General features: G+C 39.8%; 6 protein-coding genes across 9 annotated transcripts in view; 5 read left to right on the forward strand and 1 right to left on the reverse strand.

Moving 5' to 3' along the window:
• The first annotated feature begins 6,549 nt into the window (after positions 1 to 6,549).
• Positions 6,550 to 7,724, forward strand: ier3 (immediate early response 3). Its single transcript, XM_080894753.1, has one exon. The coding sequence runs from the start codon at positions 6,658 to 6,660 to the stop codon at positions 7,243 to 7,245; it is 588 nt and encodes a 195-aa protein (XP_080750879.1). The 5' UTR covers positions 6,550 to 6,657; the 3' UTR covers positions 7,246 to 7,724.
• Positions 7,725 to 33,125: 25,401 nt separating this feature from the next.
• On the forward strand, positions 33,126 to 68,958 carry ddr2l (discoidin domain receptor family, member 2, like). Of its 2 annotated transcripts, none has more exons than XM_080893323.1 (19): positions 33,126 to 33,432; positions 55,296 to 55,394; positions 55,573 to 55,675; positions 55,918 to 55,987; positions 57,072 to 57,224; positions 59,426 to 59,573; positions 59,940 to 60,045; positions 60,125 to 60,305; positions 61,322 to 61,562; positions 61,645 to 61,722; positions 61,960 to 62,102; positions 62,592 to 62,703; positions 62,853 to 62,969; positions 64,025 to 64,269; positions 64,354 to 64,481; positions 64,976 to 65,173; positions 65,300 to 65,534; positions 66,931 to 67,080; positions 67,355 to 68,958. In XM_080893323.1, exons 2-19 carry the CDS (start codon positions 55,334 to 55,336, stop codon positions 67,487 to 67,489), a joined length of 2,604 nt encoding a protein of 867 aa, XP_080749449.1. In that variant the 5' UTR covers positions 33,126 to 33,432; positions 55,296 to 55,333; the 3' UTR covers positions 67,490 to 68,958. The 2 variants fall into 2 exon arrangements, with proteins under 2 accessions (XP_080749449.1, XP_080749450.1); XM_080893324.1 differs by lacking the exon at positions 33,126 to 33,432 and adding an exon at positions 46,154 to 46,285.
• A 12,102-nt stretch (positions 68,959 to 81,060) lies between these two features.
• On the forward strand, positions 81,061 to 88,495 carry lox (lysyl oxidase). Of its 2 annotated transcripts, XM_080894787.1 has the most exons (7): positions 81,061 to 81,603; positions 82,218 to 82,326; positions 83,376 to 83,507; positions 83,652 to 83,808; positions 85,773 to 85,868; positions 86,045 to 86,160; positions 87,434 to 88,495. In XM_080894787.1, exons 1-7 carry the CDS (start codon positions 81,102 to 81,104, stop codon positions 87,438 to 87,440), a joined length of 1,119 nt encoding a protein of 372 aa, XP_080750913.1. In that variant the 5' UTR covers positions 81,061 to 81,101; the 3' UTR covers positions 87,441 to 88,495. The 2 variants fall into 2 exon arrangements, 1 of the variants encoding a protein (XP_080750913.1); XR_013973163.1 differs by lacking the exons at positions 81,061 to 81,603; positions 82,218 to 82,326; positions 83,376 to 83,507; positions 83,652 to 83,808 and adding exons at positions 84,236 to 84,643; positions 84,722 to 84,890 and having other exon boundaries at positions 85,773 to 86,160.
• A 4,271-nt stretch (positions 88,496 to 92,766) lies between these two features.
• sncaip (synuclein, alpha interacting protein) lies at positions 92,767 to 111,694 on the forward strand. The gene is made up of 12 exons (XM_080893997.1): positions 92,767 to 92,880; positions 99,800 to 99,887; positions 101,274 to 101,346; positions 101,425 to 101,978; positions 103,666 to 103,831; positions 103,926 to 104,197; positions 104,299 to 104,478; positions 105,679 to 105,792; positions 106,363 to 106,488; positions 107,176 to 107,345; positions 107,967 to 108,056; positions 108,504 to 111,694. Exons 2-12 carry the CDS (start codon positions 99,831 to 99,833, stop codon positions 109,492 to 109,494), a joined length of 2,793 nt encoding a protein of 930 aa, XP_080750123.1. The 5' UTR covers positions 92,767 to 92,880; positions 99,800 to 99,830; the 3' UTR covers positions 109,495 to 111,694.
• Positions 111,695 to 123,931: 12,237 nt separating this feature from the next.
• rnf214 (ring finger protein 214) lies at positions 123,932 to 129,810 on the reverse strand. 2 transcript variants are annotated; one of them, XM_080895044.1, is made up of 7 exons: positions 129,684 to 129,810; positions 129,458 to 129,588; positions 128,759 to 128,988; positions 128,056 to 128,189; positions 125,753 to 125,981; positions 125,451 to 125,660; positions 123,932 to 125,118 (listed from the first exon to the last, which is right to left on the reverse strand). In XM_080895044.1, exons 2-7 carry the CDS (start codon positions 129,585 to 129,587, stop codon positions 124,294 to 124,296), a joined length of 1,758 nt encoding a protein of 585 aa, XP_080751170.1. In that variant the 5' UTR covers position 129,588; positions 129,684 to 129,810; the 3' UTR covers positions 123,932 to 124,293. The 2 variants fall into 2 exon arrangements, with proteins under 2 accessions (XP_080751170.1, XP_080751171.1); XM_080895045.1 differs by having other exon boundaries at positions 129,458 to 129,786.
• Positions 129,811 to 130,708: 898 nt separating this feature from the next.
• Positions 130,709 to 144,179, forward strand: part of snx2 (sorting nexin 2) — a 26,200-nt gene continuing 12,729 nt past the window's right edge. The window contains exons 1-8 of the mRNA XM_080893542.1: positions 130,709 to 130,914; positions 135,155 to 135,254; positions 135,544 to 135,704; positions 137,497 to 137,563; positions 138,258 to 138,301; positions 138,650 to 138,791; positions 139,854 to 139,932; positions 142,809 to 142,884. Coding sequence (XP_080749668.1) covers positions 130,816 to 130,914; positions 135,155 to 135,254; positions 135,544 to 135,704; positions 137,497 to 137,563; positions 138,258 to 138,301; positions 138,650 to 138,791; positions 139,854 to 139,932; positions 142,809 to 142,884 — 768 coding nt within the window. The 5' untranslated portion in view covers positions 130,709 to 130,815. The remainder of the gene's footprint in view (positions 130,915 to 135,154; positions 135,255 to 135,543; positions 135,705 to 137,496; positions 137,564 to 138,257; positions 138,302 to 138,649; positions 138,792 to 139,853; positions 139,933 to 142,808; positions 142,885 to 144,179) is intronic.

Raw genomic sequence — 144,179 nt, forward strand, 5'->3', positions numbered from 1 at the left:
TAAATTAAAGACAAAATAAGTCAAAATAGATCTATAAACTTCTCTTTGTTTATTCTTGGTGGTATCGATGCCCTGGCCTTGAAAATTTTGATTTGGCATTTAAAATTAGTATTCTGGCTTATTTAAAAGCAGAGACAGAAAATAAATCAAATTCTTCTTTCTATCTTTTACAAAAAAATGTAGTTTTGTTCAGTGTTATTTAATTAAAATGGGTGATTCTGAAAAACCAGAGTTACAGTTACATTCAAGAAGGGTTAGGTTAGAAACGCAAAGCTTTTTTGTGTTCCTTGTTAGGGACAATTGTGCAGGACTCATTTGAGTAATACTTTAGCAACCTTTTTGTAAGTTTTTGCATTTTTAGTGGTCGTCTTAAAACAGGAAAAGGTTGAAAATCTTTCTACATCTACCCAAAGAGTGAATAAAAATAAAAAAGTATAAAAGCAAAACGCCAACATGGTGCACAAACTGTGTCACAGCCTTAACCTACTACTTCCTTGTGCAGTAGAAGAAATAATATACCTATTGTGACTCTGTGGACTGGAGAAATTGATGGAAATGAGGAAGATAAAAATTAAATCTGCAAAGAAATCTGCACCATTTAAAGTATTTTTGCACATCCTCCATGGATGTTTGCTAATGTCATACTAAAACTATATCCAAAACTGCTCAAACAATACACACAGATGGGAATAAAGTTGCACAATACTTCTTGTTATTCATTTCATTATGTTGTCAGTTTGTTTCTTCCTCATTTTTGAGGCAATGTCAAATCCTGTGCAAAATGCACGTAAACCTCATCTAGTTTCTTTCGAAAAAGATAATCTCTGCATTATATCACAAACCAGCCGTGTGAAACAAAGGCCGAAGTCATCTCTCTCAGTCCTTTGCCAACTGTACTTGGGAGTAGGTGGAGGAAGAGATTTCTTTTTTTCCCCTGTAAATGGTTGGCGGTTTAGCTGTAAACAATAAGAAACCTTCAAACAATGATTATTATCATAAGTCAAAGAGATTGTTTCCTTGAATCGTCAACCTCACCTCCCTGAGTGAAATGACCTTGAAGTACCTAAATGAATGCATGTGCTTTGAAGTACCTCAGACACACTTTTTAGGTTTTCTAAACATTGTGGTTTCAAATCCAGCTGCACGCTGTAAGAAGAAAAAAGAAGAGAAAAGTCAAAATAGCAAGGCACTATGATTCCATCGTGTTTTGACTTTCTTACCTGTTATTGTTGACTTTCAGCTCAGCTTTCACTGTCTTGTTACTGTACAACCCCTGTTGGTTCCAAGCCCAGTGGCATTGGTTGCATTTGGTGTAAAAATCTGCTACTGTTGATCTCATGACCTATTTACCACTATTTGCTTAGAAAGCTGCACTCTTCCTCAAAATCCTAACCCGGTCAGGTCTATGCACACACGATTATAGCCTCTTCCATTGTGATATGTTTTATTACGTTTCAAAGTTAAAATTGTAAGCAAGCGTTGCTAATTGCTAATTTTGCATCATTTTGCATCATTTTGATAGTGCCAGTTAGTAAGAACAATTCCCCCCTTGGTCTTTCAAGCTACTTTAGGTTTTGTGTAGAAAAGCTGGCCTGCACAGAGCCGTGAACAAAGCCTCATTAAACACTTTCGGCAAGAAATGGATTGGCAACTGTAAGCTACGCTGTGAATGCCAAGTGTTTATACGGTAGTTGTTCTGAATAGCTAAAGCTCATCTAAAACTGTTCTGTGGAAGACAATGAGAAAGGTTTTGTTTTTTTTTGTTTTTTATGCTGAAGCACAACTGTTAATGGTGTTTCATTGATTGAACACATCAGGCTAATCATCCTATGACATAGTTGGCAGCATTTTAGTGGTTGAACATACCCTTTGAAGCGTCCAGTTTCCAAACATGCTGAAGCCCTTCATCAGCCAAGATCGGTGGTTAATCTGCAGGTAGGTTTAAAAGTCTGGTGAAAAGCCTGAAAACAGAAGAACAGATTTAGCCTTGAGGTCGAAATACATTTTCCAGGCTGCATTAGAGCTAAGCTGACGCCTTATAAATATAAACTCTCCCTTAATTTATTAATAAAACATGGTGATTAATGTTAAATGCCCCAGTCTGTGCACAAATCAGCATCTAACCTCTGTAACAGTGGACAGGAATTACAGGAGTTTTAAAATTAAAATACTGAGACTCAACCAGAGTGTAGGAAAGATTTTGTTGCAGGTTTCAAATACAAGAAGCCAAATCTGAAACTACAAACAGAAAAGAAACAGCTCACATTTGAATTTTATAAACCCTTACTTTTTGTCAAGCTGAATCTTTCTGGATTAGATTGTGAAAGAAAGTGGAATTCCCTACAGGGCAGATCAGCTATGCTAAAAGATAATCTGGCAGTGTACAGTGAAACTGCAGGTTGATGCAATCCACTTCCAGAGAATTGTTGGCTTTACAAAGGGCGTAAATATACACCGTTTTCACTTGAAAAGGCATGAGTTATGCATGGAAAAAGAAAAAAGAAAGAAAATTATTTTATTAGATTTTTTTTTACAGTTTCTATTGACCATTTAAGACAGTTTTATACATTACACTTTGACTCAAAAACCAAGCATTTTTCTTTTATTTTTTTGACTTTCTTGAAAAACCCTGAATGAAATGAGCAAATGAAGCTGATTTGGATGACTTATTAGTACCGGGTTGGTTGCCTTTTGCCTTTAGAACTACCTTAACTCTTTGTGACATAGATCATAAGCTGCTGGAAACATTCCTCAAAGATTTTGGTCCATATTGATAAGACTGCTTCACATAGTTGCTGCAGATTTATCTCCATCATGCAAATATCCCGTTGCTCTATATTCCAAAGTTGTTCTAATGGATTGAGATCTGATTACTGTGTACAATGTATTTGAGTAGAGTGAACTCTTTGTCATGTTCAAGGAACTAGTTATACATGATATGAGCTTCCTGTCATAGCATGTTATCCTGCTGAAATCAGCCAGCTGAATATGGGTTCACTGTGATATTAAAGAGGTGGACATGGTCAACAATAGGCTGCGGTATTTAAACAATGCTTAACTGATACTAAGGACCAAGCAGCCTGAACTGTTGGTACAAGGTAGGCTGAATCCTGACTTTTGGAAACTGAGGCTTCATTCAAACTGCAGCCTCAGTTTCCTGTTCTTAGCTAACAGGAGTGTGGTCTTCTGCTGCTGTACCCAACTGCTTCAAGGTTCAACATGTTGTGCATTCAGAGATTGTCTTCTGCATACCTTAGCTGTATAAGAGATTTTAATCAGTTCCATTTCAATTCAATTCTATTTATCTAATGCCAATTCACAACTATAGTCACATCATAACACTTCGCAATGTCAGTTAAAGACCTTACAATGTTAGAAGGAACCCCCAGCGATGAGATGACCCCTTATAAGCAAGCACTCGGCAACAGGGGAAACGAAAAACTCAGCAGAACCAGGCTCAGGAAGGGGCGAAAAGAAATCATTCCAGAAGAAACACAAAGCCTCCAGCAGGGGATCCAACCCTAACCCTATGCTTTCATTAAAAAGGAAAGTTTTAAGCTTAATCGTAAAGGGTGTCTGCCTCCCATTCAACACAAATCAACCTGCAGTCTGAGAGGAAAGTGCTCTGTTGGGATGAAAAGGTCCTATGATATGATGATCTCTGTACTGTATGTGAGGAGAATGATTTTTAAGTGTAATTCTGAATTTAACAGGGAACCAATGAAGAGAAACTAACATGGTAGAAATAAGCTTTCTACATCCAGTTAGTACTCTCACTGCAGTGTCTTGGAACAAAAGAGGATTTTTCAGGGTGTTGCTAATTTTAGCAATATTGTGCAAATTGTTATGTCAGTGGCACTGGTGGTTTGCACTGTTGCCTCACAGGAAGTGGCAATAGTGGAGTTTGCATGTTCTCCCCATGTTTGCGTGGGTTTTCTGATACTCTGGCTTCCTCTCACAGTTGAAAGACATGCCGTCAGCGGGGTTAGGTTAACTGGTTATCCTAAACTACCTATAGGTGTGAATGTGAATATGAATGGTTGCCTGTCACTCTGTGTCAGCTCTGGGACAGACTGGTGACCTGATGTACCCTCGCTCTCACGTTATGACAGCTGGGATAAGCTCCAGCCTCCCTTTGATCCTGAATTGGATACAATTTCAATTAATGCTGCCTCTTATGAGGTGGAAGCAGTCTGGCCATTCTCCTCTGACCATTTCCTCAAACAAAAACTGTATATTTTCTCTTTTATGAGCCTTTTTCTGTAAACCAAAGATATGGTTGTATGTGAAAATTCCAGTAGACAAGCAGTTCAGCAGGTTGTCTTCACCATGTCTATGTGGTAAATGTGACTGGCTGATTTGATATTTGCATTAACAAACAATTGAGCATGAGTACCTACTGAACTGGCCATAAGAAAAAACAGAATATATCTGCTAATAGTATTAATATCCAGATTTCTAACAGTCTCAAAATATAGTCACAAATCAGCAATCAGAACAACTCAGCCTCAACAACAACAATACAGTTTTTACAAAATTACACGCTAGATCTATCTCTCAGAGTGTGGACTACTCTAACAGCATAACATAATTTCACCACTCACAATGACCCACAGCTCAGGGTGACAAAAATCACATGTTGGAAAACACATCAAAACTCCCCTCCGTCAATATCTGTTATAGGGAAGCACAGGGTAGAATAAAAATTCCGAGTCACGTTTTCACATGTCTTACGATCCTAGTTTTGATTTGACTTTTTTTTCTGTTCTCTCAAACACATGAAGAAAACACAAGATCAAAGGATGATTTGATCATGTGGCAGCAGGGCTTGTTCAGAACTCAGCTGTTGTAGTGTGATTACTTCAGAGAAGGATGCCAGTGAGATGAGCCTAACACAGCAGATTTGTGTTTGCTAATCACTCTCCCTGATTTGCCTGCAGTAGTCTGCTGGAAACCAAGGCCTATGTTAAGACACCGACATAAGCTTGGAGTGTCTGCACAAGCACAAGGCTATCGTGGACGTTTGACTTGGCCTAAAAAAGCCCGTGTGCACTCCCACCAGCCGGCCAGTTTGGGGAGTGCACAACGCTGTGTAACTAGTGTGCAGAGAGAGAAAAAAAGCATGCTGGCCTTTGTATTTCACGTTTGTGTACTCCGTCCTGTGCTGGCAGACTCTTTGGCTACATATTTGTATTTGTTTGTATTGATTTTTGTTCATGTGAACTGCATGCTGGGCATAGCATTACGCAAAGCAACAGACAAGGATTTTTGCTCATACTGGTGATTGTTATGTGTGAATACAGTGATCACAAACTGGAGTTCGTGGCCTGTCTCTGGTTTTCCTTTCTGTCACATTCAACTTTCACTTGAATTTAAATTTAAGCTGGAACTAAACAGAACAAAAGGCCAAAATCTTTGTTATTTGTTGTTATTTGTTCACTTTGAGTTTGTATGAATCCTTGTTCTTCTGCATGCAAATAAGCTGCCACAGCAAAGTTACTGTAGTCAGCCTCACTGTTTCCAGGTCAGCATTTGGAGAAGTCATTTAGCTGTAACACTGTAATTTGGGAATTGGAGGATTTCCTAAGGGAAAAAAAAGAACTGTCTGACTGAACGTGAATCATTTTTATTTTTATTTCAAAGTATAGGTTAGAGAAGTGGCATTTACGTTTACGTAAATTACAGTTTACTTTTAATCACAGCAGGATATGTTTTCACTCTTTGGCATGAAATGTGTGTGTGTCACTCAAGGTGTGGGAAGGAAGTTGCATTTGTTTTTCCCCCTTAATCTGCCCCCCCCCCCTCCCCCTTTTTTTTCATAATCTACATGGCACACATTTAAATAGTATTTTTCACATTTTCACATTCAGCCATTCATTCCCCTTTCTCAGGTTCGAGTTTGAGTGCTCAATAACAATAACATCCTCATGTTTATTTGAAGGAAGTTTCCACTAACATAACTGTTGCATGTTGCTGACAACATACTGTAGAGCGTAAAGTGTTTAGAGTAAACTGAAACCTTGGGGCTCTCCCCAAAGATTTCAGGATGTCATGTGAGTACCATGTGAAGGTTAATTTTTATAAAGTGTCCAACAACCAAAAATGTGTGACCTTGTTGATGAAAATATGGGATTTTTTTTTTTAATTCTGGGAGAAAAAAAACCTTTTTATTTTATATCTAACAACAATATATGACAGTTTAGTGGTCTATCATTAAACCAATATTTTAAAAATCCGCAAATTAAATGATCATTTATATTTAGCATTATATTCATATTATAATTTTAAGTGATTTTAAATATAATTAAGATTAAATTCGCTCATTTGATTGGTTCAAATACTGAATAGTCTTTTAATGTGGGGAATGTAGAATGTAGTCATTCTACCAAGCCCTGATGATTCAGCTTCCATCCGCAGCCTGCCCGGTCAGAGCCTTGGCACATACGACATATAAAAAATTTTTAAAAGGTTTTTTTTCCTCACTTGTGCAATACAGGGAGTGGCTAACGATGTAGAAAGGCGTGGTTAAAGTGAACAACCTGCGTTTCGAATGTATAAATTCGAGGTCTTGGCGCCTGGAGTATATCTAACTTGCAGCAAACTACGAACAAGCGAAACAAACAAATCCTAGAGAAAGCGACCCAAGACTACGAGAAAATGTACGCACGGTCAAACAGCACGACTCTGACTGTTGAGCAGGAGAGATTCGCCTCATGCAGGATGACGAGCCGAAGCACGGAGCCGGAGGTTTTTACCTTTGAGCGGGTACCGGCTCAGGCAACCGCCGTGCGCTCCTACGTGCCCATCCGGCCGAAGAAGCGCTGCACCCGGGTCATGTACCCCGCTAAAGTCCGCATGCACCTTCCTCCTCCAGAGAAAAGCCAGGCCAAGCGCTGGCTGGTCATCCTGTGCCTTGTGGTGCTGTGGCAGATCTACACCGAAGATCCTTGCACAGAGACGGCGCTGGGAAACACGGAGAGCCCGATCGGCGACTACCAGGGTTTCTCCTTCCAGTCAGCGGAGGAGCAGGCTTGCCAGCTCTCAGACCTGTGCGCCAAACCCGAACTGATGTCAGCCACACCGAGCAGCTGTGAGGACGGCGGATCATCCAACGAGCAGATAATCCCGAAGCCCACCTGCTCCCAGCCCGGCCAAGAGACAGACACCAGCCGGTCCTTCGAGCAGAGCGCCGGGAAAAGCATGGTGGCACTGCTGGTCTACCACAGGCTGGGCAGCGACAACTAAAACTATCAGGACTGGTTTCACTGTAAACCGCCCCAGACAGGGCTACTGGGTCCTAACCCGAACCGAACAGGAGCTGATCCTGAGTAGTTTTTGGAGAAGAGCGGTGCGCCCTGCGCGGTGTAGCCGGGAAAGGAGCTCCATGCGCCGGCTAACAAGTCTCGCTCAAAGCCGAAGCAGGACTATTAGCAAGAAATGAGACAACACTCGAAAGAATCAAGGAACTGTGAATACTGACAAGAAACTGAAACTTGATTTTAAGAAAAACTTGAACTTTTCTCTAACGGCATTATAGGCCTGCTGGCAAAGTGAATGTTTTACATGTTTAATTTTGTCAAGGAAAACTGTCACTACTATAGGCCAATTATATGATACTGACACTGCTGTTGTTGTTATTGTTGTATATATGTTTTATTTAGTTATTTATTATATTATTTGCTATTTATTTAATAATAATTTTAATAAAAAAATGTCTAAAAGAAGTTCCTGTTTCCTGCCTTTTTACTGAAGCACACCAAATGCTGTTTATTGGGTATTTTTATTTCTCTAAACACATGTTGCATGTGTAGTTTACAAGATGAATATCTTACAGCCTGCACAGGATCATAGTCTGCAGATATGCATCATTTGCATAGTCCATTTCCGTCCATCGAGTTTGAAAACTACATCAAAGTCAGTCATTTTTCAAACCCTTTAAGGCTCTATCACATTGCATTTTATATATGAATAACAAACTCACGGGATGCAGTGCATTCAACCACTCAGTAGAAAATCTTCTTCTTTTTTAGTTCCAAGACAAATGCAGAAATATCGAGTCAACAGTGATCCAGATTCTGGGATAAGCGAAAGGGAAAAAGTAAAATCAGCACATATACACTTTAAAACACAAAGGCTGCTTTGGTTTTAACTTTATAGATGCTAAGACGCTAAGAGCGTCATTGCCTGAATTAGGAGACAAAGGACCATAAAGGAATTCTTTTCCCAGTATGGTGTGGAAGAACATGACTTGTAAGCACAGTGTGCTTACATTTGTAAGGCTTTCAACAGTATGGGTGCCACATTCATGTTCGTGTGTCTGCAGAACCAGATACAGTTAGAGCAAGACATGTTTATCATTCAGCAGCTGCATCTAAAATTCTGTTAATGGGCAGATACGTTAGAGACTAAAGGGTGTTTGAGATTTTAGATTCAGTCCAGAGTGATTTCTGCAGACTTTAAGGGGGAAAATAAAATCCTTTCCCCACTTTCCCTTTTTTTTCATGCTTTATCTCTCGAGCCTTCAGAAGGCTGCTGAGTCATGAGTGGTTCCAGCTTCGTGTTACATCACAGCAACAATGAGTCGTGTCTGAAAACCCTTCCCAGTACTTTGTTATTGTAATGATTAATATGCCGCTGCGCATTTCAGTTGCACACACAGTAGAGTGTTGAGATTATTCATTCTTATTGATGATATGCTTCAATAATGTTATACTTTATATGACTTCATGCTACTTCCGCCGGCTTAGGGCAACCATCGCCTGGAGGCACCCGGGGAAGATCTGTTGATGTTTGATATTGGAGGTTGCCATGTTGACACTGTAAGGCACAGGTAAAAATCGTAATATGACAAGTATGACAAGCACGGGGTGGAGGACCCTGAGAATCTGTAGGACACTGTAAGAATATTCCAGTTGTGAAACAAATGGCCTTTTTAAACAGTTGTGTGAAAATAAACCAGCACATTAACTCTGGAATTGTTAGATAGTTGTTCATGCCAGTTGATATAATGTAGGTACTAGATGTAATACAGATCTGATTTCTGGTTATAAATCTCAATCTGAAGAACTGTACATTTAATCACCATTTTGACTCAACAATATGTGAAAGAGTAGTTTTTCAGTTTTTCTGTGTATTAATATAAAATATATATTTATCTTCTTGTCCCATCACTCTCTCTTGTCCTTGTCCTTTTCTCATTTTCTTTTTTTTGGGCACATCTCTGTGTTAGCCATAGAAATACAGTTCCCAAATTCTATAAAGTTGTAAAGTGTGGAGATAATTATCTAACATATCTTTTGTTGCGTTGGTGGCATGTTTTGGGTCATTGCCATTCTGGAAGACCCAACTATCTTCAGTGTTCTGGCTGAGGAAAGGAGTTTCTCGTCCAAGGTTTTACAATACATAGCTTCGCCCATCACCCGAGGTAAAGTCCTCCTATACGCTTAGCAGATAAAAAGCCCCAATCATAATGTCTCCAACTCTGTGCTTGACTGTGGGGATGGTGTTCTTTGGGTCATAGTCATCATTTCTCTTCCTCCAAACACGGCAGGTAGAGCTGATGCCAAAATACTCAGTTTTGGTTTCATCTGACCACAGCACTGACTCAAAAATCTTCTCAAAATCATTTAGAGATTAAAAATTATGAAAGGCCTGTACCATGTTTAACCTATGTGGTCTAAAGAAGCAGAGAGCGTAGCATGTAAACTATGAAGTTGCTTCTTCTATCTCCAACAGATCAGTATTTTGCACAGCACCTGCTGCACCATCTGTGTTTTTACACGAGTTGAGAAAAGTCTGTTGCAAGACCGGATAAAAAACATCTACTGAAGAATTGTTATGGATGTACAGTAAAAACACTGCTTTCTCGAGCCAAGTCAACCAAACACATCACATATACAGTAGAGTTGCGAGGATGTTCAGTCACAGACGCAAAACAATGACTCACTTCGTGTTTAGTGTACGGCCTGATCTGGTTCAGGGTTGTTGGTCAAACGGAAAGCAAGCCGTGAAAGTCAAAGTGGATATTTCTGGAAAAGTGAGTTTTTATGTTCCAAGGGGTTTTGATCAGTAAGTTAGGTTTGCATAGTAGAATGGCATAACTTTGGTATAATAGTCCATGAACCTAGTGAATCTAATGAAGGTGAGCCTCAAACAGTAAATATTTTATTCTAACCCTTGAGCTCAGGTGGATGTTCATGCCTTTGCCTACCTTCAAGTGTAACATTTCATATGTCTTATTACAGACAGGAAACTGTAGGTGATTGAAAACTATAGACATTCTGCCACTGTCATGGTATATAGAGAGAGTTGATTTTCTGGTCAGTTTATGTTCCTACTTTCATCTCAAGCCATGGGTGTTAACCAAAAGAAAAAGAGGAGTGTAACTGAGTTTTCTCTGAAGGCTTTCTAGGCTCTCCTTTAGGGATGGGTGGGGAACTTAGCCATTCAGAGTCACTGCTCCTCTACATCAGAAGGAGAAAGCTGAGGTGATCTGACTACGATGTTTCCTGGATGTTTCACTATTACATCATGTGAGAAGACCTCTGGGACATGTTAGAGAAATTCCGTCTCTTGGCTGGGCCAAGAATCCGTCTGTGTCAACACAGAGAGGAGATCTACCTAGACTACTGTTGCTACTCCTGGAACCTGTAAAAGTGGATGAAATGAATGGAGAGATAATTAGTCTTTTTTAGTTTGTTTGCATTTAGAAACAGTAATGAGTGGACAGATCAACAAGCCACAATTCAGATTCAGATCCAGTATCCATAATCCTGATTGACCAGAATCCATGTGCTAGCAGACCAGCCAATGGTTTTCCAGACTGTAGCCGACCTGGTTTAGAAATGATGCAGTTAATTCACTTTTTTGACAAATATCTTTAGGATTATGATTTCAGTTTTAAAGTTTAGCCTCCCATTAAGCCTTTCTATGTGTATTTGCCATGCTGAGTTTCTCTTTTATTAACTTAATTAAACATCATTATTCTACAGTTCATGTAAGTTACAACTTTAATGCACAAAGGCACTTGTGCTCAGACAAATGTTGGCTATTTGGAACAAAGCTTGCCCTGGGATGAACTGTGATCTCTCCGGGGTGTACCCTCCCTCACCGTATGACAGCTGGGATGGACTCAAGTAATCTTTGACTAGATAAGCTGTTAAGAAAAACTATGGCTGGATGGATGAAATAAAGCCATTTTTTACAATAACTCAGACTCTTTAGTTTTGCACATGAAAAAAACTTGGATTTGCTCACTGATCCTCTAACGGGATGGTCAGATTATTTGGAAAAAGAAAAAAAAAAAAACCTCTGATGTAATGTTTCAGAGTAGTAAAAGCTGAGGTCAGTCAGCTTTCCTGGAAGTTGCTCAGTGGAACCAAACCAGAGTGAAATATAATCTCCCAGTGTCTCGACCAGTGAGGTTCCCCAGCTAAGATTTTCCAAAAAAAAGCTCCTCCCACAAATGGAAACATACAGGCCAACATTCAGTCTGTCAAAATTATTATAAAGCTCTTCTTCTGCACTGACTGTACCAAATATTCACAATAATTTTATCAAACGCTTTGATCCTAAATTGAACCAAAAATCTCTCTAATGTAACTGAAATAATTGCTGATGTTTGCATTTTTTTTATCAACTTGTTATATATGATTTCCTAAGTAACCTATGAGAAGCAACAAAGGCTCCTCTCCTCCAGATTTGTTCATGTGCAGCTCTGTGTTCAAATGTTGCATAATGCATAATAAAAAGATGCTTGGAGACCAGACCAGTGTGAACATGCCCACACCTCACTGCCTCATCGGTTTTACCCAGTCAGAGCTGCTGTGGAAAGTTCCCACAAATTTCTTAGTTCTCTTTTTCAGTGGTCAGTCTTTTGCTTCATAATTCACCTTTACAAAGCAAACGTTACATCGCAGGAAAGATTTTACAGATGAGCAGGATATTGATCCAGAATTTGTTTGGTTTCTTCCAGTATGTAGGTTTCTTTTTTTTGTTTTTTAATGTCTTAGTCTAACTTTGGTCTCAGTTACTTTCCCGGTCGGGTTTGTTCCAGTTCAGTTTAGTTTTTCTTGTTGAAAAAAAATGTTTTGTTTAGCTTTTTTAGGTTCAGGGGTTATTTCTTGTTGTTAAAAATGTATATGGTGTTTGTCAGGGGGTAACTTACAATACTAACCATACAGTACTGTCTTGAGTCACCCCATCCCATTTCTCCCTCACAGTGGAACACTCCCCAAAACCTGAAAATCAGCATTATTGTAGCAGTGTGGGATCTTCTTGACAGAGAACAAAACAAAAGGCAGCTAACAGTTAAAGAAGAACTTTGGAATATCATTAGGAAGCCTGGAGAACTATTCCTGAAGACTAAATCAAGTAATTACAAGCAAGCAAAGAAAGATTAAGGACTTGAGGTGTGGCTCGTGACGTTTACACAGTGCTGTAGATGAAAAGACAAACGCTTATTATTATGTCATGTGTCAGTAATCATCTAAATCAAAGCTTCCTCTGGCTTGTTGTCTACACTCTGTTGACCTGTGTTTGTTCAAAAGACAAAGTTTTTCCAGTTATTTGCTTCCAAAACAGGCTCGACGTCTGAGGTCAGCATTTATTGAACATTTCTAAATTAGTTCTAACTGAAATTCCAGCAGATCAGCTTATCTCAGCACCAGCTGATATATTTCTATACACCCTACTTGTATATAAGGTACGACATAAACTGCTTTAGCCTGCCTACAGTTGCTGTGTATCTATAAGCCACCGCTCCTTGGTGTTGTGTCTCAGTATATCTATTGCCATTAATGCCTGCTCTGATCTTTGGCTTCAATGTCTTTCCATTAAAGGTCCTTCAAGGAAAACAAGATTCCCATAACAGAATCGTGCCAACATCTATAACTCTGTGATTTTTTTGTGTGAAGAATTTTGACCTGAGCTCTAAAAATAGTTGTGGAAAAGTGGAGCCAAGGTCAGAAGAGTTCTGTTTACCCACCAAAGTATGACTTTATGTCTGAACTTGCAGCCTGATAAGACACTGACTTATGACATAGTTTCATATCAAGTTTTGCCATTTACTGGTTGCAGCTCTTTCCCCTGTTTAACTGTTGGTAAACCGTTAAAGTCACTGATGATGAAGGACGATGGATGGTCCAACTTTAAGTGTTATCTATTAAACATTAAATAAATAAAACTAAATTCTTTGTTCTCTATATTTGTTTAAACCTGACAAATCTAAATAATAGCCTAGAACGAGGTGCACTCTGGAGTCAGTGCCCGAGGTTCATTTATAAATGAGTCTGAGTGCGTGACTTATTTCCCTGAAGTGGTAGGTAGTTGAGCTACATCTCTGACAACGTGACGCAAGCTGCTCAGGATCATTGGGATTAAACAATTGTAGATTTGTGACAGTTGACAGTTAGGCAGTCCTGTAGCTGCAGTAACACTCTGCTCTTGGCCAGATGACAACCTTCAGTTCGATATAGAGCAAGCTACAATAACGGTCACTAAAAATGTAATATGAGGAAAAAGAAACACTAACAGCTGGCGCTTCAGACAGTAAATGGTAAAAAAGAAAGTTTCCTTAACCAGGAGCTGGTTGCACTTCATTTCAGTGAGAAGCACCGTAATATCAACATTATATAAACCATTGTTCATTACTTAAATGTTGTTTTGTAATTGGCATACATTCAGCACAGAGACAGTTTTGTCTTGTCATCCATTGTCTGTTCCTTACATGAATGACCAAACTCCTCACCATGTTTCTAAGAGCTGCTTGTGTCATAGATGTAGACAGAAGTGTAGTTGACAGATAAATCATCAGCTGGCATTCACACCTTCTCACCTGTCAACCACAACAGCCCAGTACAGCATTCAATACATTTTAAAAGCCTAAAAGTTTTTAAATATCCTATGAAATGTTCGATTGCATTAACATTAGTACTGCAATATCTATAAAACGAACAAAGTCTCAAAACTAAAAAAAAAGTTTGTTTTAGGCATTGATGCAAGAAAGAAATGACAAAAATGAAAAGATTCCTGAAAGTAAATATCAAAAAGTAGATTAAAACTTTCCATGAGATGCTTGCAAATGACGTGTGACATCTCTATGACCAGCTGAATGAGCACATATGGAAGAACTGCATGTAAACGGATCTACTGAGAGCTGTTTTGTTATTTTCAGCTGAGTCATCGTGATGTATTGTTACTCCTGCTGTGGTTCTTATTGCAGTTCTTCTGACTGGGGACTGTCTGACTAATGGGTCGTATCTGCTGAGGTTCACCCACATAAGATAACAACTCAATCGCATTGCATGTCTCCACAAAATCTACTGTTTACATCTCAGCAGACGCTCACACGCACACATTTGCCAACAGCCCACGTGCAATAAATGTGCAATAAACAGCAGCACAGACACACACATACAAATACATACAATGACACACGTGGATGAAGCATTGGCCTCAGTGGAAACTCTGCACTCTGCTTAACTGCGTGATCACTCCATAAACAACCAAACACACTTTATCCATCTTATTTCAGCGGCAGTCAGCGAGACCGTTTCATCTCGTGCTTGAAAACTTTTGTCTTTTCTTTCTTTTTCTTTTTTTACAGAAATCTTTACAGGAAATCTTTATTTGCAGGATAAAGCATGTTTAAAGTTTTGAGAGTTTTCAGCTGTTTAGCATAGTCTCGTGGCACTTCGTGAAATACTCCTGAGATGTAATCTGTTGAAAAAAATAGACCTATACCCCCTTAAAAACAACAGCTTTCACACAGTCTGAGGATGCTTCATGATATACTGCTGAAACGATCCATTCACTTAAGACTTTACATTATTTAGAGCATTTCCCGCCAAATTTATGTAATATCCTGTAATGTCCAATGGGTTTCACCAAGAAGAATGTCTTCCTGATGGAAACCACTTAGCAATTACAGAAATTATACCCAAAGAAATCTGCCCTAATATACATAAATGTAAACTTGTGCATCAGTTGCTGCAACTCTAATATATTATTTTTGTATTGATTTTGTTCATTTTGCCATTTTTTCTTGACTTGTGTCATAATTTCACCCTCTAAATGAGTTACTGTTTACTTCAAGGAAGGAGCTGAGCGTGATTACAAGGGTTAAAGAAAAGAAGGCTGTCCTCCTACACTTCCCTTTTTTTCCCTCCATACCAACACAATGAGTCACAGTGGTAGGAAGTATCGAGAAACCTACCGGTTTGTACTGGAGTGGAGCAGAAAGGAGGGGCAGGGTGAGCACTGAGATCTTACAGAGAGAGAAGAGTGGAGGAAAGGACAGGGTAGGGTAAAGAAGAAAAAGGGAAGACAAGCATTCAGTGGGAGATTCCCCGGCTGTATCAGAGCGGAAGCAGAAGACCAAGTCAGGATTTCTCAACAAATTTTGGTCAATAGTGACGTTTCAACCGGAAAGAAAAATCTTACTAAGTAGATTTCAATATCACCCGATGGGTCAGCCTTAGGGTGAAGAAGCATCATGTAAGGGAAAGTCCTTAATACTTCTTTTATTGCAAAAGGTGTCTCCAACACCAGCAGTATAAAACAAAAGTAGTTCTCTATGTGGAGAGCTTGGGAGAGTTATATCATCAAGTAAACTTAAAAGGGACCAGACACCAAAGAGGTTAATAATTCTTTCAAAAAATACTACTTGTAAAATGATACAAATACATCAGGACCAGTGATGGGAATAAAGGCGTTACAAGTAACGGCGGCGTTACAAGTAACGGCGGCGTTACTTTTTTCAGTAACGAGTAATCTAACTAATTACTATTTCTATTGTTACAACGCCGTTACTGTTACTAACAAGAAAATGCGATGTGGTCGCGTTGCTATTTTTCAACAAACAGACGGTTGCAGCTGTGTTCAGCTTACCGCATTTTATATCAGTTGCCGGAAGTATCTGTAAGTAATCTGGGCGCTACAGCTTTAAGCAGCTGCGCGCGCTCCCGCGGACGGCAATCTCTTTCTACCCGACAATCACTTTTTGGCACAACACCTGGAGCTAAGGGGGCAAAACAATCGCATGAGTGCTGCTGTTTGACTGAGGAAAAATATAGCAGTCGTGGTAAGCCAATCACATGACCACTTCAAGATGACAAAGCAACAAGGTGATATATACCAGTTTTTGAATTGTGTCAATAGGCCACATAAAAACAGAGTCATGATAAACAATATATATTTATATATATTTTTCCTCAATAGTTTCGTCACGTTTACTGTCTAAGGACAGCACTAGCAAGCACTCTGCTTATGACCAAAAAATTAAAAAACAAAACAAAAACCAGCCCGTTCGTGTTGATGGAAAAATGCACCATGTCGACCAATCAAAAACTGATATGGCAACATGACATTCGGTTGTTTAGGAAGAGGGGGAAGTTTTAGGAGTGACGACGAGAGGGAGAGCAGAAAAAGAGAGAGAGCGAGTTTTGAGATTTGTGACGTTTAGCATGTTTGTAGTGTGTAGTTAATGTGTTGTCTTGTGTAGTTAGTGTGTAGTGTTGTGGCTAGTTTTGTGTTGTGTGTCAGAACAATAAGGTGACTGCTGTCTCCAGGTAGAAACAGGAGTGATACACCTGCTGCTGTCAGACCTGCAGGTATCAGGCTTGTGATGTTCTCCTTTATAATGGACAGAAATCTTTAGAGTGCGGCATCTTATTGAATGCAGAACACCTGATTGGGGTAAAAGGTAAATGGCTGCAAATAACTTTGTTGTTTGCAAAACTTGTGCCTATGATTTTAAAATTGACAATTTATATTTGAATAAAATTTATGAAATATGATGATGATTAAACATGTTTGTGGTTGTTACAGTAAAAAATATTACTTTTTCTACTCGGATTTTATGTTTTTTGACTGATTTTAGATCAATTGTGTTAATACAGTATGTCAAAATGAAAACATAACTGTAAATTAGGACACGTGAGGTTGTGCTGAAAAGAATGATACCAAACAAGGCAAATAAACAGTTTTTAAAGGTGAAACGTAGAGGAAACATCAAAAGTAGTTAAAAATGGCAAATTATAACCTGGACCCCAGAGGGTTAAACTTTTTTTTTTAAGTAACACAATAGTTACTTTTCAAGTAGTTAATTACTTTTAGAATCTTGTAACTCAGTTACTAACTCAGTTACTTTTTTGAAGTAACTAGTAACTATAAATAATTACTTTTTCAAAGTAACTTGCCCAACACTGATCAGGACACATTTTTGTCTTATAATTTACCTTTTTCCCTTTCTAAGAACATGCTAAAGTACACATACTTTCATTACAGTGTTTTGTTCAATGATGTTATGATGGGAATTGGCTGTAGGGGTGTAGGAGGTGGGGTGGCAGCGGCCCTGGCATGCCCAGGCCCTATTTGTATTAAAAATGGATTGATGGGTGCCTGGAGCCTTCAGTGGTGTATACGTGCTCTCTGCATGATTGCTTGCATGACATCTAGGGGGTTAGGTGTGGCAAGGTCTGTAATTCCATTCACTTGCGTGTCACAGATAATTTGCTATTGGAGGGAGTTAACGTACTATGAAGGGGGGACAATAGAGGAGAGTGGGTTGCAAATTACTTCCACAGCAGAGAAGGTGTGGAGCAACACAAAGTGCTTTGCTTTTTCACAGTGAGTCTTTGTTCGCAGGTTTTTTGTCAGGGTTTATGTCACTGCACAACCTTTGTCGTGATCAAGGCTCAGTTTATTGTCCAGAGTGACTCACAGGCATTCAAAGCACTCACCTGTAAATGTCACAGGTACAAGAAACACTCAGCTATAAATAGTTACTGATGCAAGTAAGGCCTCCATAATTATTCCGAGTTATATTTAGCTGCAGGTAAAAGAAACAGAAAACGCCTCTAAAAAAATAAACTGTATTCTTAATTATATTTTGATGATGTTTTACTAGGTGATATTTATTATGCTTAACAAGTACATTTGACCCTGCTGCATTAAGAATAATACAGCAGGTCCCACACGTGGGAAATTTGTTGTGTTGCAGCAGAAAGTGGACAATACAAAGTTACAGCAGCAAAAATAAGGAAAACTAGAATAAGATCAAAAGAATAACATACTATATAAAATAGAATAAAATACTATATACAGTAGAATGTGTGTGGTCAATTTTGTTGAGGAGTCTGACAGCAGATGGAAGGAATCACCTGCGGAGTCTCTCTGTCCCACATCGTGGGTGCTGCAGCCTGCAGCTGAAGGAGCTGCTCAGTTCTCTCAGAGTCTTCTGCATTGGGTGGGAGATGCTGTCCAGCAGGGATGACAGCTTGTTTATGTACAGAGTGTATTTATGTACAAAGACCAAATATCTTCACCGAGGCTGAAAACTATCCTGACACTATCCCCAAAAGTTGATTCTATTCATCTGGACGCGGCGTTTTCAGTGGGAGAAACATTTCGTCCCTCATCCAAGTGACTTCTTCAGTCTCAGCTTACTGCAGATATCCTGACACTATGCTCTGAACTGAATCCTGATTCGTTTGTGATATTTTCTGGAGAACATCAAGATAATTTCTCACAATTTTCCTTCTTTCAATTTTACTTTTGTAAAGATATGATCCAAAATAACTAATACCAGGCTAACTCACAATGATAGAGCTTACTCTAAAATTTCAGGAAGAAAAATTAAATCCAAAAAGTATTTTTCTTTTCTTCTTTCTAGTAGAAATTTCTGTCATTGTTAGTTAAAACTTTTACTGTTTTATGCATGATGATATTGTATTCTTAAGCAGCAATCCTTCATGTTGAGTAACCGCTCCTTTAAATCCTTCGTTTATTTTTAAAGCTCATAACTAATTTTGCCTCAGAGCTGCATAAATCCAAGATTAGAAAACAATTTGAGGTATTTCCGAGGTGGGGAACACCCACAGTCCATCTGAAAGGCCTCTGGAAGTATGACTCTGCACTTAAATGCAGCTCCACCTGGTTTAGGTGGGGCTGCAGGGTGCAGAATCATACATCGGACACCTGTACTGTGGACTTTGGGATGTTGCTAATTTGATATTTCCCACACCTCCCACTTTCTCACCAATATCATTTGACAGTGTAACTGACCAGTCAGGCAAGAGATTTAATCTGCACCCCATTCAATCTGAAATGTCACCATCATACCTCAGTCATGAGGTAGCAATGCTGCACATTCTGTGCCACCATGATGGTGCGGCGGCATTTATGAAACAACAAAAGAGGGTGTAGCCTGATGTCATTCAGTGAAACATACCTGAACGCAACAGCGACTGGTTTCACAGGATTACAGCAGCTTTCTTTGGTTTGTTTTTTGTTCTGTAGGACCAGTTCATGTGTGTGTTGTGCTTTAGTATTTAAAATGCTTCAGTTAATGTGCCTCCAATTTACGTGGTTGAAAAAAACGTGTGATGCCATCCTTTAACAACACGAGGGACGGAATTGTCTCAGTATTGCGTCACTGCACCGACATCAAAGGACAGCTTGGGTGTGTCTGCGAGATTCTAGCAGCTATGACATTCGATGCAGCAGGAATTAGAATGAGCTAGGAATACCTATTCCACCTCTCCCACTTCTTTATGCAGGCTTTATCACCCTCTCAAACAGGCTTGGTCTTGATATCTGCCAAAGCATCATGGTTTTGACTGGGATGCACAATTATACATTGTTAGGTACTGAAAACTGAGTAACCACAACAGTAGGATATACCTAGCAACGTGGTTATGAATCCTGAAACTTGAGCTTCGTGCATCTGAATATCCCATGTGTGTTGCACAAGGGAGTCACGCCTCTTGGAATTTAAAAAAAGAAAAGAAAAAAAGGACATTACATCTCCTTAAAGAAATATCGCTCTAACGGTGTTTCCCACATTTTAAATGTCATTTTTGAGTCTTATATGATCAATAATAATAATAATAATGTAATATTGAAGCAAAGCCCCATGGCCTTTAATTCACATAAAAGCGTAGAAATGTGCTGTATAAAAATATCAGTCATGTGATTCAGGGCACATGACTCTTTTTTTGTCTTCCTCACACAGTTCAGCTCTGTGATCTTCCTCCAGGAAAACTTGTCAGAAATGTATCCACATTTAGAAAAGAGGGATGTTTCATTGTTAATTGTATTTAATTTAAAGTTGTTACAAAATATACTGCATGTTACCTTGAAGTAACATTGTATTTTTATTAATTTCCTCTGTATAATTTTGTTATTGTATATTTTTACTGAGGTCAGAAACATAAGAGGGGATGGGAACTGACAACTGTGCCAGTTTAGAGCTTTTCTCAGTTGCTCAGGTGAATCATGCATTTCCAGGTGGTTCGATTCCTTTATCCTGCCATATCTTTCTTGTGGAGTTGCAGTTCCAAAAGCATGACGTCAGACTGATGCATCTTTTCACACACCTGAGTCACATCCAAGCCTTTTATCTGCTCCATTTCTTTCCGGTTTTCAGCCATAAAATTTTTCATGTACAGACTTTCTTTTCTTCCACAGAGAAGTGACCAGAATTTGATAACAAAGGTACAAAGAAGATAACGTGCATTAAATACAAAATTTAAAAAACACACTGTTATCAATAGAATAATTACAAAACCCTAACATCATAATATTCATACTATCCCTACAAATCATATGATAATGTTAGCTGTAAAATGTCCATGCTAATGTACAGTCTACTGCAGTAGGGTATAGTACCAAAAATGGTCATGTCTTCTAAAACCTCATGTTAAAATGCACGTGTTTAACATGTAGAACAAAAAATGACTTTAGTCCATCCATCCGACCAGTTCAGTTCAATTTCATTCATTCATTCATTCATTTATTTATTCATTTTCAGGCACAACAAATACCTATATTGAACATAAAATACACAAAACAAAAAACAAAACTTGCCTGAAAAAGGAGTGGGACGAAGAAAACTTATTAAATCCCACCCCTATACTCACTCATCAACAAAAAAAAACAATAAACTTCCCGCAGCTACGCCCATCATTGCATACAGACCCATCAACAGCCCCGGGCAGATACAAGCATCTAAGCGGCAGCTCGCAACCAACAATTAGAGCCTTCATAACTGAATACAGAATATATAAATTATAAATTGCATTACCACAGGTAACAGGCAGTAATAACTACAAGTAACAGACACACATACATATACATACATATATATCTACACACACAAGTACATATATGTACATACATACGCACACTTTATTTTTTATTTATAAAAGATTAAGAACAAACTTTATTATCCCACATGGGAAATTTGTTTTGGACAAGCTGTGCTAAGCAATATTTGCATAATAAAGCAATGCCAAAAAGCAATCAATAAATAAGTTAATTAATTAATAAAAAAAATTTCCCATAATAAAACTCAATTTTTAAAAATTGTGATAAATCCTTTTTTTTAAAGTGCCATAGGGGAGGAAGACAGGACAAAAGATAGACTAGAGAGTGTATAAATACATAGTGATTGAAAAAAGGTGAAGAAATATTCAGTGCATCATGGGAAGCGATTAGCAGCCCAGGCCTATTGAAGCATAACTAACGTAGGATTCAGTGTCTCTTGATCCAGCCCTAACTATATTCTTTATCAAAAAGGAAACTTTAAGCCTAATCTTAAATGAAGAGAGGGTGTCAGTCTCCCAAATCCAAACTGGGAGCTGGGTCCACAGAAGAAGGGCCTAAAATCTGAAGGCTCTGCCTCCCATTCTACTCTTAAACACACTAGGAACCACAAGGAAGCGAACAGTCTTAGAGCGAAGAGCTCTAAGGTCTTTAATATAACAAAAGTCATAGGATGAGTTTATTTAAGACCTTGTATGTGAGGAGAATGATTTTAAATGTGATTCTGGGTTTAACAGGGAGCCAGTGAAGAGAAGGCAATATGATGAATCCAGCCATCTTTTTTATTGTCACTTATCCAATCCAAAGAGTTAAAGCCTCTCACAAATGTCATAGGTCAAAGGACACGATACACCCTGAACAGGTCGCCAGTCTATCCATGCCTCACATCATCATTTAACCTCTTTGAACTGTGGCAGGAAGCTGGAGTGCTCGGAGACTAGCCCTCTCTGCACAGGAGGAACAAACTGTGCACACTTAGTTTGTTTCTTAGCACTAATTAGCAGATATGTGTCTTGCCAACCAAGTTTGCTAGTATTAGCAGCTAGCTTAGCCGTCAAGCTTTTTATCTAAATATGGTCATTGGCAACTCCAAAAAAGCAGTGGTGAAAATGCCAACAATGACGTTAACATTTTCTCAGAGCAGTGGGGAGCACTACAGTGTTTCTGTCATATGGCAGCACCTATTGTAAGGAGAAAAATGCTGAAATGTGACTCGCTGATCTTGCTATGGCTATGATAACATTATTCAGTTCATTGTTATGTAAAATATGTTTAGACTATTTAAGGTATTCATTGCAATGGGTGGTTCCATACTGCAATCGCTAATCTTGCAAGGTAAGAGATGAGCTTCCCTCTGTAATGGAAGGACATTTTGAAATAAAGATGGCTGAAACTCTTCCTTCTCTTTTTTTGACCTCCAGCGCACCTTTAGCGAACAAAGAAAAGCACAAATGAAAACAGGAATAAAATAAAATCTTTTGAACAAGTGTCTATTTGTGAATCACTGTATTATTTCATTTATTTGTTTCTGTTTATCTATGTTTTGAACTATCATAATATTTTCTCCAAACTTCTGATGATAGTAGAATTTGGATGTGAATCCAAAATATGACTATCCAATAAAACTAGTAAATGTGTATTTGTATCAGACATCATTTGGGTTCATTGCAATTTCAGAACAAATTCTTATTCTTATTATTATTAGTAGTAGTAGTAGTAATAGTAGCAGTATAAACCTCTATTACAAATGTATTCTTTACCTGTCATTATAAATTTGCCATTGTATTGATTTGATTTATAAAATAAGCCAAATAAATTATTAATTTTACAACTGAGAGTCCTATGTGTATGTTTTGCCACCATCATGGCTCTCATCAATGAACTATTTTTAGACATGCTGTAACTGTCATGTGCTCAAACGACTTTCTGTAAACACAATGAAGATTTCTATCCTTCCTGGTAGACTATTTGTGAAGTTTCAAGAACTTTGCTCCTCTGAAAAAGCATCACTCAGAGGAATGTTGGCAGTGAGACGATCAGACATGTAGAGCACCATATTTCATTCACCAGCAACAGCAGACAGCTGAATGGAAAAGTTCAAAGGTTTAAAACCACAACATTTGGAAATCCGGAGGATGCCATTTAATGTTGTTTCAGAGATAATTCCCCCCAAGTTATTAGTGAATATTTCATAATAGAAATGACCAGGTTTCCCTATTGACAAGGGTGTCATATTTGATACATGGGTTTTTGAGATCCTAACCTACTTATATGTTTTGTTTTGTTTTTTGCAGTTATTTAATTTTTTTATATGACTGTCCTTGATTATTTTACTATCTTGTGTATTTTAAAATTTAAAAAAACTGACAGTGTAAGAGTCAAGGCAGGGATTACTGTCATAGAGCTTTGAAATTATTTAAACTAAGAAGGAAGGATCATAGTAAAATACACGTTTAGAAGTTGAAATGTTGAAATGTAAATCTGTAAATAACAATTTGTAATACCTTTATTATATTATCTTCTACATTTCCAGTTAAGATTTAAAGCTCGGCTTGAATTTTGTCAAATTTATTTTTAACGTAAGTGACCTCTTGGGGGATTTTAAGGGTTCCAAGGAAGACAAGTAACTCGCTTAAACTGACATAATTATTGCATGTTTGCTGGAGTCAGCAAGCTGAAGACAAATTTGGATCTTACTGGAATCAGATCAGAGACATAACATCAGAAGTGGTGGGGAGGTTGGGAAATTCAGGAGACAGGAGGATAAAAACAAGCTCAGACATATCTGACGTTCAGTTCAAAGAACTCAATAAAACAGAAAAACTCTTTGGTGCAGTTCTTAGAAGCAAACGTGGGATGGGTTTCATCAGCAGGCAGGTTTCTTTCAAAATGAAACTACAGTTCAGATCAGACTCAGATCCATCTGTTCATTCACTTTCTACCGCTTTATTCAATTCAGGGTTGTGGTGGAGCTGGAGCCTGTCCCAGTTTCACAGGATGCAGGGGACACACCCTGAACAGGGTTGCCAGTCTGCCACAGGGCCAACAAAGAGAGACAGAGTCCTGCAGGAATGTGGGTTACTCGGTTTTGCCAAGAGAAAAGTATAGAATAGCCTGCCAGTCAGCAATTAACATATAACCACTCCAAGGTTCACCCAGTGCTATTTGAATATTAAATTTGCGCCAGAGGCTTTACAAAGCATTTCAAACAAACACTTAAAGTACCATATGCACAAAAATGGTAAAAGTTGAGTAAAAGTTAGGATATTGTATGTTAGAGAAGGATATTGTATGTTAGCATCGACTGCTATTTTAAGGTTAGCTAGCTATTTAGCTTAACTGTGCTCAAACTCAGAACTTCTCAAATAAAAATAATCTTTCTAAAAACTCCAAGTTTCCACAAAGCTGACATATTTTCATTACATTAAGCTAAGCTAGTAACGAATACTTACTGTAGGGTCTGAGAGTATTCCAGGCGAAGAAAGACCGCCACCTTCCCGCCACTAGTATTTCATGTTGCTGAACAGAATTTGATTCATTTTCCACCACGTGTATAATTTAGTTGACTAAAAACAGGCCAATACATAAATACTGAACTGCTTTTTAGGTTTTTAAAAATAACACACAAAATATGTCGAACTGTGTAACATATCAAGTGTGTTGACTTTTTTACACGTTTTAAATATTTACGCTGGTTTTTTTTTTACACATGATACATTAAATTAACTCATTAATTATTAATTAACACATGTTTTGTGTCATTTTTTAAACATCCTTTCTAAGAGTGCATGCGTCTGCATGTATCTCCTTAGCTAACCCGAACCACACTTTGTACAAACATTGATAATTTATTCTTATGATTTCTGTATTTTAATTTTATCATCCCCCTGCAAAGGTAATATTTTATTTTCCATTTGTTTTAGCACTGTAGGGTCACATAATGACACACATTTTCTAATTGTGTTCTTTACCATTTTATCTCTCTTCACACGTGTGGATCTTATTATAGTGTAAGAATAACAAAGCTATTTGGCCTTTCGTGTCTGATGAATGTTTTGGATGTTTTTTATTTACCCTTTTTTTGACATTTTGACAGTCCTCTGTTACATTTGTCTCTGATCTACTCAACACAGCCTAGAAAATGTTTAAACCAAGCAGTCTGCCATGGCCTGTGTCTAGGGACCGAGGGCTCATGTATTTCTGTATTTATGTTTATGTTCCATGTGCAGTGCTTTGGATGCTCTCTCTCCTTTTTCCTCTTGTCTCCCTGTGTGTATTCATTTACGTTCGTACTCCCAGATGTTTTGGGTCGCAGAGGGATTGCAACCCGGAAGTGTTCCTGCGCTGGAAGCTGCCACACCTGCCGCTCATCAGCCATCGTCAGCTGCAGCTGATGGCCTCGTTTAGAGCGCCCTATTTAAGAGTGTGGTTGAGTCAAGCTCATCAGGACTGCCGTGATAGCTGTCATAAAAGTGACATCACATGATATGAGGCAAAGTGTATTCTCATTGTTAATGATATACGTAGGTTTAGGGTTTAATTCATACAGGTAGCGTCATTTAAGAGTTTCTTTCTCATGCCTTAGCATAGGCAGACAATGGGATTAGGCTGTGGACAATAGTTTATCTAATCTTTATAATACCTTTTGTACCTAAATGAGAATAGGGTGTGTTTTTTTTAACCATGTGAACGTAACTGTTATTAGGAGGAGAAGTTCTAAAGGTATAAAAAGTGAATTACATCAGTTTTACAAAACAGATAAAACCCACTCAAAATTATGATTATGCAAAAGTTTTGAACTCTTGTTTGAACTTATTGTTTGTTTGTTTGTTTGTTTTTCGGTTTCTAATCCATCACATTGTTTTATGGATCATCTTATGCTTTTGATATTAACTGATGTTATTAAGCCACATGCTTCATGTGTGACAGCAGCCAACTGGAATGTGTCCAGATAGCTTTTGTCTGACCTCCTACTCCTCCTCCACTCTGCTTCTGTTTTTCTGAATGAATCACAATAAGTTTGTTTTCACGAGGATAAGAGTGTGTCGTAATTCAGTCAATGAAACCACAGGAAGCTTTCATGCATCCATTAGTGACGACTACTGCTCGGAGTCTCCTGGCTGATAACCCAAAAATAAGCACTCTGTCCTCCTCCTTGTTTTTATCAGGAGATATGGGGGTGACTAAACTGATTTTTTTTTAAATAGACACTTTGTGGGTGGCTGCATCTTGGAAAATCCAAAGGTGAATGTAATCACGCTTTTTGTGTCTCACTTTTAAAGTTGGAATTTTGTTTTATTGAAAGATACTCAACAATGTTAAAAAAAAAAATCAGTAATCTTCAGTTATTTGGAGTAAGCTGAATTTAATTGAAAGTAAGCAGTAGAGTAAATTAATCAGGTCACCATGAATGAATCAGTATTTAATTTCCACTTACATCTCCATTAAGGCAAATAAAACACTGCTTTCAGTGTGACACTTTCATGTGTTTCCTCTTCTAACATATAGGCAGCATCCTCTTGTCTTTGGCTGATCTGATTGCTGAGGTTTCTTTTAATATTATAGTCTTACCTCACAATATAAAGCGCCTTGAGGGATAACATAAAAAACTGACTTATATCTTGCTGAAATTGAAGACTTCTTTTGAATCAGCTGTTGGGTGATCTGTGACAATTGGGTTTTTCCTGCATGCTTAGTTAGACTGGCATATTGGGAACTTAAAGACTGGGTTAATGCATTGGCCTCTTAAAGCATTAGACGATGCTGCCATCAGGATGTTTCTGGGAAAGTTTATGTGGTTGGTGCATGTCAAAGTTCAGTTCAAATGTATTTATGTAGCACAGCAATCACTTTAAGGCGCTTTATATTTTAAGGTAGCGACCCTACAATAGTAAAAAGTACACGTAAGTACCATCAACATTTCTCTCATTTAGTGTTTTAATGATATAGATGACCAATTTAAATCGCTGTGTTTGCGCTGATGTGACTGAATTAAAGGAGCAGGGTCCACTTGAGTCCAAATAATTTGAATTTTATCATTAGCGTGAACATATCCACATACACAAATTTGTTCCAGGACTTACAGACAGACAACATTTAGCATAGATTTGTATTTCAAGCTGCTATGATTGGTGGTCTTTTTTATGTAGAAAAAGTACAAAGAGTGAAAACAAAACAAATCGGTGCATTTAAGAAAAAGCAGATTTAGACAAAACATCTTGTATTCCTCCTCTGACGGTGTCTATTTATTCAAACACTTTTAGGTTCATACACCGTTTTACTGAGAAACTGGATTTTTTTACTGTACATTTAACGAGAACATTTGTTCCTCTCCAGCATGAATTCTGCCTTTGTGCGAGGACCAGAAACAAGGACAAGAACTGTGTCAGTCGACAGCGAGCTGGACTGTGACCATCTGTTAGATAACCTGACGAGCATGACACCAGCATGTGGTCATACTTAACAAGTTTCTAATGTTGTTGTTAAACAGAGCTCAACTAACTTTGTTTCCTTTTCTTTCTTGTAATGTATTTTTATTCATTGTAGTTCATGTATAAGCAAAAGAACGTTTAAAAAGCGCAAAACTAATTTTGTTCTGTGAAAAATTACCTTCTAATTAAAACTTTTTGTTTTAATTAATTTCATTAATAATTGTTTTATTTCTGATTCTGACCTTTAATGAAGTGATTTGCCTATATAAACGTAACTTTCCCAAGCTGTCGCAATTATAAAGGGACTCATACATTAAAAATAGCTGCTGGAATTTTTTTTGGGCTAACAAGATGGTGATAAGAATAAGATACACAACAAGCCAAAGAGCCAAAATGCAGCAAATATGAATTTGCTTTAGAAAGTACAGGAAACATGCCCATCAGTCTTATCTGTGGAAACTGTGAGTGTTTCCTGTCTGCAGCTGTGTGACCGAGCTGAGGCCATTAGCATGACTTGCACTGGATGGACTCTTAAATTTGAGGGGGAGGAGTAAACTCATGATGAAACAAACAAGTAATGACGATAATGTTTTACTGCATGGAGGACCGAGTTGCTCCTACAGCCAGATTTGGGAAAGTTTACATGCATGAGTCAGAGCAAGTAAATGTTTAGACAGTAAGATGAAGGCGGCTCTGCTAAGTTGTGGTTATTAACAGCTGTTTGGCATTTCCTGCTCACTGTGGATGACTTACAGGAGTTTTTGTCATCACCTGGACTCCGGTTTCAGTCTGTCTCTTGCCTATGGGTCCAAGAAAATATGCGGAAGCTGTTATTTCGTAACTGTAGAGCAGGGGTAGAGCAGACCAGCTACTGATTGGAAGGTTGGTGATTCGATCCTTGACTTCCCCAGTCTGCATGTAAGCTACTAAGTAGTACAAGTGGCTCTCCGATGCGTTAATCAGAGTGTGAAGGGTGGTTAGATTGCACTTGAGTTTATAAGTGCATGTATGAGTGGGTGTAAATGGTGAATAAGGCATGTTGTATACAGCGCTTTGAGTACTCCAGGAGAGTAGAAAAGCTCTATACAAGAATCAGTCCATTTACCACTCTTACAAGTAGATATATGGTAGTGCAAGACAAAACACAATATCAAAATTGCAATATTTTATACGCATATAACATTGCAACAGCAACAAATGTTGGAATTGTAGTTAAACATAAATTCCCATAAAAGAAGCTGCAGAAGCATTGAAATACTGGAAGCTGTTGCCTCACACATCAAATCATGAGAGCATGTCCAAAACAAAATAACAACTTTCTATCAAAAACACAACTGAATGTTTTCCTAATCAAATGTACATTTTTGGACTAGCCCCTGAGAGACCCATTCATTATATATCGGCTTGCATTGAGACAAGAAGTCATAGAAAGACCCTCCATAAATCACACCCTGCTTTAATCTCCTGCACATCATCAGGAAAGTGTTTGCTGGGGTTGTAGATCAAGTGAGCAGTAAAGCCCTTTTCTCATACACTTCTATCTTGTACAGCCAGAAGAGTCATCGATCAGTTGTTGCACCCAAGTCACAAAATCAGTGATTTTTAGTGATATGTTGGATTGAAAATTTTTTTTACTCATAAATAAGAACAAGCAGATTTATGTTGGAAATGAAACATAATTCACATAGACTAGGAAGCTCATGAATGTGAGACTAAGAGGTCCCTCCTTACTCTGCGTGTCATCAGGATGAGCTTCACTATGAGGAAACTGTGAATAATGTGGGGTTTTTGTCACTCATAACAGTGAATACTTCCTCTGAATAAGAATTTACATAGTTACATGGTTTGTTTTGGGTTTTAAGCATTTAAATATGTATTACCTTGTTATTATGAACTGGGTGGAAATATAATCAATTTAATGGTAAAGACCAAAAGAGGGGAGAATTTAGTTTCTAGTTTATTAAGAATTTGATCAGAAAAAAAAAATTCACAGTCATTGTCACACATTGTGACATATTACAGAGACAAAACCATGTCTACATAACAAACTTTTGTTACGTAGACATTACATTTAATATTTAATATATTATATTATAAATGCATGACTGTAAGGTTTAGGTATAAGGTTAAGAGAATTCACCTTAATGTAAGCGAACGTCCCCTGAAGTGACAGAAACAGGATAATGAGTAGGGATGGGTACTGGTGTCGGTTCTGACATAAACGGTAGTAACCAGACCGAAAAGCAGCGCACATTTCGGTGCTTTATTTCGGTGCTTTTTTTTCCTGAGCTGTGATACACTTCTAGCCAATCATTTTACGTTTCCGAGGATAGTAGGCGGGGCCTGGTACGTGCGTTCTTTTAGAGCAGAGCTACAGATTAAAAATGCCCAAGGCGAAGCGGTCGAAAGTCTGGCTGTACTTCACAGCAAAATATGCAAACTCAGCAGCCTGCAACAAGTGCTTTAAGCTGATACTGTGATACTGTCAAAGGAGGTAACACCTCGAATCTGATGAAACACCTGGCGACGCAGAGCGTTTTTTTTAAAAGCCGAGAAATGCGCCGTATTTGATAGCTTGCTGCGAGACCTCACACCGTGCACGTCGGGTGGGTTGCCAGTTATCGGACCCGGAGCAACATCCCCCAAAAACCCGAAGAATAGAGTGCTGGCCCCTAGCCCTGCCAGTGTAGCAGAAATGATGACGGATGATGATGCAGCAGCAGCCGTTCTTCTCTGCATGAGTAGCTTCATGTTGTTCGTGTGTAATTTACGTTGAGTAGGCTAACCACGTTATTACATTAATGCATGTAAGGTGAACTAGCAAACATCATCATAGCTACATGCAGCTGTCTTCTTGTTTGATGGCAGATACTCCCTTCACCCTGGCCAAAAAGGCTAAAATGACCAAAGAAAAAGTGGGAAACAGTTAAACATGAGAGGTTTTTGGACAAAGTTTGTGTTTTTTCCATTGTTTAAGCACTGCTTCCAGCCAAGAATCATACCATATATGCCCCATAGCTGCAGAAAAGGCTAACATTGTTATCTTTTTACAAAAAGAAACAGCTGAACATGAGAGGTTTTTGTACAAAGTTTGTGTTCTCCATTCTTTAAGCACCGGTTCGAGCACCGTTTAAGCACCGGCACCGTTTCAAAAGTACCGATTTGGCACCGGTATCGGATAAAACCTAAACGATACCCATCCCTAATAATGAGTGTGTGGCGGATTCCCCTCTAATTGCCATCTTTGTTGTAGTGTACACAGCTCTTGCGTCACGCCACACTGAGGGAACTCTTGTCAACACCGGGTGACCCACAGGGAGGAAGTGATGTGTGAAGTAATGCAAAACACGAGTTTAAGGAAAATAATGAAAAACAAGCAGCAGCTCCCCCAGCTGGATGTGCTGCTTAAAGAAAGACAAGCAGAGAATAAAACATAACCTACAGAAGATTTTTGTATCCATAAGTTATAAAGACCTAAAAAAAATGTTGTATTCTTGAATAAATTACTCAACAAAAAAGCTCAGAATAACATTAAACTATTTGCTGACAATTAAATGTTTATATGGAAGTTTTTTTATGCAAAGATGATGAAAAAACATAATGTCCTAGCTCCCCAGTGTGCTGGATTTAGTGTAAATGATGTCATTTTTTTTATGGAAACATGCATCATATACCTGCGAGCACATGATACACAGATTTTTACCAATTATATATTTATTTTCTTTAAGAAACATTTCAACAAAAATCTTTCTAACTGTATTTTTAACTCATTTTTTCCATTGTGTGTTTCTCTTTCCTGCTTCATGATATGTGTGCACATTTGACCTTTTCTGTGTGTATTGTTCAAGATTGAATAGAATATTTGCCAGTGAGAGGCTTCCACTTGTAACAGAGAATTTTAAAAGTTCAGTACGTTTGCTGATGCTGATAAGCAGGCCTCTGCTTCCACCTGCTGGCTAAAAGACACACACACACACACACACACACACACACACACACACACACACACACACACACACACACACACACACACACACACAGTGGTTTTAGAATAACTGCATATGTTTGTTAAAATACAGTCCTTATGTAGGATAACAACTTACTATGCAAAGTATGTTTAACGTAAAAAAAGATTCAACTTTGTTTTTTAAGTGCTACAAAGTTGTGAGGCACAGGTGGGTCACAGAGTCCACTCAGATATAAAATGCTTCTGTGAACAGAGATGGGGGGCAAGAACGGTCAAGATTCTCACAGCTTCACAGCTTGAGGTATGAACCTGTTGAGGAACCGCAAGGTTTTTGGTTTTGGTTCGTCTTCTATATCTTATCCCTGATGGTAGGAAGGAAAACAGGCTTTAATAAGGGTGCGAGGGTGTCCTGGATGATGATGGAAGCCCTGCAGATGTAGTGGTGGTTAAAGATCTCCAGCATGGGAGAGAGGGTGGCAACAATGATCTTTGCTGTTCTCACGAGACTGTCTAGATATTTCTTTTCAGACATTTTAATGCTTTCAAACCACACAGCATTTGAGTTGAGAGTAACAACCTTTCTCATTAAACTGGGAACAGGATCCATGATGATCAAAGTCGATGGTCTTCTGGGCTATGTCATCATCAGCACAGCACAGAAGGTCCTCGGCTGTGCACTCCTGTCCTTACAGGAGCTCTGTAACAGCAAAGCCCACAGTATCCTGAAGGGAACATCCCACGCAGCACATCCCCTGTTTCAGCTCATGAAGGCAGTACAAGACCATAAAAGCCAAAACAGTCAGACTGAAAAAAAGCACACATTCCACGGTTGGTGCAACTATAAATAAAATTATAAAACAACTGAATACAATAAGTAAACAATGGTATGTCCCCTTTCACTAAACCGTTCAATATCGGGCTAATAGCTTATATTAACTTCAAAAATCCAGGTGCATTAGTAAAATGCTCCTGATTAAGAACGACTTCCAAGAATATTAGAGCATATTTGAGACTTTTGAAAGTTTAAAATTGGGGCGTTTATCAGCAAAAGTCTTGCAACTACCAGTCTGAATATTAAATCCAAATGAACAGAAAAGTAAACGTTTTTAAGGTAAAAATTGTTAAATTATTAATTATCCTTTATTTAGTGTAAACTAAAATGTTTTCTTCAAACAGTAAGTCCAGCAATGTTCAAGTAAATGTAACTAGGGGAGAAAACCATGAAGTACTTATAATCTAATGCATGTCATGTGGTAATTTAAGGCAGTTTTTTAACTGGTTGCTGAACTTCATTTGTTTTCAAGCGTTTAAAAATCAATAAATCGAATGAATGGATCTGTAAGGTTTTTAATGTGCGATTGAACAGTGAACTAAGCGTAATTCGGATATTTAGCGACATTTAGTAGCCATTGTGCCGCTAAATATGGCGCTATTCAACAGCAACTAGCTGAAAGTGCAGCTCCGTGTAAGTACTATGATAATAACACGTTGCACTTTACATCACGTTGATGTAAAAGCCCTATCTTCCCTCCGTAGTCCCTTTCATAGGGCTCTTGTGCGCATGTCCTCCAGGCTCAGATGTCAGACACTCAGGGGGCTCATTGCCTTCCTCCTCCTCCTCCTCCTCTTCGGAAACGGGATGTGATGTAAATACACAGAAACTTTTTTTTCTGTCCCTCTCTCCTTGGTGTATGTCTTCTTCTTTCAACAAACTGCTGCGTTAAAAGTAGAATAAGAGCAAAAGAAGTAAAGTAAAAAGTCGCGTAAGTGAAGCATCCGGGAGGTAGTTTTGTTCACCATGATCCTGTGAGCTCCTACGTCTGTCTCCGACAACAAACTCAAGAGAAGCCGGACTGCACTCTGAGAAAAACGAATCGAAGCGGAGAGAGGCTCGCTGCTGGTGTGGACCCGGAGGGAAACTGCGGACAGGTAAAACAGCTGACACTTTCTGTGGGTTTGAAAGGACTGAGAGCGGAGGATCCACGCTGCGGGAAAACTCGTGATGATGAAAGTGCATGATGGTAACAGGGCAGAAATCAGATTCTTTATATTGAGGCCTAGATGAGATGGGACATCATATCTCTTCTTTGTTGTATTGAGAAAGATGCAGGAAAAATAATCAAGACATGATGCAACCAGCTGCAAATAGATATTTACTAATTGACCTACTAATCCTACCGTCCGAACAACAGACATGTCAGAAAACAAAGGTGTGATTAGGTTTACAGAGAGGAGGAGTTTGAAAATTCTGGGAATACTGTAGAAAAATGTGCAGGAAATAAAATAGTCAGTGAATTACTATTAATCTTTTAGGACAAAGGCAAAACTAAACTGTTTAACGTAAAACTTGAAGATGAAAAGTATGATATTGAAAAAGCCCACAAGGTTAGATGTTCAGTTGGTCATGATGTGTTTCAAGTTTCAAGGTATAGAAATGTTTTTTTTCCCTAAAAGAGAAGGTGATAGAAGTATAGTTCTGTCCTGTTTCACAATCATCCCTCTTCCAGATTATGTTTAACACCATGCGCTGTAGGGGTGCTCGATTGTTGTCTTCTGATGTGGTTGGATTCATTACATCTTTTTGTGTTGTTGCGATTTCAAATATTCCCAGGGGCAGGGATAGCTCAGTAGGTAGAGTGGTAGCCCCATGATCGGAAGGTCGGGGGTTCGACTCCACTGAACGGCTACCCTGAGGTACCCCCGAGCAAGGTACCGTCCCTACACACTGCTCCCCGGGCGCTGCACTGGCGGCTGCCCACTGCTTCACTGGGTGAATGGGTTAAATGCAGAGGAACTATTTCCCTATGGGGACTAACACGCACACTTTACACACTTTTTTTTAAATTTTTTTTATTCACAATGATTTGACAATAGGTTGCTTCACACAGACTGAAGGAGTTTTAACCTGGATGATGACTGATGACTTCTTTGTGATAGCTTTTTTTAAACAAACTGACAAACTTCATGGCTCACTTGTAGATTCGTGTTTGGACCTCATCTGGTTCTAGATGTTTATAAATTGTACTAGCACACTCTATAGGGGTGAGGGGACCCCAGGGTTAAAATATGTTACTGGTCTAATGCAAAATACCAACCAGTGGTGCAAACAACTTGATGATAGTGAAAAAAATACTAAAAACCTTCTGGCACCAGCCTCCCTGCAGCACCAGTTAACGACTCCTTACCCTTCAGTGAAGTAAATGGTAAAGTTTTATAGGCTGTTGATGGGGATGCACAATTTGTGTTGACTGAAATAAAGTATTGCAGGATGCAGACAAGTGCAGAACAGCTCGCTGTGCATTAGTTTGTGTTTGTATTTCTGTTGATAATATATATGCAGATGCATTACTGAGCTAGAAAAGTCCTTTAATGGCAGAAGCTGTGAAGCCTTTTAAAGGAACAATGTGTAACAGGTTTAGCACCAAAGTGAAAAGTTAATCAAAGCCAGGTATTTACACCAAAGTGAGCATAAATCACAGAGCTTAAATACAGGAGTAAATGAGGTCTTCTGTATATTTTACTGTGAACTGCTGTGGTTATGTTGTTATCGTGTAAAGAGAGAGCTCATTATCATGTTTGTGTGCAAAGACATTGCATGTGTTTGCAGTTTACAGTAAGTTAATGTCACCAGTCAGACAGCAGACAGGTACTGTTGCCGTTTAATTTAGAACAGCTTGTTAACTGCTTCAAGTGAGCACACATAGGATTTGCCAATCAGAGAGCAGGACTTTCGGTTGCATTGTGAGAGTCCTGCATGCAGAGGTGCGTCTACAGAACTTTGGTGTAAAAGTTTGTAGTCTGCTGTGTTATTATAAGCTTTGCATGTACAGTGTATTTGCATGCAGGTCCATGTGTGCGTGCTGCTGCTGACCTCTTCACCTGCAGTGGGATCATGTTTGGTTTATTTTCATGTTCAGCACTGAGTCAGCTCACGTTACAAGGATGAACTTATGGCTCACAGCAGCAGACCTTGAAGTGCAAACCCCAGTACGTTTGTTTTCCGTATCGCTATGATCATCATCAAACCTTAATTTCATCTGTGGCTCAAAAGTAAATATATGCAAAAGCAGAATGCAAACACAAATGGCCAAATATGACCAAAAACATGCAGGTTGTGGACAAAAATGATGATGATACTACATTTACCAAGTATTTTTGCCACTTAATGTTGAAAATTAATAAATCAAGGTCATGGTGTTCTTATTTACTGCGCTGTTATCTTATTCCTTTAACCAGGAAGAGGTTTTAATATTAAGAATCATGTTTTGTGGGTGTGTTACTGGCTCACACAGGCAGCATTAACCCAACATGTTTTTCAATGGCAGTAGGGCAGGAGAAACTGGCGCTTCCAGAGAAAACCACAGGAAGAACATGCATACTGCCCACTCAAAGGCCCTGCCCAGGTTGGTTTGAACCCAGGACCCTGTTGCTGTCAGGCGACAGTCTTAAACACTGAGCCAGTGGTGCCAGGCTCAGCACAGTGGTCAAAAGTCTTCTTGAACAATATTGACACAGTTGTAATGGAAAAAACATGGTTTCCACATCAGTTATGGCTGTAACTTTTTTCCTTACAAATTTTTAAGTTGTTAACAGCTCTCTTTTAGTCATCTGACACATATTTTATATGTTCCCTGCCTGTAAATAATTCCAGGCTTTCATAATATCTAAGCTGTGTTATTGCCGGGGATGTGTTAGTATCTAAACTTAAGAAAGAGACATTTGAGGGTTTAGCAAAAGAACATCTGTTGACAGTTTAGTTTGATGTAGATTTAGAAATTCGATAAGCGTGAGCTTTAGATGCATTTCCCCAGCAGCCGATGTTTGGAATAATAAGAGAGTACAGAATACAAGAAAGAGGAGAGCGGTGCAAGGCTGAAAATCCCCTCCACACCATGCATGAACCGAGTCCAGAAGGATCTGGAGGTAGTTTATGAGATTTTCTTGAGCTCATCAAGATGATGTGTCCCAGTTTTTTGTTTTTGTTTTTTCAGTTTGATTTGTCCCGTTATTAAATTTGCTTTAACTCTCAGTAGTAAAGGAACCTTTCAAAAATGTGTAGATCTGGAACAAGTCCAAAAGTTAATCTGCCCTAAGCTGGGCCAAACCCCACCTCTGAAGAAGAAGAAAGAAATCCATCCATGACTTTTTGAGTAATCCTTCTAACAAACAGGCAAGTAAAAACCTATAGCACCAACCTACTTTGTAGTGGAAAAATATAGCTGTTCAGCTCACAGACACATTGCACAAGTTTCCAAAATTAGTGTCAAAATATTAATGAAGCAACTTTTTCTTTGCATTTTTTTAGGTACACTGATGCTAAAGTCCTAAAATACAGACTATTTATCGATGCCTTCATTTACTGATACTAACTAAACTTTCTATTGTCTGAAATATTCTGCTGAAAAGCTCTCGAAGGGGAGGAAAGTCATAGAATCGGACTCCCTTTAAAAGTCCCCAAATCAGTGTAATGATCAGCAAACCAACAAATAACCAGCAAACTGCAAAGAAGGTGACCACAAACGTTTGACACTAACGTTTAATACACAGCTTGGTTAGTTATGGTACTTAAAGCAAAACTCACTTCATCAGCCTGACTTACAACAAATGTTATAAATTATACAGGCTTAAGTTGAGCCCACTGTGAGAAAGGGATTTAAATACTGCCAGTTTGTGAATATCTATGACTAACAGTAAATAATACAAGTGGTTTATTTGGAAACTACTTATCGACCAACAATGTGACGCAGTCTCTGCTTCCAGCTTCTCTAATGAGAGAACGTGCTGTTTAGATTACAGTGAACTGATATTTTAGGACACTTAGACACAAATGGAGACACTGTTTTCTGACATTTTGTAGATAAAGCGATTTCTCTAAAAAGTAATTAACAGTGAGAAGTACCCCACCCCCAAACAAAGAACAAGGTTATTTCTATCAGCCTGGAGTTGAGTCAGTGACTATCCGACCCCTGCAGGTATTTAAGAGGCTTCATGTTTATGACGTGAGATGGTAAAAATTTCATTTGTTGTTTCTTGAAGAGACTCTGAGAGCAGCCTGGAGCTACATGGAGAGAGTGATTGCACAAGAGCAGGAGCTCAGTGTTTGGCTCACACTGTGAGAGCTGACACCTCAGCTCACTCACAAAGAAAAGCAATGAAAGACGCTTCACTCTGCTCAACTTGATGATTCTTATACCAACTGTGCAGTATATTACTCTTATTAAAGAAGTATAGGTCATGTTTGAGTGTAACAGCAGCCGAGAATATAACAAGCAGGATCCGATCTTGCGCTGCTACTGCTGTCATCATAAGCTCATGATGCCTAAACCTTCACCTTAAATCACATGATACTGAGGTGATTCTTGGGGAGGTGGAAAAAAAGTCAACTGAGACAAAGACCTGCAAAAGTTTTGTAGTCTCCACATGTAAAACTTTATTAACTCTGTTAACTGGGAAAATATTTGGCGAGAGCCAAATTTCTCAAGAAATATTGATGTTGCGGCGTTCTTCACCGATTTAGATTTCTTTTCTAGCAGAAAGGACTCTGCAAATGTTACACTGGCCACGTTCTTTGTGACAGTGAAGTAACAGATAGCAATGTAACCTGGTGCCTCTCCAGTGAGTCTCTCCAACTCCTCCGTCTTGTACTACAGCTGGCGACAGTCTCGGTTTTGCTCTGCAATCTTGGTGAGCTTGGCATAGAGGCATGTCTGTGCAGTGAGACCGTGGCTAGTTGTTTACCAGCAGCTGAACTTTCAAACTTATTTGTTCTCCCTTTGTATACAAAGAAACTGCTTAAATTAGTTGCCAAGTATACTTGGGTGGCTGTTAATATAGTGAAGTGTGGGAAAACACCGAGGGAGCATTGATGCAGAAGTCTGTACCTTAGCTCTGTGTAAAACTGTGACAAACGTCAAATCTAATTGTTTGCAGGAAGAAACTGTTTCTTGGGTGTCAAAAAAAACCACCAAAGACAAGCTCATCTTATGAGCGCAATAGTAAACTAACCTTCATTATTCTTTGCTCCATTGTGAGTCAACAAAGGGCACCAAAAAAGAGGAAAAAAGGTACGAAAATGCAGATATTTCCCATGTACAGAGCCTTGTTACAAAGTAAAGATCTTACATCGGTTTGCATTGTTTGAGTGATGAAACCTTGTGTTTTCAGTCAAACGTGAGAAGGTGTTAAGAACATTTAAATAGCAAGTCTGGGTATCTGTTTTGGTCTATCTGTTGGTAATGACCATTTCCCTCTCTTTTCAATTTTTATTTCCCTTTTTTAAAGAAGATATTGGTGCTCAGCCAAAGCGATTCACATTCATGCTAAAAGATGTAGCATGTTTGCTTTTACAGTTTTGCTACAGAGAAAGAATTGATACTGTCTGAGAGTCCCCAGATGGGAAGTGTGTAATTGGACTCTGAGTGGCAACAAGCCACTGGCGGAAAGTGCTAAAGAGAAAGCAGAGAGATGCTGCTCAGACTTTCTTTTATCTGCATATGCACTGATGTCTGTAAACCTTGGCGTGGTAACCTACACCGTCGATGTGTTGATAGAAAGCAGGGGATAGTCACTTTACAGCCAAATAGTCTTTGTTTTAATGCTTTGGCCTCTCTGCACTCTGAGTCTGGCTTTGAGCTGAACGTTAACAAGATGACATCAAACCATCTTCAAGAATCTCGATGAACGCTCTGGCTTTCCCATAAAGGATCATCAGACTTACAATATGCACGGCATTGGAGTTGCATCTCTTCTAAAATCTATCCAGCTCAATCTGGAGCCAATAAAGCCATCTATCTGTGGGAATCTAGGAAAAAGTAGACCTTTTTTTAGATTGTATCTCGCATGTTATATATTATATAATGCTATAATATATAATATGATATATCATCCTTCGCCCAACTAAATCTTTCACAAGTTTAGAAAAAGTTATCCAAAGTAATTTAACTTCAGGTCATTAAGTTACCACATAAATTCTTCGACCTTCTCGTCAGGTATTATTACGACATTCACGTAAAGCCTTTTCATAGAAATCCCACCACAGACGCACTGAAAAACACAAACACTTACAGGAAACTTCCACAATAGTTTTTGGAGAAACGTGTGCAGATAGTAGCTGCGGTTGGAGCCGAAGGAACAGATTACAGATAAGTTTAAAGGAGCCCATGTTTAAGTGTATTGAGTTTCCACCAGCCAGGCTGCAGCCAGCAGCTCATTAAACCCTTAAGAAACCACAAGGAGGATCTGTTAGAGTGGATCTGTGCAAGGCACATGAAGAGCAGAAGAAGAACGGCCAACATGGCAGCTGCTGAGAGAAGATGATATTGACTGAAATCGTCCGTGCCTATCACAACTTTATTAAAATTACATTTCTGTAAATTGCCAAAGGGATGCTCTGGTGGTTTGTGCACTGTCTGCTCTGAGATTGAGTCTTATCTGGTTTTAAAATAAGAAAAACAACTTGTCACTGCACTCTCAAATACTCTGTGTAGCTACTCTGCATTATTAGAAGTCTTATAGAAGGACTTTTCAACCGCCGACACTCCCATTCACAGCTTTTGTTCATATTTCTTGCAGTGTGGGATCCATTTCTTGCTCAATCATTTTCAAGTAACTCTCTCATAACAGCCCTCAATGGCTGGTTTAACTGTTGCTGCAAAGTACCCACATAAAAACATTGTTATTTTACAAGCTTCAATTTCCAAATGAACGACTTGCCGCTGAAAAGTTTGCTGGAGAATCATGTGAAGTCACTAGTTACTGAATGTGTTTTGCTTCAGCTGTGGTTAATGTAGCGGTCATATTCCCACCCGTTTACTTCCAGTAAGATCATTGACACCTTTGTTAGTCCTGCGGGGTGAGGAAAGGGTGAACAATCCTCAGTGATGTATCACACCCTCCTTATGGTGACTATGAGACTGATTACGATCAGGACAGACCTTTCCTGACTTCCCCTCTTCAGTGATCTTTTAAACTTTCCTGTGTAGCTTTGTTAATTAAATCCAGATAATATGAGGTAAGTGTCCCTTGCATTTTGTCGAGCACACTGATTTTAATTATTTGTAGCATCTTGATTTTTGTAGTTGCATCTATCTGACTGTTGCCACAAACTTGATGAGAATTCTTTCTAAAGTCGCTACAATGTGGCTACAATGTAGCTTGCTATCGCCAGTGTGTGAATGTGTGTGTGAATGGGTGAATGACTGAATGTAGTGTAAAGCGCTTTGGGGTCCTATGGACTAGAAAAGCGCTATACAAATGCAGGCCATTTACCATTTACCATTTAATCAATTAGACCAATTGTTGACGACCCACCCTGAGACACCTTTTTGGATTTTGGTTTGGATTCTTGCAGCCGATTTGTGACAAGTGGGTTGGTAATGGTTGATCTAATCTATTAGTCCAATTGATTACCATGCCATAGGCTCCTGTATTGCTCCTTAGTATCAGACAGGTAAATTAGTAGTTTGTTAGTACACTCCATTTTGGTGTATTACATCTTCTGGTAATCAAATTAAAGAATCAATACCTATACTTATGTATAAAAAAAATAACTTGTTTTTGTGCATTTTTTTACAATGTACTAAATCAGTGCTGCTGTACTTTTGCTAAAAGTCTATAAGATGAGTTGAACTGCACATTTATGAGTCTGCTGAGTGGATTTGACTAGTTGATTTGCAGAAGGGTTTGGTTTGAATCCAAAGATGCCCTGAATGCACTTTGGGATGTTAGCTGTTGGTTTATAGCTTTTTGGCTCATTAAGAAATTTCTCTCCTGCCCATGCATGCAAGTCAGGCTGGTAAATATGCAGATAAGTATATTCAACAGTTAAGTCACTCTTTTTCAGTTCTCCTGAGTTCTCCTGAGTTTTTATTCAAGTCTTACTAGGGTTTATCCCCATAATAACCACCACCTGCTGACCCATCACTTCTCCAGAAAACAGCATCAACCATTTCTGAAAATCCCCGTCCTGTGTAGTGAGAGATTACGTAGTTTTTAAAGAATGTCTGAAGTCTCTTACGTTCCGTGATAATCATCCATAAGGAGTATAGATTCTCATGAACAACTTGACTCATTGCAGTTTTCCCCTGTTGACTGAACAGTTAAAATGAGTAAGTAAACCTACAGACTTTTTCAAATTGTTTTTTTTTTTTTTTGTACTTGCTCACAGCTGGTTTAAAACCTCGGGAACTGGAGCTTGAAGAACACAAGGGAACATTGTCTTGCACTCCATGAGAATAGCTACCTTAATACAAGCAATGTGTCAGTTAAACTGAAGTCAGATCTTAGATAGGCTGCGTTTTTCTTTCTTGTGACACCTTACTTTCTTGGCTTTAAATGCCGTGCTGCTACACATGGATCTCTACAAGTTTGTGACTGGTTATGTGCTGACAACACGGCCTCTTTCTTTTGAAGGGTTAAGTTTGACTTGAATGGTTTATCTGTATTTATCTGAGTTCCTAACCACTTTCATGTGACTGCTAAACCTGGTTTTTAGTGTTAGGGTCAGTAAAAGCAACCGAGGAAGGGCTGTACTGGGTATGTTGAATTTGCTTGTTAGCACAGGCCCCTGGTGAGTTTTTATCACCAGTAATGGATGAAATAAAGCAAATGAATGCCAGATTTACTTCAGCCCTTGAATATGCCAGTTGATCTTTAGCTCATGCAACTCTGTGGTCTGTGTAATCATCTGGTGACAGACTGGGTTTACTCTGCATCTCACCAAGTGCATCCTGGGATGTCTGTAGTCCACGTGTGCTAAACGAGACCTAGTTCTGCCATCTGCCTGGACCGTCACATTAAAGTTAATGTACTCTGTGCTGTAGAAATTTGTGCAAACAGTAAACTGTTGGGTATCAAAAACCAAACAGTGGCCGTTTTTAAAGTGACAGGAGTCGTGAATAATGCTGTTTGATGTCAGAAACAGATTTTAGTTTACAGTTCTTCAGCGTCAACTTGTGTCTGCTCAGTGATAACTTCACTGAGCCTCCTGAGAGAGAGGAGTCGTCTGCTCCCTCCACCTCCAACCACTCCTGACAGAATTATGATACCCTGCATACCTGTGTGTGTATATCTGTGTGTGTACTGCTTGCATGTAGGTGCATGCATGTGTATAAACCTGCAGTGCTTTAAGGATGTATGGTCCTGAGTGTGTTTTAAATGGCTCCAGGTGTGTGCTTGCTTGCATGTGTTTTGTCGTGTCTCCAGGGTTTGTATTCAGACTTAAGCAACAGAGTCTTGAGTGACATTTTGATATCAGAGTAGTTACAAATTCTCCATCTGATTTCCAGAAGAGCAGCACTGAATCAATTAAAAAGAAGATGTGAATGAAGCAACACTTGCAAAACAAAACATTGAAGAGTTTTATGTAATCTTTTACTCAGAACTGCTTCAAGGCCAGTTCTGAGTAATTGTTTGAAAACTGTGATGGTTTACTCACTGAAAGTTTTAGCAGTTACTCAGCCATGCTAGACGAAACAGTTAAAAAGGAAGATGTACTACAAATATTGTCAATAAAATGCGTCTTGCAGAAGGTTTGACTATTTGCCAATCATAGGGCTGCATCTATCGTCAATTTCTTGGTGGATACTACATGTGTTTAAAATACAGTTGGGCTTATTCCCAATACCAGTAAAAGTAACTGTACAGTGTTTTCTATTAGTGGTAAAATAGTTTATCTGTTATTGCAGGTTGTGAGGATTTTGTCTTGCGAGGAGATCTCGAGGCTTGCATGCATGGGCCTTTCTTTTTGGGACTCGTTACCTCTTTGGTTCTCAACCCAGAAGTTAGAAGGAAAATGCCAGATGTCACAAGATGAGTAAAGATAAGAAAAAAGACCCAATTTTGGTCTTTGCTTTCATTTCCTGGCATCAGCTGCACATTTCACACACCTTTTAGCTCTAATTAAAACTATGTGACTCTTGAATGCAAACATTTCCAGAGGTGATGTTAGCAAATCAGTTAAGATCGGGTAAAATATGTCTTTGAAATTTGGAGTTAGCAGGAATTTCCCAGTTTTAGGCTTAGCATGTCCCCCATTCATACTTTTCGGTGAATTTAATTGTGTTTAACTTGGCTTTGGTCTTTGCTGTCAGTTCAAAGCTTTACATGTTAAGTCAAGCGCTCCTCACATTCTTCAAATGCCAGCAGCTTTTTCTAAACCAGCTGCTTCTCGGCTCGAGTTCAGACCTCGCAACCATCACCTGCTCCAGGGTTACATTTGCATCTTAAACGTTTTTCTGACTCCCAAGAGCAGTTTCACTCCGTGAGAAAAGTTAATAAAAGAACATAAACATGGACCTCAAAGCGCTGAACAGAGACAGCAGTCTATAGCAGACAACAATAAATGACCACAAAGTTTTGCACAGACTGAACAGGCACTGTTTCTGCTCATAGCTGTGCTTGTGTATGAAATGAACTTAAGAAAGGACTCCACAGATTTTACAGTTGATTTGCACAGCATGGTCAGCACTGTGAAAGCTGTGTATAGCTTCTTTTGTGTGTGTGTGTGTTTTAGCCCAGTTTGAACTTGAAGTCTAGACATCTTGTGACCTGAGTATCACCAAACTTAACTCACACTGCTGTGGATAGAAAATAAAAGCGGCAGATTTTCTGTGAATGTAGCCTAAAGCGAGGGTTTTATGGATGGCCATGAGTCTATGTTTATCACAACCCACAAAGAGATGAAAAAACCCTCTTTTGGCTTTCGATATGTCTACAGCGCTATTTGAAGGAAAACACTGGGAAGAAGGATGGCGCAAAATGTTTTGACGGTGAGCACACATCTGAATTTGGCTGCTCTCGGTCGTGTGGTACGGTTTTGATAAGAGAATCTCTTCATGAGTCTAATTATGGAAGTTTTATTTCTCGTGCAATTGCTCTGTTGTTTCTGTTGATAAGCAGCTGGGAGTCTTTACCGTCTAACAACTTGATGGTGTGTTCCATTACAATCTGGACCCAACAGGCCTCTATGATTGTGTGAGCGCAGCCTCATTTATTGTGTTGCATAATCAGGCAGACATTGCTGCAGTGACAGAAAGGCTTTACAGCAGATTTTGATTCATATTGACTTGATAGCATCGCTACAGATTTGTCAGTTGCACATACATGATGCAAAGCTCCCATTCCAATACATCCCAAAGGTGCTCTGCTGGAGATCTGGTGACTGTGGAGGCCATTTGATTACCAGCTACTACAAATCACTGGTTTATTTCAAGAAACCAGTTTGAGATGATTTAAGCTTTGTGACATGGCACATTATCCTGGCTGAAGCAGCCATCAGAAGAATACTCAGACTGTGGTGTTCATACCATGCTAAAGTGGTACTAAGGGACCCAAAGGATGCTAAAAAATGGAAAGTATCACTCAAACCATTATACTGTTGATGCAGGAGAAGATGAATTCATGCTTTCATGTTGTTTACACCAAATTTTGACCATGTCAGAATGTCGCAGCAAAAATTGAGAAACATCAGACCAGGCAACATTTTTTCCAAACTTCTGTTTAGACCCTGACTGCTATATCAACATGGTATTGGCATTTTAATGGCCAATTAAAAGCTAAAGGAGAAATGCCCTTCAGACATGTCATGAGTTTTAATGTTCCACAGGTAACTTTCCTACTGGCAACTTGTGTTTTGAACGACATGTCAGATTTTTGAATCACCAAGTATCGGTATGAGTATTGGTCTTAAAATCCTATATCAGTATATACATCAGTCTCTACTTCCATTGTTTCTGTTTTTGTGAACCCGTGTGTGCCAAGTGGCACACGGTGTGGTCTTCTGCTAATGTAGCCCATCTGCTTTAAGGTTCAATGTGTTGCACATTCAGAGATACTTTCTTGCATACCTTAGAGATGGTTGTGTGGGAAAATCCCAGTAGATCAGAAGTTTTTGAAATATGCAGCACCAACCAACAACCATGCTGCGTTCAGAGTCTTGCCAAACGTTTTTTTCCTCGGTCTGATACTTGGTTTGAGCTTCAGCAGATCTTAAATGCATTGACTTGGTTCCATGTAATTGGCAAATTAGAAATGTGCATAAGCAAGCAGTTGAACATGGGTACATAATATAGTGCTAGTGAGAATACACAGAAAGATGTTTTTGTTCATTAGAATGGTGATTCGATGGAGAGTGATACAGACCAGCTAACATGGCTCTGGGATTCATAGAAGCAATCACAATTGAAAAAATCATTTTTAATTAACACATTTATGCATTTAAAGGCTTTAAACTACAGAAACTCATCATAAAGACAATTAAAACATTGTGTCCATAGTCCTTGACAAAAGAGTGGGATTGTGGTATCACCTAGAATATGTGTGTGTGTGTGTGTGTGTGTTTGATTGGTTTATAATAAAGTCTTGCTCAAAGATCCCTTTTCCCTAAAGTGAAGTCAGGCATAACGACAGATAATTTTAGGTCAGTGTTTGTTACTAATGGTTTCTATTGTGTTCTCGGCGGGTCTGTTCAGTTTTGCTCTCAGTGAACTCTGTCTCATTCACCCCATCAACCAGAGAGAGAGAGAGAGAGAGAGATGTAGATTCCTGTGTGTAGCTGTAAGCGAGAGAGAGAGCCTTGGAGAAAGGCATGTGGATTCCTGTGTGTTTGTGTGAGCGAGAGACACAGAAGGAGAGAAAGACAGAAAGAGAGCGAGAGAGAGAGGTCTGGGTTGCGTTGAATGTTTGGAATGTTGAGGCTTTTGGCTTCAGTTTGTTCTGACGGGAGGAGGGAGGAGAGAGAAATGAGGGACAGAGGGAGAGGAAAAGAAAAATAGGGAGAGAGGAGGTAAGTAAGGGGAATTAGAGAAGGACAATGACAGTTTACTCTGTATAATAAGGAAAATGTACTTGAAGTAAAAGTAAAGGTATGAATGCGTTCTAATGGCCATGCCCATTTATGAACATAATTGTAGTTTGTTAGTATTTTGTGACTATTTTTGGCGGCAGTCAACTTTTTCATACTGGTTTAAACTGATGATCGTTTCTTTTTCCTTTGGGTGGTTCCAGTTACTTTATAAAATCCCATTCCCACGTGGCTGACATTCTAACCTTTTTAAACACCTGTTGGTCACGTTTGCATTAAAAATGTTTACTACTTTTCTGAACTGTGGCTTTAGCAATCATGGTGTAGTGTGTGAACTGTAAATGCCAATGCCCAAAACCACTGGAAATGAGGATAATATTTTTACTTTAGTTACCGTATTTTTTGGACCATAAGGCGCACTGTCGATGAACGGGTCTCTTTTCATACATATGGATTATATGGATTATAAGGTGCATTAACCCTTTAAAAACGGTCAGAGCGGGCATGCTCCGTTTTGCGTAACTATTTTTAAATCCCGGTAGCACTGCAACCACGTGAGCTAGCGCAATAATTTTTTTTGCATATGAAACCAGAGAAGTTGTACTTACATCTTATGCCATCAGCTTGTCCTAGGTCACAGTTTCCTTCCACATATAGCTTTGCAAAAGCTGCATAAAAAGCACTTGCAGCAACAAAAGCATAATATTCCAGAAACACACTTTGCCGATCCGATCAGCTGTTCATAACACTTCCTACGTTGGAACAGACGTCAGCGCGAACTATCGCATGTCCGCCATGACCTGCCCGAAACCGGAAGTGATATCATTTTTGCGGAAATGTAGTTTTTTACCATCAGGGCCTCATGAGCTTATACTGGTGTTTTTAAAAGTTATGTTTGACTTTATGACTTTCTGTGTCGTTTCTGGGATGCTTAGAACTAAAATTGCACTGCTGGAAATAGTTTATTTTGATGCATATGCTGCTTTTTTGCAAATTTGCACTATAATATTTATTTTCGTTTTTCCTGCAGTGTATAAAAATTGGTGTATTTCAAAAATAAAACTATGAAGGCACTCAAAATAAATTTCCTGTGGTGGGAAACTATTTTGTGCAACTTTTTTATATTTACAGTTTTGAGGGATAAGCCTCTTAAATTTCTCTAACTAGAAATATATCTTAAAAAAACAAAAACGATTTTCAATTTTTTTGTAGTTTATTGCACTTTTTTGCAATTTATGTAATTACTATGCACTTAATGCATTCATATTATTAAAATTTAGGCTGTAATGGTTGTATTGATGTATAGCAACTTGAAATGCTCCCAAAAATGGCACTACAGCATGTAAAAATATAATATAAGTTCTGGCGGACTTGGTTCTATGGTAGATCTTAAAGGGTTAAGCGAAACAAAACAGTCAGTCAAACTCCCACCTCCACTTCTGTACCATTGATTCATTAATGTTGAATTCTCTTGCAGCTGCTCTATTCCCATGTTGTTGCAGTATATTATTGACTAACCTCGTATTGTGGATGGATTATCTCAGTTGTTCTCCTGACTGAAGTTTGGTCCGTTTACAACATCCTGCCATGCAATTGCATTTGTCCCTAAACATCGGGAACCCTCATGTAGGGCTGGGTCATATCATACCATTCACAGTAATACCGGTATAATATTAGGCAATGATAAAAAAATTTAAATATCGCAATAGAATATGGGTAAAAAGTGCATATGCAGTGCCTTTGTTTTCATACGCACATGGCAGAAGAAGCATGGCGACGACGGAGAATGAGAAGGGCGAAAGCGGATCGTTGAATGACAGATGAACCAAAATTGGTTTGTAAAAATGCTGCAACTTCAGTGGTGTGGAACTGATTTGGCTTTCGTCTGTTAACTTTTATCGAGTGGAAAAAAGTTACTATTCATCCTCTAGCTTCACTGTGTTTAACATAGCTGTTTAACATTTTAATTTTTTCAGAAATCTCTGTCAGAACATGCTATATCATGTTTAGGTAGAAACTAGCGAGCTAACTAACTTCTAACTCCGTTAAATTTAATAAATTCTGTTTTCATGGATCCATGGATGTTAAACGTAACTGTTACACCTGGTAAAGCAGCAACGCTGAACATTTTATTACAGATGAAAGTTTTTAACTCTCAGTGATGCCGCAATGTTCGTTTGACTTTGGAACCTGAAGCGCTAGCCGTAATGCTCTGACTATCCATCAAGCGGTGCGGCTTCGTAGCTTACCAAAGTTGTACTAAAACATTTTTTGACAGATTTTTGAGTGCCGTGTACCACATAAGATCGGTTCATGGTCAGTAAGCACAACCAGAATTCATACATAAGGCGCACGGGATTGTAAGGTGCACTGTCGATTTTTGGGAAAATTAAAGGATTTTAACTGCACCTTATAGTGCGAAAAATGCAGTACTTTAAATTAGGGCTGCCACGATTAGTCGACCAGTCACGATTACGTCGACTATCAAAATCGTCGACAACTAATTTAATAGTCGACGTGTCATTTGAAGCTTTGTAAGATCCCAAAAGACGCAGGAATAAGTAGTAGGATTTAAGAGTGTAATAACGGACAGAAATAGAAGATGGCAGCACAGCATGTACAAGGATACCAGCTGCCGTTAAATCCCGAAGAAGAAGAAACTGTGTCCCAGAATTCATAGCGCGGCCCAGCTCAGTTTCCAACAATGGCGGCAGCTAGTTAGTTTTAGTATTACTTGTATTATTCTTTCTCGGTCACAAAATAAACGTTTAACATATTTTCAGGCGAGAATGTAGCTGTGTAAACCTCAAATATCTGCTCAGTTTATCGAGACACCACATATTTTAAAAAGCGCTCCGACGTTTTCGGAGACGTCTGTTACCCACTAGCTCGATAGCCAGCCGGGGTTCAAGGCTAACTAGAGCCCGTGAGAACACCGGACTCCCGGCAAATCGTTTTCAAACCCACCGCCGTCTTTCGCTACTCAGGTTAAACATGATATATAAGTCACTTAGATAACTTACAAATGTTATTGTTTGGCTTTTTTTTGTATTTTATTTGTTCCTGAGTAAATCGGTTTGAGATTAAAGTTATAGTTTCTACGCAGCTGAATAAACGTCAAGCAGACGACTGATTATCAGAAGTGTGAGATGGTCGAGAATATACTCCGGTGTCCTGTTATATTTTAGATAGCAGGGAGCAGACGGCTGAGTTTATTAAACTCCACCGAAACAATCTGCAAATTTCATTAAAATTTAATAAACTATCGTCTTGTCTTTGTGTTTAGTTAGCACATACCTTAAACACTTAAAGCTGTAAGCTAATGGTAGTTATATAAGAGCAGATGCTGCTGGTGCAATAAGCTGTACGTTTTACGTCCAATGGACGCATGATCTGATTAGTCGACTAATTGCAAAAATAATCGGTGACTAGTCGATTATCAAAATAATCGTTTGTGGCAGCCCTACTTTAAATATATTTTTATGCTGAACTTTTGTACTAACAGCAAATAGTCTGAGTACATAGCTATTCTTCTATATATCTATAGTTTATCTGTTACAAAATAACATTGTCTTTTTTCATGTAATGCAAAAGTGCACATAAGCTGGACATGAGCCTGGGCATCCTGCACAATGGTTTCTACACTGGAAACACCCATGTTCATGTTTGTCAGAGTGACTGTGACTAAGCAGTGATGTAATCATTTAAAGCACACATAGCTGGGCTAGGCAAAGAATCTCAAAGTGCAAGTTCTGCATAATTGAAACAAAGACAGTTTTGTATGCTTCCATATAATGTGACTCTGATTTTAATAAGATTTAAAGTTATTGATTAAATGCCCCACAGACCAGAGTGCGCTGAACAAAACTAGTCTTTCTGTACTTTTCTTTTATGATAACATACTTGTTTGATGCAAACTATCTTCAGCTATATTGTGTGTTAATTTATTACACAATAATCTCTGTATTGATGCAGAACGGAAATGCTTTTAAAAAATATCAAACTATTTAATGAATCCAGTTTTTTAAATGCGTAAATTTCCTTTCACTAGTTTCGATCATGTTCTTTTTAGGCTTTGTGATGGTGTCAGTTTTGATCTCTGACACTGTTTTCTATTACACTCAGGTGGGTACACAGACCTGCTAAACCCATTTGTGCTTTCTGTCAGTGCTGCAGATTTACAGTTCGGAGGTTTTTGGTCAAAAGAAGGTTGTTATTTCCATCTGCAATAATTTATATTTGGCAGTAAGGCTCTGCTCTGGAAAAGCAGCAGCAAGACCCCTCTACAGAACAGGTCAGGCATCAATAACTTGTGGCTCCTAGAGTTTCCAAAAGAAGAATGGGAAGCAGAATCCAGCCCCTCTCCTGTGGAACCAGCTCCCAGTGTGCACTCAGAGACGCACACCCTCTCTAATGTTAAGAGCGGTTTAAATGTTCTTTTTGGATAATGCTTATAGTTAGGACTGGATCAGGTTACCTTGAGCCATCACTTAGTTGTGCTGCTGTCGGCTCAGACTGCTGGGGGACTTTCCCAGGTTGCACTGAACATTTCTTCTCCTCTCACCTCTTTTCACTGGCATTGCATTTATTGTACAGCTATTGCATGTTACTAACTTTTGCCTGCTCTTTCCTGCAGTGTTTTTCTTTTTTCATTTTGTTTGTTGTGTGTGATCTCTCTATGCTCCTGTTTTTTTCCCGTCTCTTTCCCCTCAAACCCCAGCGGGTCGAGACAGATGGCTGCCCCTCCCCGAGCCTCGTTCTGCCAGAGGTTTCTTCCTCTTTAAAAGGATGTTCATCCACATAGATGATTGTTGTCGGCTCTCCACTCAAATATTATTTGAAATTGAACTGAATCAAACTGAATTTATTTTTTTAAGTCTCTTATCTGTGTAAATTGCTGGACCCACATGTCTTCGTTCACTCAGGTCAGCAGACCAGATACTTTTGCTGATTCTGAAGAGAAAACTCAGACGTGACAGTTGCTTTTTCATTTGTGGCACAATTTGCCACTGCACACCAGGCAGACTTAAATCTCATTTAAAAATACACCTTTGCTCCCTAGCCTTTGTCCCATTGTGAGATACTGACTGTGATTTTAAGTCATCTTTTAATTGTGATGGTTCTTTTGTGTCTCCCTGTTGCTGCTTTAAAAGTAAAAGTGGCGAAAGTATTTTATAGATAGTGAATGTGGTTTGGTATGAATTGAACAGATCATGACATTGAAAGCAGGATGCAGATCTGCATCAACTGTGGACATGCTAGAGCGATTTAGATGAGATTTGCCAATTGGATCCATAGAGCAGTATCAGTAAAGCGATCGGGTAATGTAGGCTGATCCCAGCTGATCTGCTGCGATTTTCTGGACTTTGTAGCCTGCTTGAGCTAACCCTAAACTTGATTTATGCTGCTCTCAGCAGCAGAGAAGTTTGAAAAAAACACAAAAGGCCCTTTGCCAAGTCCACAATTGACCCATTTACTGTATCGCTCTCATGTTGCACACTCATCTAGAACAGTGGTCTAAAGCGAACACAGACCTTTAAAGTAGTTCAGATCTAAACAAAGACGTGGATGATGCATAGACACTGACAAACAATCTCCTGTGTTGTTTAGAGAGCAGGACCTAGTTACATAATGTGCACACTTTGGTAAGGCATGTAATTGCAAGGCTTGATGCCCCAAAGTTGTTTTACGGCGATTTAATTTCCAGAAATCTGGTTTATTTATAGCAAGCCTGAAAAAACTAAATGGTCTGTTTGTCATGGTGGCTCGAGAGGTCAAGAAATACTCCAGGAAGTTATTTATAATTTGCTTATAATGAAGCAGAATTTTTTTCATCACTTATTTGTTACAAAAACAGTTCAGTATCAGTCTTCATTAGATTCTTCCAAGGGTTACTTTTTTGTTTCTCTTTGACTTCTCTTTGTCTCTTTTACTGTCTTTTTCTCTCTGTTATTTTCTCTCCCCCCCTCTCTCTCACTCTCTTGTCATGTGATTTTGCTGTAGAGATGAGCAACAGAGCAGGAATCTGAGGTTCAGCCAACGCATTACATAAAGCTCCCTCCTTCTCCCCCAGTCGTTGCTAGAAAACAAACGTGAACCACTTCTTCTTCAGCTCGGCTAAAGTGAATGAACTCACTTCCTGAAGGCAGAGCAGGGAGTTTTTCATTAGGGAAAAAAAGAGAGAGAGAGAGAGAGAGAACGATTGTTTCAGGAACAGACTGGATTCTCTGGTATTTAAGAACAGTCAGTATGTGCAGAAAAACATGCAAGTCTGTCTGAAGCGGGCTGCAATCAGCTGCTGCAGCCTGTTGTGTCTACAGACCGAAACATTCACATCCATGTCAAGATGGCAAGGCTTCCCGTCTTTAACTCCTGTTAGCGCTGGGCTGGATGTTTGCCACAAGGACAGACAGCAAAGGTTTTGATTCATGGTCACTTTCAGATTTTGCCTGTTGAAGTCATCACGACATAAACTGGACGCATCAGACGTGATTCTTCTTTGTGTTTTTCATTTCATTGTAGAGCAGAGGGTCTTGAATCTGAAGCTCCCTGTGGCTTTGACAAAAAAAGGAGAAACTAAACTTAACTACAGTAACTTTTCTATATTTTATAAGTGAGGTCTGGTACCAGAACTGTGCTGCAACCCCATCAAGAGAAGTTTGTGTCTCCCCCTGGTCTCAAGTCAGACAGAGCCACTGTGATTGTTCTGCAGATGGAGTTTACTTTCTTTTTTACTTTTAACCTCCTAAGACCTGAACTCTTTCATGGCATGCATTTTCAGTTTCTCTTGGGACCTGATGAATGTAAAAACAAAGAATTACGAGATTTTTTTTTTCTTTTTACCTGATTTTTGTTTCTGAGAGAAATTAGACTGACATATGAGGACATTCGCTTTACATTTCGATAGAACAGTGGCAGTATAGTGTCCTCGGAAGTGGATATCAGGCCCTTGTAGAGCAAAATTTAGTATTTTGGTCTAGACCAGCGGTCCCCAACCCCCTGCCCATGGACCGGTACCAGTCCGTGAGTTGTTTGGTACTGGGCCCGCGAGTTCAGGCACAGGTGTAAAATTTAGGGTTTTTATTGGTTTTTAGTGTTCTTTTTTTAATTGTTTTTATAGTTAACTCTGTTTCCCTGGGTCTTTTCCTGTGTGTTATGAATTAATCTTCTTTTTTGGTACCAGTACTGGTTTTATTTTGCTGTATTTATCTGCGACACCTTAAAGGCCGGTGTGTGAAAATAGTGTCGGACATAAACTGGTCCGTGGTGCACCTTTACTGGGTTAGCATCAGGGTCAAATTCCGCTCTGATCCCAAAAGAGTTTAAAAAACCTGGAAGTTCGTGTTTGACTTTAACGCTGTCCTCTCTCTCTTTGCTTCTCCCTTCCACCCATTGTTGTCCTCCCCACCTTGCTCACCTCCCTCCCTCCTCCTCCTCTCTTTGTGTTTCTCTCCTTTTCTTCATTTTCTTATCAGCCCTCGGCCTCAAACCGCTGTCTGCGTTCTTTCTTCCTCTCTTTGTCTTTTTTCCTGTCTATTTTCTTTTTCTGTCCTCCTGTCTCTCTATCACCCCGTCTTTCTCGCCTGCCCAGCTGTTCTGACCCCGAGAACTTTACACAGAGTGAATGTAGAGAACAAGACAATACGAGTAGACAGCGGTTGTAGTTTTTCTATATGTGTCTATGTATTTATGCTTGAAATGCTTTGTGTGCAACAATAGGGGTGTGTTCGTGTGCGTGTGTATGTATGTGTGTGTTCTTTAGTGTTGCGTAACCTCTGTGAGTGGGATGCTGTTTGCGTCCAGTGTTTATAAACTACTCCGCTCCAACAGCAATAACGTTGCGAAATCAAACACACACACACACACACACACACACACACACACACACACACACACACACACACACACACACGCAGTCCTCTCGTAAATGACGGTAGGAGTCATTCAGACTCCTCCTCGTCCATCCATCCTGCTGCAGTTGTGTAAAACAGTGACCGCTGGAGACAGTCGACTTCCTACAGCGAAAACAAAGATTTTCTTTGTTTTGTTTGGAGGAAATTGCAGTTTTCAATGTTTTAATGTCAGATAATCAGTTAAATTACTCTTAATGTGCACAATGGAACACCTAAATCTCCAGAGTTCTGCTTGAATGAGGGATTCACGTCTATTCAAGCCTCAAATGAGGGATATGATAGCTGAAAGACTCTTTAGATTTTATAGTAAACCGTAGAATGATTCTTTAAACGTAGATAAATTAGAAACAGATGAAAATATGTTGCTGGATAAAATGGGATTAGAGGGAATAAATCATTTTAAGGAGGGAATAAGGATAGGAGCAGCAAAAATCAACAAAAGTAGAATTCTTCAAATATTCATCATCACACAGGAGACGTAAAAAATTCGTTCATGTACTATGATTGTCAACTGTGGGTGACGATGGCGGGCAAAATCAAAGACTTAAACATCTATTCTAGTTATGTGTTTATAGGACCTTTTTTATTTTACAATGGCAGTAATGGTCTTTGCATATGTGCAAATTGGCATGTCAACTTAAAGACAAAATAATGCTGTATTTTATGGGTCAGTTTACTGAAACTTTCCTCATAATTTTCCTAAAAACATGCAAAAATTGCAAAGATATTTCCCAAAAGAAGTCAACGTGGTGCTGCAGTGGTTAGCGCTTTTCCTGTTTTGGAATGAGTTCTTTACACGCACTCTTGGCTTCCTCCCACTGTCAAAAGACATCCTCGTTAGGTTAGCTGGGTATTCTTAATTGGCTATAGGTGTAAATGGTTGTCTGTCTCGATGTGATTGGCGGCCTGTCCGGGGAATAAGCTCCAGCCCGACTACAACCCTGAATTGGATAAAATGAAGAAAATAGAGGGATGGGTTTCCAAAAAAATGTTTACTGTAACACTTTATTCCCTTGTTGTCTGAGCCGTCATTCGCTGTCAGCTGCAGATGTTCATGTTGTTTTTTCTGTGTCTCGCAGAGATGTAGCGTGTGTGTTGGTGTGATCGGCGGACCATCATGCACCTCTTCTTGCTGCTGATCCTTCAAGCTACAGCAGCCATCGGACAGATTGATCCCGGTACACAGGCACACACACACAAACCCCACTTTACCCCATCTTGATTTTAAATCTAAATCAGTCCTCTGCAATGAGCCAATTTAAACAGTTACAACTCAATAAAATGTTTCATTTGTAAAGGTCTAAAATCCGTCCTTGCAAAACACATAAAAATAAAATTGTGAATGTGTTTTTCCAGCACACTGTCGCTACCCCTTGGGCATGGAGGATCGACGGATCAAAGATGATGCGCTCAAAGCATCCAGCCAATGGCACGAAACAACAGGACCACAGTACGCCAGGTAGGTGTGGCTTAAAGGTTAAGTCGACTGGTTTTAAAAAAATTGATTAAATATGCTTTAGAATGAAGTCAAATAAAAATTAGAAGATTTTAGAACTCCATCTTTTGGTTAAACTTGTGTGTGTGTGTGTGTGTGTGTGTGTGTGTGTGTGTGTGTGTGTGTGTGTGTGTGTGTGTGTGTGTGTGTGTGTGTGTGTGTGTGTGTGTGTGTGTGTGTGTGTGTGTGTGTGTGTGTGTGTGCAGGTTGAATCGTGAGGAGGGAGACGGCGCCTGGTGTCCTGCAGCGCTGCCATCAGTCAGTCAGTACCTCGAGGTTTGTGTCTGAAGCGTGCTCAGTCATGTCCGGGTACCTGCATTTGTTATGTGGCGAAGTTCTACTCCATAAGTAAGAAGGTGTCGTGCATGCAGGAGAAAGTGGCGCTGCACAGTCAGTGTAACATGAGAACGGGTGAAAAGATCACAGTGGATCAGAATCTGAGGTTTCAGAGTGTAACACAATATTTAAGTGCTTTGCAAAGCAGCTAAATTCAGTACATTCTGATTTAAAGGTGAAGTCTGTGTGTGGTCTACAAAGTTATTCTTTGGATAAATCTAGAAGCTCATGTGTTACCCAGAGAAGGCTGTTATTACAAACTGGCATATAAACCTAAATCTGTGTATAACAGCTGACTTGTGGGACGAGTGGAAGACAAAGAAATACTTACCTTCAGAACTGAGCGATCTTTTAATAAAGTTGGTGGTATCGATACTGCGCCACATGTGTGAATGCTGCAGTGTGAAGCTGTAGGTATTTAAATATCAAAGGAGAGAATCTGAGTCACAGTCATCTGTGGACATCAAAGACTGTATGGAAAATCCTCAGTTTCACATGATATTTATGCGATTCAGACATTCTTACACTTCACATCTGTTTAAGTCGCTTTAATATCTGTATATTGACATACGTTTAATATGTTAAAATGAGGAAAGTAATTAAAAAATCTAAAACCTGAAAATAATTTTGTGATGTTGCAGAGGTTTTTGTGTGCACACTGTTGAGTAAAGGCACACAGAGCATCTTTAGTTTTTACAGTTTTCTTTATGGGCCGATTTCTGTAGAAATGCAACAAAAATCCTGAGACGCTGCAAACACTCAGCTCACGATAAAAACCAACTTTGAAGCCTGTTATAGATCTCTGACTTAAATGCATCTCGTATTTGGAAGCTGCATGCCTCTTGACATTAAAATTGCAGGATTAACAACCAGATGTGTGGACGGCTTGCCTCTATACTTTTGGGGTGAACCATTTTCCCACGTTAATGATACAATATTATCTTTAAATGCAGCCTTTAGTATTTAGGTTACTCGCATGTTACAAGATTTGACCGAAAGCCTTTTGCTGGAATTTTCTTTTTAGGTGGATCTCGGCAGACTCACCTTTCTGACGGTTATTGGTACTCAGGGACGATATATCAGGAACTCTGGGAATGAGTTTGCCCGAGAGTATCGCGTAAACTACAGCAGGGACGGCAAGCTGTGGAAGTCCTGGAGGAATCGGCAGGGGAACGAGGTGAGTGACCCAAATATCTTACAAAAAGGACTTAATGAGAGGAGAGAGGAAACAGACTGAAAAATGGGACATGAGAAGGGTCTGAGCCGAAGGAAGAATAGGAGGAAATACGTGAGGACTGATGGAGGGAAGACTGGAGAAAGAGGAAGAAAAAAGAAACGAACAGGATTTTTTTCCTCTCGTTTTTCACTCTAAGCTGCTTCTGGTCATTCATATTCATATCAGAGGAAATTACATTTACACGCCAGCTTCCTGTTGGCATTCGAGATCCCTGCAGCTACGCAACACTGTTAGAACAATTTAAAACACCAGAATCATGTTTTTGATCTGAGGCTCCTCCCTCACATTCACATGGGGAACTTCCCAGAGTCTGTGCAGATTTCTGGTTATTTTGTGCCCAGCAGCACAAAGATTCACATTCCAAATTTCTCAGGGTGCTTTTTTTCACTTTAGGAAATGAAGCCCGGAAACATCCGCTGAGGAGTAACTGATGCATGCCGTCAGCAGAAACTCTCAAGCTTGTCTTCTTTGCTTTGAATGTTCGGCTGCTTATTTCTACACGTGCAGTTGTGCAGGGGCACTGTGTGAGAGAAGTGAATATTAAAAAATATATATATTATTTTCTTGAGAACATAAATTTGGCATCATCCTCACCGTCCTTTTGCATCTATTTGTGATTATTTTTGTGGTTTTTGTCACTTTGTTCGATAATTCTGCTCATTTAGGGTGTGTTTGCGTTTTGTATTTGTTTAGCATAGCTTTTCTTGTCTTTTTAAAGAGATTTTCCTGCATCATTATAATAATGTTGGTCCAGGATCTACGTTGCAACTCACCAATCAGCTTTCAGTTTGCACTGGCCAAGAAGTTAGTTAATTATTTTAAAAGTATCACTAGCAAACTTACATGAGCAAACTAAATTTGGCTAACAGAAGCTAACTTGATAATATTTTTATTCGATTGTATAGATTAATAAAGAAAACAGAGCGTTTCTTATAAACATAGCCTTTTTTTTCTTTTTTACCCCATAATACAAAGCTGTGACATCACAACAATGTGACTGGTCACTTTCAATGTTGATCCTGGACACACATTGTTATGATGATGCAGAAAAAACACCAACACAGGGATATCAGATGCACCAATCGTTGGTCGCTGCCCCTCCCTGATCTTGATTTTGTCGGTGGTCTCTATTGCCAAGCGCTGCTCATAGCAGGTTGTTTGCTCACTGGGGCTCTCTCTCTAATATTGCAGCATATTTAACTCCCTATTGTCAGGCACAAATTTTCCTCTAGACACCATCACAGTGGATTTTAATCAAGCAATCAAAATGTGACTGAAATGCACACCTTCTGGTCTAAATCAAGGGATTTAACAAAAGTAACACAAAACCTATAAAAGTGGCTAGATAGCAACATTTCTATCTCTTTAATTAGCCCATTCTCACTCCCAATGCCTAATATACCGACGATTTGTCAAATCCTGAGGTGTTCCATGGGAATGTGAAAGGTGACCTTCTGCGTTCCTATGCTACGCGCTGGATTGTGGATGAAATCGAATAGAATGAAGCTCCCACGGTAAGACATGTTCCAGCCGTGTATTCCAGCCCTAACCCTAACCTTATCCCTAATCGTAACCGACACCTTAATCGTGTTAAATAGTGTTTTCCAAAGCAATTTAAGTAAAATAAACGTACATGTGTGGATTCGTTCCAACGGTTCTCATTTTCCGAACTCGTAATATAGCGTTGGGTGGCTGAAATCGTAATATACCGACTATTTGTCACCTAGCATAAAATGTTACACTTTGGGAGTGGGAACGTGTTGCTTTAATAGCTTTATTGTTTGTTTGTTTTTCAGCCTAAAAAAAAATCCCTCCTTCACTTGCACCAATGTCTCTTTGGGAGGTCCAATGCACACCTTCCAAACACAAGTTCAGCACTTGGAATCAACTCCAGATCTCTTGTCTGGTTCATTTGTCACTGAATAATGAGGGCACAGGCCTCACCTGGCCAGGACACTGTTTGTCAAGCAATTCTCTGAAAATCAATGGACTGTATAAAGATGGCTATAAAGTCAAAACATGTCACATGACAACTTGTAACAACACTATTAACCTACTGATTGAACAGATGTTCCAGGGGTTTAATCTTTCTGTACTCCTGGTGTGATGGTCTTCTTTGTATCCCTGATATCTGTGTACAGATTATTGAGGGAAACAAAGACGCCTACACCTCTGTCATAAAGGACCTCCGCCCTCCGATAGTCACCCGCTACGTCCGGCTGCTCCCCGTGACCAGACTGTCCACCACCGTCTGCATGAGAGTGGAGCTGTACGGCTGTTCATGGGACGGTAGGACACATAAACACACAGTTTCCTTGTTAATGTGCGTTTTCGTCAGCTCAACTGCCATTAGAGACTGTTTACGCTTCCTCAGAGACAAGTAAACCTCTTCATGTCAACATAAAAGCTTTTAATGTCCATAAACAACTGTTTTTCATCCACAAGCAACACTTTTATTTAACAAACACTGCTGTTTATCAGATCCTTATATCGAGCAAAAACAGGAATTTGAATGATGTGAGTGCGATCCTCACACTGTTGTCATGAAGGTTGAAAGTTTGCTGTTCTGAGTGCAGCTGTGGGATCTTATTGTGGTGAGATAACAGTGAAATGGGATGAATTGCACCTTTAACTTTCCACTCCTCCTGGTTTCAGATGGGCTGATATCCTACAGCGCTCCAGAGGGTCAGCGGATGCAACCGCCGGGTTATCCCATCGCCAACCTCAATGACTCCACATATGATGGAGTACACGAAAGGGGGTGGGTCTCTCTTTGCTGCACTCGTACATACATCACATATCAGCGTTTCCTGTTTACTGACTGCTTTGTCATCCGATAGGAAGCTTTTCGGCGGCCTGGGTCAGCTGACGGACGGCGTGATCGGCCAAGATGACTTCACACGGACCCACGAGTACAGCGTGTGGCCTGGCTACGACTACCTGGGCTGGAAAAACGACTCGCTGGAATACGTGGAGATGGAGTTCGTGTTCGACAGGCAGAGAAACTTCACCTCGATGAAGGTTTTTCATTTTTGCTTCCTCTACCTCATCAGTACTATGAACTCACCACAAACTTTGTCATAGCAGTAGTGGTTGACAGCACTTTTACATGTGCTTTTGCAATTACCAGACTTACTCAGAGCCTAGAAATTGCCTCTGGTTCAGATCCAGTGTCGGGTTTCTCTAGTTTGCTCGGCACCATGTCAGCGTCAGCCTAGGCTGATGGCAGGGGACATGTTTAAACATCTTTGTGAGGACAGTAAATTGCATGCTACTATACTTGTGGGGGCCAGCAGTCACTTATGGGGACAAAATGCCCGTCCCCACGAGTTTGAAGGCATTTTGGAGATTCAAAATGTGGTTTTAGTGTCAGTGTTACAATTAGGTTATGGTTAGGTTTAGGCTCAGGGTTAGGCATTCATTTTTGATGGATAAGCTTAGGGTAAGGGTATGGTTAGGCTAGGGAAAGCATTATGTCAATGAGATGTCCTCACTAACATATGAAAACGTGTGTGTGTGTGTGTGTGTGTGTGTGTGTGTGTGTGTGTGTGTGTGTGTGTGTGTGTGTGTGTGTGTGTGTGTGTGTGTGTGTGTGTGTGTGTGTGTGTGTAAAAACGTACAAAGTAACTTAACTTTGTACGTTTTCAGGAGCATGCACAGTATTGTCGCATAATAAAAGAGATTGAAAAGTATTTTCTGCCTACCTTTATATCTGGTCAAGCTTTTTAACCAGTTGCTTACAGCTCTCCTTCATCACTGTGTAACTGATTTAACTGCAAACTTACTTTCCATCCAGCATTTGCTTTTCCTGTAATATGGAGCGCAGTCAGCAAGTGCTCCAGCAATGTTCAGTGGAGTCATGTGTTTACTTTTAAGTCACGCATCAGCAGCTGCTAGCATCTCCTCCTACTGTGCCATCATTGCCACTTTGTCTGAGTCCATTATAAATGAGCTTTAGATCCCCGTGGAACTCCCTCACGCTTTACAAACAATAGCAGATGTTCTGCTACTTACTCTTACTTTCATTCTCCATCCAGGTCCACAGCAACAACATGTTCTCCCGCAATGTGAAGATCTTCTCCTCGGTCTCCTGTTGGTTTAAGCCCCACTTTGTATGGGAGGCGGAGCCTGTGGAGTTCAGGACGGTGCTGGATGACCGGAATCCGAGTGCTCGCTACGTCACCGTGGATCTGAACCACCGCACTGCCAAATCCCTCCGCTGCCACTTTTACTTTGCTGACGTCTGGATGATGTTTAGCGAGATTTCCTTTCAGTCAGGTAACAAACACGCACGTGCAAACAAAAGTGCAGAACAGTAAAAGAAGGAAAAATAAGTGACTTCCTGTTTTTTGTTTTTCAGTGGATACCATATTCCTGACCCAAATGACATCTCCTCTACCCACTAAGGACACCATCACAACACCTGCACAGAAGACAGGTGTGACAATTAATTGTTTCACGTTTTAAAGTCGCCACTTCAAAACTGCGACCGATAGAGGGAGCTGTTTTGTCAGTTTGTGCTCAGGTCATTTTTTTTTCCTTTTTCTTAATTTTTGAGGACATATATCTTTTTTTAGCATTTCTGTCATACTTAGTGGAGCTAGCACTAACAAATGTATTTGCAGAAACAAATGATAAAATCTTTGGTATATGGTATTCTAACCTGTCTTCTCAGCCGCTGCTCCATCAGCTAGTGCCACACCAGATGATGGGAAAACACCCATCCTTATTGGCTGCCTGGTAACCATCATCCTTTTGTTGGTCATCATCATCTTCCTCATCCTATGGTGTCAGTACGTCTGCAAGGTATTAGAGAAGGTGAGGATACAAATAAATGAATTACCTTTGTTTTTCTGAGTGGAAGTGGGGGTTTCTTAATAAAGTACCTTTATTTTGTTAACTTCCTGTCATGTCCGTTGGTGTTAAACATGCTGTAATCACTTAATCGCTTTAGGTTTTAAAAAAATGTTCCTGTAAACAGCTGCATTCTCTGCTGAAATGCAAACCATTTCCTAATAGATGTCCACCAGGAGGTCCCTGGTTCCATTTTATGGTCTTTAAGTCACCTCACACATTTGTTTTGATTTTTCAAAAAGAGGTTAAAAGCTGCAGTTTAGATCCCAAACTCACGTGGGAGATGGGAGGCATTTCTTTTTCTTTTTAGGAAATAAGATTATAGCTTATGTTTGTGGCTAAATCAGGACTATTAAGCATTAAATCAGATTAAAGAACGAATAAGAATGAACTGACTGACTCTTTACAGGCATCTGTGACCCCATGTTTTTTCTTTCTTCCATCCTAATCTAGGGTCCACGTCGGATTCTTGATGAGGAGGTGACGGTCCGGCTGTCGTCCTGCAGTGACACCATCATTTTACAGACTCCACCTGTGCCCCCGCGCTCTGGACGCGCCCCGACTGGTACTCTTCTTTTACTTGTATCGTTTAAAACATGCCTTTGTTTGCCATTATTATTCATGCAGAAAGAATTGGTGAAAGTTAAGGTGTTAAATTTCGTGTTTGTAGGAGAGATATTCTTATCCTTGACTGATTCCTGCTGTTTTCCTCAGGTCCTGTGAACACTGACCCTCACTATGAGAGAATTTTCCTGTTGGACCCTCAGTACCAGAACCCAGCGGTGCTGAGAAACAAACTTCCAGAGCTGTCACAGAGCGCAGAGGCATCTGGTAAACACCTTCAACGATGAAGTCGATGCAGGCGTTCATTTAAGAATTAGTGAAAAAGACACAAGTTGAGAAATAGCAGAAAGTCCTTTGAACGCTGCGTCATGATGTTTGTCTTTGAGTGACCGCTTCATAACCGTGTGTTTAGGCTTGTAGTAGGAATTTGTGTTAAGAATCATTGATGCCTCAGAGATGTTCCAGATCTATCCAATATGACATGATTAATCACAGCTGTAGAGGAAAAAAGGTCGAAAGCCTTTCAATAAGAGAGTCTGCTGCCTCCTGGTGGCGATGTCAGTAATTTCAAACAAACTCTACAAACTTCAAGCATCCATCAAAGTTCTGATCTTCTGTCACTCATTAACAGTTCCTCAACCTGTTTCTCTCCTGTTTATTTACTTCAGAACGTGTTAAATAAGCTCTTTTTTTCCTCCTTTTTCTCTCTATTTAAGTTTCCCGGATGAAGTTGAACATGCATGCTCATTCATACTTATTCTGCAGTGCTTCTCTCCTTTTTCTCTCGGCTCTCTACGCCTCTTTTCCAAGTTTCCTCTTCTTCCAGCTCTCCTCCTTGGTAATCCTCTCTATGACCTCCTCCTGCTGACTTCCTGTCATATGACATCAGGATGGCTTCGTGGTAAGAGTTGAAAGGTGTGACTTCATGCAGTTAATCAGATCACATATACTTAAGTGAAATCAAGTGAAGTTTGGAATTTTATTTTATTTTTATTTTTCAATTCTTTTCCTTCTATGAATCATCTTATGACCTCTCATGACCTACTGGAGGGGACCTAACCCTGAGAGGTTGGGATATCCTGGATTGAAAAAACTTCTGTAAAAAACAAATTCAAACTAGTAAAACTTCAGTCAGCAATTAGAATAATGGTACTAGTAAAATGATAAAGATGTACTGCTTTTACTTTAGATAGAAAACTAGAAATTACCAGTAATTTAATGTTTTTACTATAATCTTGTGCTGTTGGTACTTTTCAGTAAGCTTCACTTCATTTTTTATTTATATTAGACATTAATTAAACAAGCGCTTGTCTTTCCAACAGCATGTGGAGGTGGCTATGCTGAGCCAGACATCACCCAGTGCACGCCGCACCAGTGTTTCCATAGCAATGCGCCACACTACGCTGAGACGGACATCGTGCGGCTGCAGGGCGTCACTGGCAGCAACATGTACGCCGTCCCCGCCCTCACCGTGGACTCTCTCACCAGGAAGGACATCTCCGCTGCCGAGTTTCCTCGGCAACAGCTGATCTTCAGGGAGAAGCTGGGGGAGGGGCAGTTTGGCGAGGTGAGCTTGTGGGAGGTTTCGTGGGCTTCAAAGTTATCCTGGAAAAATCTTATTTCATCCCTATTTCATCTTCTTCCCTGGCAGGTCCACCTGTGTGAGGCGGAGGGACTCCCAGAATTTCTTGGGGAAGGCTCGCCCCTCCCTGACCGAGACGGTCACTCTGTGCTTGTGGCTGTTAAACAGCTGAGGGCCGACGCTACCAGCCAAGCCAGGTACTCTTTATGAGTGTGTATATGAATCGCGACAATGTCAAACTATATAAATTTGGAGCTGAGGTGGTTAAAGGTTCATCCCCTGGAGAGCATATATTGGTTAAAATCAGTGTATTCATTGCTTTAATGTGTTCATATGATGAGAATGTTTCACTATTTATACACTAAAAACAAAAATATAGTCCATAACTAGTCAAATGAATAACGTGCAGGACCGAAAGCTCCAAACTGCATTTCCTGGTTGACTATTTTTTGCAGAGAAAGCCCTCCTACCTACAAATGCAGACCATGTTATTTGAAGTGAGAGCAGTACTTGACTCCGTAGATGAGAATATATTAGGATAAACTGGTGTAAGAGCTTTAAGGGATGTGCAGGATCTATCTGTGCATCAGGCTTCGCTGTAACACTGAGAAATACATACCTGTAGTTGGTTCCTTTGAGTTGAAGAACAGATCTGGAAATGCTTCCTCTCCTTTATCTGTCCGTCGATCAGGAACGACTTCCTGAAGGAAATAAAGATTATGTCTCGTCTGAATGACCCCAACATCATCCGACTGCTGTGTGTGTGTGTGTCGTCCGACCCACTGTGCATGGTTACTGAGTACATGGAGAACGGAGACCTCAACATGTTCCTGTCGCAGCGGGAGATCGAGAGCACTCTTACACATGCCAACAACATCCCTTCAGTCAGGTTAACCATGCACACAGTTCGCACAGGTCATACATGAAAACAATCGAGCGTCAGGTTTCTAAACTATCTTGTTAGTGCACTTTTGATTCTCACCACTTTGAATCGCTTTCTGCTTCTCCACTTCAGCCTGTCTGACCTCCTCCATATGGCGGTGCAGATCTCGTCGGGGATGAAGTACTTGGCATCTCTGAACTTTGTGCACCGTGACCTGGCCACAAGAAACTGCCTGCTGGACCGCCGCCTCACCATCAAGATTGCCGACTTTGGTATGAGCCGAAACCTGTACAGCAGCGACTACTACCGTATCCAGGGCCGGGCGGTGCTGCCTATACGATGGATGGCCTGGGAGAGCATCTTGCTGGTAAGGTTTGGACGAAGGGAGTTGATTTAAGATACGATCTTTATTTTGCTCCTTTTAAACTTTACACCCCTGTCATGTGTTACTTTTTGGTGGAAGTTCTGCGGTTATTCTGCTGCTGCATTCAAAATCTTCAGATACTTGAATGAATGTTACCCTGATGATACTTTCCTCTGTATTAGAGAGCTGAGAGCTGCTGTCATATGAGATAAGCTGATACGTTTTCACAGGATTCTGTCTGTAAGCACTAATCATGATTCAGTAGCTTGAAGAACCATCTTTAAAGTCATACAGCATTTTTTTGCTGTATGACTTTATTAGTCTAATATAATTGTGGAGGAATTTTAGCCCACTGTTGTAGTTCTTAGGTCTTTTTTTTCCAAACTGGGAAAACATCTGCTGGTAAATAGGTGGTCAGATATTATTGTATGTTTTTCACATGTTCGTACAGGATATTGTATTTGTTTTAAATGTTATGCACTTGTGTGGTACATGTATTTTGACTTTTGTTGCTATGATGCCAGGTCTCTCTTGGAAATGAGATTTTTAATCTCAATGAGATTTTTTACCTGGATAAATAAAGGACTAATAAATAATAATAATGATGATACTAATAGTAAAAAAATTGCTGATTATGCTACTTAGCCTATTTTAACCCCCAATACTTCACACATACTACCAGCCAAGCCAGACTCTATGCAATGCTATAAATAGTCTTTTTCAAATGACTGGTAGTCTATAAATGTCTTTAATATTCAAAAGAAGAAGAGCTAAAAGTTCCAGAAGTTTATATAGGCTTGTAATTGTATTCAAACCCTGGGGACATTTGCCTAGATCAGTTCAGCGACTTATAAAAAACATGTACGTTCCCCTCACATCTTCTTTTTTAAAAATCAACAGCTGAAAGCAGTAAAACAGTTTTCCACAAAACAAATAACAAACTCTTTACAGTTGCTTGTCTTTAAAATTGCTAGATGCATAAATGCAAATGCAAACTGTTTCACTAAAGGAAGTTTAGCTAAGAGTTCTTCAAAAGCTTCCTGCCCTCCAGAGGAAGCACCAGTAGCGGTTTGCACACTAAAACAATGGAACATTTTTTTGCTGCAGTGTTTTCTTTCAATAACTTTCCTGTTCTGCATCATGAATGTGGTTGCATAAGTTTAATGTCTTTTGCAGCTGTAAAGTTAAGCGAAAAAACAATGGATCCAAGCGGACCCAAACCAGGTCTAAAGCAGAAGCTTTTATCATACGTTTTTATCGTATCGTATTTTTTTTGTAAGTCTCACAAAGCATCGCAATCAACATTTCATCAGCAGCTGTCTTCAGAGAGTCACTGAAAATAAGACAAAGTATTTTAAAGTTGGAGTGTTAAACTTTCAGATGTGATTTTTCTCCTCAGGGTAAATTCACCACAGCCAGTGACGTGTGGGCCTTTGGAGTCACCCTGTGGGAGATCTTCACTCTGTGTAAGGAGCAGCCCTACAGCCTGCTGTCTGATGAACAGGTCATAGAGAACACTGGCGAGTTCTTCAGGAACCAGGGCAGACAGGTGAGGCGAAACACAGGACAGAGTCACAGATTATTACCTTCTGTCACTGGATTAAATCATTTTGCCCACCTGAGAGTAAAACTGCAAACATTTAATTTAATTGCAACTGGATCCAAGACAGCTCATAGCAGTCTTTACAAACCTGGAAATCAGGACCCTTGTAAGTGCCTGCAGGATAAATTTGAGGGGCTACTAAACCTAAACCAACATTTGTCTTTTTTAACAAATCACTGGACTCTGTCATCACTCTTAATTCTCCCGTGTCCCTCACTAGATCTTCCTCTATGCCCCTCCACTCTGCCCACCTTCTCTCTTTGAGCTGATGATGCGTTGCTGGAGTCGCGATATCCCTGACCGACCCACCTTCGAGGGACTTTACCAAGCCCTGAAGCCCCACGTCAACCAGTGAGTCAAGGCTGCTGGGATCTGCTGGTTGGGATTTCCGTGGCGGTGGGACTCTTATAAGAAGACAGACTGACACAAAAGCACAGAGGACTGGAATTACAGTGCAGAGGGATTGTTGGTTTGCTTCACGGCACTAGCGACTCCCTTTTCTGAAAGACCAGGTGATGATGGAGGGAGACGTGACTAGTCAGCTCAGAGGAGAAAATATGGCAAGCTTCAGACCTTTTGGTCCATAGTGAACAAACCATTGGCAGTTTCATAGCTTCTTCTGTTTTTTTACAGCCGCTTTACCCCAAGCCTTTTGACTTGTTTGTGCCAAAAGTTGCCTTAAACCATTTGTTTCCTTCTCTTTGACTTTTAGAGATTACAAAAAACTGGATAGTCCTTGTAGTTTCTCCTTTCCCTGTGGGTTTTTATTATTATTATCATTATTATTATTATTATTATTGTTATTATTATTATTGTAAAGCACTGTGTCTGTGTCTCTCAGTTATTCATGTTCATATATTAATCCACACTGGAGCTAGGGCTATAGGGTCAGATTTTAGTGTAGGATTTTATTTTTTAGATTTATTCTATTTTAAAATTTTGTTGTTTTGTGGAGTTTCACAATCGTTGGTCTTTTTTTTTGTGGATATGAATGTTGGTCAGCTGAGGTTCACGTCGCGGTGCCAAGAAGCTGAAGAAACCTGTGTGGCTCACAGACTGAAAATCAGTCGGTGGGTATCTGTGGGAAATTCTGAAAAAAAAGAACTTAAAGCCACATGAGAAAAAAACTGAATCATGCCACTTTTGTTCCCTAAGAGACAAAAAAAATGTTGAAATGCAGTTTTAAAATAAAAACAGAATTGTAAGCATCTTTGTGAAGATGGGCATGATGGTCAAAATTTATGATCCTTTTATTCAAAGTGCTTTGCATATGTAGCAAAATCGGTACCAGAGGGAAAGGTCATGGACGCCTGACCCTCAGATGCTGGTCACAGGGAGATTAACCAAGTGTCGAATATCAAGGTGTCATTTAACCTGTCGGTGTTTGTCTTTGGGGACCTGCAAAATATACATTTTGTGGATAAAAAAATCAAAAAGCATATCTGATTTAAACGTGGGCACCACGTGGTCAGAGTTTAGTGCACACCAGCATGCAAAACATTAAAAAAGCAGGATTTTCACTCAGCACTTGGTTTGTCCTCTCAAAATGAAATTCAGGTTCATTGGTCACACACGTCAGTGACACACAAATGCAAATCTGATAGTTATGAGCCCTGCTTAGGCAGCCCATCTCTGTGGGGAGATTTAAAACAGGTATCCTTTTTGATTTTTGATGGGCATTGTGGAACTTTATGAATGCACCTTGCATATCTCCTTATTTGAACTCACAAAGCTGAAGGTGTTAAGCTCTTCTCTGGCTTCATGTAGTCGGTTTTATTCACAGAAATAAACTGCAGTAATACTTACTACATTGCTGCACATGTAGATGTCTCACCATTTGATATGTCTAGTCTTCTGTAGTCTGAATTTGCTAGGATTTGAACTCCAGACAAGGCATTTTGTCTTGACTTAATGTACCATCTACATTTGGGGCTGTGAGTTCCCAAACTACTGCGTTACAACAAGGTTCACTGATGAGTGAAAGCTGATAGACTGTGGGCAAATGGAGGCCTTACACCAAGGCTGGATTTCCAACTAGGCAAAGCAGGAAACTGGGAAAAAGCCATTTGTCTGTCACCACTGGTTGTTGCTAAAAAATGTTTTAAGTGCTTCCAACACTGAGCAGGTATTTAACCGAAGAGCGCCCTGCAATAATAGTTCATTTTCTGACCCTGTGTAGTGGAATAACCCTGTGGCAGATTGTACCATTTTAGTTTAGTTTGTCCGTAGCGGAGCCTGTTCCTGAAGTTATATTTAATCAAATGTAGGTGTAAAGACTAATGTTTCAGCTCAGAGGATCTGATTACACGGTTCATATTCAAAGGCACGCTGGTCAGGAGATCAGTGTTAGCTATCAGTGTATGTTTTACATGGGGGCCACTTAACAGGTTCATGCATCAGAGAAGTCACTGCATCCAATCACTGCAGCACCTTTACTGAAAAAACCATAAAGATTTTTATGTTTAAAAAGCAATGCATTCATTCTGACTTTGTTTTGCATAGCATTCAGATGAGTCTTGTTTACAGAACTAATGCTGGATCGATGCAGACTGTAGACTGGATTTATTGTTCTTCTGTCAGGATGTCTTAGGAGTAATAAACTTTTAACAAAAAAAACCCAAAACAATAAATGTTTCATGTCCAAATGTTTCACGATGATTTCAGCTTCAGCCAAAACTGACAAACGATACGAGCGTTGGAATTTTCATGATTCTGTCTCATCTTCAAAGTGTTGGCATTAACTTTAATCCAAGTATCAGTCCTCGCCTTCCTTCTTGCAAGATTAAAAATGTATAACCGATAAGGAAGTTCATGTCGACAGTGCAACGATTTAAGCGAGCAGTTACAGATATAAGGCCATACAGATTCATATAGATAGGTGACCATAGCCAGTGAGTATTTTGCACAACCTGACAAGGGAGGGATGGATCTGACTATGAAACTGAGGGATGGGTCGTAAGGAAGGCCCGTTTGCATAAGCAAAGCATACCCTGCTTTAAGTCCAGTTAACTCTAAATGAACTGTAGTTTACAAAATAAAATTTGTGCTGAATTAGGTCAGACTAGAAACTATTGAATAAGACTATAAACTACCTGGGAAAGTCTTTACTTCACAAATGAAGTTAGCTGAAGAGAGATTCTCATAGACTTCTGTACAATCAGACTTTTTGCCACTAATGGAGTTTCCTCTGGGAAATGGGAGGTTTGAGGTACTTCTGTGTTCTGTGCCTCATTTTTCAGACACAGAGACTCTTTCTGTCTTTTCTACAGTCTGTGGATGGTAGCGGACGGTGCAGCCTTTTGACTAACTAACTCAAGTGATGCTGATAGTGGCTATCATGTTAGTAGTAGCAAGAGCCGCTTTGCCCCCATGCTTCCTGCACCATTCATTTTAACATGACTCAATAAACTTCTGATGTGTCTGTTTTCAGAGTTCTTGTCTAATGTATAAAGGTGGTAAAGCATAATTTAATGTCTTTTTTTTTTTTTTACTGTTTAGGTCACTCAGTTAATGTCAGTGTGTATTATTTGTATGCAGTACACATTTGCAGTATTTTAAATCCTCCCTGAGAACAAATCGTATAAAATTAAAAATGGCGCGAACGGAGAAAGACCAAACATGTAGATTTTTGAGTACATTTTTCTGTGTTTTGTTGTTGTTGCAGTAGTGTTTTGTTATCTGTACTGTATCTTACATTTCTTTCAGCGTGTTTGTGCGAGTGTTTAAGAGAAAGTGAGATACTGAGTGAGTCTTTTCAACATTCCCTTGAGCACTGGGAGCTAGTTGAGGTTAAAGTGGTTAACTGGATTTGCTCGGTTGTGCCAAATTATGTTAACTAAGCAAAAGAGGGAGTTGGGTTTTGTTGTTGTTGTTGTTGTTGTTGTTGTTGTTGTTGTTTTCAAGGCAAGAGGAAAGATGGACAGAAGGAAACCACTAAACTCAATCTCCCAGAGTCCTTTGCTACAGTGAGCCTGTGTATTTTGTTTTGGTTCCATTTGAGAAATCTTTTAGTTTGATAGTGTACAGTATAATTGGTCTATAATATCTCAGTGTGTGAATGCAGATTAGGTGTGGTAATTTTTATTAATAATTAATTGTCTATCTGAATTTATAGCTATTTCTGTTTGTTTTCCCTTTTTTTTTTTTTTTTTACACAGGAATTCAGCATTTATGGACATTTTTCTGAACAAGATGTTCTGTTTTGTTTCCCTGTTGTGTTCACAGTAATTTCTCATCCACACTGTTTAATCTTTGCTCCCATCTTCAGTATGTTTCAGACACATATTGTACATAGGCTAGTAGCTGTTTATATTAATATATAGGGAGGAGGAAGCTTGGTGTTCTCTGGTCCCAAGTGGTTTTCACTCTGTACTTTATCTCACTTTGGTTTGTTTTCCTATAATAAACAGTAAATGTGTCAAAGATGGGGTTTTTTCTTTTGTGTTTGTTTGTTTGTTTGTTTGTTTGTTTGTATTTTTCATGAGTAGAGAAAACACTGCAAATTGAAATCTAAGCTTTTCGTTTTCAGTCTAGACCACATCGATGTTCTGTACAGCAGGGGGCAGCAGAGAGATTTAAAACACACACGTATACAGGACAGCCTATATGTGGAAATGAGTCCTAGAGAAGCTTTGTTGTTCTGAAGGAACACTGAAGGCCTGATTTCTGCACATTTTTATGCCTTTTGTTTCAGGTTTGAATGTTCTGTGAGGATTTACGCCTTTTTGTGTTTTTTTCCAAGAAAAATAAAGGTTAGCAGGGATCCAACACAATAACAGGGTCCGTGGTGGGCAGGAACTTTTTTGTGAATTAAGGCACTGGTAATAAAACGTAACAGCCAATGATTAAAAATGACAAATTTCAGGCTCTTTAAGCTCTACTTTGGTCTCAACCTCCTCGGGAAAATATGTCTAGAGTAACCGTGGGTTTACCAAACTATGTGGGTTACATTATTAAGCCAAGATTGTTGCATCACTCGCTCCCTGTTCAATGTAGAATTGAATTAAATCCTTCTCTTTATAAACAAGGTCTTGAATAATCAGGCCTCATCTTGTCTTAAAGACCTTAAGTACTGCATTACTGGGATATTTAAAAGTAGAATGGGAGCTTTCATGCCTCTCATTTGTGGCACTAACTCTCAGTTTGGATTCGGGAGACAAACACCCTCTTTCATAATGTGTTAAAGGTTTTCAGTTGGCTGGACTGCAGGCAGGCCAGTTTAGTACCTGGACTCTTCTACTACTTCTTCTACTATAGGTGCTGTGTGCGGTTTAGTATTGTCATGTTTAAATATGCAAGGACTTCCCTGGAATAAGACATCATCTGGATGGAAACATGTGTTGCTCTAAATCTTGTATATACCTTTCATCATTGTTGATGCCTTTTAATGTGTGCAAACCACCAGTATAGGCACTAATGCAACCTCATACCATCAGAAATCAAACAGCTTTCCCATTTGGATTTCTCTGACTACAGAAGAGCTTTTCCACTTTGCCTCAGTCCATTTTAATGAGCTTTAATGAGCCACCGTTTCTGTTTTCAGATATTGCTTCTTCTTTGCATGATAGCACTTAAATCAGGATTTTAGGACTGGAACAGGGAATTGTGTTCACAGACTCACAGACGATGATTTGTGGAAGTTTTCCTGAGCATGCAGTGATTTCCATGACAGATGCATCCCTGTTTTCAATGCAGTGCCCCCTGCAGTTCTAAAGATTACAAACATCCAATACTGAGTTTTGGCCTTGTCTCTAGCAAACAGAGATTTCTCCAGATTCTCTTAATCTCTTGATGATATTATGTACTGTGGATATTAGATATTCAAAATCAATTTTTTTACAGATTGGTGAACCTCTGCTTATCTTTACTTCTGAGAAACGATGCCTCCCTAAAGATGATCTTTTTTTTTCCTTTTCTAGCCTTCTGATGCCCCATTTGACTTTTTTTTAAAATAGGGATTGCTGCCATCAAATTAAAAATGACTTGTTTTAGTTTTCCCATTTGAAACATTTGATATGTTTTCCATGTTCAATTGTGAATAAAATATGACTTTATGAGATTTGCAAGTCATCTCATTGTGTTTTTATTTCCATTTTACTCAACATTGCAACTTTTCTGGAATTGGGTTTTGGTCTCTTTTAGTTGAGATGTTTCTTTTGTATCTAGGATTTATCATGCATCATAATCAATCAGTTAGTTTCCGTAGTAACTGCACAAATTCAGTAATGAAAGAGAAGTGTTATAAAACCTTTGCAGGTTGCTCATGAACTCTGCAGGAATCCTGACAATCACAGATTTTGTAACTGTCCTAAATTTGGCAAAGAAGCCAAAGGCAGAGGTTTGCCTGCATGTGTGGGCTCAGTGCCGGCAGATTTCATAAGGGTGGTTCACGGCCAAAAAGCACGGCGCAGGTTTTACTTTGATGGAAGTTTGTTTAAAGTTGCCATGTCTCTCTGTAGGTATGAAGTGTAAATGTCTCTTGGTTGATAAATTGACAGCCTAAAAATGTGCTGTAAGTTTAAAAAGCACTAAAAACCTTCCACACGTGTGAAGGTTTACACAACACTGGGCAAGGTGACAACAGCTTTTATACAAGTGGTATGATGCTAGAGTAGATCCAGCCAAACCCAACCTGACTGTAATTGTTGGTGCTCTGCTCCCTGCTGTCCTTCCAAATGTGCGAGTAGGACTGGTCACAGTAGGGACTATTTTTGTCTCTTTAGTGTGAGAGCTGTCACGTACACCAAAAGCTTCATAGAGGACTGAGAATAGCTTGAGCCATTTCATTTTTGAACATTTACTTTCCTTTCACTTTAAAGGCCGTCAGTGACAGAATGACAATTAGCAAGTGGAGTACGCGAACATTTGGAATGGAAATGCCTTTAAGTTTCATTCTATGTCCAAGTCCTGCGTTTGGGTCCGTATCCTGCCACAGTACACACCTTGAAAGGTGCAGCACTGTGTACCTATTTTATATACCTATTTCACCTTGAGACTGCCACCAACATTTTGCAGACTGGCTGAGAAATATACATTTTTCCATAGTGATCTGTGGTTACCAGATGGTCTCCAGGCCTGTATGACTGGAACCTTATGTTACCTGTGCATTTCCATGACTCTGCTACTTTCAGCTGCTCCCTTAATCCCAAGAGCGCAAGCACCTCGGCACAGATTTACACCAGATATACTTCCTGACAAAACCCCAAATGGGATTTGGGTCTCCATCTATGATTGGACCAAACCAAACCTTACAGTTTTAAGGTGAATGTGTAAACCACTACACTATGGAGTCTCTTGCTTCTTCTTACTGATTCTTCTTCCCACCTTTCTTCACCTCATAAGGTTTTCTACTGTGGTGAAGAAAAGGTAACAAGGAAAATGTTGTAGGGAGTAAATGTTTTTTTTAGCTTTTCCACTGAACCCTCAGTCTTTGTTAGGTTGCCATTTAATCTCCGTTCTGTTTCTCAGTTTTCCATTTTTCTGGCTCCCAAATTTTGATTTGCTTCTAAATAAATAGATCCTTTCATATTTACTGCCAGCCATCAGTCCCATCCAAAAACCTTTATATTTAAATTTGCAGATAAATTAATGTAATCTACATCAGTTAAACATAAATAGTTATAAAACCAGAACTCTTCTAACTCTGGTTTTTGCATTATGTTCACTCGTGGAAGAATCTGGATGTCTGTATAAACTCTCACAGCTCCTACAGAGCAAACAGCAGGATGCTATAAGCCAGTCATGAATGAATCGAAGCAACAGCACAATCTTTAATCTTTAACTGAATAAAATATGATACACGGAGGAATGTTAAGCCTTGTGTGCACAGATAAAGGATTCGGGTCATTCATTAAATAATGCCACTGTTGTGTTTTGATGCAGGTAAATGCCCATGTGCCATTTTAAGAACTCGGTTTTAATTCTTATTTTGCCAAAAATAAATATATCTTGAAACCCTAAGAATCCGGAAAATAATAATTGTTTTCAAGTTCAAACATCTGGCTGAATAAAGCCTCATTAGTTTGTGTCGATTAAAGATTTAATGGTCCATGTCAGGAAACAGGGTCCCTGCAGGAGTTATAATAGGAAAGACCACAGAATAAAAAGGATGGAAAGAAGGAACCAGCAAATTGGTCCTAAATGGGCCAAATCACGCACAAGATTGAGGGCTTGGTGTTATTTTTCTCTAACATCACTTCAAAGAATGAAATTATATTATTTAAAATTGATTAGCTTAGGTGCTGAAATGTATGGATGACCATGAACAAAATGTTTTATTTCCTTTCCCTTTGTGAAAGTAAATTACATTTTAGAATGATTTATATTTTAAATGTTTGTTACTTTGGGAGTGTTAATTGATATTTCCGCCTCTAGAACTGCTCTCAGGGGTTTTGACACAGTTAGTGCTCTGAGGAATTTTACAAAAGCCTTTTGCTTTGCTTTGATTTGTTTTATTTAAATGGAGCTTTTCTAGAGGTCTCTGTTTGAGTGTAACAATCAGATTACTACAAGCGAGCAGGTGGCAGATACTGAACTGTACATGGAGAGCAGAGACCACCAGATGAAAGTACCAATGCCAACAACGTGCAGCCCTGCCCATACAGGGTGATTGACAGGTTCTCTCGTCAAAGTAACTGCACAGAAATGACAACCCCCACGCTCTGCTGTTTATGGGTGCTATCTGTCCCCCAGCTGTTTGACCTCAGGATAGAGGAAGGGGCCAGCTAGTTGATGTGTTTTTCATGAGTTTCTCAGCAACTTTACAAGCAGATCAGCAGCAATGAAGTGAAAGCAATGCTCTGGTTGGATGGATGGATGGATGGATGGATGGATGGATGGATGGATGGATGGGAAGACTAGTTAACTGCCTATATTTTGATTCCAAATTTTTCACCTTTTATATAACATTTTTTGGTTTTGGTAGCATGGTAGCTTTTTCAAATATCCAAAAATTTCAAAAATTCGTATGGATTAGTTTAAATTAAATAAAATTTAGAGGACAAAGATGGAAATAACTACAGACAAATACAATAAAGATCACAGTGAAACAGTGTCTGAAGGCCTGACTGATTTACAGCTTCACTTGTTGACTTGTTGCCTTTTAACCATAATCAGTAGACACACACACACACACCGGGGGAAACCTGCTGTTTGGTTTCTTGACCTATGGATGGATGGCATGTGCTGGGGCTGGAAATAAAACCCACAAAGCTGCAATTAGACAACCACATTTTTTTTAATTCGTCCAAGTTTAATTTGTCACCAATTATTTGATGACACTTTTGGAACAGCACCATAAGCCACTGACTCAACCAGCTCAACTCGCAGAAAGTCATACTAACACATTAGCAGCTGAAGCCTCCCTTTAAGGGTGAAAAAAACACTTTTTCTTTTAAAAATGATTCATTATGATATTTTTTTTTATTTTATTCTGATGATTAAGAGTGATTTTTCAGAAAACAGTCTCTTTTTTTGGTTGTTTAAATATCACATGTTAAATTGTGACACACAAGCTTGTGAATGTATCTGGTGTGATATAATCAGTGTTTTCACACTAAATTGATGGAGGGATGTAACTGCAGCTTTGTACTGACCAGGTAAATAAGAATGTTTTTAACCCATTCAGCCATGCACACTGCAGTTTACTGCCACCCAAAGTCTCATGAATATGGTTTCTATTAGAAAAAATACACAAATGAGGGATTGGTAATGATTTTGTACTTCATCTTAAATTGATTCTTTAAAGAAATCTACCATGGGGTGCAAGGCGTGACCTTACTTCTGAAGTGGGTGCCAAAAGACATTTGAGACCCCCTACTGTAGTTTAACACATGGTTAGAATGAAGTGCTGTCACGTGCCTCACGTGTCTAAGTTGTTGAATGCAGGTGTGCCACTGACTAACATCAAACCTTAAACGTGGTTTAAGACGGGGAGCTGACAACACAATCATGTTGTTGTTTTTTTCAATTTCGTGGCTTTGTTATGGATCTCTTGTTTCATCCACTGTTTTCTACACATACCAAAGGTGATGATGATGTTTGTAATGATGAAGGTACTGCTATTGTGCCTGGTTTCCATGGGTTGTTATGTGTCCCGTGTGCAGTAGGCACCCTCCAGGTAGCCAGCCCTCATTATGAGGCTGTTTAAAGTGCTCAGATCAGGCCGACACCTGCTTCTCATTGGGAACAGCCTTGTATTGCTGAAAGGGAAGTGCAGTGAGCTGTGATAAAATCCGCCCTCCTTTGATCTTCACACAAATGTTGTAAAAAGCGGCTCTTGTTCAGGCAGTTCACTTTTTCCTTTAGCAGTGAAGGAATCAGTTAAAATTTGTACACGCGGCTACCTGCAGCTACTCACCAAAACACCATGCAAAAGCATTTCTGCTCCAACACAAAACCCCAAAAGGCAACCTGGTGTGCTTCTATGAATTTAAGACAAAAGGAATCAGTATGATTTTCATGCATATCTGGTGTAGATTGATGATTTCTTAGAGAAATATTCTAAGTATTTGTTTTCCTGTGCAGATAAACTCTGCAGCAGACAAGACAAGAACACATTTCACATGTAGTCAAAAATGCATAATTACAACAATATAACAGCAGTATTTACACTGCATCATATTTCTGTTACAAACCACAGATAAATCAAACAAAGTCTACGACCGCTCCAAGTCCTGCAAGCCTCCAAGTCTACGACAAGCAAGTCAGACAAGCAGGCTGCTGCAAGGCCATGAAGCATTTTATTGAGAAGTAAAAGAACTGTAAAAATCATTATGGAAACCTACAGGCAGCTGGTAGTTATAAAGTTATGTTTTCACCTTCTAGTCTACTGTGTCTGATATTTGAAGCCAGAAAGAAAATAAGTGGCAACCACAAGAGCTGAATGGGTTGATTTTAGTTGCACAAGCTTGGAGTGCTGCATTTGTACTGCCTGCAACTTTATACATGTCCTGAGGTAATGAGCAAAAAGTACCTGCCTTGTAATATGGGCAGGGCTTGGAGCAAACCTTTGTAGAAAGTAGATGACCCCATCAACCCCATCAACAATGTGAAATTCATAGTGCTTGATAATGAGCTTGTTTAGATTTTTTTTCTCTTTACTTTACCCCACTTCTTTAATTATAATTTATAATCTTTAATTGCATATGGCAAATCCCCAAGCTTTACCATCTGAAGCCCTGAATTAACATTGCTGAACAGGGTTTTCTTCACAAACAAACAAACATGTTGATTGGACAATTTCAGTGCCAGTTTCAGGTATCAGTATTAACAGGAATTAATCAGTTAAAAGGAATAAATTAGGAACTGAGAGAGAAATATACTTAACATTTTGAGTAATGATTAGTCTTGAGACAGTTTCTGGGTACCAACATAATTAAAATCTATTTTCCTTCTCTGAGCTTCTTCCAAACAATGACTGCAGAGCTGGTGAGACTCCTGTCATTACAGTAGATGAAGCAGCTGATCATTTGCAGATGCTCCACTGTTCCTCCGGGGAACAATGAACAGGTTCATTATCAAACTGTGGATACCAAAATAAGTACTTTGCACATTAAGCGACATGAAAACAAGGACAACAAACTGTAAACAACATTTTCAAGGTCTCAGACAAGAGCAAGCAGATTTTTTACCATCTCATTAAAGGAAATATACAAGGACCAAGGTAAGGATACAGGTTAGGTTCTCCTTAAAGTGTGTAAAGACCACTCCGGATGGAAACATAACTCACTGACATGTTAAACAGAAAATGTATAGTGTAACCTAAAGCATTTGAAGTGATTTATCTGGATTGGTTTAAAGGGAAGGAGCTGTGGCTCTGTGGGTGGCAGGTTGTGTTTTACTGTGCACTCAGAGGAGGAAACTTCTCAGTTGGTAAGTGCTTCAATTTCAGCTTTTTTTCTAAAGCATCCTGAGCGCTCAGCATGAGAGGAGCTTATTATTTTCCAATAAAGCCAGACAAAACCTGTAGGTGTCGAGTCACTGGAGCACACCTTATTATGATTAAAAATATGTTAAAAAAATATGATATATGTATTTTTAATACAATAAATACCCACAAAATATAAGCCCCTAGTTTTGAGCCACAAATAACTGGAGCATACTGGACTCCTTTTTTACCCTGAGAGGTCTTTTTTCTTCTTTTTAAATGAAGGGTGGACACGCTAAAGCAATAGTGAGTCAGAAATCAGTATCTTTAGATCTCTGAGTAAAGTTGAGCAGCTCTGGCCACAGACATAATTCGACTGAGACAGGACTGCTATGAAGTCAAAGCATCACCCTAATTACGCCTCATCCTGTGAAGAGGAGACAATAGCCTGGAATTTAAAAGTGAAAAAGAAGGAGCTGTTTTTGGTGCCGTCTTTTCTAGTAAAGCTTGATAAGATTTTAGTTTCGAAATGTCTCAAACCAACTCCTTCTGACATGCAGCGGTTTGCTTTCTTTTTTTCTTGTTCATAAACATCAAACTTTCTGAATCACAGTCAAAATTACTTTACCATGCTTCATGGAGAAATCCATCCACAGCATTGAAATCTGGAATTTAAAGGTTTTCATGCATTGCTGTCATGATCCATTTTAAATCACAAATCTCCCCTGATGATATTTTCCATTTGCCACATTTGGGTAAAGCTGCAGTTTCATGATATCTGGTGCTCCTGAGCTGCATCTGCAGTTTGGGTTTGGCTGGGATATGAACTATAATTGTGAGGCCTGGGGAAAAGCCTCAATGAAAACAAATAGGACAATGTGTAAAACTGCTGGTCGAGCCTTCCACATGTTTAGTGTAAAAATCAGGAGCCTCTTTCAAACATGTAAACCAAGACAATAAACTTCACATTGTGTGTGAAAGAGACAGAGAGCATCTGTATTTTTTTGTAAAGTCTCTAAATGCAGTACTGTACTTTCAGCAGCACAAAGGCTTGTCATTGGTATCATAACTTCTAAGGTACTGCCTCTGTACCCTTGTAGTTTGTGCCTTACATAGACTGTTTGTGAACCTCTACTAACATTTTTTCATCTTGATGTAATAGCACCAAACTGGACATTTTAAAAAGTCATCAAACTTCAGAACTATTAATAATTCATTGTATGGTAGTCTTCTGACCTTAATAAACACTCAAAGCTTTATTATTTCTGCACTTATGACCAGTTTTAGAAGCAACAATTAATGTAATATGCATGTGTTTAGACTGAGAGACTAAACAGTTGCTACAACAGGGAGAACGGAGGCCTCATGCTGTCAAACCCAAAACCTTCTTGCTGTGAAATGTCAGTGCTAAATTCTTCCTCATACTGCAATTAGGAAAGAAAGATAAACATAACATAAACCTGACAGAATGCATGAAATACATTCAGTCAACTTACAAGAAAATACAGTAAAAGCTTAATATTTTAGAGAAAAATGCATATTTTACCTGATTTCTTTTCATACTTAGCTAAGTTGAAATTGCCTCCTGTTATCACACCTTAAACTCTATCAGACATGGTGTCAATATACAACTTTGGCTACTTTAAAACATAAACTTGCAAAAAGGTACATGTAGTTACAGTGAGGTCCAGTAACTGGCTCCCAGGGTACTTTTGTGAGATTGTACTTGCAGTGGAAGGGCCTGACTTTAACTCTAATTTCTACAGTGCACTTGTGAACTTCGTAAAAAATAATTCCCATTTGATAGCACACAGCTGGAGACTGCTGGGAAACTTACTGGACATCTACAAAACTCAGTTTCAACTGTATGCTTTTTTATTTTTTGAGTTGAAGCGAGAATAAAGAAGTTACAATTACACCAAATGAGAGTCTGAAGCCACATCTGATACTTAAACTTAAACCACCTCTCCCTCTCTCTCTCTCTCTCTCTCTCTCACACTCTCTTGCGCTCAAACATTTGAGAGGAAGTCCTTGAATCAGCAGCTGTGTGGCTGGAAAAAGAGCAACTCTCATTAAAAACTCAAGAGATTTGCTATTAATAATGAAGGAGCTCTCCCCCATCGTTTTGCTGATTTCTTTTGCACACATTTGTTTCCTCTGTGCTTTTCTGGATGGAGCTCGCGCCCAGGAAGGTCCTGCTGCTGATTCACTTCGTCGGGGGTTGACATGGCAACATAACGGGCAGGTTTTCAGCATCCTGAGCCGTGGCTCTCAGTACAGGCCCTCCGCAAGGAGGCAAAGCGGATCACCCAGCCAGGGGAACCCCGTGGTTGTCCTCAGCAGTGCTAACGATACAGCCCGGGGCTCCCCGAGGGTCCCTGCGGCCAGCAGCTCGGCGCAATTACGCGCCATGACGCACCAGCGGCGGCAGCGACCTGACTCCGGCGCGGTTGGACGGGAGGACGTGATGGTGGGAGATGATCCCTACAACCCGTACAAGCCTTCCAACTATGACCCTTACTATAACTACTACAACTCGTACTACAGACCTAGACCTCGGGTTCAACCCCGACCCGGTTATGGCACCAGCTACCACCAGAATGGTAAGAAAACTAGCTTGCTTATTCATTAGGACGTCACTGACAAACCATCACAAAACAAGCTGGCATGATTAAAATCAGTAAAATTACACAAACGTAGGTTTTTTTTTTCATAAGACTGTGAGCTTACCATATATTTAAACACCTCACATCGCTTGTGTTAAGTGTTGGCTCATAACCTCATGTTATTTTGTCTACATGCAGCTTTTTATAGGCTCAGCGTTCATGCTCAACCAATAACCCTTTAAATGTTGACTTGAAATAAGGTAGATTTGGAGTTTCTACAGCCTTCCTCCATATACACAATGCCTGCAGGTGTTTCAGTGTAAAGATCCTGTAACAGCCCATTTCAGCTTTGACTATTTGGCACGACCAGTTTATAAGTTTTTCCTAAGCACATTTATAATATGCCTTAAGGGGCTGATCTTAAAGCTAAATGTTGCTGGCTTTCACCTTAGACCTACATGTTAAACTACACGGTATCTCAGTAGTATACTGAGCCAAGGTGTCACTTTTAAAGTTTAGTTTAAAGGTTTTACTTTCTGATGTCATAATGTCATGTGAGTGAAAGTGGAAAGGGATGAAAACAGTATACATCTGCCGTGTCTTGTTTGCAGGACTCCCTGATCTGGTTCCTGATCCATACTACATCCAGCTCGCTACCTACGTCCAGAGAGTGCCCATGTACAACCTGCGCTGTGCTGCAGAGGAGAACTGCCTTGCCACGTAAGATAACACAGCTGACTGCAGGCCTCGGTTCTGCTGCCTGTTATCAGATATATTTTATTTTCACACTGTGCGTTTTAAAATTCACCAATCAACTGTAACTTCACTTTGAGTATGAGTGACTGATTGAACGAAAAACTAATGTGTGAATGGACAAAATAGTTTTTTTAGTTTCAGATGTGAAACAGTATAAAAGGAGAGGGACAGATGCCTTCACTAATAACTAGCTGCACAGTCAGACAAATGCTGGTGTCCTTTTTTACTCCCACTGAGATAATTTCTGTGTATGACATAAAAATGTGAAGCTAGGACTGACCAAAATTCAGGAGCTCAGTGAAGGAAGCTGACAACTTACTGCAGGTTCGTTCAGCAGCGCCCCCTGGTGTGCAGACGTCAGCATATACACACAAGTTTGTTTTTTACATAGTATCAGAATCAGAGTCAGAATTTATTGCTAAATCTTGAGCAAATTTATAACATTAGGAAATTGCTGCGGTACTTAGTGCGAAACATACTATAAGACACAGACTTAAATAAATATAAAAAGTGCTAAGCAGATATATGTGTGTGTAGATAGATAGATAGATAGATAGATAGATAGATAGATAGATAGATAGATAGATAGATAGATAGATAGATAGATAGATAGATAGATAGATAGATAGATAGATAGATAGATAGATAGATAGATAGATAGATAGATAGATAGATATCAACTGATGCTGTGCTTGAGAGTCACCATCTACCGGAACCAAATTCCTTGTATGTATCTGCACATATAAATGGCCACTAAACACGATTCTGATTCTGATGAAGTGCTGTATTTGGGTAACCATCTACCTGTGTCCCAAAAGAATATTATATGATTTATAAGATACATTTAATAACATACTTTACATGGAACATACCTCATCTACTGAAATTCCAAATCATTTCCATTTCAGTGATGGACACAAGACTCAGTGTTTGTGCAGAATTCCCTCTTTTATTCATTCAAACTGAAGACTTGACTTTGAGCTCGTCTCTCGCCATCATCTCTCCTCCTCTAGGTCTTCTCGTTATTCTCAGGATTATGACACCAGAGTTTTACTGAGGTTTCCTCAGAGGGTGAAGAACCAGGGAACGGCCGACTTCCTGCCCAGCAAACCTCGATATGCCTGGGAGTGGCACAGCTGTCATAAGTAGGTTGCCAGATGAAAGGGTTTAACGTGGTTTAGAGATTCACGTTGGTATACATTTATTATCCCAGTATTGTTCCTGGACTTACTTTCCCAGTTATTTGGTAGTTTACTGCCACACTGTGACTTTATTGTGGTGTTATTCAGTCACTTCCACAGCATGGACGAGTTCAGCCTGTACGAGCTGCTGGATTCCCGAACTTATAGTCAAGTGGCTGAGGGTCACAAGGCCAGCTTCTGTCTGGAGGACACCTCCTGTGATCCAGGATACTATCGCCGCTTCGCCTGCACCTCACACACTCAGGTACAAAAACACATTGGGGACAATATGGAAGTAAATTCATTTATATATTGGATTACTTCTATATTACTATTAAGGAGAAAAACACATTAACCTGACTTGTAGACGTCATATCTTTTATAAATATGACAGAGTACTGTATAATGAGTACTTTTGATCTTATGAAGCAGTTCTTAGTTTCAGCTAAAGCAACTTTTTTCCTGGTTCCTGAAAGCTGAAAACTCATTGATGCCATTTTTTTTTTTTACAAAAAAAAGAAGAAATCAATATTTTAAAAATCTTAATATTAAAAGGAACAAGGAAAAAGTACTCTTGCTTAACAATATGTAGCCTAGTTTAGGGCCTGAAACTAGATGATTTCTGAGCTCACAGACTGTAGACAGCACAGGTTTTTATTCTATAAGAGCCATGTCTCTTACAACTAGGGATGGGTATCGAAAACCGGTTCTTGTTGAGAACCGGTTCCCACTGTTTCAATTCCTTGGAATTGTTTGCCATTTTTGCAAACGATTCCCTTATCGATTCCAGTCGCCCCGAATGACGTCATCACGTTGCGGAGCGTCATTTACCTGGCAGGAAACACGGCGCGTAAGCGGCTCAAACGCTCAAAAGTTTGGTTATACTTTACGAGAACGGATGACAACAGGGCAACTTGCAATACTTGCAAAGTAGATGTTTAATTTAAGGGAGGAAACACTACGAATATGCAAAAGCATTTGCTCACAAAACACGCAATAACCTTAAATGAATGTCGTGTTTTTAATTCCGCTCCGGACTCGTGAATCTCAACCCAGCAGCAGCGGTAACGTTTGCACGTCCTCTCCCGTTAATACGGCAGGTAAATAATCCACTAACAGTGCATATTATGTTAGCGCGATCTGCCTTATTACAAAACCTGCCATTACTGTGCATTTAGGTGACCATGATGAGAGAGACAGAGTCTGGCTCAGATGCTGGCAGCTCTCGCTGCAGTCTACCGTTAGCGTCTCCTTTCAGGCCAGGATAGACGAATGTCACCGAGCAGTGTCTAAGTTTGTGGTAAAAGGCTTGAACCCATTTGCCACAGCAGATGCCCCCGATATTCGGTAAGTGAATGTGTGTAATTGTAGGCAGGGACATTTCTGGATATTCTTGTGTAATTGCTACAGAATAATTTATGTTATACTTTGTTATTGCTACAGAAGAATATTTATTTTATTATTTTACATTTACAATTTTTTTTCCTGGGGCCCCTTTGACACCCCATTGAAGAGCCGTAGGCTGTGGATCTCTTAAGATCTCACTGTTGGGCTTGTAAGGCCATGTTACTCCTAAATTTCTATCTTGTTCAAAGAGAAGATATAAAACAAAGTTCTAAGCTAATCGACCTTAGTGTTCTCCTTTTTTAAAGAGAATCGATAAGAGAATCGAATCGTTAAACAGAATCGAAAATGGAATCGGAATCGTGAAAATCTTATCAATACCCATCCCTACTTACAACCATTAATTATATATATTCAGCAATTCATCATTTAGCACATTAATTTTCATTCGGTCTGACTAATAAACTATTTGACAGCTTGAATGCAATTAAGCTACATTGCAAAACAGACTCCAGCAACAGTGGGACGTAGGACAGGACCCCCTGGTGGTGGCTGAAGCAAGTGGAGTTTGAAAGGCAGAATGACGGAAGAAGACTGAGATTTATAGCACATCCAGGGCTGATCGGCTCACATGGGGAGGCAGGATAATAACTGGTCATGATGAAAGAATTAAGTTTGACAGCGTTTAAAAGCAGAAGTGATGCAAAGAATAGATTAGCAATCCAAACACCCACAAATGCAGCCAGATGAATGAATACAGCTATCCCTTATTGACGTTACGCATAAGCCTCAACAAAAATGTCTTAAAATTGTGTTGTGAATGTTTATATTAAGTTCACAGGACTGTGTTAATGTGGAGTTTTTTTCCCTTTGTTTTTCTAATAGGGTTTGAGTCCAGGTTGCTATGACACCTACAATGCTGACATCGACTGTCAGTGGATTGACATCACTGACGTCTCTCCTGGAAAGTACATCCTGAAGGTCTGATTCACATGTCATGGTTTTGACCGTTCTGTGCCTTTTTAAAATACAAAACAATATATTATTGAGTTGTTAAAGATTGAAAATAGTAAAGTTTTGCCAAATGTTGTTGATTTGGTCATATAATTTTCACCTTCTGCACTGATGAGTGTTGTAATACACTCCTTTCCTGTCAGGTGACAGTAAACCCCAGACAGCAAGTTCCAGAGTCCAACTTCAACAACAACATCGTTCGATGCGATGTTCAGTACACCGGCACCTCTGCACATGTGTCCGGATGCACCGTGACAGCGTGAGAAACCTCTACGTTTCCTTTACTGTTAATTCAGGCTGATTTGGTGAAGCTGTGAAATAGAAGAACAGCCATAGAACCATGTGATTACATCACAAGAAATCAGCTGATGCATTTTAACATAAGGACGTCATTGGGTGTTAGCGAGACCTGCTGTGATATTCTGTCTGGAGATGGTGGCACTAACAAAAAGACAGGTGGCCGAGGTGGAGGTGGCAGAACTGAAGATGTTTCACTGGGAGACAGCTGGATGGACGGGATTAGGAATGAGTATATCAGAGGGATAGAGCAGGTTGAGCAATTTGGACACAACGTTAGAGAGGCAAGGCTAAGATGATGTGGACATGTGCAGAAGAGGGATAGCTGATATACTGGAGAGAGGAGCTAAATATAGAGCTGTCAGGGAGGAGGAAAAGTGGAAGACCACTAAGAAGATTCATAATTGTAGTGAAGGAGGATATGTAGAAGAGCAGTGTGGTAGAGGGGGATGCTAGGAAGAGGATGAGATGAAGATTTTTCTGTGGTGACACATTAACTTGAATATCTTTGGACTGTGGGAGGCAACCAAAAATACCTGGAGAGAACCCATGCAGGTACAGGGAGAACATGCAAGCTTCTTACAGAAAGACTCCAGCTGACCAGCATGTTGAAACCAAGAACCCTCTCCCTTTGAAGCGATAGTCCTAACCATTACATCATTGGATTATAGCCTGGTAAAGCCCAGACAGAGAGTGGGTAACTCACTAATCTGTGCTGCTTTGTGAAACAGCTCCTTCTACACCTGAGAAAAGATTCAGTTACAGACATAAATTCTGTACTGATTACTGATTTTTTTATTATAGATTTTCCAAAACTAGAAAGTGAAGACTTCCTTTCAGGTATAAAGGTGCAACTGTGTTCTGTGATTGATGATCACATGTAAAAGGTGCAACTGCAGGTTTATTAATCAGCTGATTTGTCTAAGTAGTAAAAAAAAAATCAACATTTGTTGTGATTCTTTATGTTGTTTCAACCTGTGGAGTTCCACCTTATTTCCTGACTTTGTTCTGGGGAACACATCCACTTCCTACTGTCTCTACAAGATACCCACAGCTCAGTTTAATATTTCACCGAAGCCAGAATTCTGCATTTTGCTGACAGAAAAGTAAACTTAATTTTACGTCTCTGAGTGAAAATACAGGATGTTTCTTTAGCTTTTATCTAATTTATGAATTCAGAATGACTGGAACCAACTACCTATCAATCATCAGTACCTTTGCTTTGCTTTTTGCAGCTATTGAGGTGAATCCCTGGATATGAGCCTGAAGATGAACATAGAAGACGCATACAGAGCTGCACAGGAGTTAAACTTACAGTTTGTTCGCATGTGAGTCAGATGATTCAAATATACACAATAAAAAATACTCAGGACATGGAAATACCTGAAATAGGGACGATATGCTGATTAATATTTTAGTATTTTTGAGTTACTGGGGTAGATGATCGATTTATGATGGATCCAAACCAGAGATGGAAAATAACTCAGTTTGTGGCTTTCACAGCAGTTCTGATTCATGACATGTGTACTGTATTTCTATATTGAGAGAGACGTTGTACTTTTTGCTTCCATACTACTACATGTATCTGACAGTTGGAGTTACTGGTTTCTTATTTTTTTCTTACTTTGCACATTTAGTTTTTATATCAACATAAAAGTTTGTTTAAAGAAGCTACTTTTTACCCAAAGGCCATTAGATACACTTTTTTTAGCCTAAATAATTTCAGGGCAGGATTGAATAGGAATTTATTTGCCTTTATATCATGTTTTTTCTTTTAATTTAGTTTTCTCATGACCTCGTGCGCTTTTTCTATTTTAAACTGCAAAAAACTATTTCATGTGAGTGGGGCAAAACAGACACGCATGCTCTCTCTGCGCTTCTATAGACTGCTTCAGTATTAATTTAATGTTTGAAACTTTAAACACATTTCGATGACAGTTTCTTGGCATTTTTAAATATAATGGACATTTCATTTTTTCAGTATCCTGTACGATTTAATATGCTTTTTTGGTGCTATAGACTAGATTTTTGAGTTTTGGTGCTAAAATATATAAAGTTTGCACTTTGTGTTTACGAATTTAAAAAACGAACAAAAAAAAAAATCCTGCCTGTAAATCCTTTACAAGTGAGTAAGTGTGTGTGTGTGTTTGTGTGTGTTAACTGTGTAAACACAGTACATAGTGTGTGTGCCTGATGACCTGTAACCACACATACCTGCAGAGCTGTGTATAGGCCAAGCTCATGTCTCATGCTATCATCCTACATTTCTGCTTCATATCACACTAATAAAGTTTGCTTGAATGTGAAGTCATTCGTGTTAACATTTGTCTGTTTTAATGTGAGTTTTCACCGTGTCCACCGGCAGCTGTGGCTCAGGTGGTAGAGCAGGCTGTCAACCAATCAGAAGGTCAATAGATCTTCCTTGGGCAGGTTGCCCCTGATACATCCATCACAGTGTGTATGTCAATGTTAGATAAATGTCCTTAAGTATAGATAAAAGCCCTGTGTGAATGAGACTTGCAGTGCAAAACGCAAAATTAGGTAGAAAGGTGCTACATACCAGTCATTTACCGTTCAAGCCGTAGCCTCTGGGGCTGGAAAACGAAGCAAATGTCCATTTGAGGCTGACTCCAGAAGTGAGTCACTGCTAATAAATCCCCAGGCCAGCATTACAGGATAAAAAATAATGTTATCAGTCTCTTTTGGTCATAGATAGTTTCTTCCATAAGCACTAAGGTACAATCCAGGTACATGCTCCAGCTACGAGTGTAAAATACCAGTATTCCTTAGGTTGCCAAGTATTAATATTAGGCTGCATATTAAAGATGCCATATTATCCACATTTTGAAGCTTTAGCATGACTATTTTTACCACCACAATGTTTTTCTTTGGTTTTGTGTGCTGTTGTTTTTTTTAATCAAAAGCAACCATATTTGAACAAAACGTTAGCAACTAGCAAGCTTGCTTAGGAATCTGCACCCTAAAACTGCACGGGTGATCTTCAAACACACAGATACCCACTAACTAGTGCTAAGCAAAAGAGGAATATAATACAGAAATTTCATGCACCAAAACTGAAGCACAAACTCCTTAAATAAAAAGCCATTCATGTTAGTCAGTTACTTTAAAAATCCGAACATTGCTACAGCTGCCAGTGATAGGACACGTATACACACCTTGTAAAACTGGGCATTTTAACAAAACAGTTTCTGATGATTGATTTACTTTTGTACAATCATTAGTAGCCATTACAGGGACTGCAGCTTTTAACACTTCTCTGTTGCCTTCACTTTTCAGCCACATGATTGCAGCTTGGTTCCATTAAGCACATATTTGTGTAAGTGTGATAAATCTATACAGTACATTGATGCAACTTGCTAACCATTGGGTGACATATATAGCAACCATTCACAAGAACAGTCACATTATTATTATTATTATTTATATTACAATAAAAAGACCTACAATATTGAGAATAAGTTTAACATTCAGATGGTCCTCTGTGAGGAAGCCGTTGGTGATGGTGGGAAGGAAGAACTCTCGTTTAACAGATGAAGGGACAGAAATGAGAAAAAAGAAAGCTTAAAGAGACGAGGATGAAATACAAACTATGTGGCACAGTATTACTGGCACGTACTGGAAAGAAGCAGGTATAAAGAGTAATAAAAGTGTAATCTGAGTATTATCTTCTACTTGGTATTCTTGTCACACCGAGCCTTTACCTGAGGAAAACCTTTTGTGGTTAAACTTATGTCATTGACACCCAAAACAACCTGTCCGGTATTTAGATTGTTTCAAATATTTATCTGGGTAGATTGTCTCCATTTTTAATTATTAATGTTTTTTATTGTTAAATGAAAACAAAAACAAAGAATCTATGGATTATTTCTTTATTAGACATTTTAGCAAATAATAAACAATATAATCACTCATTATTTTTATATATATTATGGTACTATTTAGTGTGAATGCTGACTTATTTATTTATTTATTTATTTATTTATTTATTTATTTATTTATTTGTCATTACTCAGCTTTTTTAGATTTTAAGGATGTTTACTTTCCAAACTTGGAAAATTGTAAGTGCACTTTACCCTTCAGGTGAATGATTCCACCTTTTTCAGCTCATTCAACATTTTTAACTTAACATTCAGCAATTATTTCATTTCAGCTCAAAACATCTATCAGCATTCAAACTGCAGTTTCTTCAGAAAGTGCATTTTCTAGTTTTTTCACTTTCTTTCCTTCTTTCTTTCCTGTGACACTAGATGTCAGTGTTGAGGTAAAAATGAGCTGCTGATGCCTCGTCTAGTAAAGCAGAGGTTTACAGGCTGTTATTATGGAAACACGGAAACACAAACTAACATTTATATCCCATCTGTGGAGTAGCTTCTGCGACTAAAAGTTATGTAACTGTGTATATGATGTCAAATGGCTCATTTTAGAAGACAGATCCAGGATGCTGACAAAGAAACCACTGAATTTGGAAGTTTGTTTTAAATCATTGCGGTCGGGAAAATAAATTATCTTTCGCTCACTATTTAGCGTAAAAAGGACATTTTTCTTTAGTATATCTAATTTTTCGTGCCAGACAGACCATTTGTGAAGTTGTATTAATATTTGTGTTCAAAATGATAACAGAAAAAGGCTCTTGTTCAGGCTGGGAGAGGGTGAAGAACACTTTAAAATGTTTATGCAAAATTGAAATACTTGGGCTATTTTTTTTAATCTTCATTGTTTCAGCCAAACGTTAAGATTCATGACGTTAAAAATAATTAAAATATAGATTTAAGAATATTAGTTTAACATGAAATGAAACATAACAATAAGAACTGCCCTTATGATTCTATATAATCATATAATTACGATTAGAATGAAAACCCCATTCAGGATTTCAGTGTGGTCTTTATTCTAAGGATAACGGATCCATATAACGGACTTCATTTCCTTCGTCTGCGCTGCTGCCCTCATCGAAGATCGTCTATTGAAACAACGCCTCAGTTACCAGCAGGAAAAAGACACCGAGAGACTGAGCATAAGACAGACTCGGTGCTCCACTTTTTTAATAATAGCTCCGGTTATTAAAATAAGTTCATTATTAGGATACTAAATATTAATAGTCAGAAATGAAAAAAAAATTAAAGCGGGGTTTACATAGGCAGGTTTGAAAGGTAAGAAAAATATGGTTATTTTAAGAGCATTGGGAACAGTCTGTGTGTTGTGTGAACTTGATGTTTCTCCATTTCTGTAAATGCTAACTTTAACTCATCATTGTCCTTTTCTTTCTTTCTTTCTTTCTTTCTTTCTTTCTTTCTTTCTTTCTTATTTTTCTTGTTGTAAAATACATTTCTATATAATACATATATATATATATATATATATATATATATATATATATATATATATATATATATATATATATATATATATATATATATAAGAAGTGGACACATCTGGTCAGAAAAATCAAATAAAGGTCACATTTCTGCACATTATTCGTCTCCACTTTTATTAATTCAATTCTTGTAACAAAGTTGAAGATTCATTATTACCATTACAACAATTAATAATATTTATTTGATGTACTATCTACAATTTTATCTTCGCATTTCTATAAAGGACTTTTAAACAGTTATCAAAGCCTCTCAGCGCGGCTAATGTAACTCGATATAGGCTTGTCCAGCTCCACTCTTTCTCAGTTACATAGATAGGCATAGCTTTGATTGTTCAAATTGCACTTGTTGGACCTCAAAATGGTCCAAAGGAAAGAAAAACAGCAACAACACACCCCCCCTTCTTCAATTTCAATGTCTATGTTTCTACATGTGAAACACTGAATTAAAGCGTCTGACAATCAACCCTATAATATATTATATATCAGTCTTTTAAGTCTATATTTTGTCTCCAGCTTTTAGCAGTTTCTGTCACTCGGTCCCTTTTGCTTAAAACTCAAAGGCAAACTTCTCTGTTCAAACCCTGACCTAGCCCAGTCATCCTAGGATTGTTCCCCACTTATTTCACTTATTATTTTGTTTATTGATAACATTATTATTATGGTAATTTCGCTGTGCTTTTCATTTTAGTCATGTTGTTTATGTGGGTTTTGTCTTTTGTTCTTGTGTTTTTGGGGGGACTTGGGATCTTAATACGTTTACCTGCTTTACTACCTACTCTACGTTTACTAGAAAACACTTTTTGTAAACTCTTGTTTATAAATAAAAAAAATGTTTGACATTATTTTCAATGCTATGAAATTTGTTAGATATTATTTCAAATTCTTTTGAAAATGTGTATTATTCTTGCTTTGCTCCTTAGTGAATAAGCTACCCCGCTGCACAACAATAGTTAAAGAAAACAAACACAAATTATTTATTTATTTATTTAATTTTTTATTATTTATTTATTTATTTTGCTTTATTTAGCCTAAAAAAATCAAAAAGAAAGTGAAGTTTGTCTTTTCTCCACACTACGTGGTCTTGGGAAATTTCCTCAGAGTGAGAGCTCACCCTGTTTCCGGCGCTTTGTGCTGCCCATATGTCAAAGTCTTTGTGCTTTTCAAGACAGAGAGGCGACAGAAGGGAAAAAAACAGCTGGATCCAACAACCATCCAGCTAGCGTTACCACTAGCAGCAACCAGCTCCTTAAACCGGCTAACCCCCCTCGGCTGCCTGACTTCCGAAAGGTACCGTGTCTGAAAACTGTCCGTTAACCGAGAGCTAACGGCTCCTTATTCCGACCGCCTTATCTTTTACCTGAGCTTTCTCTTTGACCCAATTTTCCAACTGCCAGCCTGGCTAGCCTGTTAGCTTCCACATTAGCTTCTTTAGATGCTGATTAGCTAGCTAGCTTAACTGATTAGCCTCCTGCTGCTTGAGCAGGTATCCGAGGATTAAACAAGCTGTCAGTAAGAATCATAGGAGCACACTCGCCTCCCATCCTTTGTTGTCATTTATAAAGCAGAAAGCATAGGGCTCTGTTGGCCTCTTTAAGTCTGCTTCATACTAACTGTCCTTTTAAATAAAGTCAAATGTTTCTCGTATTTTACTTTTATCTGCTTTTAAAGTGTTGCCATACTACATGTACAGTACTTTTAGTCATTTAAAGTACGCAAGTAGTGCTTTCTGATTGGTTTAAATCTTGTCTAGTGCGAAGACAATCTTATTTTCTGAGGTGTTGAAATCTGCAGATCTTTGATAAATTTACTCAGTTTTTACTGGAAAAAATAACTGTTATCTATCAGACTGCTTCCAACTAATATTAAGGCCAGAATAAAGTAAAGTAAAGTAACCACCTGTCAAATCAAACATGCGAGGCTACTTGAAAGTAGCTTTTATTTCTCTGGTGCAAACACTGGTTGAGGAGCTGAATGGCTCCTGTAACCACAGCAGTCCCAGGGGAGCACTGGTTGAAAACTGGCACATAATGCCAATGAGGGTTCTAAGTGCAGAAGCCTCACTTACCGACTGTTTCTGCTGGTGACAGGCAGACAATCAGAAGAAAGTTAGCTTAAAAGTGGAGGATTTTAAGCAGCTTGTTTGAGTGAGAGAAGATGAACTGGATGCCCTGATAAGGATAAATAATGAACTGTGAATGATGCCAAGTCCAAGAATAAAAATAGGGTGCTAATATTAGCTGTTCCTCTTTAATTGGGTAATCTATCATCTATTTTCTATTTTCTACTGCTCATTGTCTCCCCGGGTAGTGTCCATTTAGTCAGTTGTGTCATGGGAGTTATTGTTATATCCTGTGGCTATCATTGCAGTTTCTTTTGTCAGTGTGGGTTTTCTACTGTATGGACATGGATATTATGATTGTAATCCATGTTTTGAATGTCGTTCTGTATGCTGTCATTTAAATTTAACTTGGTGAGCTCTGAAGAAACTCCAGGTCTCGATTCTGTCTGATTTACAGCTTTATCTTGCAACCTGTGTTTGGCAGGGCTCAGCTGACAGTGGCGCTTGAACCCAACTAACCTCACGAGGAGTTCAGGGTTTTAGAGGTGCTGTGTGCATTCCCTGCTCCCAGTGGTCGTTAGATCACTGCTTCCATTTCTATTTTTACACCAGTTCAACAAACAAGTCAGAACATGTAAATAAGGGAGACTTTGAGATGACGGAAGGTGGATTTTAGTTTCACTGATTTCCATGGGAAATGCGAAGTAGCATGCAGTAAATTTCTAATTACACTTTGAGGAAAGAATAAACTCCCATCCTTGTTTCTTGTCTTTCCTCCAAAACAACGCTTCATCTCTGATTATTTTTGTGTCTTGCTGTCTGGAAGGATTTGGACTCGTCAGCTGTTCACATAAACAGAGTGAGCAGATGTTGTTCTCCTTCCTTTTCTTTTCTTTAAAAGTTCTATGTTATTTTTGATGTCGGGTTTCGAAGCCTAAACTGTTGTTATCAAGGATATGCAGGCTCGACTCTTTCTCAAAGCTGCAATCAGAGGGTTTTTTATTTTGACCCGTTGACTCCCACGCAGTCTGAAAACAGCTCCAGTCTTACACGGACGCACCAGTTTGTTGCTTTCTGAACATCTTGGACTTCCATGACTGGACGTTTGTTCTTCTCAAAACATAAAGAAATCTCTAAGCGTAGTCTTAATGTGTGGTCAGAAAAACAGACAGATTTCTATTATTGCCTGGAAAATGACCATATGAATTTTAAATTACTTCTTGCTTTATTTTTCTCTGAAAGCAGTGTACAAGGAAAAAAATGTTAGTAATCAAAGATGAGAAACTTATGTGGTAGAGTAGGGGTTAAAGCTTCTTTAAGGCGAGGTATGGCACAGCGGCACACAGTAACTTATTATATATGTGAGAAAATTGACGATTTTTCAGTTTGGTTCTAAATGCAGATAGCTGTAAGTGATCTCACATCAACAGGCTCCATGATCCCGAAAGAATGGGCCAAAGAAATGAAATGTTCCCTCAGAACATCTGGATCTTATTGTAGGTACACCACCTGATGACGTGAGAGGTCTCACAGTCTGACTCCACTGTAGCCATGGTGTTATTTTAGGTGATCCTCTCATGACTAATACTTCCATCATTGATTAAGCTGCAGATTTCTTGCAAATAATGGGGCTAACGTGCAATCAGTTTTTTTGATTTTCATTCTTTATTTCTAATTTGTGTGTATAGATATTTTTTAACATCAGCACAAATTTAGTCTACAAAGAAATCTTGCTGCTTTTTTTTTACAGCCACCTTTGTAACAATTTGGGATTTATTGTAGCTGTTTTGAAGCCTCTTTCTAAATGTGCATACATTTCATTGGTCTTGTGTGTATAAAATTCCACGTATAGCCAAATAAGATGTTAAATAAACAAACACAAAAAATGTTGACTTTGTTTGAGAATGAGGTAAAGAAAAATAGCTACCCGTCCCACTTGCAAGTAATAAAACACTGAACAAATGGCACGCTGCTTCAGATGAGAAGGATGAAGCTAGAAATCTGCTGTGCTGCTTTAAATCATATTTGTCCAGTTCCAGTTTCTTTATGTAAACTTGGAGGTTTTTTTTCCTCTCATACAAAAGATGGAGTCATGAGTTCTATAGGGTTTCATGTAGTGCAGAGAGCAATGCAGTTATACATGGATACATTTCTATTACTATACAGATAATACCTGATTTTCTTTAACTATTAAGTCAGGGGAAAAATCAATTACTGAAGCTACAGGCATGTCTTGGAGACATGAAGGGCAGTGTGACTTGTAATTTTCACTCTGTTTGGCCCTAAGAAATTCAGAAAGCCTGTGTCTAACCTGATACTCTGGGTGGTATTATTGTGTCCTCCTGTTGTAATGTGAGTCATTTTTGACCATGCGTGTGTTCTTTAAATTGCATACTGAAATTGTATATAGCACTGTCATCATTCCTCTATTGCTAAATATTATCAGCTAAATAAAACAGTCTTTTTTTTTCTTTTTCTTTTTTACTTTAAAATTATTCTTAAAACTTTACTTTTTAAGAACATCTATATGAGGTTCAGGTGAACATGAACCATGGGATATAAAGGGGCAGGAACTCAATAATAAGCCAATGAACATTTCAAGAAGTGTATTTATCTCCATCTTTACAATAAAGAGAGATACACCCACTCCCATTCAGCTGAAACTGAACCTCAACAGTATCCATGTGCCACACAACATGGCAACATTGACTTTCTATTGCTGTTTGGCTATTTGTGTGAAGGAGCGGGCCACTGGGTGTTTAGTGAAATCTCCTCCTCTGTATAATGTGTCTATCTTTTGATGTCTCATCTTTTCTTCAGCACATCTTACTTTCAATTCTAAGAAGTATATTTTTCACTTTTTAGCAGTTTTTGGTAGTTATTTTGTAAGTGGGAAACGTAGAATTAAAATGGCCTCAAGTGTTATTATAAAAATATGCTACTAGTGTCATGGGCCTGAGTCCATGAATCAGTGATTTTGTGGTAAATGGCCTGTATTTGTATAGCGCTTTTACTAGTCCCCTCTAGGGACCCCAAAGCGCTTTACACACCCAGTCATCCACCCATTCACACACACATTCACACACTGGTGGAGGCAAGCTACAGTTGTAGCCACAGCTGCCCTGGGGCAGACTGACAGAAGTGAGGCTGCCATATCGCGCCATCGGCCCTTCTGGCCAACACCAGTAGGCGGTAGGTGAAGTGTCTTGTCCAAGGACATAACGACCGAGACTGTCCAAGCCGGGGCTCGAACCGGCAACCTTCCGATTACAAGGCGAACTCCCAACTCTCGAGCCACGATCGCTCGTGTTTGGTGTATTTATTGTTGTTGTTATTATTATTGTTTGTGGGCTGTTTTGGGATGGTTTGTGTTTTGGGGTTTTGGATACTGGGTTTCTGGGTTGGTGCTCCCTCTGTTGGTCCCTGGTGTTAGTGTCCCCTGTCTGATCAGGATAATCAGGTCCAGCTGTGTCTCCCACCTGTGTGTGATTTCCCAGTGTCCCTCTGTGTATTTATAGTGTGTGTCTGCCTCTGTTCCTCGTTGTGTCTCTGCATTACTCTGTGAATCCTCAGCGTGCTCTCTCTGCTGTCCTCCCTTCGTGTTCAGGTTTGCTATTCTATGGTTTAGTTTCTCCCAGTTTAGTTTATCCTTAGTTCTGTTTTGCCATCCCCCACTTTGTGTTCTGTATTCTTAATAAACCACCCTCACATCTTAGTAAGTGCTGCATTCGAGTCCTCCTTTCCACTCATCACAACGGCTGCTGCCCCAGTCGTGACAAATAGAGGTTTAAAGTAATTTACTAAATACCGGAAACTAGTCTGTGAGTTTGGTATCTATGAAGAGCTTTCAAAGCCAGTTTCATCTTTGATCTGATCGTTGTTATGAGCTCTGAACTCAAAAAAGAAATGTAAACACGATCTGATTTTAGCCATAACCATGTTACTCCCTGGTTACTTAGTCCTACCAGCTGGAATAGAACAGGAAATTACACAGAAAACACTGACGATTACAGCATTGGTGAGCAATATTTTATTTATTTTTTTACAAACCATACCAGCTTCATGGTCAGAGCTTGTTCTCTATTTGGCCGGATTTTCAAAGAAAGAGAATGGCACTGATGAATGACAGGAGCTGATGACGTGTCTTCTCTTTCCTTGCAGGATCTTAACTAGAAACAGTGCTGATGTGATTGTTGAGTTTTTCTGTGCTGTCATGTAAATGGAATCTGTTCAATATGTGTTTTCACATTCTCTCTCCCTCTGACAAAATAAGTAATTTGGAAACATCCCTGTGGGCTCTGGAGACTTTTATAGAGTTAGTATGTAAATTGATTAATGAACAAAAGTAATAGTTGGAAACCTCATTAGCCATCTTGGGCCTCAGTCACACCAGCCTAGAGTCCAGTTGACAACCCTATGACCAGTTCCAGAGTGGTTGCTAAAAGTTGCTGTGAAAACTATACTTGACCCAATCAGCCACATTCATGCAGGCCCAATGATTAGTCAGTGATCCCCTGGTAACCACAAGTTGTGAGTGGTTACTGGAGGTTTCATGTAGTCATCAGGTGATATTTATGGGCTCAAATTGTGGTCATAAATATTTTGTACTTGTAATTCAGGATTTGTATGTGTAAAAAAGATTTGTGTGTGTGCAAAAAGTACAAATTTTGACCCTACTTTTCTTCCTTTCATCTGATTGGCCAATGTCATGTCAATCACAAATTTAACTATCCAATCAGAGAACAGATGGGTTTGGCTGTTGGAGGGGTGCTTTATGGAGCTTCAGGTCCTTGAAGAGAATAAATGCCCTTTTACATGCCAGCCCAGCATTTTCCTTCATCACCACGAAGGAAAACAGTCTGTGGTCGTCCGAGTTTGGTGATTTTTGTGCCACAGGTTTACGTGCTTAATACAGGGACTTCCACAGCCTTTTCAACGTATTTTTTTTCACGTCTGCATGCAAGTCCAACTTTTGTTTTGAATGCGAATAGTCTCATTTGCAGTTCGTCTCACACTTTACAAAGCAATGAATGAAGGCATGCAGCTTACATGTGTTTATCATCCCTGAAATTGTCATGTGGTTATCCTCTACCTATGTTAAGAGGACAGAAAAATGTTGGAAATTTTAGGCATTTTAAAAATGAATTCCTATGTAATCAGAGGCCATGTAAAGCAGAAAAGTTTCCTAATGCGGGAGTAAAATTTTGCATAGCTTCATTAGATAGCCTAAAGTTATTGTACAAAAAAATAGTGAAAACTTTCAGATTTGACAGATTTTTTTTTCTGTTTCTTGTTTCAGAGTTTGGCTTTTGTTGCCAGGGAGCTTCTTGCTCTTGTGTTTGTTGAGGTTGCGTGCTCATGGTACAAGTCACGCTGCTCTGTGATTAGTCCTGATTATCCTGCTGTGTGTTGCCTTTGATCACAACTGCTCAGTCAGATTGTGCAGTTGACAGTTAGGGCTTTATGTGCGGCATTACCCAGTAGAAGAGGATTTGATTTGCTTCAAATAATCCCTTTTAGCCCTTTCTTGGTGGGTGAAAGAGAAAATTCTCCTTAAAATAGAAGTGACTTTGTTATTTGTTCTGTGACTTTGTTCCCGGTGCAGAAATTTGTCATATCAGTTAGAAAAAGATCATCAAAAAGCACTTTAACGCACATTTTCAGCCAAACTGTTTCCTGCAGCTACTTCCTGTGTTTTATCCCCACTGATCATATCACTGCAGCAGTAATTCCCAGAGGTTTTTTTTTTTTTTTCATTTTCATGATTTAAATGCTGCTAAATAAAAAAGCTAGGCAAAGAAAGTTGTGGCTTTTATTGTCCTGATTTGTATAAAATGCAACCCCCCCCCCCCCCCCCCCCCCCCCCGCCAAAAAAAAGATAAGCGTGAGGAATAATTACCAGTCAAACCCAAGTCTACTTTTTTCCTTTCTTTACAAATTATTCCCATAAATTTGAAAACTGGACTTTTTTAATTGGCTCAGCTAAACCAAAAACAACAAGTCAAACATTCATCAAACACAGAAACACAAAACTGTCTATTGACTTTGAATGTTGATGCTGATGAGCACAGGGAAACCATTAGTGATATCCTGTTGCTTTGTTAGTGCTTTTAGTCACACATTGACATCTTGCCTTTTTGTCTGCAGCTGGTTGTGAGGCTGATGATGTGGTGTGAAGATGGAGGCTCCTGAATACCTCGACCTGGATGAGATCGACTTCTCTGATGATTCAGTGGTCAGTATGATATGACAAGCTGCCCACAGGGGCGCAACTACCAGCTGCATCTTCATCACCAGTAAAGTTTGATGGGGTTGTACGCAGCTAACAGAATATAAAGCAGTTCAGTCTTTGCGTATCTCTGGAGCTCAAGAAGATGATAGTCACTACCACCCTTCAGTTTACACACAGCTATGTAAATAATGCTAACTTTGCAATAAGCATATTTATGGTTGCTCAGTGCTTAAAAAAGATTATTATTTTGATCAATGATTAGCATGACTGTTGATTCACTTAAAATCATCCGCATTTGGTGAACTTCATAAAAAATGTGTACTTTTGCAGGAACTTAAAAAAACAACACTTTAAATGAAAGGCAAATAGATTAAAAAATGTTGGCAGTGCTGGAGTTCTACAGTAGAGAGTTAAGTTACATGCACACTGGAAGCAATTTGCAGGGACGTGGCATTGAGAGACTGTAAAAAGTGAATGATATTTGGCAACTTCAAACAGCTGTGGGTGAAATGACTAATGACAACATGAAATGGGCAAGAAAACAACAAATTTTCAGGTGAGCAACTCAAGAGACTACCACTGAGAGTGTTAATTGACATATGATGTGCTAGTAAATACATTAGAGGTTCACTTGGGCCTGGATTGTCCACAGATAACCAGACCATGTCTGTGCAGATGGTGCCAGCAGCAGACTCAGGCAGTAACCTCAGATAAAAAGTGATGAAGAGCTGAAGCTGATAACCAACTGACACACCACAGAAAACAGATCAGGTTAAAGTCAGAGATGCTGAGACAAAGTCAGAGATGCTGAGACAAAGCCAGCTGCAGACAGCTGTTAGTGATCATTGCACAGGTTCCACAGGATGTAGGCTTTTAGGGTAGTGGCAAAGGCATGGATCAGGGATGCACTTTCCTCTAAGTTACAGTATAAATCAGCCATACACACTAACCCTAAGGCTAAGTGGCAGGACCTGTTTTATCTATCTGATAAATAGGAAAATAAAATAAATTAGCCAGCCCATAGCATTGTATCAATTTTGGATGGGTGGGATGATACAGGTGGCCTTGACTGTAGCATCGTGCAGTCAAGGCCACCTTGATTGCACGAGGTGGCCTCGAACTGCTCTCAGTTCTTGGTCGCATTTAGTCAGTGCATTTCTTTATTCCGTTAACTTTCATGACGGAAAGATTTGGACAGATTTTCTTGGCTTTGGGTCTGTGTAGGAAGGAGTTTGAAATTACACAGCTGTAACTGCTTCAAGTTACAATCTGTCAGTACTTAAAGTAATTGGCTAATATCTAAATATAACTTCCTTGCACAGCTGCTGGACTGCTGCGTACAATTTTCTGTCTTTTTTTTTTTTTTAATCTTTCCTCATCCTCTTACAGTATTCTGTCACGTCTCTGAAGAGCATCCCTGAGCTGTCCAGGAGAAGCGATGGTCAGGCAGAGGAGAGGCAAGGTAACTTAACAATAATATAATTACAGTTTGGCTTGAAACAGTTTAGATCAGATCTCTGATCATCCTGTCCTCCTGCAGCTCCAGCCATCAATTGGAGCCGCAGTGTGTCCTCCCACAGCGGCGGGGGAATCAAACCCACAGGGATTGCTGAGGTTCACAGTAAGTTCCGGCCGGTGAAGAGGGTCTCACCTCTTAAGCACCAACCAGAAACCACTGACGCAGAGACCGATGGTAAAGTCCAAGGTCAGGGGCTGGTTCTGGGGGAGCCAGTTGAGAGTAGTAAGGATGACCCTGACAAACAGACTAATGCCTCCTCTGACGGGCAGGGAGGAAAGGCTAAGAGCCTGGGCAGCAGTGTTGGTGTTGTTGGAGGGAGCAACAACCCCCAGGCTTTGTTTGGGGAACTGGAGCACTATGATCTGGACATGGATGAGATCCTGGATGTGCCTTATATCAAGTCCACTCAGCAGATGTCCACGCTGCCCCGTGTTCCCCACGACAAGCGGTCAGTGACGGGGAGCAACATAGGTGGAGGCACACTGGAGAGGAATCGGGGAGGAGGGCTGAAGAACTCCACTTTAACCCACAATGAGCCTCTGAGCCTGGGCAGCAGTAGTAGCTCACAAACTCAGGTGAGTCAGCCAGCATCTTTTATGCTTCATATTTCTGTTTGTATTTACAGTGCCTCTGTCCAGACCTAAACATATACATAAACAAATAAATATAGCTACTACTTTTGAAATGTGGGTTACAGTTGCTCCTGTACAGTAACATTAACAGATATAGACTAGACTATTCAACAATACAGTATGTTAAGATAAAAGGAATAGCACAATATATACACAAATCACCAAATAATAAATATCTGGGGTTGACAGATGTGAATATAAATAAATATCAAGAAAATTGACAGCAACAGTACTGAGTAAGAAAAGAGTGTGTGCAAAAAGATGTAACTATTGCAGTGTTTACAATGTGTTAGATGGAGGAGTTGTACAGGGAGATGGCCACAGGCAGGAATGATTTCCTGTGTTGTTCAGTGGCGCTGTTTGGTAATCTCAGTCTCTCACTGAACGTGCTCCTGTGGCTAGCCAGCATGTCATGGAGTGGGTGGGAGGTATTGTCCAACATTGTCTTTATCTTGGACAAAATTCACTTCCCGACACCACTTTAAGAGAGTCAAGCTCCATACCCTCAACATTACTGGCCTTGTGGATCAGTTTATTGAGTCTGTTGGCATCAGCAATGCTCAACCTGCTGCCCCAGCATGCAACAGCATAGAGGATTGCTCTGGCCACAGCAGACTCATAGAAAATCTTGAAGGACCTCAGCTGCCTCAGATGACACTGGCCCTTCCTGTAAAGTGCAGTGGTGTTTTTAACCCAGTCCAGTTTATTGTCTATGTGTACTCCAAGGTATCTATAGTCAATGTCACAATGTCCATGCTGACCCCGTGGATTTCCTGGTCTTTCCTGGTCCACAATCAAATCCTTGGTCTTTGCCACGTTGAGCTGCAGATGATTCTGCTCGCACCACGTGACAAAGGAGTCAACCACAGCCCGGTACTCGGACTCATCACCCCTGCTGATCCAACCACCACAGAGTCATCAGAAAACTTCTGAAGATGGCAGGTCTCTGTGCAGTGGCTGAAGTCTGTGGTGAAGAGGAAGGGGGAGAGGACAGTCCCTTGTGGTGCCCCTGTGTTGCTAATTACCATCACAATGTGGAAGACACACTTACTGTGGTCTTCCTGACAGGTAATCAACGGGACACAGAGAAGCATCCACCTGCATCGCTGTTAGATTATTTTTATTAATCCTTTATTTATCCAGGTAAAAAATCTCATTGAGATTAAAAATCTCATTTCCAAGAGAGACCTGGCATCATAGCAACAAAAGTCACATACCACATAGGTATATAACATTATCACCCAGGAGAGTCAGCAGGCTATTTTTTGAAGTCAAAAAACACGACCCTCACAGTGCTCTCCTGCTGGCCCAGATGGGTGTAGACACGATTGAGCAGGTAGATGATGGCGTCCTCAGTTCCGAGTCGGGGCTGGTAAGCCAATTGAAGGGGATCCTGATGTGGTCTGACTATGGGTTGGAGCTGGTCCAGGATGAGTCTTTCCAGGGTCTTCATGATATGGGAGGTCAGTGCCACAGGCCTGTAATCCTGGGGGCCACTGGGATGTGGCGTCTTTGGTACAGGGACGAGGCGTGATGTCTTCCACCGCACTGGGACCCTCTGCAGACTCCAATATAACTGTGACTGTAATTTTCTCACTTAAACTAAAAGCTCACTTGGTGTTTTCTGCAGTATTGCGTTCTGTCACCAGTGAAGTGGTCTGACCTGAGGAAGTCCAAATCAATGGATCCAGACCTCCACCACCTCCACCGATCCCCAGGTGGAGGAGGTTACCAGCCAGAGATGTCTTCTGGCCTCCTTAGCTGCTCGTCCTCTCTCTCTTCTTTCTCTGATGCAGGTATTAAATAAATGTACTGTCCTCTGTTCTGTTCTTCCGTGCTAACATATATATATATATATATATACATATAAAGACATGACATGATTTTCAGACAAACTGCTGTCTGCACGGGTCTATCCAGACTCTCAGAGCCAGAGACCAAGTGTGGACCCTCCAGGGGGCCCAGGACTAATTTTCCCTCTGCCAGGGGGCAGCGTGAGCAGGCAGGACAGCTCCAAATCCTGGGCTTCTGCATCAGGAGGAGTGGGAGGTGGGTCAAGGGGGTTTGGAGGGAGTGGTGGAGCAGGAGGGGAAGTAGACGAGGAATCCAAGAAGAACCAGAACATCATTAACATCGTTAGAGAAGGACAGATCTCATTGCTGGTGCGTATTTCATCATATTTTGTCATCCTTCTCCTCATCACCCCGTCGTCCTTTACACTTCACAACCTCTGTGTTTTCTCCTCTTTGTCCTCCTTGTGCAGCCTCACCTGGCAGCTGATAATCTGGAGCTGATCAGAGACGAGGATGGAAACAACCTGCTCCACATCTCGGCCTCTCAGGGCCACGCCGACTGTCTGCAGCATCTCACATCTTTGATGGGGGAGGATTGTCTCAATGAGCGCAACAACCAGCAGCTCACCCCCGCTGGTCTGGGGGTCAAGGTGAACTTCAGTGTTAGACTGGGTGTATGTCTCCAAAGTAACATGCTTGTATTCAAGTGCTGGCAGAGATTCTGCTTTAATGACATTGAGAAGACAACTTTGAATTACATCAAGCCAGAGTACTGGCACCCCACTGTGTGGTGTGTTCAGGGTCACCCAGCAGTGTTGGCATTCAGCGGTGTCATCATGCATGTTACACACATTAACTGCAGTATCTTGTTTGTCAGATAAAGTCCAACAAAAGTGTAAGAAATGTGTTTATGCAGCTTCAGCCTTATTTTAGCTATGTATCTACCCTGCATGATGTGAATGTAATGTGCCTGTATACCCTTTAAGTCTTCAAATTCCCACTGTTCATACCTGCAGGTCAAAATATTAGTCCTCCTGAAAGTAGAAAAAAACATCTGTAAGCTAACAAGGGTATGCAGACATTTGATTGGTTACTGACAGCTGGTCAGTGAGGTCATACTGTAATAATAAGATGGAGGTTTTTGATAAAATTAGGTAAACGTTTACTCCAGCTCTATTGGCAGCCGCAGGATGTTAGAAAGAAAGAAGTTAAATGCCGCAAATATGAGCAGGTCCTGCTTTGGCAGCCCTGTAGTGGAAACTAGGCTCTTGATTGGCTGCCAGAAGGGAAGTGTGTTATCTGGAGACAAGCTCTGCAGCTGTTTGCTGATTCCTGATTGGTTGTTATTAACAAGACTGTTGTTTATATGCTTAGATTAACAGGATGACAGATTTCCAGCCACCTGGTCCATGCTGAAGTATGTTAAATGAATGTAGTCGTATTACTCACGTTGCAGGGGCATAAATCTTTTCACTGACTCATTGTGGGAACTTGGCTACTTTTTAGGCCACATATCAGTAGTACATAACAGTTTGGATCTAAAGACACAAATAAGTTCATAGCAATGGTTCCTCTCTGGAAAATATCACAAGAATCATGTTGTGACATTTTAGGAAGCTGTCTTTTCTCACTGTAACACTCTATAAGAAATAAATTGTGCCAGCCCTGTTCTTACTCCTAGAAAAACTCAGCTTATTTTAGGTGAAGTTGTTGCCCGCATGAAGAACATTCGGTAGCTTTTTTTCAAAGAAGCTGGCTGGCTAAATACTGATCTGGTCACATTGCAGTTTGGACATGCACCGGCTGATATGGCTCGAAGTGATTGAAACATGCGTGCGTGTTTGTTGTAGAATGGTCATCTGGAGTGCGTGAGGTGGATGGTAAGTGAGACAGAAGCCATTGCCGAGCTGAGCTGCACCAGAGAACATCCCAGTTTGATCCACTACGCGGCCCGATATGGACAGGTAATACACACACGTGCACATAAACACACACATGCAGGTGATGAGAGCAGTCGATTTTATTTTTTCCACATTACACATTGAGTGTTTTCATTCCCTACAAGTCAGTAGGTGGATATATTGGTAATTTATAATTTGCTTGTGACATCTGTGATTTCCAAGTGTGTGGCACAGCAGTCAATAAACAAATCAGATTGTTTGTCTGTTTACTTAGCGTAAGTTTAATTTGTGTGTTATTTTTAAGTTATCTTTTATTATTACCATGAGGAAAATTCATTCACTTTATTTAACCCATCCTATGAAATAGGAGTAGCGTAAAGCCGCTGTGCAAGGGACGACCATCTTAATAACTTAACCTGGCATGTTTTTGCTGTTGATATTCTAGTGTAAAAGCTAAAATGAAATGCTTGAATCACATGAACTGTTAAACTTTATTATGAGAATTTATTGCTGCTTTTAACTATCATTAACAAATAATGACACATTATCATGGTTACTCTCATTTCACTGATCCAATAAGACGATGAACATTTAGTTATATTGTTTTAATGGATATGCCATCTCTCCCTTCAGGAGAAGGTGTTGCTGTGGTTGCTTCAGTTCATGCAGGAACAGGCTATCTCTCTGGATGAAGTCGACCAGAACGGAAACACTGCAGTCCACATAGCAGCTCAGTATGGTCACCTCAGCTGTATACAGGTAACCTGATGTTTAAGTCTGTGATATAGCTTCAAGATTTACATCACTGGATGTTTTGCTCCCATAAATATACAGCAGGTTCTGCTGTTAGTCCGCCTGCTGTCAGAATCTGTGTGGACTGAATGACTTGAGCTCTAACCTCGACCTGCGGCAGGTGGAGAGTTGGTCATATTGTTTATTGTCTCAGAGCAGCTAATGCTTTGTCTTTATTCATCTGTTTCTCTGGTAATGTGTCATTCACGGGGTTTTTAAAAAGTTCTACTATCTTGAACCTTTTTTTCCTGTTCCTAAATATTGTTTCTTTGCTCGGAGATTTATCACTTTATCACCATCCATCACGCTTCTGTAGAGTAAAAGGTTAAATGCTCGCTGCAACATTCTGGTTAGTTCCTTTTTCTCTTACTTAACCTGACACAACACTGATTTATTACAAGTGTTAGGTTTTATACTTTTCGCTAATTTTCCTGCAATAGAGGCTGAGGGGTATTTTCTCTGTAGGTGGCACACCCTGCTGAAGGAAGGGCGGATATTATTAGTCTTGTCTGCTTCCTGCTGGCTAGCCCAGGCTGACAATCAAAATACTGATAACTAATGATATGGTTTAAATGAGAGAGCTGCTTCTCTGAAACGTCTGAAACTTGTGGGCTAGAGCTCAGAACTGTGAAAGGTTTGCGTTTGTTTATCCAGACTCTGGTGGAGTACGGCTCCAATGTGACATTCCAGAACCAGCAGGGGGAGCGGCCTTCCCAGAGTGCCGAGCGGCAGGGACACACCACTTGCGCCCGCTACCTGGTTGTAGTAGAAACCTGCATGTCGCTGGCCTCGCAGGTTGTTAAGCTCACCAAGCAGCTCAATGAGTAAGTTGATGTGTTTTTGCATAGTTTAGAATTGTAGTATTATCATCCTGTTATCTGAGTCTCAAATATGTCATAACCCCAAAATGTTCAGCTTATCACATTATGAGATGAGAACATCATCACCACTGGTGGTCATTAATAATAATTCTTTGGAAAAGATCCAGCCGTCCATTTTTTTTTAAACTTCTTATTCACTTCAGGGTTGCTGGAAACTATCCAGGGCCATTTTTAAAAATGGCGGTTTGGATTTTTCTCTCATGACTCATCATTGACTGGTTAATCGGTGGCATGCTGCCTGTCGACGTCACATTTTCACATAGACTCAGCTCACATCGAACCCCAGCTGAGCAAGTACTAAAAAAGTACCTGATACCAGGTACTGCTATCTAATGGAAAAGCCTAAAAACCGAGCTGAGTCAAGCTGAGCCAAGATGAGTGGGTACTAGTAGAAAACAGCTATTTGTGTCTTTGTGGGATATCTTTTATTAATTATTTGCATCATGAAATCTGTTTGTGTAATTGTTTTGAAACAGACAGCATTCAGACTTCAGTGTTCTTGGAAAAACACAGGAGCTGTCTCAGTGTTAGATCTGTCATATGTGTTGCATGTTTGTCATGTAGACAGGCGTCAGAGAGAATGGCCTTACAGAAACAGCTGCAGAGACTGATGGAGCCCAACAAGGCAGAGGGGACACCGTCCAGATCACCCAGGTAACAGGCACACACACACACACACACACGCTCGGTGTGTAAAAGCCATACAGATGAAAGTTAATCATATAATAAAAGAAGATGTGGAAGCTAAGATCTGCTTAATGAGTCAGAGCTGGTAAAGTGACAAAGCAGCAGCTTTCTCAGTAGAGCTTGGTGAAGGACCACAATAACTTGAAAAACATAGACATGTGCCTTAGGTCATGCCAAACAAACAGAAATCGTTGCTAATGATTCCAACAGATCTAGCAGGTAACAGCTGAGCAACACACTGCTTAAATAAAAAGGCTGTGTTTTACTGTTGAGTGGTGTGTATGTACTAGGGATGTGAATAAGTAGTTGACTAAGCAGTTTAACACTGCTTTCATCGCTAACCAAAGGCAGAAATACTAAAGCGTTAAAATATGAACATGGAGCATGATCTCTGTCTCCCTGTCTGCGCTGCAGCTCCCATCAACCCTCTGTGGAGGCGTGGCAAGAGATGATGTTGACTGCTGAGGGGACTCCTGGTGACGGTCACTGGTTGGTTCGTCAGGGAGGGGTGGGTCCAGACTCCGTGCTGCGGCAGCTCCTGGGGAAGGACATGTCGGAGACACTCTGTCCTAGAGAGAGACTGCCTCCTGCAGGTGGTATGAGCAGAGAAGGCCCTGGGGCTCCTGGGGGCCGCAGAATTGGGCTGGTGGAGAGGAGAGAGCTCAAACTAGCAAGACTCAAACAGATCATGCAGCGTTCCTTAAGCGAATCCGATTCAGATGGTTATCCACCAGAAGAGGGCAAGAATCAGGGAGCTCCACCCTCAAACACACTACGACCTGATAGGCCATCCCACTTGCCAATCACAGAGGAGGAGCCGGTGTCAAACCACCTCCAACTAATGATGAAAAAGCACCTCCCCTCATCATCATCTTCCACAGTTGAGAGGAAGCTGGCATTTTCTCTCAGTGGATCAAAGTCAGTAGATAGCATTGGCTACAACCCGTCCCCCACCTCCAGTGACCCTGAAGCCACAGATGGCAAAACCCCAGACGTTCCAGGGGACCAGGATGCCACCAATGGCCAGAAAGTCGCAACCAGCCCCAAGAGTGCCCTGAAGTCTCCCTCATCTCGCAGGAAGACATCCCAGAACCTCAAACTGAGGGTTACATTCGATGAGCAGGTGCACAAGAGCTCCAGTCAGGAGGCAGAGCCAACAAAAGTGCATCAAGGGAAGGAGAGGACTCCAACAGGAAGTTCTGAAAGCAAGCGGCCTTTCGGGACGTTCCGCTCCATCATGGAGACACTGAGCGGAAACTCAAACCATAATAACAACAACAGTGGTGGTCAGTCGGGTTCTGCGGTTAAAGTGTCCACCATGCAGAACTCCTCTGGCAGGAAGTCAGAGAGTAAAAGCAGCCCAGGAGGCGGAGCCAAGGGCAAGAGCAAAACCAGTAACGTTTAACCAGCTAGTTCCTACTGAAGGGCAGAAAGCGCATAATGAACAGAAAGCAATCAAGAGCAAACAGCACGAGGCAGAACATGAGAAACGTAAATTAATTTACATAATTTGTGTGAGACATTACAGAAAACTGACCACAAATAGTGACACGGGACATAAAAATGCTTCTTGATAGGCAGACCTTACATGTTTCAGTGGTAATGTCTTAAGACAGGGGTGTCGAACTCCAGGCCTTGAGGGCCGGTGTCCTGCAGGTTTTAGATCTCACCCTGGGTCAGCACACCTGAATCAAATGATTAGTTCATTACCAGGCCTGTGGAGAACTTCAAGACATGTTGAGGAGGTCATTTAGACATTTAAATCAGCTGTGTTGGATCAAGGACACATCTAAAACTTGCAGGACACCAGCCCTCGAGGCCTGGAGTTTGACACCTGTCCCTGAAAAGCCTTCAGTTGATCCCAAGTGATCACCACGCAACAGTAAGAGGATTAAGGGGACTAAAAAGAGAGAGCATATTTCTCCCAAATTGGCTCAACTTCATGGGCTCCCTGTTAAATCCAGAATGTATTTTTTAAATCTTCATCCTTACATAGAAAGTCCAGAATGATCAGGTGCCATCATACCTTAAAGACCTCATAGTAAGGGTTTCAAAAAGCAGAATGAAAGCTGGAGAATTCAGCTATCGGGCTAAAGAATTAGCTCCCAGTTTGGATTCAGGAGACAGACACCCTGAACTGAACTGTCCACTTCTAAAATTTCCTTTGTAATAAAGCTTTTACTTATGGTTGGATGAGGTGACCCTGAAACATCCTTTTATGCTGCTATAGGTTCAGGCTGCACTTCCCATGATGCACTGAGCTCTTCTACTTGACTTCTTTTTATTCTTATATGTGCAACTGTTGCTCTCTTGTTGTTTGTAGTCTCTCTGTGTCCATCTTTACTCTCTTCCCTTTTGCTCCACCCTCCACCCAGTCACACTAAATGCAGCCCAACCCTAACAGCTGGAGGTCTCGTCCTGTTAAAAAGGAGTTCATTCTCCCCGTTGTCACCAAGTACTCCTTATAGGTGATTGTGTGATTGTTGCAGTTCTCTCTCTAATAATGATGTAACTTACAATAAAAAGCGCCTTTTAGATGACTGTTGTTTTGAACAGACACTGTACAAAGATATAAACAACTTATAAAAACAACAACTAGCTAGAATGTAACTGAAGTTTCTCATGTTCATTGTCTCAGATGTTTAGCTTTTGATTTGACAAAACAAACTGTTTCATGTCTTAAGTTCTCTGAAGGATTTGTTTTATTTGATGGGCTGATGATGATGATGATGCTGTGGTAGCTGATGTCCTACGGAAACCTCACTTCTCCATATTTCAGCTTTTCATGCATTTATTTTTTTTGTTTGTTTTATTTTGTTGCACAAAAAGTGTCAACATTTTCTAAATGGAGGTTTGGAGTTCCTGTTTCTCTGCCGCTGTTACTGTGCTCTGATCAACACTAAAGACGAACTTAGGAATATTAGTATTTATGTTTACACACAGTTATATGATTAAATTTTTTTTATGTGGCTATAATCATGCACATTTCTAACGTGCAGCAGCACAACAACAAATTTTTAAAAACCACTGTATATATTAGTATTTAATTATGTGGTTTTGTTTGTTTTACATTATATTCAACTTTTTAATTTTGATTTTATCGTCTATGGCATGAAGTAGAAATTAGTAGTTTGATGTGTTTTTGAGACTGGGAGGTTTAAAGATGCACCTTCTACAGCAGCTGATAAACTGGCTGAGCATATGAACGATGAAGTGGGAAAAGAAAACGTTTAAGCTTTTTCCTTTTTCTTTTTTTTTTTCTTTTTTCTTTTTTTTTTTTTTTACATCTTTTGTGAGTTTTACAAACTTTCTCAAAGCTTGAAACATGAAGACTGAGGCTGTAATCTGATACTCCTATCCATTTTTTTTTTTTCAATACTGCAACATTTTCTGGTTCAGTGTTTAAAATAGGAAACTTTATTTATCACGAGCCACATTTCCACCTTAATTTATCAGAACTCTTGCTTATATGTCTAAACTTTTCAAGTTTCCACCACGCTCTGGAAATATTTGGCAAATACAAGCCAGTCATTTATAAAATCATTGACTTACTATTAGCAGACCCACATTGTCGGGTTAATATTTAAAAAAAAAAAAATCAAAAACATAACAATATATAGATTAAAAAGTGAGCGTATAGTCGAACAATCAACAACACTCAGGACTGTAACCCCACCTTAAAAGATTAAGCCCTGCCCACTTCTGCTTCCACCTCACCATACACGTGCCTGCAGAACACACTGTAGATGATTCTCAGTGGTTCGATGTAGCTGGCTGGAACCACTGACCATGTACTACCATGACTAATCCCTTATGCAATTACAGATTGTGCTCTTTATGTCTGTGAAGGTTCTCAGTCATCCAGGTCATCGTAGTCCTTTAATGTTTGTGCTCTGTAGTTGAGAAACGTCCATTTGTGTTCTGCAGAAACCTCAGCTTTGTTTTTAAGTTTTAAACGGTCTCCCTGAAACTACATTTTGTAGAATAACTGACAAGGTGTTTATCTCCCAGGAACATTACTGCATTAAAAATGTTGCAGCTCTAAGTCGCAGCATATATCAAAGATAACAATATGAAGCAGGACTAAATGAACTCAGTAAATGAGGCATTCCTAAGCTTTGGGACGTTTTGTGCTGCTTTCTTGTAATCCAAAAATGATTTGTAATTTTCTTAACATTTAATGTTTGACACAGCCTCTAGAGCCTCACTAGCGCCCTCTAAAGGCTTTTGTTTTTCTTGCTGTCCGATTGCATGAACAGAACAGCAGAACAGATTACAGCCCCAGTTTTTTAAAAGCTGTGGGAAAAACTGGATCACGTCTGTTATGTTTTAAACACGTTTATGTTCATTCAATTACTGTTACTGATGTTTCACAGTGGTTTGGACTTTATTCTCTAGTTTTTAATTCACATTCCTGTATATTTTTTGCAGTTTGAGTCAGTATCATTCTGCACTGCAGTTTCAGATGGTTTACAGTCACCTTTTTGCAGTTTTCTATTCCTCTGGCTTTGCACACTCGCTGTGTGTGGTGGGCTGCAGTAGTTGGTGGGTATCTGAGGCAGTGGGGCTCAGGAGGATTTACCCGCATCTAGTCCTGATCTGTTAAAGGAACAGTCCAACATTTTAGTTTGTCATCTCTGTGCACTTTGCCTCTGATTGGATGATTAAGTCTGGGGACTATGCGTACAGAGTCTCTTCACTTCATGTTTTTTTTTTTTTTTTTTCCCCCATTTAATATTTATCTGAATTGATATTTCCCAAATATCTCACTCTTCACTGTTTAATTGCTAAATTTACAGTTAAGTGTAAAGGAGGTGTGACAAGATTAAAACTTTACTCTTACTCAGGACATAAAGGTTCCCATGCTTGCTTCACACCCCTTCCAGTGAGCACACTGGAAAAGACAAGGTGTCATTCGGCTTTAAAAAAAACAGTCAGATTTGGGACCTGTTATGCATTTACTTCTTTTCTGTCGTATACATACTATTACAGTGGTGGATGCTTACATTAAACAGAGTTTCAAGTAATTAAGTCAGTGTATGTACAAGTAATCCCTGAAACCCAGGCTTTAGACTCCCCTAAACACCCCATTGTCCTACAGGGTTGTTTTTCCTATTGTTGGGACGTCAGACACAGCAGATCCCTAATTCAGTCATTTCGACAGCTGCACCAACCTGCTGATCATACCTTCAGGTTTTCAGAAAGTTGCCTCAAAGGAGCTAAAGCAGCTGGGGAAAATATGGCCTTTTATATTTAAAGGTCTGTAATCATTCCCAAAGATTCAACATAACGTTCATGCTTTCCTGCCAAATTATAATTAGTAATTTGATACTAATTATAAGAAAATAATTTTTGTTTTTATACAGTAACTTTAGCATAACTGAAGTCGTGCAAAATTTTACCATAATACTGTGAAAACTCTGAATTACAGGCCTCTAAAGCATACAGGGTTGGTGCTTTTTAAATTGCCTTATTTGTCCTTCATCACTTCAGGAGTACAGCAGATTGTTAAAAACTGCAACCAAATTTTAAATCGGTTTTAAACCAACTCGAAGTGTCACAGTTTTTTTCTGAGGATGAGGAATTGTTTTAATTTTAATTAATTTTTCATCTGAAATTTCGTGCAGCCAGCTGCTGAACCTGAGAGTCACCTGTAAAGTCTGCTTAGAAGGTCTGTGAGGAAAAAAAATCATAGTATGAAGGCGCAGTGAATGAATCATGTCTTCATTGTGAAATGCCAAAGTTATTGTATATGAACTAAGCTGATTCTGGCATTTTTAATGTGGAATTACCAGATTAAATACTCAAATTTTATTTAATTTTTTTAGGTCATTTTGAATTTCAGACTTTTAAAAGTACAAACAAAAATCAATTTCCTTTAACAAAAATTTCCTGGGAAAATATGAACAGGCTGCAGGCCTTTAGGACCGTTATACCTGGAGCAGGTTGCAGGGAAATGTTTCAGCTTCCATTGCCTCAAAATATTGCTCGTTGCCAAACAATCAGTGTTCTCTTGGCGGGGCCGGCTGTGTTAAAGATTGTCTTTGAAATGAAGTTGTTTTTATCTGGAGCATTTTCTTTGTAGGCACTCCCTCAGGACAAGAAACGGGAGACAAACTGAACTTTTGTGCTTCTAATGAACTCTTTAGAAGCACGGTTACTGTTGCTGCATCGACTTGGATGTTTCCTCTCAATGCAAAGAAAGAAAAACAATAAAAAGAGACGCAGTATCAGTGAATGTGGAAGTGGAAGTGTCTGACCTGAGTTTAGATTTTTTTTTTTTTTACTAACCAATGTGTACAGAGACGGACGTCTTCTGTCCTGCTATTTAAATTGTTGTGAAGGCTGAAGACGAACTGAAATAAACTTTATTTCTGGACTTCCAGGTGGTGTCGGGTCTAATTGTTCACAATGGTGGGATGAATAATGTTCCTCTTTTTTGATCCCCGTTATCAGAGCAATATTTCATAAATATTACCTTCCCTGTATCATAGTGACACCTGAACTCTTATGTAGATATTAACTTACTGCTTCATTTAACAGTCATTAACTGGCTTTTTCATGTTTTATCAAATGACTAAAGAAAAGGGATACGTTTATGCCAGAAACCTTTTTCAATTCCTTAAGTCGCTTCTCTTAAACTGTAGATTTACTTAAAACTAAAATCACTTCCTGTCTTTCATATCACTGATTCTGTTTTCTAATAAGTGTAGAACCCCAGTTCCACATAGCTGGGGTGCTGCGTAATAGATGTGCAAATCTTGTAAACTAAACTTTATTCACAATAGAACACAGAAAACATATCAGATGTTCAACCTGAGACATTTTACTGTTTCATGAAAAATTCTAGCTCATTTTGGATTTGATGGCAGCAGCACATCTTTAAAAAGTTGAAATAGGGCAACAAATGCCTGGAAAAGTAAGTGGTGCTAAAACAAAACAGCTGAAGGAACGTTTTATTTTTACTTAGGTTAATTGGCAACAGGTTAGTAAGGTGATTGGGAATAAAAAGAGCGTCTTAGACAGGAAGAGTTTCACCAATCTGGAATTCACCGTGTGCAAGGGACACGACCAAAACTATATTGGAGGCGCTGCATTAAAAATGAGCGTGGTTCTGTCATGAAATCGCACCATGGGCTCAGGAAAGCTTCTAGAAATGATTGTCTGTGGACACAGTTTGCTGTGCCCTTCAGTGCAAATGTGAAAACGCTGCTTCTACTCTGGGTCAAAGGTCATTTAAAATGGAGTGAGAACAACCAGCAAACTGTTCTGTGGTCAGGTGGATTGAAATCTGAAATTGTTTTTGGAAAACACAGTTGCCGTATCCTCAAGACAAAAAGGAGAAAGACCATCTGGCTTGTTCTCAACACTCTCAGTTCAAACGCCTGTATCTCTGATGGTATGGAGGTACATTAGTGTCTATAGAGTTAGCTGTTTGCACATCTGAAAGGCAATAATGAAAGGTATACACAGGTTTTAGAGGAATATTTGCTCCAGACATTTACTGGCTGTTGTTAAAGTGTTGAGGTCAGAAAGCCCTGGTAAACATGAATTTTGTGATGTGGTACTTCCATCAAATCAAACTTACTTTTTTGTCTCAAATCTGTTTGTTTTTTCTCAGTTTAAGCATTTGATATGTTTACTTCAGAGCTTTGCTGAGAAGTCCTGACTTTAAGATTCTGGAGAATAAACTTTGTTCAGCCTTATTTTGATGGTCTCTGTTAATCTGACAAATAAAACTTCCCAAGTTTTGCAGCCTTCTTCTTCTTCTTCTCGAACAATAAATGAAGCCGTCACTGAGCCGTCCTCCAGCACCGTCAGAGGTCCTCTGCAGGTCCCAGGACCCCACTTTTGACCACGGCTGACCAAGATGGATGTCATGTGTGAATTGTGCTCACTGGTAATTTAATGGACAATACATAACAAAGCGTATATTTATTTCTGCGCGCTTCAGCAGCATCAAAAACAGTCACTTAACAGGGCAGGATTTATGGTGTTTGGGTAGCAAATTGGTCTTTGATGGTTCCCACGCAGGGTCAGCTGCTTCCCCACGGAGCCTAATGGGGTTTGCTCTAATAGCGTCCCTCAATCATCGCAGTGAATATGAAACATGAGCTCACCGGCTGACAATTAGCAAAACAAGGAGAGATGAGAGGGTGTGATATGTGAGGAATGCAGGATTTATTGGGATTTTTTTTCCCAAACACTCCTCGCCTGTTCATGCAACAAAAAATGAAAGCTATTTGTTTTCCTTTTTCCCCCCACCCTCTACTCTTTCTCTTCACTCCTTTTCTTCGAGGGGTTGGAGTGGGGTGGGGGGATGAAGTTAAACTGATAAATTAGACCTCATTTATTGGACAACAGTTTGAGTCAATACCCAGGGGCCTCCGCTGTGCAGTGTGGACGAGGTTCCAGAACCACTAATTGGATCACTCCGTGTGGATGGAAGGGGAGGGGCTGGGGGTGTTTGGGTGAGAGGGGGGGTTTAAGGGGTGGGCGGGACAGGCGGTGCATTTGGCCAACACTGACGCCTTCACACACACAGACGCACACACACAGAGTAGCAGTTGTCTTGCGGTGGACGTCCACGGCACACGCCACGAAAACAGACGAGACAAGCGCTTGATTTGACAGCCGGGGCGGAGGGCCGGAGAGGGTGGGGGGCTGCAGGAGTCATGTATAGATTTTTGTGTCTGTTGTTTTGGCTTATTTGTGTGCTTCTTTTACTCAGTCAATCAAATTTAATTGACACCGCTGGGCTATGGTCGGGGGCCCCGTGGCATGCTGGGATGACAGGCCTTTAATGCCAAAGAGAAGAGAGGAGGTTCTTCTGCCTGTGAAGGATGGAGGGAATGCGAGGGGGTGAGGGTGAGGAAGACGAGGGCAGAGGGTGACAATTCCTCAGCCCATCAACAGCATTAATTGATGTAACGACAGCGATGATGGATTCTAATAAATACAACCTTTAAGAAAAAAGGTAATTAGATGGCGTCCTGTGCAAAGCGCCAAGCGCTGATTCCAGACTGGCTGATAAACACCATTCGTCTTCCACAGCGGCCTTCAGACGGACACGAGGCATCATTTACATGCAGATCAAACTCAGCATTTGCATTTTAGCTTAAATGAGAACACAACAGAGCATCATGTTGCTTTGTAGCCTTACCAACAGCCAAACTTGGCCTTAACAAATGTGAAACTGTTGGTATCAAAAAGTGCAGATTTGATATTTCTCATGTTAGATTACAAGAGTTCTGCATAAGCCTGAAAGTGGCCAAGACAGGACCCAGTTAACCCAAAAGGTGCTGGGCAGGAGATCTGCTGTCATGTTTTTTATATTGCATTATAGCTATGACTAATGTTGCTGTTAGCCTTAGTTTTTCCGTCGCTTCGTGTTATATAATATAATAATAAGGTCCATCTGTATGGCACATTTCACAACCTGCATTACAAAGTGCTTCACAGAAACTATGACTAAAAGAGGAAATTGTAAATCAGACAATAACGACGTGAGCTTCTTTTGGCAGGTCATTCCACAACTGAGGAGTCCTAAACACTCGATCATCTTTTGTCCTTAAGTGTGATGTCAGACCAGTTAACAGGTTTCTGCCTGAGGATCTGAGGCTGTGAATTGGTTGGTACAGGAGAAGCAGTTCTAATATATATCCTGAGACAAGACTATTAAAAGGCTTTAAGAGTCATAAGTGAAATCTTAAAATCGATTATGACCGGCCAGTGTAAAGGCATTAAAACTGGTGTAATAAGCCTTGCTGCAGCATTTTGTACAATCTGAAGTCGATTTAATGTGTTCTGATTTATAGCCATTAGAGTAAGAGGACACGAAAGCATGAATGATGGCCTGAGTGTCATTAAAACTTAATTTTGAAAGGATTCTTACAATATTCCTGAGGTGGTAGCACAGCTGGGTGAGATGAGATTAGGATCCAAAATCACCACCAGGGTTTCTGACAGCTGATTTTACATGTGTGGATAAAAGGCAGAGAGAAGATTTATTGATTCTTGGGTTCTTCTTGTGTTTTCCTTTTTTCACTGTGCTGTCTGTCTCGCTAGGCTTGGGCCCTCTTTCAGTTTACTTCCTGTTTTACTTTGAAGGCTAGACCCTTTTGTGCCTTTCTGTGGTTTGATTTGATTTCCCCCCCCCCTTTGTTCTTTTCCCACCCTCTGTTATACCTGATTTAGTTCACCTGTTCATACCTGTTTCCCTCCTCGTGCATATTTAGTCACTGTGCATGCACTCAATTCTTTTTTTTAATGCAGTGTTTTCTGATGCTGGTTCTTTTTGCTTGGATTTGTCATATTTTCCCATTTTTGAGTTTTTTTCCCCTCTGCCTTCATTGTGTGGTATTTATTTTAAGTTAGTTTTTCACACTCCCAGGAATTCTGAGCTACTTTTCTGTTTTTTTTTCTTTTCTGTCTCATAACCACAACAAAGTTATTCATATGTGTATATTTAGCTCATGTTTGTTGCCTTTTCTTCAAAGGTTTTCCATCAATATATGGAGCTCAAGTGTTCCCTGGTGTTCTCGGGTCCTTTTTTCCCCCTTGTCTTTATCCGCGTGTCCTTATAAGGCTTTTTAGAGGCTGGTTGACACTTCACCCCTGTCAGGACTATAGCCTTCCATTCACCATCCAACCTCAAACAACTCAAATGCCTTTTCATCAACTGGCAACTTTAGGAGTTGAAAGATTAAGTCAGCATGGATGTGCCAAACACTAGAGTTCCAATAATAGCCTCAAAAGGGAGTTAATCTTCACAGCATTAGCACAGCATTACAAAGCGTGCTTAGCTCCTGGTACAACAATCTAACACAGACAGAATTTGTGCTCTTGCTGCCTTTTCAAGCATTTTAATCACATTATGCTGACATAAAATATGCCTTTTCAGGCAGTAAAAAGCTTTAAAAAGCTTATGATTTACTTTTAGTGAGGTAAATGCTACTATTTTATTTATTTTTCTTCACTGATTACTTGAAATGTGGCTAATGCACTTGTTTATGGTAGCAGTTTGCTAAGTAAGCTTGTTAGCATTAGCTGATTAACTCTCATCCACATATGGTTGCACAAAATCCAACATGGAAGCGTCCAAAATGCCAAACCAATGGCTCACAATGCTAGTCTATCTTGTATATGCACTCTGTGCTTTCCATCCATGTGTTTTGTATTAAGTGTGATCTTACACTGTTATGACGCCCATTAGAGTTGCTTCAGGCTTTTATCTAAAAGTGGAACGAGCAACCAAATGAATCTTTGCATGTAGGGCAGAAAAACATGTTTCAGTCTTAATGCATCACATTGAAACACATGAAATGCACAGACAGATGAATGACAGGACCCAAACCAGAGATGAGCCTGAAGCTTGGTGTGACAGGAAGTGGTTCAACAACAGGTGCATTTAGTTCAGGTCAAACTTTCGTTGTTCTAGGTGTGCACGGACACAGACAGAGCCTTTACTTAGATTTTGCCTTTTAATAACACGTTGTTTCATCTGAGCAGTGTTATTAGAATATGATAATATTGATGGCATACACAAGGTCTGGTGTGTGGTGGATCAGTCAGCTTGGTACAAGCTGCTGCAACCAGAAACAAATCTGTGTACCTAATGTAAAAATTAAAAAGATCAAATTCACTTTTAAAAAATGTAAATAGTGACCTGCTTAGTTTTATTGCGTTTCACTTATTTATGTTCCTCAAATCATTTTACTGTCACCTTTATATCTTTGGACATGTGATCTACAGTGTGATAGTTCAGCCTGTTAGTGGAGTTCAGGGTTTATATTGTGAGCGCAGCATTTATGATTCAGCTTTGATATTGGCAGATGCAAAAAAAACATCATCATTCAGAGAGATAACGGGACTCCCAGCTGAGAGCTGCCATATGTTATAGTTAAATTACAACAAGGCTTTAAACTGAGGAAGTTACAAGAGCTCAAAGAAAGAAAAGACAGAAGTCTTCATCACAAAATGACAGGAGAAAATGATTCTTGCAGGTCTATCAGTATTTTCTTTCCTCATTGTTTGCATTTTTATGTGCTTTTTATTAATCATGGGATCTATTACATTTTTTAAATGCAATTTAATATAAAAATTAAACAATCTGAGTTTTAAAGGTTAAGGAAACCAAAACAGGTGGTTTTAGACCTTTTTCTGTTCCTTTATTTAAGTCTTGAGCTTTCTTAAAAATGATTTTAGAAGGAAAACTTCTAATTGTAGTTATCACTGCTGATGTTCATGGATATCAGCCTTTTTGACTGATATCAACACATAAATAATGTTTACTGGTGTCAGTAGCTAATGTTTAAGGATGAATGTGATGAAGTGCTGAAAGCCTCTGAACCAGTTCAGATATTTTCCAGTGATTATAATTAACCTGGCACAAACATGGACGTGAATTACAGCAAACAAAAGAAACTACCAGGAAGAAAAAATAGCGGGCAAGTTATTATTTCAATTTTAATTTCAATTTTTAACTCCAACACATCTTTCATTGTATTTCATTTATATATATTTTTTTCTTCTGTATATTACTCATCGTTTTTTAATCTTATATTTTATCTGGAAAACGAGTGAACCGAGGCTCGGGTCAGCTGACATGCAGTCCCCCTGCACGGCCAGCTGGGGGCAGCATTGCAGAGTTTAAGCCGCTGCAGAAGCAAACTGACCCTCAGCAGCAGTTTCGCTCTTCAGCAGCCGTTTGGCATTTACCTCCTCTCTCACGCAGTCGATTTTGTTGATTCTGAGCATGAAAACAGCAGCGGCACCTTGTTAAAGTGTTTGTTCGGCCTGCAGACTGTTTGTCCCCGGAGAACCGGCTCGCTGGGAGCAAGTATCCCGAATAACCTGCAGTAAACCGGTGTCTTATTTTAATCTTTTTTTTGCCTCTATAATTGACAGTGGGCTCAGTTTCCTTCCCTGTGCACAAACAGTTTGTGACCCCGGAGACGACGAGGCGATCGTTGATGATGTTCTGTAAAATGTCAGAAACACGCGAGTGTTACACCCAAAGAGATGATTGATTTCCCCCCCCCCCCCCCCCCCCCCCACCTCCCAATTTCTAAAATGTTGTGGAAGCGGGAAGCTTTCAGCTGAGAGGTTCTTTAATAAACAGCTGCTTTTCCCTCCGCACACAGACGTGAAATAGCCACAGAGGGAACATCTCGTTAACATTTATCTGTTTTAACACGAGAGAGCATCCGAGTATTTCTGTTCTCTGAAGACAGAATCTCAAATGTCACATCAGCATCGCGTGCGCGCGCACAGACACACACGAGAACTGTGTGATAAAAATCTCAGAGCTTTAAAATTGTATGTGCACTACTAAAATACACGTTCCCCTGATGTTTCTAGAATAAAACGCGATGGAAACTCCAAATATGAACCTCCATACTAATTTTTCATTATTAAGATTAGGATAATGAATTTACATGATCCAAGCATTTACAACAGTCAGTTGAGTCTCTAAGTATTTGGACATGACCCTGTTTTTTTTTTGTTTTTGTTTTTTAAAATGATTTATTTATTTATTTATTTATTACTAGCTTTACTGCAGGACCTTCAGCAGCTGGTTGATTTGATGTGTGCTTTCAGTTTTGTCTTCAGTCACTGAAACTTAAGCTCTACTGTGAAATCTCTTGCCATTTATTTGCCTTGGGAATATCTTGGCTTGCTTTTATAGTATGATTTGCCTCATTAGCTAATGGCACTGTGAACCTCCATTCATTCGATTTTTCCAGCATTTGACTGACTGCATGAATCCTAGTAGAGCGTATAATTAACATAAACAGAAGAGTTATGGCTGTCCTGCTGTTTCATTTCACATAACTGCTGTTTCCTATCATGATGACGTCTGCAGTGCATGGGGCGAAGGCATGCTGACTGGACTGTGCAGGAGCCAGGCTGGGACTGGCATTTCAGGACTACAGCATATAAATGATTGGCTTCAATGAGACAAGAAGGGTCCAATCTATGGAGGTTTATTTGTAGCTCTTTATCCAACCAGCCACACCACTGATTGTTTTAAACTTTGCTTTGATCTGGGTCTAGAAAGAGTAAGGCGAGCTGCCATTTGTTTTCTGTTACTCCTAGGAGGTAAGCGCTTGTATGATGCTTTATTAATGTTGGGTCAGCTGGCTGGAATTGATAGTTCCTTTGTTTTCTAGAGATCTTGACAGAAAAGAGTCAACTGTTCTTCTTTAGGTTCTTGATGACGTTTCACCTCTCAGACAGTCATTGCTCTCATCTGAGATGCTTCTTTGGTTCTAAAAACAGAATGTGGAGAGTTACAGATGTTTAACCCCTAGTGGGGGTTTGTCTCCTTGGACATTCATGGGTGTCATTGACCCACAACTGATCCAGTCATAATAGTAGTAGCAGGGTGTGTGTGTGTACATGTTTAGACGTCTTTGCAAGGAAAGAAAATTGGGATGCTACTATACTTGTGGGGACCAACAGCCACTTAAAAAATGCCTGTCCCCACGAGTTTGAAGGCATTTTTGAGGTTCAAAATGTGGTTTTAGTGTCAGGGTTACAATTAGGTTATGGTCAGGTTTAGGCTGAGGGTTAGGATTAGGCATTCATGTTCGATGGTTAGGGTAAGCGGCTAGGGAAAGCATTGTCAGTGAGGTGTCCTCACTAAGATATGAAAACGAATGTCTGTGTCATTTATCTATTTTACTTTATGTGGCATGTTGTGAGAGTAAAACATGAACTTGAAGAGCCTGCTGTTCATTCATGTGATTCGAATCATGTGACTAAACCTTTCATCATCCCAACGCTGCAACAAAAATCATGATGTCGTTCTATCGAGACTTAAATCAGTTGTTTCAAAAAGTAACATAAAATAATGTTGGTTAGCTACACTGGAGTCAACAACAATTTCCTCAAAACAAGTTCACCTCTTTTAAGAAAATAACACTAAGGGCTCAATTATAGAAAAGCTTGACTTGATACAAATGATTTTTTTTGTTTTTGCTGTAAAATGGATCCAAAAAAACCCCAACCCTCCAGCAGCTGGTTTTTAGTAGTGTGTTTTATGGCTCAGTTTTCCTTTAAATACTTGCCGTGGATCACAGCGTGGACTCTCACACTGTAAAAACTTCAGTCCGAGAGGATTCAGTCTGTCATGTACTCAGACCCAAACCTCTGATCGCTCATTCTCACTCACTCCGTTATCTCTTCCTGAATGAAATAATAGTCAAATAAAACTCTCTCATTTTGCTGAGGGGTCCTCCGGGAGCCTCTTAGGGACCCTCGAGAGTCCCCAGACCACAGTTTGGGAGCAGTCGGTCGGGTCCGAGTTTACAGGCTGCGGTAATGATGCTTGTTTGTCCAGTGGTCTGTAAATCACACCAAAATTAGAGTTGTCACAGGATTCACTGGAGACACAGCAGACCATCACTAATACCTCTGCACCGTGGAGACACTCTATAACACCGAAACAAAAACACGCACACTCTAAAACCAGCCTGCAGAGGAGATAAAAGTAGTTTTAAACTGATACAGACCATCTTTAATAGGAGCCTCTGGAGTTATGACTGTGAACTGCAGACCCACAAAGGGACCATTTAAAATAGTGATACTAGTGATAATAGTAATTTCTTAATTTATTACTGTTTATTTATGTTTGTGATCAGTGTTGGACAAGTTACTTTGAAAAAGTAATTAGTTATAGTTACTTCTTCAAAAAAGTAATTAACGGAGTTAAAATATTGCAAAATTATACGTGGGGCAAATTATTGACAGCTGCCCAATTCACAAAGATTGTTGTTACATTAACTTTATGCTGACCCAATGTTGATGATGGTGTGATGAAAAGCAAAAAGATCTCAAATTAATTCTTCCTTATTTATTTATTTATTTAGACCTACAGATCAGTGTGATTCAGAGTTGTAGGCAGTTGTATTTTTCATCCTGTGGCAGAATAACATTACAGACACTGAGAAGACTAACTTGAGTTTTAAGGCTTTGTAGTCAAACTCGTTTCTGTAACCCAAACTTCAGTGTTTAAAAATTCACCCAGTTAAATCCAGTGTATTAGCAGTCAAAACACTACAGATTACTCAGCTACATGCTAAACATTGCCAAAAAAATCCAGACAACTAATTAAACACTGAATATATCATAACACTATAATAACATAACTAATATTTGGAACGACACTGATGAGAGTCACAGCTGACTGTCATCTCTGTCACTTTGCTGGACAGAAGGGGCAGGAGTTGTTCTTGCTGGACTGCAGCCACACCTGGATACAGTCTTTGTGGATGGTGTGAGAGCAGCTCAGTGGGTGGCGGCTTTCTGGGTCCACATGGTTCTGGCACATCAGGCAGAGTTTACGGGGCCCGGCAGCGTGTCCACTTGGTGCTGCTCTCTGAATGGGATTCATTGGCCTCTGGATGGGGCCTGGGGGAGTGGGCCGGCTAATGGGCCCCAGGGCTGACCTCTCGTTTTGGGCCAGCCTGAAGCCAACCTGCTCGATGACTTCCTCCATGGACATGCCGGCCAAGGTACCACGAGAGCTTTTTACCTGCTGGAGCAGAGACGTCAGCTGAGCCCTGTTGCATTGTGGGAACCTCGCACCGAGCTTCTCCAGGACTTTGTCCAGTTTGCCTGCTGGTGCAGAGGAAGCTGCAGTAGTAGCTACAGCGTGGGGTGGTGGGGAAGGAGCTACAGGGTGGGTGGCCTGAAAGGGGGGAGAGGGGGACAGACTAGGAGGAGGAGTCACCCTCACTGGGCCTCTGATGTGAGGCAGAAGCTGAGGGGGAGGCTGGAACTGAGGTGGAGGTTGATCCTGCAATGATGGGGAGGGTTGGAAGTATTGCGGGGGTGGGGGGTGGTGGTAAGGGGCACGGTACTGGGGATGGTGCGGGTGAGGGTGATGGTGCTGCTGCTGCTGTTGGTAATACTGTGGGTGCCTCTGCTGTTGGAGGGGTCGATGAGCTGGGTTTGAAAGAGGCGGGGCCATGATGTGTGGCTGAACCAGTGACTGCATCACCTGATCGAATCGCAGCTCAGCCTGTTCGAGAAAACGCGTAGTTACTAACAGAGCTGATGACAAGCAGTCGTCTATGAAGGAGCATATGTAGCATTTATCAGTATCTTTCACAAAGGAATAGAGAAATCTGATAACATAGATGGGAGAGTGGGATGGACATGAAAACACAAGGTGAAAATAAGTCTAAACCCTTTCTATCATGATGAAACAGAAATAAAGATTTAAAAAGGTGAACAAATATGGGAACTAATACAAAGTAAAGTAAATAAAGAGGGAAATTAGAGCCTCAAGTTGATACAATGTGGTACATTTAGTAGTATATTTATTTCACTGAATTCGCTTGAGTCTCTCACCATGGGAACCTGCGGTAAAGAAGGCACATTGATCCTAGGGAGGGACTCTAACTCTCGCCCCTGGTGAAGCTGCTGCAGAACCTCCTGGAAGCGGCTTTGGAGCTCAGCCTGGTTCCTCTTGACCAACGCTTCTTTCTTCTCCCACTTCTGTCTCTCATGAGAATACTGCTGTGGGAACTCCACCCTGAGTGCGTTCAGGTATTGCCCCACCTAGGACATAATCAGTCTCATGATTATCATTACTTATATAAATAAGGTGCCTGACAGATTATGATCTGTTTATCTAGAACTGGGGTCTAAACCTCTTTCAGCCAGGCCTCAATGCGAGCCATGGCTACGTCTCTCTGCTTCTCCACAGCTGCAATCTCGTCCTGCAAGGCCCGAAGCTGAGCTTCCTGTGCTTCCTTCCTCACTCGCTCCATCTCCTGCCTCAGCTCCTCCAGCTCTTCCTGCCACCTCCGTTGTTCCTCGCTTTGCTCCTCTGTAAGCGCTGTCAGCTTTTTTTCACCCTCCTCCAGCTCTGTGGCCAGCCTGATTGCCAGAGGAAGATGAAAAGAGAAGAGCAGAGTTAGCAAGCAGAAAATTATTTTGTAACAAATTCCTCTTTTTAAAATTTAAATATATTCTAGTTTCTTTAATTTTCTGTCAAAAGGAATTAAGGCATTATCTTAGGTTTTATAAAAGTGTGACTTTAGCTGCAATTTTAGAACCTCATTTTAGCCTACCGATATTGCCATATCACAGATATATCACTGTAATCATATGTTGTCCTCTCAACCTTGAGGTCGAGGTCACTCCAACTCGTCCAACATTTTAAGTAGATGCACCTATGGTATCAATTTTAAGCTTGTATGTTACCTTGTTCTCGAGGCAAACTTAGGTGTTCAGGTCTAACATCATCTTAACTACAGTGGGGCAAAAAAGTATTTAGTCAGCCACCGATTGTGCAAGTTCCCCCACTTAAAATGATGACAGAGGTCAGTAATTTGCACCAGAGGTACACTTCAACTGTGAGAGACAGAATGTGAAAAAAAAAAAAATCCATGAATTCACATGGTAGGATTTGTAAAGAATTTATTTGTAAATTAGGGTGGAAAATAAGTATTTGGTCACCTCAAACAAGGAAAATCTCTGGCTCTCACAGACCTGTAACATCTTCTGTAAGAAGCTTTTCTGTCCCCCACTCGTTACCTGTATGAATGGCACCTGTTTGAACTCATCTGTATAAAAGACACCTGTCCACAGCCTCAAACAGTCAGACTCCAAACTCCGCCATGGCCAAGACCAAAGAGCTTTCGAAGGACACCAGGAAAAGTATTGTAGACCTGCACCAGACTGGGAAGAGTGAATCTACAATAGGCAAGCAGCTTGGTGTGAAAAAATCAACTGTGGGAGCAATCATCAGAAAATGGAAGACATACAAGACCACTGATAATCTCCCACGATCTGGGGCTCCACGCAAGATCTCATCCCGTGGGGTCAAAATGATCATGAGAACGGTGAGCAAAGATCCCAGAACCACACGGGGGGACCTGGTGAATGACCTGCAGAGAGCTGGGACCAAAGTAACAAAGGTCACCATCAGTAACACACTACAACGGCAGGGAATCAAATCCCGCAGTGCCAGACGTGTTCCGCTGCTGAAGCCAGTGCATGTCCAGGCCCGTCTGAAGTTTGCCAGAGAGCACATGGATGATACAGCAGAGGATTGGGAGAATGTCATGTGGTCAGATGAAACCAAAGTAGAACTTTTTGGTATAAACTCAACTCGTCGTGTTTGGAGGAAGAAGAATACTGAGTTGCATCCCAAGAACACCATACCTACTGTGAAGCATGGGGGTGGAAACATCATGCTATGGGGCTGTTTTTCTGCCAAGGGGACAGGACGACTGATCCGTATCAAGGACAGAATGAATGGGGCCATGTATCGTGAGATTTTGAGCCAAAACCTCCTTCCATCAGTGAGAACTTTGAAGATGAAACGAGGCTGGGTCTTCCAACATGACAATGATCCAAAACACACCGCCCGGGCAACAAAGGAGTGGCTCCGTAAGAAGCATTTGAAAGTCCTGGAGTGGCCTAGCCAGTCTCCAGACCTCAACCCCATAGAAAATCTGTGGCGGGAGTTGAAAGTCCGTGTTGCTCGGCGACAGCCCCAAAACATCACTGCTCTCGAGAAGATCTGCATGGAGGAATGGGCCAAAATACCAGCTACTGTGTGTGCAAACCTGGTAAAGACCTATAGTAAACGTTTGACCTCTGTTATTGCCAACAAAGGTTATGTTACAAAGTATTGAGTTGTATTTTTGTTATTGACCAAATACTTATTTTCCACCCGAATTTACGAATAAATTCTTTACAAATCCTACCATGTGGATTCATGGATTTTTTTTTCACATTCTGTCTCTCACAGTTGAAGTGTACCTCTGGTGCAAATTACTGACCTCTGTCATCATTTTAAGTGGGGGAACTTGCACAATCGGTGGCTGACTAAATACTTTTTTGCCCCACTGTATAGGCATCTTTAATGTACAGTCTATGATCACAATGCAGCGATACAAAGTGAACAGAATTTGTTTTGTTGGGAATATGGTTTAAGTCTTACCTGTTCTTCTCCTCCTCTGCTCTGTTTTTCTCAGTGGTCATCTCTGCTTTCTTGGCTAAGAAGTTCTTCCTGGTGGCTTTGGAGTTGTTCAGCTGCAGTTTCACTCGCAGAGACTCCAGTTTGTCCAGTAGACCCTTAACGCGCGCGCGCGCACACACACACACACACACACACACACACACACACACACACACACACACACACACACACACACACAGTTGTCAATCCCACAAGAGATTCAGAACCATAAACACATGCATGCATTGCATAGCTGTGTGTGTGTGGGTTGATATCTGATATCCTCGTGTTGGTGTTGTTCCCAGATCATCATACTAAATGTTGTTGCAGGATCAGCATTGCAAGTGACCAATCAGAATGTTGTGACGTCATACTTTTGCGACTTCGGGAAAAACCAGCGTAAAACAAAAAACTGTACTAAAGCTGCGTGAAACCGCCTCTGTCCGCCGATCAACGGACCCTGACCCTAACCGTAACCCTTTAATAAACAGTAAGCAGAATTGATATTGTCCTTGCAACATTGGAATTTCATAAATGCACGAATGGCTTGGCGCGCAAAAGAATAACGTCACAACAATGTGATTGGTCACTTGCAATGTTGAACCTGGAACAACATTTTCATGATGGTCTGGGAACAACACCAACACGAGGATATCAGATCATCCGTGTGTGTGTGGTGTCTCACCTGGTGTTGCCGAGTGGCCTCCTCCTTTCTTTTCTGCAGCTGTTGTTTGTACTTCTCGTGTTCCACCTCTTCCTGATCCTGTTTTTTCAATAGTTTGTCGTACTGCTCCATCAGGGTGGAGGTGTACTGAAACACGGCCGCCACGTGACTCTCCCAGTCGGGCTCTGTGCTGACACTGGACTCTGCTGTCATGCTGTCTGTCTGCACAGCCTGAGCTCTGTGTTTCAGATCTACAAAAGACAACAAGGAAACAACTTATTAGGTACAGAAGTAGTTATGGTAACAGTGAGACTTTAAGGAGTTTAAAAAGCAGTTTATGGTTTCTAAAATCTATTGCATTTTTGTAAATTGCCAAACTGCCACGCCACACTTAACAGACCTGGTATAGCAACTAAACAGCCTGTGAAATACAGTTTCTGTTTAATAAAATGTTTTGTCTACAAGTAAAAACACAGTGAATTTACAGCTTAAAACTAGATTTCACATTCATAAATCACCATTTCCAGCTACAAAACTCTTTAACGGCGAGTTCACTGCACTTTCTCTTATCTGGACCACATTATTTGAGTCTATCAAAGACCACTATGTGCAGACTTCTCAAATTCCCCTTTCATCTAGAAAACACGACACCAGATGTTGTTAAGCTCCACCGGGTATTCTTCACTGTTCAGCTGTCATTGTAAAATTCCGGCGCTTTACCTGTCACTCCCATTTTGGCGAAATCCAGTTCAAGGCCAAGGTCCAAGTCCGGGTCTCCATCCTGTATTACATGATGGTCTTCCGCTTTATCGTCTGAACCCTCAATAGCCGTTTCCGCGCTAGCATCCATGCTAAAAGAAGTACAAAAACGAAACTTAGTCTTTTGGATTCGCTTTTCTAACTTGACACAAACGTTACGTGTTCTGTAAACACCGAGCGAACTTACAACAACGTAGTGAGCTCCACAAAGGCTCTTTAAAATAAAACTTCGGCGATATCAGCTGCCGTTAAGATCCTGTTTACACCTGGCGCCAGCTACGAATGTGTGCACCCCTAAATGTAATCCGGCTGAAACACTTCAACTGTCCAGGGGTTCCAAAACAAAGATCTTCTATGTAGGTAGATAATTAGGTAGAAATATTTATTTATTTATTTATTTATTTGCATAGGGACATATAGAAAAACTACAACTACATAGATACGACAGGAGTAGCAGAATTGAAATGTAAAGCTGGTGACTTTGTAAGGAATAAATTCATAATAATTAGAACTGTTATTTGCTACATTGTTATTTTTAAAATATAAGAAAATACAATATTGTTTAAGTAACAAAAATACATTTAAAAAAGGAATAAATCACTAGATGGATGTTTATTGGATATTGGATGTTTTTTTTAAAGAATAAAGTCGCAAATTATTTCTTTATTTTTCCCCTGACTAGTTGATGTAATTAAGTATTTATCTGTACACTCTAAAATTTTGATTTTCATATATCTAGCAGTACCTCTGCGCACATACAATGGTTATAATAGTGCATAATTATTTTATATAAAACCATTTATAAAAGCAGTTCATTTCTTTTTAATTGCATTTTTCTAAATGATCTTTAAAGAAAAAATACCATAAATGACTAAATCACATCTGTAGTTTTCTACTGTTAGCTTATATATTTCAGTTTAATTCGGTTTTTCTTTCTTCTTTAAATGAACTAAAATCCGTCCATTTTAAATATTTACTTTTTCTACTTATTATAATTTTCAATATAGTATTTACAATAAAAAAATTAAATAATGATACAAATAAACTTCAAAGAAAAGGTATTTTTCTTTCAATTTATGTTTCGTATTTTCGCAGAGAGGTTCCACAAACTCGTGGCGGAGTGAGTCCTCTTCTCTTTCCGCGCTGGCTCCCATAGGGATTCCTTTTATTGGTCACATGACAAACTGGGAAAACCTCCTGACTCCCCGCTCCTCCTCCTCTCGCCCTGTCAGTCGACTGTTTTAGGGCTGTGTGTGTGTGTCTGTTAGCTAGCTGCTAGCCATCATCACCACAATAAACTGCAGAAACAGAAGACGGATATGGCAGATACAGCCAGGGACGCTCCACCGGAGCAGACCGACTTCCATGAGCTGGAGGACGGGGAGGAACTGTTCCCGGAGCCGGCCACAACACAGGAGGTGAGGAGGAGGTGATGAGGGGAGGCCGAAGGGGAGCTGTGGCAGGCAGGGCGTGATGCCTCCAGCTGACAACAGATGGAAACTTAGAGGAGGGGCAGCAGGCAGGCTGGACACCTTAAAATCGCTTAATTTTTGAATGAAGTTTGGCGTGTGTGGAGGCTTCTATTGCATATATCTTTGCACTGTCATCATTCACGAAAACGGCTAAAAATGCGAGGTGTTGATACACCAGACGGTGGCCTTCTAAGCCACTGTTACAGGAGCCGATAAGGTCTATTTGGGCTGAGAAAAAGCGCAATGGAGGTGTGTTTTCTTGCAGTCAGGTGACAGTCACACAGGTGTAAATGATACATTCAAGGCGGATTGGAAAAACAATAGTTTAGCAGATTAAAGTTTCTTTGTTTCTTTATGTTTGTGTATCTGAGCTGATTAAAGACAGTGGTTAAAGTTTGAAATTATTATTTGTCAAAATTATGTAAATATACTGGTGAAAGCAGCCCAGAAAATCCAGCAGGCAGATTATAGTTTTTTGACAAAGTGAAGGGACACCGAAGATACTCAAAACAAACAAAAGAAGAAGAAATATCAAGGTCAAAATGTTGAGTAATAATATGTAAAACGGCAGTTTTACTAATGCTGAACTAGTTTGTTGTATAGGGCTTGGCTTTGATAAGATTTAGATGGCATTAGTGGTCATTATTCCAGCCTTTTGTTTGATCAGTGGAATATCCAGAGAGTAATTACTGTCAAATATTTGTTGTCTGCAGCTTCTTAGACTTAAAGGTTGGATACAGTACTTTGTGACACATGACAGCAAGCTGAACATTTCTGTGTTTTGGTGTTGACTAGATTTGTTTGAAAACGGAATCTTTTTTTTTTCGTATTAGTGTTAAAATGTTTGTTTTTAAAGGGAGCTCAACAAAGCTGCAGCACAAACATTTGTAATGGCATTAAAAGCATAGACTGTAAATGAAAGATGGCATCATGTGAGCCCTCGCCATTTTGAAGCCTCACTTTTTGCATTTTGGCCACAACCATGTCAGGTTTTTGGAGGCACAAGTGGACGTATTTGGATGAGAGGGTGACATGCAAGATGTATGAAGAGTGAACAGTATGAAGCTTGGTTAGCTTAAAGTATTTTTAAAAACAAACTGAAGCAAAAGCTTCCTGTGTGTGCCACACAGCAGACCATATTATGTTTCAGATAATTGCAAGAGGTCACCAGCATCAACTTGATCGGGAGGTCCAGTTCAGTTAGCTAAAGCTTCTTGTGTCAATGAAAGTGGCCGTGCCCTTATTAACTTCATGATCATGGGAGGAAAAAAAGTTGGGTATTGACAAGCGCCAAGTGGCCCTTTGAGGAATTATAGATTTTTGCACCTCCTGTTCCCAGAGGTTGCTGCATGCATGAGAGAGCTTTTTTGTTCAGCTTTTACATTTGTTGATGTGTTCTTTATACCATCTTTGTCCTTTCTGACCATTTTTGACCAACCCGAATCACTGTGGTGCGTGTTTCAGCCTAAATAGAAACAGGCAGGTGCAGAAAAACGAATGAAGGAGCAATTTATATTCTCTTGTTCTATGATTACATGTGTGTGTGTGTGTGTGTGTGTGTGTGTGTGTGTGTGTGTGTGTGTGTGTGTGTGTGATGCACTTCTGCACTTCCCCATCTTAGCAGCCTGGGTACAGTTTCATGGCCCACATGTTTCTTCAGAAGGACTAGTAAACTGACAGAGTGACCACTAACGTTTTAACTCCTCCTCTTTCCCGCTTTTGTTTTGGTTTGCAGGAAGGTGAAGCATATTCTCTCTTGTGTGTTTCTGATCATAATCCACTATGTATTTCCTCCTATTATCATTTCCCCCTTCCTTAAACGACTGCGATCCAGTCTGACAGTTCTTCAGAAAACCCACCCCTGGTCACACTTGGTTTTAGTTTTAGAAAGATGTTGATTGAAACAATAATTTTCATGTTTTTGTGCTGCAGGTTTTGCTGTTCTATTTTCTTGTAGTTTCTAGTAAATTGAGGCCCTTTAACGATTACATTTGAGTCATATTTTTTGTAAGTTTCACATTTGATTTTGATTCAGGGTCCAGATCAGCGGTTAGTTTTGTTTTCATGAATTATCCATCAGTTTCCTGTGATTTTCCTCAAAGTTTGTTTAAAGCCTCACAGTTTTGTTGGAACTGTGCAAGTTTGAAACACTAGTTGTTGAATGGAAGCAGCTGCTCTGCTGTGTTTGTGTGCGTGCGGTGTTTCCTCTGACCCCTCTTTGCTTGCTGAGTAAGGAGGGAGGAAGCTCCTCGTTATCATCACTCATTTCCTCCTCCTGCCTCCACACTCAACTCTTTCTGTCCTCTCAGCTAAAAACTCTCCTTCGTTCGTTCTTCCCACTTCTCTCTTTCTGGGAGTCCAGCTGAGTTCTGTTTGTACAGGTGTGGTTCATTCAGTATTTTACCACCACACTGACCAGAGAAAGCTCCATCTGCCACCCTAATAACCGGCCAATCAGAACAGCCCTCACAGAGACAGCTCGATGTTGTTGCCCACATTGGCATTTGATTAAACTACCAATCCAACTTTGTGGGGGGCCTGGAGCCTATCCCAGCTACCACGGGCCGAGAGGCGAGGTAGACCCTCGAGGGGGAGTCGAACTCTGGATCTTGTTGTTGTGAGGCAACAGTGAATCAGTTAAACCTAATTAATCGGAACCTTTTCTCTAGTCATGTCATCAGCGTGTTAGAGATCAGGCGTTAAACTTGGAAACCTGCACATAAAATAATCTCCACTCCTAAAGCAATAAAGTTGCGACACACTCTACACAAGTGATTCATAAACTGTCAACTGCTCTGTGCAGTTGACAGTTTATGCTGGGAAGGAGTGTGTTTAGGTCACTGAGAATCACTTTCTTCTTCCCTGAAAAAGCAACGGAAGTGTCAGAAGACTGCATATGAATATGTAGAGTCTGTAGTCAGGATTGTTGGTGTCTTCTTCTTGTCTGAACAATCACGTTTGAGCACGCTCTGGTTGCGTGCAGGTAAATGGTTCTTGAGTAGAACAATGATGACCACATAAAGAAATGACCGCCAGTCAGTTCATCACTGTGAAGAATAGAGCTTATTAATTTGACACTGCTATCAAATCAGTACTCAGTATTTGCAGAATCCAAGATATCAGATTCAGTGATGGTGTAGCCCATTTCTCTGAAGTCCTTGTGATGTCTGTAGTGAGGCATGAGTCATTTCTAATCTTTGAAGTCTCTTGTTTCTCTGGAGGAGGCAGCCTGTTCAGCCTTTGTTGGTGCTGCTGATCGATCAGTTTTACCTTCAGTGTTTGTGGAGCAGCTGGCCCAGGCAGGAAGTCCTGTGGTTCAGCAGGATGGATGACACACACTGCTGGAACCTTTCTTTTTTCTCTTTTTTTTCTTTGCCTTGCTTCTTCTGTAGAATATGTTGAGTCTGCACAGCTTCTGTGCAGATGTGGCAGCTGCTCTCCTTCCACTTTTCTTCCGCGCTGGCAGGAAAGAACTTAAATTTGAGTCAGTCTGCTGTGACGTGAAAATGACACTCAGGCTCTGTGGAGTTCAGAAGTTTGCTGGAAGTGAAACAACGTGGAGTAAAGTGCAAACTCCAGCTTCAGTTTTAAGAGGAATTCAGTGGTTTCTGCTACACAGATGTAGGCTGTTGAAATTTCTGCTGTGCCTGCATTAGTCACCTTTTAACAGATACATATTAACCCATTAGAGCCCAGACCCATTTTTATTGTCAGGAAAAAACTTCGGGACAGTCAAAGTTGGAACTTTAACAGGAACTTTCCTCCATGTGTGAAGAGGCGATGACACACGTGTGACCCTGGGTTCTTATGAGTTAATATGAAGTCTGATTGTAGAAGCGGAGATTTAGAAGAAAACAGACAAAACAGTTTTGTTATGCTACTTCGAGACATTTTAAACTACTTTTTTTTTTTTATTAAAGTCTTTGCAATACAGAAAGCTCTCCAGACTTGGATATTAATAAAGTATTTATTTAACTGAAATATCAATGATAGATTCTCAGTCTACCAAAATCAATAGGTGATGAAAGGAAGCAAGGCATGAAATGGTAAATAATTCAAATCTCTGCACAATAAGATGTCATTGTGCACAGAATTAGTACATGATATAATTTATCATCAGGTCAAAGCTCCTTTGTTCCTTGTTGCACAAGATCTCACACTTTTTTGCATCTGTGTTAATGTGCAGTCCCAACCAGCCAGTTTAGCTGCTGAGGACATCAGCACCAACTCAAATGGACCCAAGCAAGACTCGCTCTTTGATGACGATCCAGAGGATCTGTTTGCAGGTAGGAATCCACAAACTCACTTTCACATTAAAATTAAACTCCAGTGACTACAAAGAGAAGGACAGAAATCTATGCAAAAAGGACCTCACTGTTCACCGTCTGTGACCTCAATAAAGTTGTTCCCGATGAGCTTTTGATGAGCTGGATTCCCGTCTTGCTGAATACAGAATGATATTCATTTAGTAAATTATGGTTCCATTAGAGTCAAAACAGATGAGTCATTGGAAGTATGAAGCCTGAATCACACAGAGTCTCAGTGACTTCCTGTTGTGTCTCTGTGGTGTTATAGAAGCGACAGAGGAGGTTTCGTTGGACAGTCCAGAGAGAGACGTTCTGCTGTCCGATGGCCCATCGCCCGCCATCACCCCCATCACCCCTCCCACGTCCGTCATCACCCCTCGCATTGGCCACACCCACGACGACATGTTCACACACTCCTCATTTGATGAGGTAACGGCACTCAAAACTGGCTTTTAATACTCTGATAGCAGTTCCTCTAAAGTCTTTCTTAAACAAAGTGCTTGTGTATTTGTGTATTTTCAAATTGGAGCAAAAATTTAGTTCCTACATTTTATTTTAATTTAGATTAATTTCAGTCTCATGAGTTTGAGACTTAAAAGAACAAAAACACCTGTGACATAATTTTATTCTATTCTTCTTCTTCTATTATTGTGACATATTTATATTCTATTTTCTTCTTCTTATAAATTTGTTTATTTGTTCTAGAGCAAATGCATTTTCTGAAAGGCTCATTTTAATGCATTTTTTATCATCAAATTATAAAGGCCCGCAGGTCGTTTAACTTCTTGAATGTTTCTTTGTTATCTCAACAAAGGATTTCCAAATTGTGTGTAATAACTACCAGATTTAATAACTGTTTTATGGCAAGAGGCAGGTATACTCTCAGTGGGTTGGTAGACTGTCAGAGGTTTAGCACAGATTTAAATTATTTTACTTTGACAAATTTAAATTGCATCTTTTTGGCATATCGAGATGACTATAAGTGCTGGAGAAATCCATATAAATATTGTGATATGTGGTGTAGCGCCTGACTAGTTTCGCAGGTTAATGTGACACTGAATATGGTGTTCCTCAAGGAAGTATTCTCGGCCCTTTTCTCTTTTCATTGTATGTGTTCAGCAACATTATTACGTATAATATTGTCATTGCTGCTTGTATACGTAAAAATGTTTTAGAACGTCATGAACATAAAGAGAGGTCTTACATGTGGAATTAAAATACCAGAAAGACAGAGACTGAAGCAGCTGCTCTGTCTGAAGGCACAAGGTCCAGATCTGGTAACAATTTTAGACTCTGACCTGAATTTTATTAGACATTTTAATACAGTGACAAAAATGACTTCGAAACATGAGACAATTTTTAACTCCAGTGTTGCTGAAATGCTGACGCATACTTTTACAAGTGACTTAGGTTACTGCAGCTCACTTTGTACTTGACACCTTAAGAATGCTGACAGTTGGCGTTAATTCAAAATCCTGCTATACTTCGAACTCCAATTACTCGCTTATAAAGCCTTCAATGAAGTAGTAGCTTCCTTTGTCAGCAGTTGCCTTTCAGTTTATGTACCAACAATGCCTCTTTGATTATACTGCCTTACTCTTGAATTTAATGGCACTGAAGTGTGGAATGGCCTCCTTGTTGTATTTTAATTGCATTTTGAGCAGTATTAGAAGTTTGAATGGTGAGGATTTTAATGTTTTATTGTATTGTTATTTTCTTTATCTGTAAACCACTTGGGTTACTTTGCATGAAAGGTGCTAAAAATTAAAATTGGAATCATTGTTTCAAAACTTACATTTATTGGTCAGCTTGCATTCCTTCTGTTTTGGAAGGTGTAGTACTTTTTTTCATCCTTTCTTAAAGAAAACCTGCATTTATTTAGAAAAAGTATTTGGCAGAAAGTAAAGAAATCCCTGCTGAATGGGGAATTGTTCACACATATACTTCTGAGTGTTGAGTGGAGTCTAAAAAATAAATAAATCAGAAATGTTGTTTTGAAAAAGTCTCAGATTACACTTTATAACTTTCGATTTGATTCACATTTCTATTGTAATATTATCGGTTAGTAGCTAAAGGACATCAGTTGCTAAATATACAAAGTGCATTTTTTTCCCTGTTGTCTTCATTAAATATTCATCTTGCTGTTGTGCTGATGTCAGACACTAACACAATTTCCCTGGAGGAATAAAATTGGGAAACGTTTTGCTCCTATTTTCTGTAGATTGAAGAAGAGGAGGGCGGAGATTCTTTTGACATTCACATATCGGTGTCTGACCCAGAGAAAGTTGGTGAGTACATGGCTTCACATCATAACATATCCACGCAAAGATCTCCGAGATGCTTCCCAGAGCCAGAAATGCAACTGATTTTAGTGGCAGCATTACGAGACGGTTCTCTCACTCACTAAGCCTACATTTCCCATCAGCCCCCTGTTACTCTGCATTTCCTCTCGTCCGTTTCACATCAGCTTCTTCTGTTTTCATCAGCTTCCACCACAAATTGAGAGATGAAGAAAAATGCAGAGGAGACACCAACAGTCTGCTTAATCACAATCTTGGTCATCATGCAGGAAATTATTACACTAAGCATTAGCACTGGAGCTTTGCAGCCCTGCTAGATCCCTGAACAAACTCTGTCATTAGTTATTCAACAGGCACAGTCCCTTTAAATAAATATAAAGGTCAAACAAGGAACATTAAACAGTAAATTGCTGATGCTTGTCTATCACCGCAAGGAAACACATGAAACCAGTTTAACTAGTCTGGCACCTGATCAGTGTATTCCTGTTACATCAGTCAGATATTTGTCTTGGTGTATAATTACTTCTTTAACTGTGTGTGTGTGTGTGTGTGTGTGTGTGTGTGTGTGTGTGTGTGTGTGTGTGTGTGTGTGTGTTTCACTGGTTTGTGTAGATACTAGTGATGCAATTGAGTAATTAGAGTAATTATTTTAGTGTGAATCAGCTTTCTGTGTGTGTTCCAGGTGATGGGATGAATGCATATATGGCCTACAAAGTGACGACCAAGGTGAGATTTTTATACAACATATTCATATAATGTTGATTTTTGTTTAACATTTATTTTTGTCATTTTATATTTCTAACATAAAGGTGGTATAGCAAGGGGGACTTATCATTCTCTTTTTAAACATTGCTTTAATGTTCAGTTATCTTTAGCTAGGAGAAAAACATTTTACTAATCAAAAAATCAAATTTTTTAGTTATATTTTTACAAAAAGTATTCATTAAATTAACTCTTCCTAAAAGCAGCGATGGCTGAAAGCTTTAGAGGCCTGCCAAACTTATATTTCAGATGTTGTTTTCTTCTACTCATAATTTATCGTTCTCTGTCTTTCCTTTTATGTCGCTCCTTCAGACCTCCATATCCTTGTTTAAGCGAAATGAGTTTGCTGTAAAAAGGCGTTTCAGTGACTTTCTGGGTCTGCACAGTAAACTGGCCTCCAAGTACCTGCACATAGGCTACATCGTCCCCCCTGCACCGGAGAAAAGCATCGTAGGTGAGTAAATGCAGCGCGACATGCTGCACCTGCTCGACTCCTGGGCAGATTTCAGTATCTGCAAAAAAAATAAAAAAATCTCTTCATTAATTTCATTTTAACTGCAGTCTAAGACCTGCACAGATGAAGCAAATCAGTCATTAGTCACAACACTGGGACGTGATACTCATCCCTCAGCCTCACTAAGAACAGAGCATTTGGGTCCTCCTCACCAACCATTTACAGTGAAGTCCACAAATGTTTGAAAAGTGTAACAATTTTAACTTATTATGTGAAAAGAAACCAATCTATGATTTATTGAATTTACCTTGAACCCCTGAAAATACAGAACTGTCTATGTATACGAATGTCTGAAATTCCAACCCCGTGACTTCAAGTTGAAGGTCTGCTCTTTAACCGCGTCTGGATTGGTTCATTTCAAATCTATTTTGGCAATTTACAATTATGACGCTGTCCAAAGTGTCTATACTTAACAATGCTTTTCTGTCACACCTGTCAGAGGGTTTGTATCAAGATAATGTGGGCTGCCCAGAGTTAAACTGCACTGAGATAAAGCCCCAAATTAACTGTCAGGGAATGCCCTGTGAACTGAACCCTGAACCACTAGACACACAAATGTGTCTGTGCTCCCTGGAGCATGATTATCTGTATTAAAAATATCCTTAAATACATCTAGCTAGCCAACCATTTAATTTAGCAAAGGACAGTAGATCTGTATAATGAGCACATGAAAGAGCATGTGGTCCATAACACTGCTATTAATATATAAAGATATTACTTTAAATAAATAGTAATTTATTGTCATAATGTTATTAATATATAAAGTTTAATATGTATAATGTTTACAGGAAATTTCATGTATTAATGCAAAATATTCACTTACGTGGTTTTAATTTTTAATTAATACACTGAAAAACAATATTAATGTCGGAGAGGAAAAGACTACAAGCATGAGGAGGCTGTGAGAAAACTGACAACATATGCATGCATGTGTTCATGTAAATGTCCCGTCCTTAACCTGTTTGTTATTCAGTTATGTTAATGAGCTTCTCCTCTTTGCAGGGATGACAAAGGTGAAGGTGGGGAAGGAGGACCAGTCATCCAACGAGTTTGTAGAGAAGAGAAGGTCGGCACTCGAGAGGTATGAAAGATTGTCCTCAGACATTTAACGTGAAAAATGAGTGTTTGTGTGTGATGAGTGACCTGCTAGCGAGCATTTTCTGGTTTATTATCTATAGAAATCAGATTACTGGGAAATATGAATCATCACAGCCCACATTTGCATTGTATCATTATCATGCGGTGATGATGTAACGTTGGGAGCAGTTTTAGATCAATTATCTCTGATGCTCTCAAACACTAATGGAGGTCTAAAAATGCACATCAGCTGCTAAACACTGTTTGTTTTCCTTTTTTTGTGTTTTTTAATGTGTTAGAAAGTCAAGAATATTTGAGGATAAATATAGATTAAATTATTAGACAACCTGACCTGACTTTTTTTCAGAACGTCATGCAGTGTGACTACCTGACAATGAATCCACATTTTTGCATAGATTTGGCCTCTTAAAGATATGCAGGCCTAAACCTTTGATCAGCCTGTTTCAGTTTAAGGGTTATTTTCAATAAATTGCATGCTCAAAAAATGTTTTGTCACACTCCCGTTTCTTCTTGTTGCATGTTGGAGCTCTACTTGGAATCTTGTTACAACCCAACCATGCAAAATATGACTTTTTTCCATTATTCAAGTGGTCTTAAACATTTGATCAGGACTGTATCAGAAATATCAAGTTAATTCAATACATTTGCAACTTTTTTGTGGATGCTTTTAGTCTCTTTCTGGATATTTTGTATTTGTGGTAGATGTGCTAAATTTTTATTTATATCAGAGTTATTGTTATGTACAGCTGCACAGTTTGTTTTCTGTCATTGTTCACCCAGAATGATGATGAAATAGGTATTTAATTATAATCTGTGTGGTGTTTCAAAAGTCTAAAAATGTGAGAGAAACAGAGCTACCTTAAACAGGGGATTACAAATATAAAGAAATGACTTGGAAATGTAAAAAAAAAGAACTGAAGAGCTGTTGTATCAAACGTGGAATTCAGGCCTTTTTCACAGGAGACTTTTAATTTGCCTGAACCTTAAGCTGCTAAACTGAATGTAGCTGTTAGTGTTTTCAGACTGTAAATAAATGATGGTTAAACCACAAATATCAGGTGCATCATTATCAAAACCTCCATCTTTGTGTTTGTGTCTGTTTGTGTGTGTTATGTTGAATGCTGAGCAGTAAGGTGGAGGGAGGACGGGTGGGGCGGGGCTGACATTCTGCTGCCATTTACTGATGCTGTTTGATTGACAGGAAGGTCAGCCAGTGACAGCTGATGGAGCTCAGAGCTGCTGCTCAGAACTCCACCCTGATGGACGGACACACACACACACACACACACACACACACAGTTAATAAGATCACATTAATAGAATTTTGTAAAGTTAAAAACAAGTATACGTTGTTTGAAAAACACTTTTTTCCCCTCCAAAAGCAAATGCTGTGCAAACACCAAACCAACAATGGGAGAAGGTGGAGGGGTGTCTCCAGAATATAGAAATGTAAACTTTTGGAGGATTAAACAGTCCGATGGCAGAATAGAAGCCATCGTCGATGTGCTGAAAATGTTAAATACCTCTCTTTGTGGAATAAATTTAGCTCATTAAATCATGCACTCGTGTTGCTTTCAGAGCCCAAAGATTAGCACCCTGTGAGGGCTGCTGCCCGTCTAGAGCTCACTGCGTTCTCAGGCAGTTACCTTTGCTAGTCTCACATGGGCTCAGTTGGACATGACATGGACTTTGTACTGTGGTGCCGAAAAAGTAAAGCCTGTTTAGCATTATTGGATCAGACATTTCTCAAGGTCAGGTGTGGCATCAGTTAATAAGAGAGTCGAGAAGTGTAACAAATAGATGAAAAGATGGTCTACATGAGAAACCAGAATGGGTGGCAGGCCCGTCTCAAGCTACCAGTAATGACAAGGACACTAGCAAAAAGCAAAAGTAGAGAAAATCCTGTCAGGAGGGATAAGAGTCTGTGCCCACCACCTGCAGAACCGTTCCCCTTATGGGGGGTTTTCTTGTTGCCTCTCTGGCACACCTGTTGTCACTATCATTTGCAACAAATGAGGGGCAGATTGATATCTCTTAAGTTTAACTGACTTTAAGTTTGCAGCCACACTTTAAAGATGACTAAAGAAGAGCCATAATTACTAAAATCATTTATTTTTCTCTGGCGGCTGCAGCTTCTCTCACACAACAGGGAAGATTCACTTCCCAGAACAAACCCACTCAGTGAGTTGGTGTACTGTGACATTGTTGAATAAAGCTCCGGAGACTGCTGAGGTGTTCATTCTTATTTTAAAAATTTCTTGCCTTTTCTTGCTGCTGTTGCTCTTCCTCTCTCGCCTGCTTTCTCCCTATACATGCACCACTGTTCCCTGACATGAGTTTGTCACTGGTCTGATTGACTCCCTGCAGTTTGATGCTTTTCTTTTTAACTTGTTACCTTTTTAGGAATGGTGATTTGTAGTAAAAGTCTGATACTGTGACAACCCCGACTTATAATATAAATTTTAAGACAATATTCCAAAATCCAGACTGAAATGCAAACGTTGCAAGCTTGATGATCCTGCCAGTTCTTGACCTATAAGCTGCCCATGATTTAGAGTTGTAATATCAGGAACATCATCAAATATAAGTATTTCACAGCAGTGGTCAGATCAGAAAATGTGTAAAACTCCAGTGGTCTGTTTTGGATTCATTGCATAAGGCAGTGCTTTTCTTTAATTAGAGCTCCTTGAATGGCACGTATAAAAACAGAGCTGAGAATTGCAAAATAATGAGTTTAAACACCAGCCAGTCGTGTCAAAGAAGAAGCTGATTACTCAATGTCATCTGGGATGGCACCGGAAACTAAACTTCATAAAAAGAAAAGTTTATCTTCTGATTCATATTTCTTCTTGTTTTCAGATATTTGATGAGAACGGTGAAGCATCCCATCCTGCTGAAGGATCCTGACGTTCTGCAATTCCTGGAGAGCTCGGAGGTAAATAAGAAAAATTACACCTTTTGCTTGGAGATGTTGGACTCATCAGCGTCAGTCAGTGCAGGCAGGACTTCCGACAAACCTCAGCAAACTTGTTCATTATCATCACATCCCTGCGCTTCCACTTTTCCCTACTGAACTGATGTAGTTTTAACAGCAGCACTTCCTGCAGCCCAGTGTCTTTTGAATGTAGCGGTGGGCACCAGTCTGCATCATTATTTAGAAACTGCTTCAACGCTCCACTGCAGAAAATCAACACAACCTGCAAACCTGGAGTCAGACCTCTCTGTTCTATTTCTGGAGTTTAATTTTTACTTTAACGCTAAAAACTGAGTTAAAACTCTGAGCAGCACGTTCAGTTATAACATGCAGTTTGTTTGCGGTGAAACTTTTGAATCAGGTGAGCTGAAAAATCAATTTATTTCCCCACACAAGTGTTTGTCCATTTATTTTCCAGACAAACAAGAGATGGTATTTCATGCATTAAAAACGGCGAGCACTTCCACACTAAACCTTAATTGAGAGAAAACCTTTAGTGCAGCAAACTCTATGAGTAGCTGGAGCTGAGTATCGATATCCAGTGCTTAAGGATTTCTATGATGCATCACGCTAAAGCTGGAGACTGCAGAATAGTAAACATAGACTGTATAGAAAAGATGGTTTTAGCCACCGTGATGTCACTAACTCGTTAATGAAGTCTCGTTTTGAAGTCTTGATTTTAATTCAAGTTTATCTCACACTAAGGTTACCTGCACAGTGCATTACACAGACACAGATGTCTGCTAATTAGTGCCAAGTACATAATAGAATACTTTCACTCAACAAAATCCACCAACAGCACAAACACTGTACAGAGGTCCAGTTCACTCTCATTGGCTGAAGTCTAGTGGATTGCTAGCTACGCAGTTGATACAGATTTGATATTCAAACAGGCCTTAATAAAATTTAAAGGCATAAGTAAAAGCGAGAAAAACCATATACCTTTTAAAGCTGTCGCAAATGAAGTAAAAGGGAGCAGCCACAGCTTTATAAAGACTAAAACCAAAAGATGTGCCAGACTGTGAAGCTTCTCAGTTGCTTTTGAATCCAGTCTCAAGTGACGATTAGAGGAATGAGCTGAATGATTTCACTGTTAGAATCTGGGCATCGCCCCCTGCTGGACATTAAAAACAGTGCAAGTTATACAGGCAATGACAGCTGCCTATTTGTTCTTTTTTTTTTTCACTGACACTGGATTATCCACTAAAATCTCTTAACACAACTGCTGTGTGCTCATACACCTCATAGAACAGAGT

Source organism: Rhamphochromis sp. 'chilingali' (assembly GCF_963969265.1).
Source record: "Rhamphochromis sp. 'chilingali' genome assembly, chromosome: 10".
In the NCBI taxonomy this organism is placed as follows: domain Eukaryota; kingdom Metazoa; phylum Chordata; class Actinopteri; order Cichliformes; family Cichlidae; genus Rhamphochromis; species Rhamphochromis sp. 'chilingali'.

Excerpts from the sequence above, each read along its gene's own strand:
- ier3 (XM_080894753.1), top strand. The coding sequence starts at position 6,658 with ATGTACGCACGGTCAAACAGCACGACTCTGACTGTTGAGCAGGAGAGA.
- ddr2l (XM_080893323.1), top strand. The coding sequence starts at position 55,334 with ATGCACCTCTTCTTGCTGCTGATCCTTCAAGCTACAGCAGCCATCGGA. Across the intron at positions 55,395-55,572 it reads CATCGGACAGATTGATCCCG|CACACTGTCGCTACCCCTTG; the intron begins GTACACAGGCAC and ends GTGTTTTTCCAG. Across the intron at positions 61,563-61,644 it reads CGAGATTTCCTTTCAGTCAG|TGGATACCATATTCCTGACC; the intron begins GTAACAAACACG and ends TTTGTTTTTCAG.
- lox (XM_080894787.1), top strand. The coding sequence starts at position 81,102 with ATGAAGGAGCTCTCCCCCATCGTTTTGCTGATTTCTTTTGCACACATT. Across the intron at positions 83,508-83,651 it reads GAGTGGCACAGCTGTCATAA|TCACTTCCACAGCATGGACG; the intron begins GTAGGTTGCCAG and ends GGTGTTATTCAG. Across the intron at positions 83,809-85,772 it reads CCTGCACCTCACACACTCAG|GGTTTGAGTCCAGGTTGCTA; the intron begins GTACAAAAACAC and ends TTTTTCTAATAG.
- sncaip (XM_080893997.1), top strand. The coding sequence starts at position 99,831 with ATGGAGGCTCCTGAATACCTCGACCTGGATGAGATCGACTTCTCTGAT. Across the intron at positions 103,832-103,925 it reads CTCTTCTTTCTCTGATGCAG|ACAAACTGCTGTCTGCACGG; the intron begins GTATTAAATAAA and ends CATGATTTTCAG. Across the intron at positions 104,479-105,678 it reads CCGCTGGTCTGGGGGTCAAG|AATGGTCATCTGGAGTGCGT; the intron begins GTGAACTTCAGT and ends TGTTTGTTGTAG.
- rnf214 (XM_080895044.1), bottom strand. The coding sequence starts at position 129,587 with ATGGATGCTAGCGCGGAAACGGCTATTGAGGGTTCAGACGATAAAGCG. Across the intron at positions 128,989-129,457 it reads CGCCAAAATGGGAGTGACAG|ATCTGAAACACAGAGCTCAG; the intron begins GTAAAGCGCCGG and ends TGTCTTTTGTAG. Across the intron at positions 128,190-128,758 it reads AGGCCACTCGGCAACACCAG|GGTCTACTGGACAAACTGGA; the intron begins GTGAGACACCAC and ends GCGCGCGTTAAG.